Source organism: Oncorhynchus mykiss, chromosome 9 (assembly GCF_013265735.2).
Source record: "Oncorhynchus mykiss isolate Arlee chromosome 9, USDA_OmykA_1.1, whole genome shotgun sequence".
Taxonomy (NCBI): domain Eukaryota; kingdom Metazoa; phylum Chordata; class Actinopteri; order Salmoniformes; family Salmonidae; genus Oncorhynchus; species Oncorhynchus mykiss.
This window is the reverse complement of record NC_048573.1, coordinates 46,259,051-46,380,946: the sequence shown is the minus strand read 5'-3', so window position 1 is coordinate 46,380,946 and position 121,896 is coordinate 46,259,051. Positions and strand designations below refer to the sequence as shown.

General features: G+C 41.3%; 6 protein-coding genes and 1 long non-coding RNA gene across 15 annotated transcripts in view; 2 read left to right on the top strand and 5 right to left on the bottom strand.

Annotated features, from left to right (window-relative positions):
- Positions 1 to 9,471: 9,471 nt before the first annotated feature.
- On the bottom strand, positions 9,472 to 19,934 carry LOC110532220 (large neutral amino acids transporter small subunit 1). The gene is made up of 12 exons (XM_021615927.2): positions 19,535 to 19,934; positions 18,712 to 19,097; positions 18,315 to 18,486; positions 17,796 to 17,921; positions 15,823 to 15,928; positions 15,394 to 15,438; positions 14,755 to 14,878; positions 14,457 to 14,560; positions 14,204 to 14,300; positions 13,690 to 13,839; positions 12,834 to 13,008; positions 9,472 to 12,311 (listed from the first exon to the last, which is right to left on the bottom strand). Exons 1-12 carry the CDS (start codon positions 19,611 to 19,613, stop codon positions 12,202 to 12,204), a joined length of 1,674 nt encoding a protein of 557 aa, XP_021471602.2. The 5' UTR covers positions 19,614 to 19,934; the 3' UTR covers positions 9,472 to 12,201.
- A 6,670-nt stretch (positions 19,935 to 26,604) lies between these two features.
- Positions 26,605 to 62,791, bottom strand: LOC110532219 (N-terminal EF-hand calcium-binding protein 1). The gene is made up of 13 exons (XM_021615926.2): positions 62,474 to 62,791; positions 56,226 to 56,250; positions 45,031 to 45,139; positions 43,772 to 43,797; positions 43,510 to 43,607; positions 36,045 to 36,181; positions 35,064 to 35,185; positions 34,595 to 34,677; positions 30,147 to 30,200; positions 29,627 to 29,739; positions 29,207 to 29,284; positions 28,683 to 28,774; positions 26,605 to 28,445 (listed from the first exon to the last, which is right to left on the bottom strand). The coding sequence occupies exons 1-13, from the start codon at positions 62,591 to 62,593 to the stop codon at positions 28,417 to 28,419; spliced, it is 1,086 nt and encodes a 361-aa protein (XP_021471601.2). The 5' UTR covers positions 62,594 to 62,791; the 3' UTR covers positions 26,605 to 28,416.
- Positions 62,792 to 63,421: 630 nt separating this feature from the next.
- On the top strand, positions 63,422 to 75,488 carry alas2 (aminolevulinate, delta-, synthase 2). 2 transcript variants are annotated; one of them, XM_036988152.1, is made up of 11 exons: positions 63,422 to 63,548; positions 64,978 to 65,342; positions 66,779 to 66,871; positions 67,615 to 67,837; positions 70,082 to 70,266; positions 70,648 to 70,827; positions 71,155 to 71,319; positions 71,748 to 71,804; positions 73,115 to 73,383; positions 74,292 to 74,454; positions 74,792 to 75,488. In XM_036988152.1, the coding sequence occupies exons 2-11, from the start codon at positions 65,000 to 65,002 to the stop codon at positions 74,953 to 74,955; spliced, it is 1,842 nt and encodes a 613-aa protein (XP_036844047.1). In that variant the 5' UTR covers positions 63,422 to 63,548; positions 64,978 to 64,999; the 3' UTR covers positions 74,956 to 75,488. The 2 variants fall into 2 exon arrangements, with proteins under 2 accessions (XP_036844047.1, XP_021471600.2); XM_021615925.2 differs by lacking the exon at positions 71,748 to 71,804.
- LOC118966056 lies at positions 70,172 to 71,935 on the bottom strand. The gene is made up of 3 exons (XR_005053263.1): positions 71,692 to 71,935; positions 71,396 to 71,456; positions 70,172 to 70,302 (listed from the first exon to the last, which is right to left on the bottom strand). It is a non-coding gene; the product is annotated as an uncharacterized LOC118966056 (long non-coding RNA).
- Positions 75,489 to 76,199: 711 nt separating the features above from the next.
- On the bottom strand, positions 76,200 to 79,683 carry LOC118966055 (tetratricopeptide repeat protein 34-like). The gene is made up of 3 exons (XM_036988151.1): positions 78,530 to 79,683; positions 77,325 to 77,530; positions 76,200 to 76,796 (listed from the first exon to the last, which is right to left on the bottom strand). The coding sequence occupies exons 2-3, from the start codon at positions 77,331 to 77,333 to the stop codon at positions 76,425 to 76,427; spliced, it is 381 nt and encodes a 126-aa protein (XP_036844046.1). The 5' UTR covers positions 77,334 to 77,530; positions 78,530 to 79,683; the 3' UTR covers positions 76,200 to 76,424.
- A 23,358-nt stretch (positions 79,684 to 103,041) lies between these two features.
- Positions 103,042 to 117,740, bottom strand: LOC110532217 (tumor necrosis factor receptor superfamily member 25). 2 transcript variants are annotated; one of them, XM_021615923.2, is made up of 9 exons: positions 117,663 to 117,740; positions 110,811 to 110,904; positions 109,755 to 109,871; positions 109,217 to 109,331; positions 107,846 to 107,976; positions 107,170 to 107,319; positions 106,854 to 106,879; positions 106,291 to 106,399; positions 103,042 to 103,759 (listed from the first exon to the last, which is right to left on the bottom strand). In XM_021615923.2, the coding sequence occupies exons 2-9, from the start codon at positions 110,854 to 110,856 to the stop codon at positions 103,395 to 103,397; spliced, it is 1,059 nt and encodes a 352-aa protein (XP_021471598.1). In that variant the 5' UTR covers positions 110,857 to 110,904; positions 117,663 to 117,740; the 3' UTR covers positions 103,042 to 103,394. The 2 variants fall into 2 exon arrangements, with proteins under 2 accessions (XP_021471598.1, XP_021471597.1); XM_021615922.2 differs by lacking the exon at positions 117,663 to 117,740 and adding an exon at positions 111,550 to 111,950.
- LOC110532215 (zinc finger protein 362-like) overlaps positions 117,113 to 121,896 on the top strand; it is a 5,800-nt gene continuing 1,016 nt past the window's right edge. The window contains exons 1-7 of one of the 7 annotated variants that reach the window (XM_021615919.2): positions 117,113 to 117,388; positions 118,905 to 118,968; positions 119,231 to 119,456; positions 119,849 to 119,995; positions 120,204 to 120,540; positions 120,837 to 121,061; positions 121,527 to 121,605. In XM_021615919.2, coding sequence (XP_021471594.1) covers positions 118,906 to 118,968; positions 119,231 to 119,456; positions 119,849 to 119,995; positions 120,204 to 120,540; positions 120,837 to 121,061; positions 121,527 to 121,605 — 1,077 coding nt within the window. In that variant the 5' untranslated portion in view covers positions 117,113 to 117,388; position 118,905. Of the gene's footprint in view, positions 117,389 to 118,081; positions 118,244 to 118,904; positions 118,969 to 119,203; positions 119,457 to 119,848; positions 119,996 to 120,203; positions 120,541 to 120,836; positions 121,062 to 121,526; positions 121,606 to 121,896 lie in introns of those variants that run through there. The other 6 variants (XM_021615916.2, XM_021615920.2, XM_021615918.2 and 3 more) reach the window with 6 other exon arrangements.

Sequence of the window (121,896 nt, the reverse complement as noted above, 5' to 3'; positions counted from 1 at the left end):
GACCTCCCTACAATGGCTGGGTGTTACGCACGCCTCTATGAAGAGGGAACGCAACACCCTGCTACAACTAAACTCTCTGTGAAGTGAAAGAGGTATGGACTGTAGGTGCGAGTAAGGATGACAACAGACAGAATGTGGTACCGTTTTACAAGGACTTTATTCCTGTACATGGTAATATGGGGAAAAGGGGCTGGACGGAACCAAAGCAAAGAAAGTAAATCTCAAAGCCCCCCTCTCCTATCTTACCTGCCTACCCACCACTTACCTAATTTAGCACCACCTGGTGCCCTAACCAAAATACAGGGGGTGGTCCGCCCAGGTCTTACCTAGTGTACCTAGACAATGAATATACTACGGGTATATGTATGCCCGCGGGCCTCTTGCCTAAGCACTCCCAAGGTGCCTTCCCCTTTCCCCCTGGGAACAAATGAAACAGGATATTAAACAATTTCAAACTAACAAAGGACATCAAATAAGCTCCATCTGAGCAACAAACTCATAGAACATACCACTTCCCAGCAATGAACTCCCAGCACAATCAACCTCCAGCAAAAATCTCTATCACAAACAATCGCTCTGCAATGACCTCAGTGCAATGACATCAGAGCAAATCTCTCTCAGCAATCCCTACCTCCAAATCTCTCTAGCAAAATCTCTCAGCAATCCCTACCTCCAAAATCTCTCTAGCAAAATCTCTCTCAGCAATCCCTACCTCCAACATCTCCCTCTCCTGAACAGAACACTGGCTTTTATGTAGCTTCAGAATGAATGTGTAATTGGAGACAGCTGTGTCTTGACGAGGGGGCGGGGTCAGCTCTCCAATTAGCCCTGGAGTCGACCAATCAGCTGCTTGAGGGATTTCAGGAAGCCATTTCCTGAAATAAAACACATGCAAATGCACAAACTACAACACATAAACTGGGGAATGTAACACTGGGCATCCTGATGAGGTGGCGGATGGTCTCCTGAGGAATCTCCTCCCAGACCTGGATTAAAGCAGCCGCCAACTCCTGGACAGTCTGTGGTGCAACGTGGCGTTGGTGGATGGAGCGAGACATGATGTCCCAGATGTGCTCAATTGGATTCAGGTCTGGGGAACTGGCGGGCCAGTCCATAGCATCAATGCCTTCCTCTTGCAGGAACTGCTGACACACTCCAGCCACATGAGGTCTAGCATTGTCTTGCATTAGGAGGAACCCAGGGCGAACCGCACCAGCATATGGTCTCACAAGGGGTCTGAGGATCTCATCTCGGTACCTAATGGCAGTCAGGCTACCTCTGGCGAGCACATGGAGGGCTGTGCGGCCCCCCAAAGAAATGCCACCCCACACCATGACCGACCCACCGCCAAACCGGTCATGCTGGAGGATGTTACAGGCAGCAGAACGTTCTCCACGGCGTCTCCAGACTCTGTCACGTCTGTCACATGTGCTCAGTGTGAACCTGCTTTCATCTGTGAAGAGCACAGGGCGCCAGTGGCGAATTTGCCAATCTTGGTGTTCTCTGGCAAATACCAAACGTCCTGCAAGGTGTTGGCCTGTAAGCACAACCTCCACCTGTGGACGTCGGGCCCTCATATACCACCCTCACGGAGTCTGTTTCTGACCGTTTGAGCAGACACATGCACATTTGTGGCATGCTGGAGGTAATTTTGCAGGGCTCTGGCAGTGCTCCTCCTTGCACAAAGGCGGAGGTAGCGGTCCTGCTGCTGGTTTGTTGCCCTCCTACGGCCTCCTCCACGTCTCCTGATGTACTGGCCTGTCTCCTGGTAGCGCCTCCATGCTCTGGACACTACGATGACAGACACAGCAAACCTTCTTGCCACAGCTCGCATTGATGTTCCATCCTGGATGAGCTGCACTACCTGAGACACTTGTGTGGGTTGTAGACTCCGTCTCATGCTACCACTAGAGTGAAAGCACCGCCAGCATTCAAAAGTGACCAAAACATCAGCCAGGAAGCATAGGAACTGAGAAGTGGTCTGTGGGACCACCTGCAGAACCACTCCTTTATTGGGGGTGTCTTGCTAATTGCCTATAATTTCCACCTGTTGTCTATTCCATTTGCACAACAGCATGTGAAGTTTATTGTCAATCAGTGTTGCTTCCTAAGTGGACAGTTGGATTTCACAGAAGTGTGATTGACTTGGAGTTACATTGTGTTGTTTAAGTGTTCCCTTTATTTTTTTGAGCAGTGTATATTTCTTACATTACTAGCCCAGAACATTTGTTGTGTTATTACATACAGCCGGGAAGAACTACTGGATATCAGAGCGACAGTAACTCACCAGCACTACCAGTGTTACGACCAGGAATAAGACTTTCCCGAATCTGATCATTTGTTCACACTACCCAGGGAAATTGAACTGATTCCAAAGGCCGACCCAAAACACCGCCAGCGGAGGAGAGGTACTCGGAGTGGTCTTCTAGTTTGACTTAGGAGGCTCGCACACCACCCACCGCTTACGAGTATATAACTCGCTAATGTTCACAGTCTCTGGATAATAAAGTTGACGAGCTCAGGGCGAGGATTTCTTTCCAGAGAGACATCAGGGATTGTAGCATACTCTGTTTCACCGAAACATGGCTTTCTTGGGATATACTGTCAAAAAAAGTTGACAGTCCGTCCAGCCAGTTGGGTTCTCAGTTCATCGCGCAGACAGGAATAAATATGTCTCCGGGAAGAAAAAGGGCCGGGGTTTATATTTCATGATTAACGACTCATGGTGGGATTGTGATAACATACAGGAACTCAAATCCTTTTGTTCACCCGACCTAGAATACCTCACAATCAAATGCCGACCGTATTATTTTCCAAGATAATTCTCTTCAGTTAAAGTTACAGCCGTGTATATCCCCCCTCAAGCCGATACCACAACGGCCCTCAAAAAACTTCACTTGACTTTATGCAAACTGGAAACCACATATCCTGAGGCCGCATTTATTGTAGCTGGGGATTTCAACAAAGCAATTTTGAGAAAAAGGCTGCTGAAGTTATATCAACACATTGACTGAAGTACTCTTGCTGCTAAAACACTCTGCCTCTGCTACTTCAACCTCCTCCCTTCCTATAGGCAGAAACTCAAACAGGAAGTACCTGTTGTAAGGACTATTCAACGATGGTCTGAACAATCGGAATCCATGCTTCAAGATTGTTTTGATCACGCGGACTGGGATGTGTTCCGGGTAGCCTCCGATAATAACACCGACGAATATACTGATACGGTGACTGAGTTTATCAGGAAGTGCATAGGAGATGTTCTACCCACTGTGACTATTAAAACCTACCCTAACCAGAAATTGTGGATAGATGGCAGCATTCCCCCAAACGGAAAACACAAACCATCGCATTTAACCATGACAAGGTGACTGGGAACATGGCAGAATAGTGTAGTTATTCCCTCCGCATGGTAATCAAACAGGCAAAACGCCAGTATAGAGACAAAGTGGAGTCCATATATTTATATATTCTTAATTCCATTCCTTTACTTAGATTTGTGTGTATTGGGTATATGTTGTGAAATTGTTAGATATTACTGCACTGTCGGAGCTAGAAACACAAGCATTTCGCTACACCCACAATAACATCTGCTAAACACGTGTATGTTATTTGATTTTAAAATGTTATTTGATTAGATTTATCATTCTCCATATACCTTATATTCCAATGCATCCAACATTATGCATGCCCACCATGGTATTGGGCAGCTATAGTATATGGATGTTTCTTTAAGCCTGCAGCTAAATACTTGAAATTAGATATATAAATATGCCAAAACATGATTCAACAATTGAATTCACTGAGAGATAGCTAACGAAACACAAATTAACAATTACAGTAGCTAGCTGGCTACTCTGTAACATTGGCTAGCTTTCAATACATTGGCTAAATGGTCAACGGAGTTACCTCTTCATATGATCAAGACCATTCGTATTGCATGCTGCATATTTCAAGTGCACTCGAAAACAGATTTATATGATATTTCAGTCTAGGACTCCGACCACAAAACCTGACTCAATAGGGGAGGGTCCGGGTGGGCATACATGATGGGTGACGCAGGGCGTCGGGGGCGGCTCCGGTGCTGGGTGCATCGCCGGAAGCTCCGGACCGTGGGTTGTCGCTCGAGGCCCCGGACCGTGGATCGTCACCGGAGGCCCCGGACCGTGGATCGTCACCGGAGGCTCCGGACCATGGATTGTCGCCGGAGGAACCGGACCGTAGATCGTCGCAGGAGGCTCTGGACTGAGAACCCCTGCTGAAGGCTCCGGACCGCCAACCGTCACTGGAAGCTCCGGACCGCCGACCGTATCAGGAGGTTCCAGACCGTAGATCGTCTAAGGAGGTTCCGGACCATAGACCGTCTCAGGAGGTTCCGGACTGTGAAATGTCGCCGGAAGCTCTGGACTAGAAACTGTCGCCGGAAGCTCTGGACTGGGAACTGTCGCCGGACGCTCTGGACTGTGGAGGTGCACTGGAGGCCTGTTGCGTGGGACCGGTACAGGTGGCACCGGACTGACACGCACCTCAGGGCGAGTGCGGGGAGTAGGCACAGGACGCACTGGACTGTGGAGGCGCACTGGAGGTCTAGAGTGCAGAGCTGGCACAACCCTTCCTGACTGGATGCTCACTCCAGCCCGGCAAGTGCGGGAAGCTAGCACAAGACGCACTGGGCTATGAAGGCGCACTGGGGATGCCATGAGTAGAGCTGGCGCAGGATATCCTGGGCCGAAGAGACGCACCGGAGGCCAGGAGCGCTGAGCAGGCACAATCCGTCCTGGCTGAATGCCCAATCTAGCAGGCAACTGCGGGGAGCTGGAACAGAACGCACCGGGCAATGAATGCATACTGGAGACACCGTGCGCATCACTGCATGACACGGTGCCTGACCAGTCACACGCTTCCCATGGTAAGCACGAGGAGTTGGCTGAGGTCTGAACCCTGACTCCGCCAATCTCCTTGTGTGCCACCCCCCAATATTTTTTTTGCGGCTGCCTCTCGTGCTTGCTTCGTTGAGCTAACTCCTCGTATTGTCGCCATTCCGCTTTCTCTGCCTCTATCTCCTCCTTCAGACGGCGATACTCCCCGGCCTGCGTCCAGGGTCCTTTACCATCCAAAATCTCCTCCCAAGTCCACTCCTTCTGTACACGCTGCTGGTCCATTTTTGGTGGGATCTTCTGTCATGATCGTCATATGAGTGAGACCAAGGCGCAGCGTGGTATGTGTACATTCTCTTTTAATAAATGAAAACCCGAACAAAATCAACGAACGAAACGTGAAGCTATACAAATAGTGCTGACAGGCAACTAAACATAGACAAGATCCCACGAAAGACAAAGGGGAAATGACTGCCTAAATATGATCCCCAATCAAGACAACGATAAACAGCTGTCTCTGATTGGGAACCATATCAGGCCAACATAGAAATACAAAAAACCTAGATGACCCACCCAAGTCAAATCATGCCCCAACCACCACAGAGAATAAACAGCTTACTATGGTCAGCGCTTGACAGCCACTGACACATTATCTAGGTTGGGGTAAAGTGACTAGGCAACAGGATAGATATAGAGCAGTAGCAGCAGCATATGTGATGAGTCAAAAGAGTTGGTGCAAAGGGGGGGGGGTCTATGCAGCTATTTCGCTAACAATTTTGCAGTCTTGTGGTTTAGGGGTATAAGCTGTTCTCAAATCAAAACAAATTGTATTGGTCACATACACATATTTAGTAGATGTTATTGCGGGTATAGCGAAATTCTTGTATTCCTAGCTCCAACAGTGCAGTAGTACATTATCTAACAATTCACAACAACACACAAATCTAAACGTAGATGTATGAATGTTTAAATATTAGATATTAATTCAAGGTCCTGTTGGCTCCAGACTTGGTGCATCGGTACCGCTTGCCGTGCGGTAGCAGAGAGAAGAGTCTATGACTTGGGTGACTGGAGGGAATTTTTTTAGGGCATTCCTCTGACACTGTCTGGTATAGAGGTCCTGGATAGGGATGTACTAGACCGTACACACTAACCTCTGTAGCGCAATTGCGGTTGCTATACCTAGCGCTGATGCAGACAGTCAAGATGCTCTCAATGATGCAGCTGTAGAACTTTGAGGATCTGCCAGCCAATGTTCAGTTTGACCGGGCGACCAGCTCTGAGAAGAGTTTTGGTGGTTCCAGACTTATTCCATTTAAGAATGATGGAGGCCACTGTGTTCTTGGGGACCTTCAATCCTGCAGAAATGTTTTGGTACCCTTCCCCAGATCTGTGCCTCGACACAATCCTATCTCAGAGCTCTAAGGACACTTCCTTCGACCTCATGGCTTGGTTTTTGCTCTGACATGCACTGTCAACTGTGGGACCTTATATAGACAGGTGTGTACCTTTCCAAATGATGTCCAATCAATTGAATTTACCACAGGTGGACTCCAAGTTGTAGAAACATCTCAAGGATGATACATGGAAACAGGATGCACCTGAGCTCAATTTCGAGTCTCATAGCAAAGGGTCTGAATACTAATGTAAATAAGGTACTTCTGTTTTTAACTTTTTATACATTTGCAAAAATTTCTAAATTCCAGTTCTTGCTTTGTCATTATGGGATATTGTGTGTAGATTAATTTTAGAATAAGTCTGTAAAGTAACATAATGTGAAAAAGTCAAGAGGTCTGAATACTTTCTGGACATTTCTCTCCTCTGTTTCATTAACAAAGCAAAAACAATAACAGAGGTGCTGGGAGCCAAAGGTGGCACTGTTTCACCTTATGCGGATTCCAGCTTTAACCCATAAGAAGTCTTACTAAATAGTTAACCAAATAGCTACCCGGACTATCTATATTGACCCTCTTTGCACTAACTCTTTTGACTTATCACATATGCTGCTGCTATTGTGTATTATCTATCCTGTTGCCTATTCACTTTACCTACTGTATATGTACATACTGTATCTACCTCAATTACCTCGTACCCCTGCACATCGACTTGGCTATATACATGGGGTACCAGTACCAAGTTACTCATTGTGTATTTATTCCTCATATTATTATTATTATTATTATTATTATCATTATATGTTTCTCTCTGCATTATAGGGAAGGGCCCGTAAGTAAGCATTTCACTGTTAGTCTACACTTGTTGTTTACAAAGCATGTGACAAATAACATTTGACCCAGTTGACTACTTCAAAATGGTGAAAGTCCTAAATGGTGCAGGCCATGCTAAAATAGGCTTTGTGGCAAGTGCACCCTCTATCCAACTCTATGAACTGAGACAATCTTCCATCTTTTAATATGATCTTCAGTAGATCCGCGACTGGCTCCCAATCACAGAGGCAGCATCCTAATTTCCTTCCCTGGCGGATATGAACTCCTCACCCAGAACAGGCCTCAATCTTATCACCGTTTGGGAATCAATGAACACAGAGTTCATTGCGCCATGCCTTTGATACTAGCCTTGGAAATAAATCATCAGAGAGACAATGACAAAACAGAGCATATTGCACGGAGTACTTGGTATCATGGTTGTATTCTGAGACCCTCATATAGGCAATATTCTTCTTTGGAGATGTTATCTTGTTGTTACCTAGTTGTGCCATGCTTTTTCATGATTTGGTGGGTTCCCTTATGCTCAGATAATGGGTTGTTGTCTGTATGCATCCAGTGGCTACTGAGTTCTGCAGTAGCTGACTTTGTTTCCCATGGAAGTTGTGCATAATAATACAAATCCTTATTTATTTCAAGTAATCAGATGCAATGAAGATGTTGACACGTTGCATTATCAAGAGTCTGATGCATTGCACCATCATGCTTTAGCTTGTGCTTATTTCCAACATCACTCCCCAAATGGGTTTGAAAATTAGAATGAATATACAATAAAATCAGTGGCGTAGCGCAGTTTTGCTGGGCCCACCCTCAAGGTTCGAGCAAAGCACATTTTGCCATGAGGCTGAGAGAAAATGTTGTTTTATAGGTCAGGGATTCTTGAAAGATGGGACAATCTCAACTTTTTCCCCACGAGTATTTGTCTTAATATTAGCAACATATTCGATATATATTTTGAAAAACCAAAGTTTCAGCTACCACGCCATGTAAAGGAACAAGCTCCAAATTAATTATTCAAAAAAAAAACATAAAATGAAAACTAACTGGATTTATGTCAACTCCGTCGGACACCATAAAAGGCATTTCATATTTACAATTATCATCCAACAAGTGTTTAAAGGCCTTGTTTAAAGGATTGTTTAATTCTAACATTAGATTATTCAAATACTGTATGTAATACAAATCTCAAAACTTATTTTGTTTTGTTTTATAGCACTATTAAATGTTCCAGGGCAAATGTCTTTAGCTTTTTGGCATGTTTTTCTAGATTTAGAACCTAAAGCAAACATTATCCCTTAGCTCTAGCACAGCACAAACTTCAATTGTTTAAGCATTCTGTATGTCGCAGATCAGTGATTAAAATGTTGTTTCAGAATATTGACAAAAAATGTATCTTAATAAGGGGGTTAGCCATCAGTGACGGAGTTGATAGCAGATACTCAAACACAGACGTATTTTGCATCTAAAAATCAAAAGTTCAATACAAACATTTGTCAAATATGGAAAATCTGTCACTGAAAAATCCCCAATAAAAACATAACCATTATGTCAGATATTTTGACACTCAGATGGAGTCGACGTTAGGCAGAAATCTAACGGAGTTAATGTTTCACGGAGTTGACAAATTATCATTTTTCTTCTTCATTCAAGTGGTATCCACAGTAGCAATTTATTTTTTCCCTCAGTTGCTTTATGACTCTAAACCTAATGAAACATATTTGAACCAAAATTCATATTCTATCATAATCTACCAAGCAGAAGGAATTGAAAGTTTATGGCTGTGACCATGGTGATTCCAATATTGTTTGTTTAAATCTATCAAAAGTAGAAAACTTTACAGACCATTAGTGATCTTGTAGAATTACAGTACATGTATTGAGGACATGAATAAGGCGTCCTTATGGTATAGCTGACCCTGCTCGTTCTTGATGAAGTTTATATCCATTAGTTAATATCCATTATTGCCTGTTTTTAGAATTTGAAACTTTTTTTTTGGAACGTTTAAAATTGGGATGCTTTGCTCCAGACAAGGGCATTTCCAGGCATAGAGCCGACATGGAACTTAATAATATTGAAAGTATTTGGAAAATTCCCCAAACTAATATTTTCCTTATAAAATTCCCCTAAATGTAAATGCTATGCTCAAATAATGCAACAAAATAAAAATAAACGTATGTATAAAAATGAAGTTTTACTGCTTGAAAAGGATTGTCCGGATGATCAAGAGTCGCTGAGCTAATTTCTTGCTATTCTACACACATTTTTTTCACGGGGCTTCTGAGTTCCCCTGTGGGGCGTGTGCTATGCCAGTGAGTAAAATATGAAATGTGTGAACAATAATGTGTTTCTTAATTTCACCTCAAAGACACAGACCATTTGAACAAAAATAGTTTAATGGTAGATGTACCCGCTATGGTCACTGACATATAAGTTACAATAGCTGACAGCGATACAATTGTTTCTTCCAATTCAAATAACAAATAAGTATTTTACCATAACATTAAATACAATTAAAGACTTTATAGTACATAATACGCAAGACTTTGTACACACCTGAACTGTGTTGTGCGATACATTTTAGGCCACAAAATTTTGGAAGGTGCCCCAAGAGTTTCTCCCTCATGCCGCCAATCATGAATATACTCTGACAAGACACAGATATATTAGTAATCTATTTAAACTTCCCTATTCCTTATACTTCATTATTTACTCTTTCTGTAAACTCTTCCTGGTCCGATTCGTTAATTATTTTCCTGTCAACTCTATTTCCCTCTGTGCCTGTCGAGCTTCTTCACAGTTTGTACTTTCTGTAACTCCAGTGACTTACTGTGCTCTTGACCTATTGCGCCTACTTTCCAAGCCACTCAATAATCAAATGGGGGGAAATGATATTTTATAATAATAGGAGCAGTTAACATTCTATACTTCACCGTGTCCACAATTCAGTAACATGTACATGTTTGTGCTAATATTTTGTACTGAAGGCCCTCCAGAATTTCATTTAGGTATTTTTCTTTCTTTTTTTTGTCTTTTGGCTTGAACTGGTCTGGCTTGGGGTGAGACAAGGTTTGGACTGTGGTAGGGACAGCTGGTCTTAGATCTGCGCTTACAGCAATCGCTCCTTCAAAAGAGAAAAGACCCTCCAATATCCACTTACGATGCTCACAACATTAATTCTGGACTGACATGACAAAGATATACATCAGTAGCGAAATAGTCATGCTAGCTCAATGTGGACATCAGACATCTGGCATGGTATCTGATGAGTACAAACAATACAAAACATTGATACAAATGTCTCCACCGAATACAATGGTTAAAAATGTATGGTAGAAAGTTGAGACACAAGAAGTTGGTTGACTGGCTTGATGCCATATTCACAACTGCTTGTATCGAATAACATAAAACAATGCTTACAACAATATCACGAAGGCATGGTTTGACGTAGGAACTGAGAAGTAACAGGGCATTGAGTATCAATACAAGCAACTGACCTGTGTAACAATAACCTTAAGGCAACACATCAGAATACAACACGGAAGAAATCCACTAATGTGCTTCAAATAGTGCTCTGTCGATTCAACTTGAAAATGTTTCAAAGTGAATTTGAGTATGGGAAATTACTATGTGTTCCAAACATCGAATTTTAAACTGGTTGTAGCAATACAGTGCACAAATAAATCATGTTAACATTACATAAAGGACATTACACTCCAACAAAATCAAGGGACAGAATGTGCTGTATGAGTTACCTGAATCAATTGATGTGTTTCTCATAGATGGATGGCCATTGTTCAATCACATTAAGTGAGCACTAGATAGTTCATTCAAATACACTGAGTTAAATACATACCTTCAGTTAAAGTGGGGTTAATAAATAATATAAATCAACAGTTAAATACATACACTACTACAAAAGTTTTAGAACACATACTCATTCAAGGGTTATTCTTATTTTTTTTTACTATTTTCTACATTGTATTTTAATACTGAAGACATCAAAACTATGAAATAGTTTTGTTATTTTTGAGATTGAGATGATTTTTGAGATGATCCCTGCATGTGTATTTCCCACCATAAAGCATGGAGGAGGAGGTGTTATGGTGTGGGGGTGCTTTGCTCGTGACACTGTCTGTGATTTATTTAGAATTCACACTAAACCAGCATGGCTGCCACAGCATTCTGCAACGATACGCCATCCCATCTGGTTTGGGCTTAGTGGGACTATCATTTGTTTTTCAACAGGACAATTACCCAACACACCTCCAGGTTGTTTAATGGCTATTTTACCAAGAAGGAGAGTGATGGAGTGCTGCATCAGATGACCTGAACTTCACAATCCCCCGACTTCAACCAAATTGAGATGGTTTGGGATGAGTTGGACCGCAGAGTGAAGGAAAAGAAGCCAACAAGTGCTCAGCATATGTGGGAACTCCTTCAAGACTGTTGGGAAAGCTAGTTGAGAGAATGCCAAGTGTTTTGCAAAGCTTTTATCATTGCAAAGGGTGGCTATTTGAAGAATCTCAAATATAAAATATATTTTGATTTGTTTAACACTTTTTTGGTTACTATGGGATTCCATGTTATTTCATAGTTTTGATGTCTTCACTCTTATTCTACAATGTAGAAAATAGTCAAAACAAAGAAAATCCCTTGAATGAGTAGGTGTTGTAAAACTTTTGACCGGTAGTGTAGTTATCTAGATTTGGATGATTGTCTGAGGAGCATACCAAACTTGATGAAAATATGACTATTTTGTCTGTTTCCTGACTCCTCTTTTTGTTAGCTTAATTCAGGTCTATTGAATACTGAAGAACAAAATAGGTAAAAAAATAAAAGGTAAGGTTAGGTTAGGTAAGATAAAATTTGAGGATGTTTGAAGTACTCTATACGACTGGAAAGTAGAATAACTGGAATTGAATTACTGGAGAGAGTACAAAGGGATGATACAGTATGAAAATGCATGTCAAATACAAAATATGTACACTGAAGCATACATATCAACCCTATATGTATAAACCCTACTTTATCAAGAGTCATGGAACTCTGTCACAAAAGCAATAATGAGTGTAAACATGTAATGTTCCAACTAATAGATTGACTCAGTCGTCCTTTGTTGTTTCGACTTCTTCAGCTACTTTGACGGATTCCTTCTCTTCCCGCTCTTCTGGAACAGACATAAAAATCTTCTGGCAGAACAGAGTAAAGATCTCTGAGGAAAGAAAACAGCCATTTCGCAATATTTCATTTTTAGTTGTCTTTAACACTCCGAAGCACACATTTCATTTGCACCAATGGAAAGCACGTGTAACTATTTAAAATTCAATGTTTTTTTATGTTTTTTCTTCCTTTAAACCTCTTTACTTTTTGTTTTATTTAATTTTGGGGAAACATGGAATGTTTTTATCTGAGTGAAAAGAAGTAAATCGGTTGGAAACCGATTTAACTGGATGTTAATTAACCTTAGACACAAAACAGTTTGCGAAGTGCAAAAACAGAAATGGCTGCTAATGGTAATATCAAATAACCAGTCACGAATGTATCTCCAGCTTTGACAACCCATTACATAAAGGCCTAGTTCACACTCAAGCAATTGATGTATAATGACACATTTGACACATCAGGAGTGATACATTGTGATTTATGAGTTTGCCTCCACATACAGTACATCAGTTGTGCTACCCACATTTGAACTAAGCCAGTAACAGTAACAGAAACCACATGACCAGCTCACCTAGGATTTTCTTTACAACGTGGGGCTTCTTCCACTTGTACCCCAGGAGATAGGCGGGGATACCAGTGAGGATGATCCCACTGCCTATCAGGCACTCAAAGGGAGCTGCCCAGAAGGACACCACGATCATAAAGACACAGCCCAGCACAAACACCACAGGGACCACCAACCAAATCTGCCAGGGAAAATTAGATGAATGTACACAAACCCAACGGTTACAGGATGGAACTAAAAGAAACTCGGCTTCATATCACTTCAATCGTGCTATCTTGTTGCATGGAAAATATTATTTATGCCTTTTCCGGTCACTCATTTTAATTGTAACGTTTTAGGTCACCCAACTAAATTCACATAAAAATGTGAGTTATAGATCTGTCATTCTCATTGAAAGCAAGTCTAAGAAGCAGTGGATCTGTTCTATGTGGGCTATTTCTCTGCTTCCCTTTCTTAAGTTTTGTTTTTTTGTACACCAGCTTCAAACTGCTGAAAATACAATGTTTTTAGTTATGGAAAATATATTTCACAGCAGTTTAGATGCTACAATTATTCTCCTGTCGCATAAATTAAAATTAAGCAATCTATTAGAATTTTACCAAACAGGAAATGGCAGAGCAATTTCAACATAGTGCATCTTTAAGTAGGCCCTGTTTTATCATCTTAAAATGCATCCATCCTTTCTCACTTCCTTAAAGTAATCACTGATCTGACATGACATACAGTAACTGCTGAAAGCAATGCATAGGACATCTGGTGTACACCAATCCAGACATATCAGATTAGTGATTAATTCAAGGAAGGGATAAAGGAAGGATGCATTTGAAGAGTATTCAAACAGGTCTTATTACAGTAACAGTACCTTGATGGGTCTCCTGAGCTCTGGCTTGGTCCAGCGGAGCCACAGCAAGCCGGCAATGGCCATGCCCACACACAGCCAGGTGAAGAAGCTGAACAGGTTGATGACCGAGAAGATGTCCTTGGACAAGGCATACAGCATGGACAGGAAACACTGCAGGGAGACATTTGGCTGATGTATTAAACCTAATCTGTAGTCAAATTGTGGGGTAGGTAATTGCATTCTTGCGTTGTTTATGTACCTTGACTATAAATGTGCCTTTATTTCTGTAAAACATTACCATGACACTTTTTTTAAAAGACAATAAAAAATGCATTGCGATGGGAATAACTGCTACTTGGTTGCTATGTAAAATTTTGTGATGTACTGTATTTACCAACTAATGATCTATGCCAGATTGATTTGAGTTGATGACTATGATTTTAGCCTTGCCCAATTGTGAGTTCTCAAATTGGATCTCAAAATTTGAAACCAATTTACATTTTAAACCAATTTATGGACCAATGGCAGGACTCACCGTGAAAATGAGGGAGGGCACTGGAGTGAAGAGGTCAGTGTGGACCAATCCCAGTGCAGCAGGGAGCTGACCCTCTCGAGCGCCAGCATAAAACAGCCTATGAGACAGACAGGCAAACCCTCATAATTGAGCATGTTGATACAATCTCCAGCCTTTAATTAAAGTATCAAATGACTGGATTAAACACACACAACCACACACAGATCTACACACACTCTTTGCAGAGTTATCTGTGTGTAGAACAGATACAGACCGTGCCGAGGTGAACAGGCTTCCGTTGACCGCTCCGAAGCAGGACAGCCCCACAAAGACAGGGATGAGCCAGGACATCACACCAAGATGGTACTCCCCAAAGATCTGTAATGGGAAAGCGTTACCATTCAATACTCCGAATTCACATTCAATCTCTTTATCTTTGCTATTATCATGCTGTCCCCTGTTGCCTTTTTGTTAGCAAAATAAACGACAGGCACATTATGAATGAAAAAGGGAACATCAGTGCACTGTTTTCCTGCTCCCAAAACATGATGTTTTAATAAAGCCATCCTTACCACAGCTACTGCCTCGGACTCGACCATCACACTCGGGGGGATAGTGGTGAAGTAGGCCAGATTGGTCAGTACGTACACCACAGTCACAATGGGCATGGAGATAATGATGGACAGTGGCAGGTTTCTGGAATCAAGGTCAAAGGTCAACAATGACAGATGATGTCATGGAGAAGCACTCATAATGTGTCAGCCAATCCAATTTGAGGTTATTTGAGCCAACTGAATTTGTGTTTCATTTCATGCAATTTCATGACTGTATTCAATGTGATTATTCTATTGTTAAATTGTATGAATGTGATATTTGAAAAATATTGTATATAAGATTACTAGTACTGTGAATTTCCTGCTATCTGAAATGTCATGATCTGTCATTATCACATTGAATAACACCCTCATGCAGTCAATCGAGGGCAATTAAGCACAATCAAAATGTTAGGACACGTTACACATAGTGATAGACATATTTACAGGGTAGTTGTGGTAACTCTGTACAATCCTCAATAAAACCTTCACAACACATAACCCACTGAGCACACACTGGTTGAATCAACGTTGTTTCCACGTCATTTCAATTAAATTACATTAAACCAACGTGGAATAGACATTGAGAATTGACGTCTGTGCCCAGTGGGAAGTCACCTCTCTGGATTGATCATTTCCTCTGTCACGTAATTCAGGTAATTCCTAAAGGAGAGGAAACAGAATAGGACGCATTATATAGTACAACAACATTGTATAAAAAAGTATAATATTAGATTATTAAATCAGATTAGTAGCATAACATCAACCTTCTACAGTCTGCAAAACTGGAATTACATTCATAGTATGTAAGAAGCATCCTATATGATCAGATAATCTTTATTGGTTGATGAAAGTCAGATGACAAAACCGGGGTCGTATTCACTGGGCACAAAACAGAAGAAAACGGAAGCACACTATTTAAAATTATCCAATAAGAAGCGCTTGTTTACGCTTTCCATTGCATAACATTTTGAAACATTTTACTATGTTGTAACCTAATACGACTTGGGTGTAAACATGCCCTAAATTGTGTTGCAAAGGCCTTACCAGCCACCAAAAGCAAAGAGTCCACTGTATAGAGCCAACACAATGTTGTCGACTCCCCATTTGCTGCCTTCAAACGCCAGTTCTGGTGTCAGGTATGGCACATCACCTGTTTAGACAGACAAGAGAGGAGCATTGATATCACTGCTTGGCAAAAGGGACCGACTCCAACAAACTGAGAATATCAACAGTACAGTATATCACATGCACAAATGTTTGCTGCATGGAATATGGTAGATACACACACACACACACATGTCCACACACACAAAAAAAACATAAACTAAAAAAATCACAATTGTTGCAGTGATTTGGCCCAATATATTTTGCCGTTGCACACCTGCTACACTCTTAGAAAAAAGGGTTCTTCGGCTGTCCCTTTTGAGTTCCAGGTAGAACCCTCTGTGAAAAGAGTTCTACATGGTACCCAAAAGGGTTCTTCCTGGAACCAAAAGGGTTCGACATGGAACCAAAAAGGGTTCTTCAAATGGTTCTCCTATGGGGACAGCTGATGAACCATTTCAGGTTCCAAATAGCATCTCCCCCCCCCCCCCCCCCCCCCCCCCCCCCCAAGACTGTGTGTGTGACTATGTTTGACTGAAAGACATGACATTTTGAGAAATAAATGAAAGAAAATATATTTTCTTTGACACAGGCTGCACCCTCCAAACACCTAACCCTGGGTTAGTCCGTCTGCCATTGATGCACTGAAAACATAATGTTTGGCAGTTGACATTTCAACATGAGGAGGGAGACCTTTTCGATGATAAGAAACATCTATCCACTCAATTATTCACACAATGTCCAGTCCAGTGTTAAGCCTACTATAGAGGCCTACATCAGAGAGGGAAGATGCTGTCAGGATTGACTTTATTTTGTGATAAAGAAGAAGGTTGTTTTCTACTCCACTGTCTTGTCTACCGCTTCATTTCAGGTGTAAATGGCATGGCTTCCATTACTTGGAATAGATTTGGAGCATTGCATGGTCCATGTGTTATATCAACTCAGAGAATCTGCTTTGCATACTGTACATATGTTTCCCTCTCTCTCTCTCTCTCAATTTCAATTCAATTCAATTCAATTCGCTTTATAGGCATGACGTAACAATGTACATATTGCCATATTGCTCTCTCTCTCTCTCTCTCTCTCTCTCTCTCTCTCTCTCTCTCTCTCTCTGTCTCTCTCTCTCTCTCTCTCTCTCTGTCTCTGTCTCGCTCTCTCTCTTGTCCCTGAACAAGCAGGAGGGCGCATACCAATGAAGCATTTGGTCCTTATTGTCCATGTTGGAATATATTAACATCATCTGTAGAGGCAAACAATGAGACTCTTATGAGTTGTGTATATTCGTGGTCATCCTACATCAAAGGCACAGTTCAAATAAGATGAAAAGGGTGTTACAACACAGCAAAATGGCAATCTCATCAAGATTTTGGACCAATTCTGGTCCTATCTTTCCTACTCCGAGTTTAAAAAAATAATCATGAATGATATTTTCCCCCTGTCCTCCTCTCTAGACTTCAGAATCTAAAAAGCACAGCACGACAAGCTCACCGCCTAGTTTCCATGGCAACCCTACATGCAGCACCATGTTAGCCGGCGTGGCAGCGGGACCAGATGTAGTGCGAAGAAAAAGATGGCTGCACATTATATCTCTCGGACGGGTGGGTTGTCTTTACATACAAAGGTATTTTGCTATGAATTCATGAGGTGGGTGCAGATAGCGTACCTTTATAGCAAATAGGTCTATGAACATATTACAATAGAAATATCCAAATCAATTTTAGCTTTACTTTGGTATTTTATAAAGACATTGTTGGTGAAAACCCAGATGATTAAAGTACATGTAACTAGCTAAGCCGTGGCAAAATACCTTTCACAAGCACTAACCTATAGACAGGAGGAGAGTGTGTGTCAAACGCGTGTCAGACGTACCCACACATACACCAGTACATGTGTGAACTGGGTGTTGACCTTACCTGTACCGATCTGAATGAAACCGAAAACGATGATTATGATCAGGGCCAGGAGCTTTGACGCAGTGAACAAGTCCTGGACCTTGGTGGCAGCCCGCACGCTGATGCAGTTCACAAAGGTCAATGATGCTGAGAGAGGGAAGCGCAAGGGAGAACATCATTGCACCTCTTAAAGCTAAATTGCATATGTTTTTATTTATTTTGTTTCATTCGTGTCATTTGTTATTTTAGAAAATAAATAGAAGTGAGAGAAGATCAGTGGGGGAAAAAGGTCCCTTTACAGCAGGGAGAGTCCAAAATAAGACAAAAAGGAGGCCTGTGTATTGCAGCAATAATACTGTAGTGAATACAGATGTAGCTGTAACAAATATCTACTCAAGCAGCTGGCTGAGAAATACCTGATTGGTCAATGTGTGTTACAGTTTGTGTCAGTATTTGTATATAGTTCACTATATATAAAAAAGTATTATCTCTGCAATGTACAGGCCACCCGATTCTGGTGGCAGTGCTGGTTATACTCACTGAGGCAGAGGCAAGCGATGAGCTTGGCGGCGCTGTCGGGCACACTGCAGTTTGGGTAGAGGGGCTTGAGCAGGTAGGTGGCAAACACCAGTGACACCACGTACTGGGAGGACGGCCTGATGATCAGCATCTCCACCCACAGCTTGAGGAAGGCGGCCAGCTCGCCGTACACCTACAATACAATACAGTACAACTTTTTTAATCCATTTGTGAACAACAGAGATTTGGCTTCTGCTCATATCTCAACCGCTCCAGATGCAGTAGCACACATCACACACACACACACACACACACACACACACACACACACACACACACACACACACACACACACACACACACACACACACACACACACACACACACACACACACACAAACCCCCCACACACATGTACCTCCAGGATGTAGGTGTAGTCTCCACCCGACTTGGTGATGGTGGTGCCCAGCTCGGCGTAGCACAGGGCGCCCATGGTGGACACCACACCGCACACGGCCCACACCACCAGCGACAGACCGGCCGAGCCAGCCTCCTTTACCACCCCTGTGGGCGTGATGAAGATGCCCGAGCCGATGATGGTGCCGATGATCATGCCCACGCCATTGAAGAGCGTGATGCTGCGCTTCAGCTCGATCTTGCCGCCTGCTGCCTTGGCTGGGGAGGAGGCATCTGCAGTAGGGGTGGTGGCTGCCACGGTGTCGGTAATGGTGGATTGGGACGGAGGCTTGGATGGATGCTTGGCCGGTGAAGGAGGCTTGTCTGGGTTGTCGGGAACCGCCTCAGCTGCAGGTGGAGGAACAGGGTGTAGGAGGAAGTGGGAACAGAGGAGAGTTCACGAGAAGGGATTGTTGGCACACTGATAGTCCAGGAGTAGCACATGGACTTTACATGCCCCTGTATTGTAAATAGACTGAAGGCTATGCCATAAAGGGAAAGTAAGAGGATGCAAGCAGCATGGGGGGGTCATAACATATCCCTGCAAGGAATCACATTATATTAGAAAACCCTAGCTGACCCCCAAACCACCTCCCTGAGTAATAGCCTGATAGCTGTGCATGACAAATACATATATATATCCATAAATGCATGCTTCCATTGCTGCACCAGATCATGCAGCAGCCTATGAGCGACTGATGCAACCCTGCACCATGTGGTGTCTAGGCTAGGCTACAGTGTGTGTGTTTGTGTGTGTGTGTGTTATTCTGTAGCGGTGTACCTACCCTCCATCTTCTCCTGGCCCTCGGCTGCCTTCTTCAAGCTCTCCAGGCTGCTCTGTGATTTCAGCTCTGGCTCTGCCATCCTGTCTTCCTTTAGCCCCCTTCTCTCCTTTTCCTTCCTTTATTTTTGCTCTCTTCGTCCTCCCTACGCTTCCCCTCGACTGTCTCTCTCTCTCTCTGTCTTCCTCACACCTCTCTCTTTCTCTCCTCCGATGTCTACCTCCTTCTTTTACCCTCACACGCTCTCTCTCTCATACACTCTGTCTCTCTCTCGCTCTCGCTCTCTCCCTCTATCTCTATCTCTCATCCCCTTTCTCTCCCTCTCGCCAGTGTGATACTGTAGTGCAGGAGAGGAGGCAGCAGACCTAGTGTGGTGCTTGATGTGGTGATAGTGATGCTGCTACCTAGCCGACGCCCACTTATGATGAATGATGGGAGAGATAGAGAGCTCAGCTCAGAGAGGGTGGAACTAGGTCATTGTCAGCTTTTGGGCTGTGTGTGTGTGTGTGTGTGTGCGTGCGTGCGTGTGGCTATGTACTTTGATGCGAGCGTGACACATGGACAAAGGATGCAAAAGCTCCGGCACTCCATCTAGTGGCCATGATGGGAAAATCCAATGTCTTTGTTCTCTCTCCCTTGCTGAAAGATTAATGGGGGAAATAGAATGGGTCAAATAGAGAGGATGAACATTTATTTGATGGAGTATAAAGCTTAAGAAAGCACTGTCTAAATACATACAGGGAGCTACTGTATTTCCCTTGGGGTACAATCCTTGCTTCTTACTCTTTGACCCACCTAACCAATGACTATGAATATGGAGGTAACCAAACATTTTAACCCCTAATAATATATGGATACGTGTGATGATTGAATATGACATTGAAACCTTGGCTGTCATATTCTGAGTCATCACCATATATACCACCACACTGTGTGTGTTTTACTTATCTCCACTAGATGGCAGTCTAATATGCATTCACCTAGATAACCTGATTATGGTTGTGCTTGCTGGTCATTTCTGTTTTGCTACATCCAAGCTGGCCGCATAAGTATGTTTTCACCAATTTCATAAAAGTGCATTCTGAGAATGAGCCCCGTTCTGTTCATGCGCTAGTACTACTTGCATTTCTATCGCACTGACAAATGAGACTCGTGAGAACCAAGCTCCGTCCCATGGAACATCTTAGCCACAAATGGTAACGCACAAGCCGAGTAACTGCGAACCAACGCAGGGCACTTTCTGCCATGTGTCCGGGGACTTTCCCCTAGGCGAGAATGGAGAAACGTCGTTCTCAGCGAGTAGCCTAGTCAACAAGCCTTCTGAATGCCCGTATGTTAACAAGCGACTAAAACGTTTATAAAGGTTGAAGTAGTAACATAGGTTTAACTAACGGTGTATAACTATCGAAGTAGAATTTTTGGGGGCATAGGATCCCCTTTTGCAACATTGATCATTCATTGCAAAGACTTACTCACAAATAATATTGTAAGAGTTGTAATACTAAAATTACTTCTAAAATCCAGACAAAAATTCTAAAAGGATCATGGGTAAATTTAAAGAGACAGCGCCTATAGGAAAAAGAACAGTCGTCTTTAAACTAACATATTAAGTCAATTTCTCAACACCTTTTTGATGATTGTTACTCAAGCAACAATCACCTCATTTGTTTTGATTCAAGTTAATCAATTTTTCTGAGTATTATGATTAATTGATTATAATTAGAGTTTGTTCAAACCCCAATTGCAATGCTCCCATGCCTTGATCTTGTTTTCCATTTGGAATTACACGCTGCACCTCATCCTCCCTCCCTTCTCCACATCTACTAAAGCACGGGGTAACTTGATCCATGTTTCCCAGTGTCTGTACAGTCATATCTGACGATCATAACAACTGTATTTTCTCCTGCCATTAACTCGGTCAGTAAAATTAATTAAAAGAGAGACTGGCCACTCCATTATACAGAGGATATTTAATATTTTCATAAATCTCTCTCTCTCTGTCTCTCTCTCTCACACACACACACACACACACACACACACACACACACACACACACACACACACACACACACACACACACACACACACACACACACACACACACACACACACACCACCACCACCACCACCACCACCACCACCACCACCAATGGATGCTCCTCAGAGGAGGAAGAGGAGGACCATCGTCCTCAGTGAATTTGAAACAGTGAATCTTTTAAAAAGTTATAATGGTTCTCACCCCCTTTCATAGACTTACACAGTAATTTTGACAACTTCTGGAGGATGTCCTCCAACCTATCAGAAATCTTGCAGCATGAACTGACATGTTGTCCACCCAATCAAAGGATCAGAGAATGAATCTAGAACTGAAAGCACACACTACAGCTAGTTAGCACTGCAGTGCATAAAATGTGTTGAGTAGTTGACACAGAGAAAGACAATAGTTGATTAAACTTTCACTTAGCTAGCGAATGCTGCTAGCTAGTTTAGCCTACTGAAACACCCAGCTCAAACAGAGAGGGATGCTATGTTAGCTAGCTGGCTATGGCTATCCAACACTGGAATTTTTCCAAGTCAAGGAAAGCTTTTGGTTTTATTAATTTATTGCCACCGGGGCCTGCTGGTGTAACTGCTAAACTGCTTGCTAACTGTACACTGTACTGCATGATTGTAGCAGGTTTACTAATGTGTTAGTTCTATTAGCTATGTTGACTGATGTTAGCTAATATGGTGACAACTATGTAGGCTGTGTGTAGTGGTTATGATAGGAAGGTTTGGCTTGGAAAGGTTTTTTCGCCTGGTCACAGACAGCTGAAGTGTTGTGCACTGAAGCAAAGGGAAAAGGTGAGAGGAGGAGTGCGTAGATGCGAGAAGGAATTAACTAGAGAAGTAATCATGTTGTTTGTATGTGGCTGCTATGAAAGTGAACTGTGTTTGTGTGTGATCAAGGGTGTATTCATTCCACCGATTCTGTTGAAAAACGTTTCTTGAACAGAATTAAGGGAATTAACTGGAATGATATCTTGTCCTATAATGATGTGATGTAAACTGATAGTCAGGTTTTTCTATCCACAATCCAGACTACAATAAATGTCTTCCTAAAGAAAATCAAATCCAAACCTGGCCAAACAAGCACTCTTCCTTGGCTAAATGGAGAAATCTGGAAACTGATAAAAGAACGAGATCATGCTCTAAAAACAGCCCTAAAGTCCAAATTAGATCATGACAGACGTAGGTTTACCATGTTGAGAAATAAAGTGATGAAAGAAATCAGACAGGCCAAGGCAAACTTTTTTATTGACATAGTTGGTGAAGGAAAGGGAAATTCTATATTGATCTGGGAGATTCCTAAAAAAGAGGGAAAGACCATAGTAACACCGCAAAAAGACTAGAAATCATGGTGAATGACAATCTTACACAGGATGCAGTCGAAATAGCAATAGCCTTCAATTACTACTTTATTGACTCTGTCAGGGTACTGACACAGAACACCTCCACTGGTTTCTTGGGCTCAGGGCTAGTGAATGACACTCAACCTGTCTTCATCATAAGGGAGGTTTCTGAGTAAGAGGTGAACAAGATGATTAGCCCACTAAAGAACATTAAAGCCAAAGATGTGTTTGGGCTGGACTCTACTTTTCCTAAAAACTAGGGGGTGTTTCCAAGGGTATGGAGGATGTTTCCAAGGGTATGCATGTCGGCCATAATAACAAGGGGGGGGGGGGGGGGGGGCGTTGCTGGGGCTGTGTTTCTGGACCTAAGGAAGGCTTTTGATACTGTTCTTATCACCAATTTGTCCAAGTTCAATTTTTCCCCCGATGCCTTGAGATGGATGAAATCATACCTTGAAGGCAGAACTCAGTGTGTCAGAGTGAGCAATGAGCTGTCGCCCACTCTTAGCTATGATGTGGGTGTGCCCCAAGGGTCAATACTGGGGACCCTTCTGTTCAGCCTGTACATTAATGATCTGCCTTCTGTCTGTACTGGGTCTGAAGTTCAAATGTATGCAGATGATACAGTGATATATGTGCATGCAAAGAGCAAACAACAAGCTGCACAAGAACTCACTTCTGTAATAGTCCAGGTTACAAAGTGGCTCAGTGACTCATGTTTGCATCTCAATGTGAAAAAAACTGTCTGCATGTTCTTCACAAAGAGAGCAACTGATGCTACTGAGCCAGATGTCTATGTGTCAGGGGAGAAGCTCCAGGTGGTATCTGATTTGAAGTACCTTGGCATCGTACTTGATTCCAACCTCTCTTTTAAAAAGCAGGTGAAAAAGGTAATTCAAATAACCAAATTCAACCTAGCTAATTTCCAATTTATACGAAATTGTTTGACTACAGAGGTAGCAAAACTGTACTTCAAATCTATGATACTCCCTCGCTTAACATACTGCTTGACTAGTTGGGCCTAAGCTTGCTGTACAGCATTAAAACCCATTCAGTCTGTCTACAAACAGACTCTCAAAGTGGTTGATAGGAAGCCCAATAGCCATCATCACTGTTACATCCTCAGGAAGCATGAGCTCTTAAGTAGGAAAATGATTGTGCAATACACCGACACATGTCTTGTATTCAAGATCCTAAATGGCCTGGCTCCCCCTCCACTCAGTACTTTTGTTAAACAGAAAACTCAAACATATAGCAGCAGATCCACAAGGTCTGCCATGAGAGGTGACTGTATAGTTCCCTTAAGCAAAAGCACCTTTAGTCAATCTGCTTTCTCTGTGAGAGCTTCACATGTTTGGAATACACTGCCATCAGACACACATACTGTAACTGCACCACCCATCACACTTTCACAAAAAACATGAAGACATGGCTAAAGGCCAATCAGATTTGTGAACATAATCCCTAGTTGTGTATTGTCGCTTTCCATGTTGTCTGTAGCTTGTGAGGTTTGGAAACATTTAGTTGCTTTTATATATTTTGTCTTGTTGTTTTTTGTGCTATGTTTCTCTGTCTGCATGCTACGTCTTGCTTGTCCTATGTTGCTCTGTCTGCATTCTACGTCTTGCTTGTTCTATGTTGCTCTGCGTGTGCTCACTGCACAATGATTGTCTGTATTGTTGTTGTAATTGTTTTTAATAACCTGCCCAGGGACTGCGGTTGAAAATTAGCTGGCTGGCTAAAACCAGCACTTTTACTGAAACGTTAATTAATGTGCACTGTTCCTGTAAAAAAAAAAAAAAAAACTCTAACACAAACTCAAGTAAACGGAACGAAACGGGGATAAACATACCTGAATTCGTCCAATAGAATCCTCTCATTTGAAATTTTGGACTAATAATTATACTAGATCAGCTAGATCACGTGTCAAACTCATTCCACAGAGGGCCGAGTGTCTACAGGTTTACGCTCCACCCTTGTACTTGATTGATGAATTAAGGTCACTAATTAGGAATTTAATTTGCAAATAAATTCATTAAAAATCCTACAATGTGATTTTCTGGATTTTTTTTTCTAATTTTGTCTGTCATAGTTGAAGTGTACCTATGATGACATAGCCAAATCTAAAATTCAAACTCAAATGGCAATGACCTCCAAATAAGGGGTTAAGTACTTTCCCTGACAAATCCTTCCTCTGTAGTTTTCCAGATTTCAGCTGTTTTGTGGCTTATCCAGTAGGGAACCAGGAGGATTGTTCCCCTTCTGTTTATGTTGATGCATCTCATCTTCCCAGATCTCTCTCTCTCTTTCTCTCTCTCACACACGCAATAATCACCTTATTATAGTTATGGGCATACTGTGAATAGCCTATGAAGCTAGCAGTTCCTTACATTGGCTGATATAGAAAACTTGTCAGATAAGATAGTAGAGGGATGGGATTAGGGACAGAGGAAGGATTTACTGTATCTCAGTGGATGCCTGCTGCTGCTGTATCAGACTGTTGTTCTGCCTCTGCCCGCCTCTGCTATCTTGAATTTCCACTGGTTCTGTCATAGTGGAATGATTCATTGTTATCTTTGATACGAAACATAAGAGAACCCATCAATCCTACAAGTATTGGATAACTTGAGTCTTTTCTAATGCTTTGGACAAACAGATTAACATATTGTAAATGATTATTGTCTGTGGTGGAAAATTGCTGTTATATTGTTTATCCAGTGTATCTAGCCATTTAACTAAAGTCATATAATGTACTAATGAGACTTGCTCCCTCTGCCAGAAAACGTCCCCTTTGTCTACGTGACTGACTCATGGTTCTGGATTTATAGCCAAATGCTGAACTAAGATATGAGAGACGAGCAAGACAAATGGTTTCATTTGTCACTAACTGGTCTTTTGACCAATCAGATCTGATCTTTTGCCAATAATTGGTCAAAATATCAGAATTGGGCTCCCTAATAGGCTTAAACATCAGTAGAAATCCAGAAGCATGGAACCAAGTCCACTAACTGCTCCATATTCAACTCGGAGCTCTTAAAATCAAAGTCTGTAGCTGCTTATACTATAGACCTATTATTAGGTTTATAGTATATACATTTTTATTTTCAAAAAGCTATTCTAAATAGGATTCTGAGACAGCTGGAGGTAAAGCACCATTTTTGAAACCTCTCGGATTAGTTACTGAGGAATTGATCTGTTGTTGTGGAATAATGGTATGTACAGGGTTTAATGCATCTCTTGTTGTCATACTTCAGTCCTCCAGACAGGGATATAGGGCTCAGTACTGCGGAAGTTCAGTGTTATAGATCAATTTAAATGTAAAGATAATTTTGAATTGAACCCACATATGCAGCGTTTACTGCATATGAAGGCATCTCCGCGAACACGGGAGCATTATCTTTACATTTCAATCACACTATAGCACTAAACATCCACAATATGGATTGAGTCGAGCCCATAATGTAAACCATCACTGTATGCTAAACAAATCAATGAGGTCAAATACTGGTTTTCACCTCATGACATATTTGATATCATGTGACATGTGATATCATATCATGTGATATCATATGACACATTATTATAAATTCTAGTTAGAGTTGTCTGTGAATTGCACCATATACCCATAGCACTGTACATGCACTTAGCTGTATTGGTGTGAATCAATAATGATGTGAAATGGTCAAGTCATTAGCTTTAATTCATGCCAACAAAAAAAAAACATAGCATCCACATATTTATTGTAACATTGATTTCAAATGTTGGATGACTGAAGAACAACTACAGTACAGAATAGCAGGGACATATTCATTCATCCTCAATTGGACATGACTAATTCATCCCCATTTGACATGATCAACCGTCAAATCACAAAATATCTACTAATAATCATTAACAATATGTGAATTACCTTCAGTTTCATTAAGATTCTCAGACTTGTATTCTATCCATAAGTGATTACTCTCATACTAACAGGGATAAACTATTCAAAAAATACAATGTGGGTTTGTTTTGTTCTGCACACATAATGTTGGTTGCATTTTTTTTTTCACCACAGAAAACAAACAATCCCATAAATAATGCTGGATAATAATGTTGATGGCATTGATTTGTTTAAGCTGAGGGATAGCAGTGCAGGTTCAGCCATTGGAATTGATATTTCAATAATATTAAAGATTTAATATAGCATATTAAAGATCCACTCCAAATGTTTTAACATTTCCTGTTGAAAACCAATATCCCACATATGAACACAGTAATGTAGACACACGTAAGGGTCGAAAAATGTGTTTTGAGCAAAATAGTGTTTTTCAGATACATGTGCAAACTTCATTAAGTAGGCCATTCAAGGAGTTGGTCTTATGGCGCCTTCTGATGTCATCGGCCTCCCCCCTTGCTTACGGGAACAATAGAGGAGCAATAGAGAACAAAAGAAGAAAGCCCCCCCCCCCCCCCCCCCCCCACCCCCTCACTTGTACCATGTAATGAGGATATCTGGACCACCTATTGAGATGTGCCTTTGTTGAGTAAATCAGGTGATAAACGAGATTAATCGGAAACTGGAGTGCGACATTAAATATGATTACATTATTAATATTACAAATGTAGTAAAGTGACTGAAAACCTACCATGTTATCCGTCCACATACTTATCCATCCATATCCATAGCATCTGTAAAATATAGCTCCATTCACAACTAAAGTGCATGAGTGACATACAGTAAGTATAAATACGATATCCAATTCAGGGTTCTGTGACAACATTATATCTAAGAAGCACATTGGAAATCACTGTAGTGGTACTTTGTTATTTTACCTTTTTTTTTATGAGCTAGGGTTCAACATTGCACAATACAACAGGTAGAACAATTGGACACTGGTAAACTCTACCTCTGTAGTTAGTAATCTGCTGTTATTTTAGTAGGAATGTGAATACTGAATGACCATATTGAATGATCAATATGTATACACATTTGAGGTAACTAACAAAGTACATCATGGAATGCTAAAGCAATGTGGTATCAATTAGCTTACTAGGAAACAATGTCTATTTCGAAGCTAGTAACAAAGTAGCATTGGGAAATCATTCAAATTCATGCAAATATTTTTGTTCTTGTACATCTATTTCTACATCTAAACTCATACAAGACATGCCAATGTATCGAAAGATGCACAGCAAAAAATACTTATTATAATGATATGGATTTCAATAACACAATAGTTATTGCAATATTTCAAAACGCTTTCTCTCTAACGCATTATGTTTTTGGACTGATTTAACTGAACAGGCATAGTTAAGTCGTGCATAAGTTCATCTCAAATTCTGACAATACAGCAAACACACAGCATATTGTCTAGGAAATAGTCATTAGTATGCTGCGGTAAACAAAGGAAGCAAAGCATATCAGTAGAAACAGTCAAATGTAAGAATAAAACACTTTCTCCTCCTCTTATTGTTTTGAATATCATGGTTTCAATGGGAACTTTACTTCTGTCAGTTGTTATTCATAATCCACCAAGATGCTGAAAAAAACAAATTAACAAAATAAATAGACTGATCGTTTACATATGAGCATCATATTTATAATCTATTGACAACAATATACTGTATGAACATCAAAAAACAGTATGCATTACCACATCCTCTCCAGTGGGTTTGAGTCTTTGTCCCTCTGAGCTCCCAGAGGCATTCCATATCTCTCCTTTCACCCATCCCTACCTCATCCACTCCCAAAAATCCATCCCCCATATGACACTTACCTGGGAGGAGCATGGTGGCAACCATTTCAGGGTCCTCCAGTACATCAATGATACAGCGCTGGAATGTCTTGCTGATGGGGGACTGCAGGTAACTGTAGGAGGAAGGGATGGAGAGCGGGGACAGAGGAGTCAATGGGTGGCCCTGGACTGTCAGTGCTTTGTCATACCGTCAATAAGGCTTTGTAGAATGTCTTTAAGTCCAACAGCATTGCAACATCCCATCTTAATCAAGGCATTTTGTAGGAAAACTGAATTTGGAAGAATTCTGAATGGCTATATCTGGGTGCAAATCCATTTTCATTCAGTCAATTCATTTGAAACTGTTGGGACTACACTCTCAGAAAAAAGGGTTTCTTCGGCTGTCCCCATAGGAGAACCCTTTTTGGTTCCAGGTAGAACCCTCTGTGGAAAGGGTTCTACATTGACCCCATAACCAAAATGGTTCTTCCTAGAACCAAAAAGGGTTATTCAAAGGGTTATTCTATGGGGACAGCCAAAATAAACATATTTTTCTATTTATGTACCTCATCCAGGAGAGACGGTCTTGCCAGAACTCGTACATGATGAAGCAGGATCTCTCTGGAAGAGTCTGGACAGACACACTGTGGGATAAGGAAGTCACAAGTATATTGCTAATGAAATTGGCATTTTGATGACAAACATTTGTAGTTCCCTGTAGTAGTGCCATAGTTCCTTGTAGTAGGGTCTGTACTCTTCATCACAAAAGTCTGAACTATTGTCACCTATTTGACAGTATTCCAAAACAATAGTTATAATGGAAAGAAAGTCCCTTTTAGTATTGAAATACAGCCAAAGTGTGTTCACAAAATCCAGAGTAGCTACAGGATTAGGGTGATTAGGCAGGAAAAGTGGCTACATTCACAATAGGTAAAATCCTAATTGAAAACAATGGGCAATGTATTCAATGTAGAAGAGAGACCTACTGCAGATTGTTAGTCTGGCAGGCTGTGGCTTCTGTGTAGATCTTCAGAGCCTGCTGGAACTCCTCTGCATCTTTGTCCTTCACAGACATCTGTCTCTGCACCAGCAGGATGTTCTGTTGAGAAGGAAAGAGGGGGAAATGGTTCAGGCCAGTGGCATCTGGGTTATGTTCATTGGGCACCAGACAGAAGAAAACCTGGTCTGGTCCAATAAGACACTTGTTCTCTGTTGCATGCTCTAATAAACACGATCCTCTACTACTGTAAGTATTAGAGGGACATGGGTAAGAGAAAAGCAGCCAACACTGGGGATCTGGAGGACCACAGTAGTGCATTGGTTTTGTCATTCTAGTATTTTTGAAAGACAAATTAACAATGCTGTAGCAGAGAATTATATAGTTTGACAGATACAGTAGATGTATCACACCATGTTGTCATTGAAATCTAGGGTACACCTTTTGATAGACATTGAAACCTTACTTTTCCAAATCTAAAAGGAAGTGGCCATCCGAGTTGGACTCACCGAGTTATATGTTCCGGCTAAAGTGTCCTCTTTGAGTGGTTCCAGATGTGGACTCTGCAAATGGAGGCATAAATATTTCAGTCAGTCATGAAAAGAAATGCTGTAACAACAGAACGAGCCTGACCAAATCAAGCTCAAGTATGAACTTCTAGTAACAGTACGTCACAGAGCATTGCCTTTGATATGGAATGGATTGATATACTGTATGTATATTATATTTCCCTAAAGCGAGAAACAGACCCTAAGCAAACTGACAATTTGGAGCATAGCACAGTGTTGTAATGTCGTTTTTCGTCACAAAATGGGCGGCTCCTTTTAGTACAATGGGCAGCTCCTACGGCGCTTGCTACGCAGAATTACTCTGCTCAAATATTGAAACGTAACATATCATTCCATACGCTACCGTGGGTACAGTGCTGTGTAGGCAATGAAGCTGAGCCAAACATGCCTGGTTCCTTGATCTGAACTATAGGCTGTGTCAAATAAGCAGTCTCTTCTGCCTTGATAACCAAATATAATATCGGAGTGTTTAAACAATAAACCAATCAACATTGTAGCCTTATTATAATCATCCCAAAAGGTATTTTGTTTCGAAGTAATAACTATGTGATTCTAGGCTATTTTGAAACGGTAAAAACAGCTGCTGCCGTGAGCAAAAATGATGACATTCTATTTTTAACTGATATGGGAGCGAATACATTGAAGCAGCATGTCAAACTGGGATAATTATAGTATGTTACACCGGTAAGTATAAGAATACTTGCCAGGGCATAATATTTCATTATAAATCTGATTATTTCACATGGGGAAGATGTGGGAAGCTAAAAGGCTAGCATGCTTGATGTTTTTAGGCAGCTAGCTAGCAAGCTGCTAGTCGAGTAGCCTACAGCCAACTGGAAGGCATAAAACAAGGTAATGTCAAACAAACCTAAAATGTCATACATGCAGCATTTACTCAAATATGCAATGGATTATTTGAAATTAGGTAACAGTGGTGATGATGTTTTCAACATGATTCTTCGCTTTTACCACAAATGGGAAGACAACAAGAAAATCACTGCTATATAGCCTTGTGATTGTTGCTATTCTGGGGTCTAGAAATGCATGGACCGCACAAGCGCACAGACGCTTACTTGTACGGAGTGAAGCTTGTATCGGCCTTTAGCAGGTTGAATTGAGCTTTGAGAGCTTGGGTAATAAGATGAGAATTTGGCAGTTAGCACTTTCGCTAGTTGTCATTGTCTATCAAATATTAGTATTTCCCAGCAGGAGGGGCGATGTTGTGACTTAAGCTAATTGTCGACTAAGCATAAATGAGTCAGTGGGCACTGATCAGCGAGGGTAGTGTTTGACTAGAGACTCACAACACATCATTAAGACTAAATGGAATGATCTATGTATAATAACTTAACCTTGTACTCAAACTCCAGCTAATCACCACTGAACCTTGCTAAAAATGTTTTCAGAATACTCAGAAATCTCAGGATATATAAATAACATACAATAATGGCAAGAAGAAAAATTCAAATAACAACTCATGATCTTCAGCAATCTTTTAAGTGGACCACAAAAATATAAAATATTTAAGATAGTTAATAAGTTACAAACATAAAGATCACTTTATCCCATTACTGAACAATATGAGGATCTAATTAAATGGAACAATCTGCCCATAAATCTTACAGGTGGAATAAACCTCCTCAGAATGGCATGACTTTCAAAGTTGTTATATTTATTCTCGATATTACCAACTACCTCACCGAAGACATTCTTTTAAAAAAGTATACTCGGTCATAACAGACTTTATATGGGCAAATAAAAGTCATAGAATAAAAAGGAAGGCTTTACATTTTCCTACGTCTGAGGGTGGTTTAACCTTCCAGACATGGAATTGTATCAACTCGCCACCCAGGACTTTTACTTGTGACAAACAGTTAATAAATCCTTAAGTCTATTGACACACCCGTGTGTGTCAGTCTAAGTAACATAATAAAAAAATCCCCATCAAAATCCACCCGTTTAAGCTAGAGATATATTTTTTGCATGGGCTGCGTCTCAATCCACCCCTCCGCCTATGTCGGTCTTCCGCATCTGCGGTGGAAGGTGGCAGAGCAACAGTGGTGTTTGTCAGACCATGACAAAAAATGATGACCACTCTATGGAAACATGTATTTAAAAAAATAAAATTTAACTAGGCAAGTCAGTTAAGAACAAATTCTTATTTACAATGATGGCCTATCCCAGCCAAACCCTCCCCTAAACCGGATGACGCTGGGTCAATTGGGTCAATTGGTACTCCCGATCACGGCCGGTTGTGATACAGCCCTGGGTCAAACCCGGGTCTGTAGTGATTCCTCTAGCACTGCGATGCAGTGCAAGATGGTGGTCTCCTTTTTGCACAAGTGTCACGGGACTCGTCTGAAGATAACCCATACAAATGAATGGAAGTGTGGAGGTAGTTTTGTGCCATCAAATATAAGGGGTTAAATGTGTCCAAAAAACAAAAATATTTCATATATCTCTTCGACATAGGACAGACATGTCAAAACCTTATTCCTTGTGGTTTATTTTTTTATTGTCTTTTTTGCCATTCATGAATGAATGTGTTATCCGGTGCGTTTCTATTTCGCTATATTAGTAAAGACCCAATTCAATATTTAATCAAATAATTGTAAAAAAAAAACACGTGTATATATACAGTACCAGTGTCGTGGAAGATTCAGAATTTGTTTGTAACATATGTAAGATGTTGTATATTTATCAAATGGGTGTAAGTTACTTCTCATCAGAATGGTATTTTTGTATAATACTGTGGCGAGGTTGCAGTTATCTGTTCTATGTCAAGACTAAGTTGCATGGTCCGCTGAGAGGGGAGAGGTCAAAGTGTCATCATGTGTAAACATATCTTTTACTCCCTACCTTTTTCTTGTGGGGAAAGGAGGGTGGCAGTGTCTGGAATCATTCTCATGCTCCCTTTTATCTTAACCTATAGCCTCACTCTCCTCTCCGTAAGCTTGTCCAGGTTTGGTTGTATTTTGAGTTTGTTGTATCTAAATGACAGTTTGATATATGCCTGTTGATTTGGAGGATTGGTTTATGGTTCTGGGGTTAGGGAAAGGAAACAAAGCTGAACGATGAATTATGTCTATGCTGTCTGACTATGTGTGATCTTTGCTATAAAGGATCCCATTTTGCCATTGTGTGGGGACTCTCAACTTTTCATTAGAGATACTGAACTGTTGAAAGTCAAAATGCTATAGAGCTTATATAATTAAAAATGGACGTTGATAACTAACTCTGACTTGTGTGTGTGGTTTGCTCCCATGATTTGGTAAATAGAGGAAATTTCCACAACACCAGTCAAAAGTTTGGACACACCTACTCATTCAAGGGTTTTTCTTTAATTTAACTATTTTCTACATTGTAGAATAATAGTGAAGCCATCAAAACTATGAAATAACACATATGGAATCATGTAGTAACCAAAAAGTGTCACATATGTTTTATATTTGAGATTCTTCCAAGTAGCCACCCTTTGCCTTGATGACAGCTTGGCACACTCTTGGCATTCTCTCAACCAGTTTATGAGGTACTGTAGTCACCTGGAATGCATTTCAATTAACAGGTGTGCCTTGTTAAAAGTTAAAAGTTAGTTTGCGACTCACACCCTGGATTCGGTCTTATGTAGCGAAATTAGAATTTCTGTTTTTTACATTGGATAAAAGTAAAGACTCAAAGCTACAAAATGGTATGTTATACACTGCATTTTAGGAACAATGGGAAAAGTAATTCTACTTTAAAAGTTGATAAACTTGTATACTCACTTTTGAGAACATGGCATTTTAGTGTTTCGGTGAGAGAGAGCTCTTCTTTGTCTACACCCATTCAGCATCGTTCACACCCTCTTAAGCTTTAGCCCCACCCATCTCCTTGCGTTCAGAGCGCACACTTGACGCTATGGCCGATGATTTGTTAACCTCTGGATGAGATGAAAACAGCCTTATTCTACAATGGAGAAAACAGTAAAAATAAAGAAAAAGCCTTGAAGGGTTTTTCTTTATTTTTACTATTTTCTACATTCTACAGTTTTGAAGGAGTTCCCACATATGCTGAGCACTTGTTGGCTGCTTTTCCTTCACTCTGCGGTCCAACTCATCCCAAACCATCTCTATTGGGTTGAGGTCGGGTGATTGTGGAGGCCAGATCAACTGATGCAGCACTCCATCACTCTCCTTCTATGTCAAATAGCCCTTACACGGCCTCCTGAATATTGTTCGTCATACTCCAGCTAACAAATAGTGAGCTTAGTTCCCCATACCCCAGCTAACAAATAGTGAACTTCCTTCCCCATACTCCAGCTAAGAAATAGTGAACTTCCTTCCCCATGATCCAGCTAACAAATAGTGAACTTTGTATCACATACTCCAGCTAACCACTGAACCTCATACCTCATACTCCAGCTTGTCTATCAGCTGCTGCAGGCGATTGACCTGGGAGCTCCAGTGGTGGTTGTCTGGCTCCACACTGACACCTTAACCAAGGAAACAGAATGTCAGATCACCACTACACACATGGCTTGTGCCATGAAGTGAAAAATAACTGATCCCGGGTGAATTTCCCCCAAAAAATGAAGATAATCTTAACCAATAAGATCATTGTTTGTCCATTGCCTACCAATGCACTTAAGATGCTCTAAGTGCTGAAGGTGATCTTTATGTTTTCGGGGAACCTAACCTTTGGTCCATGTGGCAAACAATTAAATCGTATAATTTCATATTTCAAAACGGCACTAAATATATTTTCCTAAATTGCCATAGATCTATAGGCCATATGCGTAATTGCAATCAAAAACATGTTGCTACCTTTAAATTGAAACAGACCCTTAGAATGAGGCAAAACACAGGTGTCAATGTGTACCTGTAGTGAGCATGCCAGAGTAAGGGTCTGTGGGGGAGAGACACAGGTTCTTTTGGATGCGACGGCCTGGGCGTTTGGCGATTTTCTGGAGGGAAAGATCCTCTGGCTTCTTTATCATCTTCCTGCAGTGGACACAATCATCATCAACGTCATCCTGATCAACAACAACATTGTTATCATCATCAACAGCAGTATCATCCTTATCATTGTTACTAGCTAGGTTACTATCCAATTGGCAACAGATTTTCATGCGAATATTAACAAATCTGCATAAAAACAATATGCACATTTTCCCACCAGATATGTATTTCCATCATATTGACTTGGGTCAGATAAAAGGCTGTGTGTGATGACGTAGTGCACATAACTTTTGCGGTTAAATTCCCATGTACAAAATAAAAGATACAAGCTAAATGGGTTTCCAATGCATTTTCAACACTAATGATGGTCTTGTCACAACAACAGTTGCATTATATAGCGAATGTGCCCACTCTGGTCTTGGCACGTGCCAACAGCTCGCAGATACAGTGCGGGTATCGCCTATATGATGAGAATATTATGGACAAAAGAGAACGATTATTTTTATTTGTCAAACGGTAGCCAAACGTTGATCATCACGTCACCAGAATAAGACCCTCAATATCTTATTGGAAAGGAGCATCAAGCTCATCACTGTGCAGTTTCAGCACCCTTTGAAGTTCATAATTTATTTAATCTGTAGCCTAAACTGCATGCTTTGTGTGGGAGGACCACACAACATATCAAATTGACTTTGAAATTATGGTTATTATATCAATATTTGCACATAAAAGCGTTTCCATTTTCACATAATTAGCTTTACAGACCAAAAAAATCCTGGAGTTGCAAACTCCAAAGCTTGCGCTATGCTTTACCAACTGAAATACAGTAGCAGTGCACAGTGAGAGAGTGATTAAGGGAGAACGCAGAGTATCATAGATAGTCGTTGCGGTGCTACTCTACCTGCCAGTGCAGCTCTGCTCATCCACGGCCTCCATAGCGCAGTCTAATGACGACTGCAGGGACTGCAGCTGGGTGTTGGTCTCTCGCAGAAGGAAACGTGTCACAAACTGTCCCAACACCGATGAGCCCTGGTACTCCTGAACAGGGAGGGGGTGAGGAGTGGGGTAGAGTGGGAAGAAAGCTTCAATGAAACAAATCCTATTCAATGGTAATTTTAATGATTATTAATAATAATAATAAATATATACACATTCTTCCTTGCAGATTTTCTCAAGCTCTGTTGGATGGGTAGCGTCACTGCACAGCTTTTTTCAGGTCTCTCAAGAAATGTTAGTTCAGGTTCAAGTCCGGGCTCTGGCTGGGCCACTCAAGGATATTCAGAGATTTGTCCCGAAGCCACTTCTGCGTTGCTTAGGGTCGTTGTCCTGTTGGGAGGTGAACCTTCGCCCCAGTCTTAGGTCCTGAGTGCTCTGGAGCAGGTTTTAATCAAGGATCTCTTTGTACTTTGCTCCATTCATCTTTCCCTCAATCCTGACTAGTCTCCCAGTCCCTGTCGCTGAAAAACATCCCCACAGTATGATGCTGCCACCACCATGCTTCACCTTAGGGATGATGCCAGGTTTCCTCCAGATGTGACGCTTGCCATTCAGGCCAGAGTTCAATCTTGGTTTCATCAGACCAGAGAATCTTGTTTCTCATGGTGTGAGAGTCGTTTAGGTGGCTTTTGGCAAACTCCAAGTGGGTTGTCATGTGCCTTTTACTGAGGAGTGTCTTCCGTCTGGCCACTCAACCATAAAGGCCTGATTGGTGGAGTGCTGCAGATATGGGTGTCCTTCTGGAAGGTTCTCCCATCAGTGCAGAGGAACTCTGGAGCTCTTTCGGAGTGACCATCGGTTCTTGGTCACCTCCCTGACGATTGTCACCTCTCCCCCGATTGCTCAGTTTGGCCGGGCGGCCAGCTCTAGGAAAATCTTGAGAAGCAACCCCACACATGAATGCTCTCAGGATGAATGCTCTCACACGATTGATGGTAGCGCTCACCTTGTCTTCTCCGGACAAGCTTTTTTCCAGATGCCCCAAACAAAGGGGATTCATCAGAGAAAATTACTTTATCCCAGTCCTCAGCAGTCCAATCCCTATACCTTTTGCAGAATATCAGTCTGTCCCTGATGTTTTTCCTGGAGAGAAGTAGCTTCTTTGCTGCCCTTCTTGACACCAGGCCATCCTCCAAAAGTCTTCACCTCACTGTGTTTGAAAATGCACTCACACCTGCATGCTGCCATTCCTGAGCAAGCTCTGTACTGGTGGTGCCCCGATCCCGCAGCTGAATCAACTTTAGGAGACAGTCCTGGCGCTTGCTGGACTTTCTTGGGTGCCCTGAAGCCTTCTTCACAACAATTGAACCGCTCTCCTTGAAGTTCTTGATGATCCGATAAATCGTTGTTTTAGGTGCAATCTTACTGGCAACAATATCCTTGCCCGTGAAGCCCTTTTTGTGCAAAACAATGATGACGGCACGTGTTTCCTTGCAGGTAACCATGATTGACAGAGGAAGAACAAGGATTCCAAGCACCACCCTCCTTTTGAAGCTGTTAGTCTGTTATTCGAACTCAATCAGCATGACAGAGTGATCTCCAGCCTTGTCCTCGTCAACACTCACACCTGTGTTAACGAGAGAATCACTGACATGATGTCAGCTGGTCCTTTTGTGGCAGGGCTGAAATGCAGTGGAAATGTTTTTTGGGGGATTCAGAACATTTTCATGGCAAAGAGGGACTTTGCAATTAATTGCAATACATCTGATCACTCTTCATAACATTCTGGAGTATATGCAAATGCCCATCATACAAACTGAGGCAGCAGACTTTGTGAAAATTAATATTTGTGTCATTTTCAAAACTTTTGGCCACGACTGTACAGTTGAAGTCGGAAGTTTACATACACTTAGGTTGGAGTCATTAAAACTCTTTTTTCAACCACTCCACACATTTCTTGTTAACAAACTATAGTTTTGGCAAGTCGGTTAGGACATCTACTTTGTGCAATGACACAAGTACTTTTTCCAAGAATTGTTTACAGACAGATTATTTCACTTATAATTCACTGTATCACAATTCCAGTGGGTCAGAAGTTTACATACACTAAGTTGACTGTGTCTTTAAACAGCTTGGAAAATTCCAGGAAATGATGTCATGGCTTCAGAAGCTTCTGTTAGGCTAATTGACATCATTCGAGTCAATTGGAGGTGTACCTGTGGATGTATTTCAAGGCCTACCTTCAAACTCAATGCTTCTTTGCTTGACATCCTTGGAAAATCAAAATAAATCAGCCAAGACCTCAGAATAAAAATTGTAGACCTTCAGAAGTCTGGTTCACCCTTAGGAGTAATTTCCAAATGCCTGAAGGTACCACGATCATCTGTACAAACAATAGTACGCAAATATAAACACCATGGGACCACACAGCCGTGCAAATCAATCCCAGAACAACAGCAAAGGACCCTGTGAAGATGCTGGAGGAAACAGGTACAAAAGTATCTATATCCACAGTAAAACGAGTCCTATATTGACATAACCTGAAAGGCCACTCAGCAAGGAAGAAGCCACTGCTCCAAAACCGCCATAAAACAAAGCCAGACTACAGGTTGCAACTGCACATGGGGACAATTTTGGAGAAATGTCCTTTGGTTTGATGAAACAAAAATAGAATTGTTTGGCCATAATGACCATCGTTATGTTTGGATGAAAAAGGGGAGGCTTGCAAGCCAAAGAACACCATCCCAACCGTGAAGCACAGGGGTGGCAGCATCATGTTGTGGGAGCGCTTTGCTGCAGGAGGGACTGGTGCACTTCACAAAATAGATGCCATCATGAGGGGGGGAAATTATGTGGATATATTGAAGCAACATCTCAAGACATCAGTCAGGAAGTTAAAGCTTGGTCGCAAAAGGGTCTTCCCATTTGTAGAATATAGTAAAAATAAAGAAAACCCCTGGAATGAATAGGTGTGTCCAAACTTTTGACTGGTACTGTATATATACAGATGTCGGATCTTAATTTGAGCCAGTTTGCTACAGCAGGAAAATAGTCCTGCAGTAACAGGAAATTTGTATAATTTTTTTTGTAGAGATTAATACACTTTTCATCAGGGCAAATTAAGTCTGACAAAGTGGAAATTGCAAACTTTGCAAGCCTTTTAAACCTTGAATACATTATTTTGCATTCACTTCTGACAGCACTATCTGGAAATCTACTATCGGCACTTAATCGAATCCCGGCCTGTGTCGTTTTTGAGGAATTTCACACACCAAAAATGAGCTAAATTGATCTTAAATGTGCTTAATGTGAAAATGTTACGGGGTGCCAGGTGTCATGTGTAACGGTGTGTGACAAGTAACATCGTAAAACAATTTTTCATTATACTTTTGTTTTTTATCACTTCACTAGCTGAGAAAGCCTGCTGTGTTCTCACCGATCTCTGTATGATTCTATTGGTTTTATTTTTGTAGGTACTGAAAATGCCCCATGGCGCTATGAAATGGAGTTATCGAAATTGAGTGTGCAGTGCCTTGAAGGTGTGCCAAAATTGCAACCTATGGAAACATTGTTTTGTATCTCTTCCTTCCCTATTCTGAATGCATTCAGTTGTACAATTGACTAAGTATCCCCCTTTCCCATTCCTTTCCAATGTTTTCTTTCTCCCTCCCAGCATCCTGTATACTTCAGGAGTAAGGAAGAATTTGAAATGTTTTACTAAATCTCTCTTTCTCTCAGAGTTGCAGATTTTCTGTTGAAAATGGGTGATTTATTCTTTTTATCTTTTTATCTCAGCACTGCACTGAAAGAAAGAAAATAATTCTACAGTATTCAGTTGTAACTCCTCATGGATAAAATCCATGCTGCTCTTTCTATAAAATCTATAAAATACATTCTGTGTCTCCTAATAGGATGGCTGATATACTGTAAGACCAGTTTTGCCTTTTAGATCATACTTAATACGATTGTATGGATAGGCGGGACCTGATATATCAGCATTTCTACTCTGAGAATATGGGACCAGCGCTGTGGAAAGCATTTGATTGAATGTTATCAACACCATGGCTGTAGAGACACACTTTAGTGTTCACCCCCACTTTAGTGTTCCAAGAAGAGACATATTAACTAGTACTGATATATAAAGAGGAGTGTTGATAGGGTTTGTCCTGAAGTCAGTCAAGCTAGGACTGGGGGAGGGCAAGGTTGATCCCAGTATAGCCCTCAAGGCAATAACTTCTCCTTGCAGTGAATCAAAACAGACATTGGGCAGAATAATGACGGAATGGAAAAGGCAAAGGAGGACTGTCTGAGAGAGAGAGGGGGGGGGAATAGGGAGGGTGGGAGAAAGAAATAGCTACATAGAGAGAAAGAGGGATAGATGGGGAAAGGTAGGGGTAGGGAGGGTGAAAGAGATAGGGAGATAGATATATAGTGAGGGGTGGAGGGAGAAAGAGGTAGATAGAGAGAGGGAGAGAAAGAAAGACGATAACCAGCTTTGTAGCTCTGGTGCAGTTCTATCTCTAGAGTATGTTTGACGTCAGACAGTAGGAGTGCTGGGGGGGTTCATGTCAGCATTGGTTATTGTCACGTCATTCTCCGTTCACAGATGAGATCACAATCTTTATCTGGTGTGTGTGTGTGCGCACATGCGTGCATGTTGTTACCATGGTCACATCCCTCAAAACCATTACATAGCACAAATACAGTGCATTCAGAAAGTATTCAGACCTCTTCCCTTTTTCCAGATTTTGTTACGTTACAGCCTTATTCTAAAATGGATTAAATCAAACATTTCCCTCATCAATCTACACACAATATCACATAATGACAAAGCAAAAACAATTTTTTAGAAATGTTTGCAAATGTATTACAAATCAAAATATATAAATATTATATTAACATAAATATTCAGACCCTTTAATAATCAGTACTTTGTTGAAGCACCTTTGGAAAAAAATGTTAATTCGTATTTTACTCAGTACTTTGTTGAAGCACTTTTCTACAATTTTATTGTAGTCGACGTGTGGTAAATTCAATTGATTGGACATGGTTTGGAAAGGCACACACCTATCTATACTGGTCAGTTGACAGTGCATGTCAAAGCAAAAACCAAGTGATGAGGTCAAATGAATTGTCCCTAGAGCTCCGAGACAGTGTACCAAAAAATGTCTGCATCATTGAAGGTCTCCAAGACTCTTCCTAGAGCTGGCCGCTAGGCCAAACTGAGCAATCGGGGGAGAGTTCCTTTGTGGAGATGGGAGAACATTCCAGAAAGACAACCAGAGTGAGGGTTCACCTTCCAACAGGATAACGACCCTAAGCACAAAGCCAAGGCAACGCAGAAGTGGCTTCCAGACAAGTCTCCGAATGTCCTTGAGTGGCCCAGCCAGAGCCTGATCTAACATCTCTGGATAGACCTGAAAATAGCTGTACACGATGCTCCACATCCAACCTGACAGAGCTTGAGAGGATCTGAATGGGAGAAATTCCCCAAATATATGTGTGCCAAGCTTGTAGTGTCATACCCAAGAAGACTTGAGGCTTTGCTTTGTCATTATGGGGTATTGTGTGTAGATTGATGAGGGGGGGGGGGAACAATATACTGTAATACTTTAAAAAAAAATAAGGCTGTAACATAACAAAATGTGGAAAAAGTCAAGGGGTCTGAATACTTTCCGAATGCACTGTATATACTGCTGTCCCTTAACCCAGGGTTTCCCAAACTCGGTCCTGGGGTCCCCCCTGGGTGAACGTTTTGTTTTTTGCCCTTGAACTACACAGCTGATTCGAATAACCAACTCATCATCAAGCTTTGATTAGTTGAATCAGCTGTGTAGTGTTAGGGGAAAAAAACTAAATGTGCACCCCCGGGGGGGGGGGGGGGGGGGGGGGGGGGGGGGGGGGGGGGTCAGGACTGAGTTTTGGAAATAATGGCTTAACCCACCCATACACACTGCTGTGTCACTATAGCAATACCGACACAAATGGCACAAAGTGGGGATGGGGAGACACAGCATATTGTACCAAGGACCAATCAATAATGTACATCTGCATCCGTTCACACAAGTTGCCTTAATCTTTTCACAGCACAATCCGCTTATCATTTTTGAATTTGAAGAACGATAAAGCTTAGCCTGATCCCAATATCAAGAATTAGATGAGACTGATGAAGTGTACGCAGTGGTATCGATTAAGTCTTATCGGGGGTTCTTTGATGTTGATCTGAACGCAGTGCTTATTAGAGTAATCATTTCACTAAGCTCACCCAGGGCTCCAGGCTGCCTCCGTATGAGCTCTGAGCAGAAATCCTATATAGATTGCACCAAATTAACACCGTTCTGCTTCACGTCTTCAAAAATATTATTACAAATTCTCTTTTTAGTTTGTTTCTTCATAACCAAGCATGATTCTTTGAAGTGATGTCTAGTTTTGGGAAGCAATGCCCAGTTAACCCAGGAGGCTGGTGAGGGGCGGACGACTCATAATAATGGCTGGAATGGAGTGGAATGGAAATGGAAACCATGTGTTTGATGTGTTTGATACCATTCCATTTATTCTGTTCCAGTTATTACTCTGAGCCCATCCTCCCCAATTAAGTTGCCACCAGCCACCTTTGCCTGACAGAGAAGGCAGCCATGGTTTTATATGCTTTACTTCATGCTTGGACCCTGATAGTAGTTTAAACTGTTGAAATACTAACTAAAGGGTGTGACCCAAGATAGGCCAGAAATTACCAACCAGAAGTTCTTTGCTGGGTTTGGAGGGGATTCTTCTTTAAGAACTTCCGAATTTACAGCACCTGTCCAACTAGAGATATGTTGGTCCTCATACAGACACCACAGTTCACAATAAAAATATCTACACCACCATGGTTGAAGCTGAAGTGTTAGGGAAGGGTCCCTGCAGGTTACAGCCCAATGTTTTCAAATGCAGCATCAGTGTGAAAGAGGAAGAGGACTCAGTTGTGCAGATCTACTTTCCATACTGTCATATCACTGTCACAGCTGAGAAATCTGAGACGCTTCAAAAGGTAACAAAAGCCTATGCAAAATCCTACTGGGGAAAGGGGCGGATCAACTGGCTATTGTCTTGCTGCTCACTTAATATTCTCAGTAGACATCAACAATATGTTGCTTGAAACATTTGTAATGGCGAACGGTAACAACAGCGAAATGTAATGGAAAGAGATGGTCAAGTGAGTTTCTTTTACCAAATGAGTTCTGCAGTTAAGAATCCCAGACAGTTGGTTGTAATGTTAAAGAGATAATTCAGCAATATTAGCGTTTATTGGCAGTGGCTAGTTTAACAAAAGCAAAGTGTGGATCTCAGTCACACTTTGTGCAGAGACTATTTTCGAGGTAAGGAAACACATATCTAAATATGTCATTTCACGGAACTATCCTTTTAAACATGCTGTATTGGCCACAAACCTCTTTAGTTTTATCCATGGCCTTCAGGATGGCGACGTTCAGCTTCTCCAGAGCAGAAAGGACGTTCAGATATTCCCCCAGGTGTGGAGAGAAGTATTCTGGGGGTGGATATACAAAGAGCTGTCAGGTACAATATTGAATATTCATAGCCTTTGTAATTTAAAATCCTGTAAAAGACGAGATTAGATTATGGTAAAGGCCTTGAGAGAGCATTTCGACAGCAAACAGTCAATAAAAACAGAGAAGAGTCAGAGAGAAATACCTGAGAGTTTGTCTGTGTCGAGGTTGCTGAGAGGTATGAAAATTGGCAGAGGAAGAAGATGACAAAAACATTAATGGAATCAGGGAAGACCAGAAATCTCATCAAACCACTTTAACCTTTTACTGTAGTGGGCTAAATCAGGATCACACAAGGTATTTCTTGGTAGTCTAAAACAAATCTACTTTGAAACAAAAGTATACACTTCACACACATGGTTATGGGCGTAAACAAAGAAGACACCTATACCATGCCAGATATAGAGTTGATATGTATTCAATTTTGAGATTGGATCCCAATATTACATTTTATATAGATCACAAAAGAATGAAATATAACAAAACCGTTTGACATAGAAACACCGGATTTTCTGCGTGTTTTTTTAAATGTATGTTTATCACAAATAATATGAATAATATTCCACCCATGAGGCCACTAGGTCCTTTGACTGCAGGTAAGGACAACAGGTCAAGACATTTCCATGAGAAAAGCCGCTATTGTTATCCTGTGATACATTCCCTAGAGATACAAAGGAGCAAAAAGAAAGAAAACCAAAGGATTGTGTAAAAGTCTATTACATAGTATGTGTATCTTCTTTTATAATGCACACATTGTCTTCAAAGAAAGCCTTATACCTCTACTTTTCCTGACCAACGGTATCAATTATGAGGACATCGTTTGACTACATTGTCTTTCATTTTTTCCCCTCTGTCTTTATAATCTATTGTGTATAAACATGCTGGGGTACAGGTGTACATTTTTAGGACACCCTCAGCTTCAAGCTTCACTCCTCACCCCTCTGGAGCCTTCAATAGACCACTAAAAATACCCACTGGGTAAAAACGGGTTCAATCAACATTGTTTCCACCTCATTTTAACAAAATAATTAAATGTGGCGACATTGAGTCAACGTGGAAAACTGATTGGATTTGCAAAAAGTCCTCCTTGAACCTAAATCCAATGACAGGTTGACATTTTTTTGTGCCCAGTGGGTACAGATTCTAAGCTCCCTTGATGAAATATTGACACATCCTCATTGAAGTGTAAACGTCCCACCTGTGTGGCAGTTACGTCCCGCCTGTGTGGCAGTTACGTCCCGCCTGTGTGGCAGTTACGTCCCGCCTGTGTGGCAGTTACGTCCCGCCTGTGTGGCAGTTACGTCCCGCCTGTGTGGCAGTTACGTCCCGCCTGTGTGGCAGTTACGTCCCGCCTGTGTGGCAGTGACTGAATAGGATTCCCAGAGGCAAATAAGACGCACTCACTCAGTCTGCTGCCTGTCAATTGAGTAGAACAGCTCCTGCATCTGCTCTGGGGTGAGGATACCGTCGGCAAAGTACGACTGGAACTCCTCCAGGGATAGCTTGCCATCGTCTGAGAGAGGGAAACCAGGGACATATTAACTACCTACTGAAACAGAGAAGACGATAAAGGAGTATTCATGACTCAGTTTGTTCAAGACTCAAGTTACTGGAACTAAATAACTGTGTTGGGTTCTGAGAATAGGAAATATACTTATTCATGTCACTGAGGGAGAGAGGGTAACGTATAACGTTTACATTATGTCAGGATATGTTATTGTTAGCCATTAGGGATCCTATGGGAGGGATCCTCTGGGAGGAGAAGAGACACAGCCTTGTGTTGAGTGCAGGGAAGCGATCACATGTGGCAGGCAATGATAACGGGAGAGAGCCATGGATTAGTGATGGAGGGGGGTCGAGATCAGGTCAGGTCATGTTAAGGGAGAAATAAAAGTTTATGGCCCGTATCATTTAGTGTCCTGCCTAGCAGTAAAGAACAATGTTTGTACCGATGTGTAGGAGGAGACTCAGGAGGAAGGGTTAAATATCAGTGCTTGGGTGAAATGTTGTCTAATGCAGCTGTATTGCTCCTCTGGGAAAATAAACTTGGTTAAGCTTTCATAGTGTCCGTAGAGTTTATTTTCTCTGAGAATTAGTACCTAACACTGTCTCAGTGAGTCGAGTGCACTATATAAATTAAGTACAGGAATATCTTTCTTCACGCCTGGCTTTCTCAATTAAGTGATAATGCCCAAGAAGCTGGTGTTTGGAGGATATATTTGCATGGGTATTTGTCTCGGGCCAACAAACTGTACCAATATATCCGACAAACACCAGCTTTGAGGGGATTATCACTTAATTGAGATAAAGCCAGGCGTGAATAAAGAGCATTATCACTTTTATACAATGGGTTATGAACATATTCAAATAATGATTGACATATTTTCTTTAAAAACTTTATTTTTATGAAATTATTCATGCTATTTCAACCTTCCTCGAGATATAGTCCCGACACAAATCTAGGGTTGCTACCCAAGCCAGCTGGTCGTTACGTATTTTTATTCTAAATCTATGGACACGACCCAGTCGTACATTCTAAGTGTTCCGTTGCCATGATGGCTGGCAACGTTATTATCCCTTGCTTGCTAGCTAGCCAACTACAGCTAAGTTACAGTCATGTCAAACAGTGTAGCCAGAATAACAGCAAAGTAGATGCACTTGCATTTGTTTAAGCTGTTTTCTTGTGATTGTTTTTTTAGGATACATCCATAAAAATGAGCTAATGAGCGAATTTCGCCTGGCATAGAACATTTGTTCTCTCGCCAAGCAACTGTTCAGAGAGCCAACTACACAGCTAACACAATCACTTCAAACTGAAGCTGGAATGACTTGCAAACTTGCTGCATTTCGTTTTTTTATATGGACATTTCTTTGTAAATCAATACAAATGATGCTGAATCATGAGTTCATTACCATATGACAGCTGGAGTTCAAATTTCAATTTTGAAACAATGTTGCAAATGTCAGAGAGACAGACAGCAAGGTTTGTACAAATCTCCACTGTTGAAAACTAAATGTTAGTCTAAAAGAAATGGGAGATAATGTCTAGATGCTTTTTACAGTGTAGATCTATATAGTATATCAATTGCCTGTCTGAGCTGATGAGACAGCGGGATGGAACAGAGTAAATGGGCATTTCAACATCATAGATTTAGCCGGGGGTAACGTGTGGAATAGACATCCTCTGAAATGCGGTTTTAACCAATCAGCATCCAGGATTAGACCCACCCGTTGTATAAATTCCAATTATTTCACATAACTCCCTATGCTGAAACAAAATATTCAGAAGACAAAACCACTGTTGTCAATGGCAACCCTTTTTCAAGGCAATATTTGATTTGAAGAGTTTTCCCTCTTGAAACTGAAGTATGCAGAATTCAGATTCTTTGTCTTCCCCTTTCTTACTTTACAGTACATCAGTGTCTCTCATCTTCTCCAATGATATGGAAGGAATAACTTGATCATCAATTTAATTATGATTTACATTTGACAATCCCTTTGATTCTCTTCATCTTCTAATATTTCAACATTCTCTTAAAGTGTAAAGACCGACGCTGGGGTCGAGAAGCAGGTACGGGGAGTTGACATTTAATGAGGAACAGACAAAGAGCAAGACAGGAACAGCGTCAGCACACAACGACAAACGACAATCAATGCAGCAACGGGGAACAGAGATGAGGAACTAACAAATATAGGGGAGGTAAAAAACAGGTGAGTCCAATAATACGCTGATACGCGTGACGGGGGAAGACAGGTGTGCGTACTGATGGTGGCAGGAGTGCGTAATGCTGGGGAGCCTGGCACTTTCGAGTGCCAAGGAGGGGAAGCGGGAACAGGCGTGACATATAGTCTTAAAGAGGTTGTTCACATTTATTGCCTGTCAAAATCAAATAAATGTAAATAAGTGAGCTATCCATTTAAGGTAATGAATATGCAGCCATGTAACCATGTCACAAACACTTGTCTGTAAAACAAAGTTAAGTACAGTGTATTCCTATGGTAAGTCATGCTGGTGGCTCTGCAGAGAGCCTGTGGAGGCCCTGGGGGACAGGCAGGCAGAGTGTGGGGTGATTAGAGTGGTCTGGGCTCACTGACAGGCTGACTGGGGATTAATGAGATCTATCCCAGCTCTGCTCCACAAACTCCGACTACCACTAGAGACTGAGCTATGAGAGATAGAGATCCACCAGTCAACAGACATCAGACAGCTAGGCCTACAGTAAATAATTACATATGTGAGGAAATTTGCCATCATTCTGGCCTAATGCCATGTCATGAATTTAATTCATGAGGGCAAGTCATTTTAAGCAACCATAATGTCATCCAAGTGGGCTTCATTTATGAAATTATATTGTTAATCTTAATTTCTTATGCACGACAACTTTTGAAAATGCTGCTTTTAGAGCATATGAGGATGAAAGATATTTTAGCTCTGGGAGAGGAAAAAGGTTTGACACAACTCCTACTAGAATTTTTCATCTGGCTTGACCTCAAATTGTAAGAATAAAGTAACGGACAAATAAAGGACCAAACCAATTTCTTCAAACTTCCTTAGTATTCCAAACGCAAAGCCTGCTCTATTTCATTCATAGATGTACAGTAACTGCTTAGGGAGAATGCTAAAGTAGTTTCACTACTATATGCTTAAATCTCTTTGTTCTAGTTTCACACCCAATTACATACCAAAATGTGTAATCAGACAACATAATCCAGATTGCACAATATCCAAGCATGTTCCCAATAGTGATGGGCTAATACTGCTAGCATGATTAGGTGACGACTACTGTTATTTTCGCCCTCAAATCAAGTCGGCCAAGCTACACTGCACATTTTAGGTTTACTGTCCCATCACCAAGGGTAGTGAAGAAGAAAAACACTATTCAGTGCTTGGAAGTGGAAGTAAAAGGTGTTTGTACTCACTTTAAATATACTGTACATTACCAGTGTTCATATTTTAAAATGAATATTCTAAAAGAGGCACCAGTACTGTTACAGAAGCAGAAGAACATTAGTGGTGCCCATAATCTGTACCGGCGTGGACCGGCCCAAGTTAGGCACTGCCCATATTTCAATCTGCCAGGTTTCTGCTAACTGACCAAACAAGCTCTTTGAGAAAAACTACCATCACTCATCTGTCAGAAATTGAATTGTGATTATTATTGATAATAATAATAATAATATTATTATCCTTTTCATTATACAGATAATTTCAAAGATTAAAAAAAAACAAAAGCACATGTAGTTCTTGGGCTGTCCAGGTTACATCCAACTCTGGTGGGCTGCACAAAGGTCTAGCCTGGCTACAACAGTCTCCTGAAAGTCAATCAAGAAGAGCCTTCACTTTCCATCCTAAGCCCCCTCCCCGCCACGCCATTCTCAGCTCCTCTGATGCCCTGAAGCAGGCTTGAGTAGGGGGCAATCAGTGGTCGCACCCAGCAGTAAAATCATCAGGCCACCCCTTGTCATTCCCAGCTTCTCTGCCGACTTCATGGGTAGATACACCTCAAACAACATGTAGCACCCAATTGGTTGAAGCCTGTGCCCATTTGATTTTGCTAGGGGGTACACATCAATAGTTGGGATAGTCCTTCCTGGAGTGAGCGATGCACTTAAAATTACAACAATCCTCTGTGTTCTCCAAGCATGTGCCATCTCCAGTTTCAAATAAAAACAAACGCTAGCTAGAATTGTCAATATTGTACTGTATTCAATATACCGTTGAATCAATATATAAATAATCAATCATTACTAAGCTAACGAAATAAAAATAATATTCAATATTTTTTTATAAAAAAACAGTAAAATAGTCAAATATTTACACATTTACAGGAGCTCTCTGCCTAGCTGGCCTCACGGCACCATGGCAACCTATAATAGTAAGGAATACATTAATTACATTTACTTTCCTTCAAAACGTTTTGTGGCTGAAAAGTTTATATTAAACCACTGCTGGTAAGAGTTCCTGGAGAGCTATCCTCCTGAAGGTTTTCACTCCAACCCCAGTTGCAATTTACCTGATTCAGCTTATTAACCAGCTAACTATTAGAATCAGGTGTGCTAGATTAGGGTTGGAGTGAAAACCTACAGGAAGGTAGCTCTACAGGAACAGGGTTGGAAAGCCCTGGCATAAATCAAAGCAATCCCCACTACAACACTGTCTCTCTAACCAAATCCTACTAGAAACATATTTCTTTGAGGGTCTGCTAAAGTAAGGCAGACAAAAACGGATTCTCAGAGTCTGGACCAAAGCAGCACATTCAATAATTCATAAGCCCCATCCCCAGCCTAGTTTTAAGGGGACACTGGATATATGAGTATCATAGCCAGAAAGCTTAAAGCATCTCATGTCCCAGTATACTCAAACTGTCAACTGGAATTGGTGGCATTGGCAACTCAATTGTCCTTCCCACACCAACTGATCAGCGACCATCATGAAAAAGCTGCACTAATCCATCCTTATTAGTTAATTAACAATGTCTCCAATAAGAATCCATTATAAAGATGAGTCATATTTACATGAAGAGGTCCTATAGGCTAGTCATTTTCCATAGTTTCAATGTACAGTATAAATGTTGGTTCCATAAAATACTCACAACCCTTTAAAATGATGCATGTATTGTAATCTATGAAGAAAGACAAGCATGTGTAGTTCATCTTGAACCTTTATTGGAAAATAGAAATCGGAAGGGTAATCTACAGAGTAATAACTACTAACATGCCATTATAGTTTTTTTTAATACAGTGAATGCATTTGTGATAAACAATACAACCAAAATCACTGATCACTTGCCTAAAGTTTGAACTTTCAACTTTGGTCACAAGCTATCTAGTCACCAACGGTTAAACTGCTGAATGACTCATTGAGTCTCCTCCAATAGAAAATTATACATTTTAGGTAGCTTGGTCACTGTGAGTTGTGTGAGCAACCCATACTAGATTTTCACCTCTTTCTCAGAGACCACTGATACAGGGAAGTTTCCCAACTCTGTGGAGGTAGAGGAGGGGCTGCACAATCCCAAAAATCATAGTGATGGAGTCAGAAATAACGAATGAAAAAAGTCGCACAGCCTCATCGAGGACATCGTACAAAGTCATAATTACCATCTCAGGGAGGTAATTCACCATCATAGCCACCAGGATAATCCAAATGATCTTAAACGCCCTCATCTTCATGCTGTTTGTCCTCTCCCTCTCTCTGCCCCTGTCTCCCAGCCCAGGCTGTTTCAGAGCCCTGACAACTGACAGGCAGCAGAATGATACCACAAACATCAGGATGAGGTCCTGAACCAAGATAGCATAGTTGAATAGGCTTGTGAGTAAAGACAATTTAAGAGGAACCATACAGAACAAAGAGGAGCCAAGCACAATCAGCCAGGCAACACCACAACACCCCACCCTGTATCTGAGGGGTTTGTATTTCAGGAAGAAAACAGGTCGGACCACAGCCAGGTAGCGCTCCACACAGATGCAGCATTGAAACAGAGGTCGGCCAGTGTGCAATAAACCAATTGAAAATGCCTCAATATATGTAACTGCAGTTGTTTGGATGAGCTTGCAGAGAAATCTGACAAGATAAAACAGGCAGTAGAGGATTTCAGACACGGTCAGGTTGAGAGTGAAGAACTGTGAGGCCACCGTTCCTCCCGTTCCGGTCACTATTAGCCACAGGACACACACATTGGTGGGGAGACCCAGGATGATGTTGATTGCACAGGAGGCAGTGTAGATGTGTTCTAAACGATCAGCTGCTGAAGAGCTGTTTGTCTTTGAGATATTCATGTCTTCCCCTTCTGTACTGGTGTGTGAGCGTCGATATTCTTCAACGATAAAGAGTTGTCATTCTGATTATTTCCTGTTGCAACAGCACAGTAAATCAGACAATCAAATTAACCAGGGTTCAATTCCATTTGAAGTCAGTCAATTCAAGACATGCATCAATATTGGCACAACATGCTATGTGTTACTGTCACTCAATAACTACATTTACATGCACACAACTATTGTGAATACTCAAATGAATGTAACAGTTTGATTAAAATGTTTACATGCTTTTGCAAGAAGAACGATCTCCTTAATAATCCTGTTTGCATGAACACATCTGATAATCAGGCTACCTGATGGGACTGAAAAATACAGAAAATCATCAAAATAAACGTTCTATCACAGCGACCATTTCCAATTTGTTGTTGCTAACTATAGCTAGTGGCTAGGTGACTAACACTAAAGTTAGCTAGGTGGCAAATGCTAACGTTAGCTAGGTTGCTAATGTTAGCTAGTCTAGGGGTTAAGGTTAGGAGTTAGGTTAAAGGGTTAAGGTTAGGGTTAGGGTTAACTAACATGTTAAGTACTTGTAAAGTAGCTAAAAAGTTGTAATTAGTTGCAAGGTTGACTAATTAGCTAAAATTGTCCATGATGACATTCAAACACACAACCTTTGGGTTGCTAGACATTCCTATACCCACCCATCCATCCTGACCAGCCACTCGCCTTTTGTTTTTGCCTTAAATAACCTTCTGCCTTAGTATCCAAACGTAACATATCATACTAATTTGAGTGTCCTTAAATGTACATTTACTATAGTACGTCCTAGTCTATGAGACCAGGTTGAATGCACAGCAGGAATTATGATTAAGGTGTTTACATGTCCTATTATTCGAATGATTGATAAACAAATCTAGGTGTTGTAATCGCTGTATGCTTACTTTGATTATGACCTCAAGTCGATTAAGATAATCAGAATAAGGCGTTTACATGACTAATGCCATACTCAGCCTATTCTTGCCATAATCAGTTTAATATCAAATTATTAGTGCACATCTATTGAAATGAATCAATTCAACAAATATTGCACTGTTTCTCATTGTTTCTTACATAAAAAACTAAGTCAGAGCCAAAATGAACAAACCTGAATGGATGAAGTTCTCTTCTTGTCTGTCTTGAGTACAGACAACACACCCTCACCCACACACTGACTTATACCCACAACCATGCCCTCACCCACACACCTGTAAATTGATACTGCCCATCAACTCATGTGATAGACAACATACACCTGGTATGCAAATACATCCATTGGCTATGACAACACTTAGTGACATTAAGTATGATTCAAGAGAATATGCCGTGCCGTGTGGAATGTATTATGAATACTGGGCCACGACCAGAGTTTCTGCCTGTCCAGGTCATATGAAGTTAATCCTTTAATACATTTTATATAGCAACTTATAATTTGAAAGATATCTTCCAACCAAAATACAACCTTAGTTTATTTATCCACTTACCATGGCTGTAGTCGAATCCCCAATACTTTTTTTGAATACATTTTTATTTCAAACATAATTAATATTTGATAGTCATTTTGTGTGTTGTCAGTATCACCATAGAGTCCCTTTCATCCTGAAAACACCTTTAAAAAAACACAGCAATACAACTAATCACTTTCAGATTTTAAGGTTTTTAAGTGTTTTTCTATGTACTGAGATAGAAAGTCATGAGTGAGAGGGGTAGACATAGATATGAAGTCGCAGGCAGTGGTTGAACCCATACCATAAGGGGCAATGTGTGGTCCAGAGGCAGCAGCACTACACTAGACCACTAGACCAGACTCCGACAGAGAATTTAATGTTTTGATGTATCATAAAACAATTCAAAAGTGGATTAAACAGCAATAAAGTCAAATACCTAAGAAAGCAAAAATACATATCCATACACTGTCTTAGGGATTTGACCACAGCCAAGTACAATAAGTGAACAAATGTATGTAAGTTTGTATTTAAGGGCATTGTCATTTCATTAGACATCTATTTTTATGCTCATAAGTGGATTTTTCATGCAAATATGCACAAGTATTTCAAGTTAGGATTTGTCCATAGCTAAGTCTCTCTCTTTGTCTTCAGACTCGATAATATGTGTCTCAAATGGCAAGTCCCTACATAGTGCACTAGTTTTGACCAAAATAACTGCACTATATATAGGGACTAAGGTGCCATTTGGGTCAGAACCTAGGAAACATGCCAGAGTTATGGCCTCCATTGGCCCTCAGTTGGCCCTCAGAAAATCATGTCTAAGGCACTTAAGGCATTTCGTTAAAGCCCTTCATTTGATGAGCAGATCACTTTAACTGTTCACTTTATCATAGCCCAATTTAACTATCCTGAAAAAGTGGACCTCATCCTGTTTAAACACATTATGATATTGCATTGGATCAAACCGAGAAAATGGCGGATTGTTGAGCTCCTTAAGAAAGTCCATTATTCATTACAATAGCATAGGGAGAAGGACTTGCTTTGGCAAGTAGCCAGCTCTCATAATGTGGTAAATCTGCAGTGCTCACGGCGTATCATGGCAGCCCACTTAGTGTTGCTCAGAAGCATACATTTTCCTCCAGGGTGCGCGGCTCAGCGAGTTAGATGAAAACCATGGAAGGCTTTTTTTTTTTACTGCAATTTGAAGATAACTAGTGCAAAACACACACACACACTCAAGTTCTGTTTTCACAGCAAAGTGAAAAAAGCAACTCATTTATGTTTTTTCAGGGGAGGATAAAAATCCAGGTTGTTAAGGAGCTAGACAGCATCCGACATGTTAATGTTAAATGCTAGGCTCATTACTGCAATGTATTCCATACCAATGTCCAACCCAAGTCACAGGTTTAGTTCACCACTTGCTACAATATGCTGCTCTTCTGTTATCCTACAGAGCCAAAGAGTCACTCTCTGGCAGAGACGGGTCAAATCTATAATAAGGAAAGAGTCCGTCTTTTCTCCTGAACGTCAGTATTGTACATTCTCTGCCTCTCCTATACACAACAGCCCATCTCACTGACCAGCAAAAGGGCATATTTTAGGGCTGCATGTCTTGAATGACATGATCGACCAATGGGTTTGTTTCTGTGATTCCTCGCATCCTATTTGCCTCCTTCTGTCCATATTGGAGGAGAAGATCCAAGGTCCCTCGGCCCAAAATGCTATAATGCATTTTGAGAAGGAGGCGAGGAGAGCCGTTGCGAGGAATCCAGGAGTGTCCTTGGATGACCTTTGCTCAAGGGAGTATGTATTGCATCATTAACACTCTGTTATATAACAACGCTCTCCAGCTAAAGCTGTCCTGCGTTCATACATGCATTAATCACCATCCTTATTACATTTCACATCCCATTACGCTCTAATGCAAGGCATGAATAAAACATGAGAAGGAAACACAAATGCCTATTTGTCACTGTAATTTCCCAAAGCCAAACGTTTCAATGTGTTTTTCCCCGTGGAGTTTAGGGACGGCACTCACTTAAAGACTTTATGTTTGAATCACAAATAAATCAAGTTAAAACAAATCTAAAACCAGAGAAAACATTTTGTTTAAAGGTGTTGGAACATGGATGCTATAGTCTAGTATGCTATTGGTTTGTGCTGCATTTCACTCAATAACATTTTCAGGTCCAACCATGTTTCTTTTTTCCATGTTTGCACAAGATATGACAAAGCAAGAGCAAATGATCTGTCTGGGGTTTTCCGATAACAATTACAGTCCAAAAAACACTGACAATTTATACAACAGACTACATGCCTGACTTGAGCATTGCATGGTGGATAGGCTCAGTCAAGGGGATCCACCGAATCTCTGAATCTCCACAAGGCATGCCCTGTCAATCCTCATGTTTCATATATACAACCGACCGCCCCTTTGCCATCGCTGCAAGATTTTGCTCCCAAGTCTGAGAAAGATATCAGCAAAGTAGATAGATAAGGCTCTGCTGCTTTTGTATCTGATGAACAAGAATGAACATTACCCGATGAACATTACCCTAGGCTTTAGATTTTAATCTAACCAGTCTCTCAAAATGAAGTTATCACAGTCCCTCATTTTCTGTGCCTACAATAAACTAAAATTGCTCCTTTAAGAGCCCCAAACAATGAAGGATGTTTTTAATGATTGGTAATATCAAGAAGAGCGTCAGACTACAGTCACCAGACTGGTCTCATAGATTAGATGTAACATACTGTAGTAACCGTAAACCTGGGACAATCAAATTAGTATGATATGTTACGTTTGGTATGGTTACATAAGACAGAAGCCTACTTAAGGAAAAAACTAAAGGAAGGTGCTACTTTGCAACTACTTAGCTAACTCTTCCCCTAACCTTAATTTAACCTAACTCCTAACCCGAACCTTCACCCTGACCTTAACCCTTTAACCTAAACCTAACCCTAACCCTAACCTTAACCCTGGCCTTAACCATAACCCTAACCTTAACCCTTTAACCTAACCCTAACCCTAACCTTAACCCTGGCCTTAACCGTAACCCTAACCTTAACCCATAAACCCTAGCCTAGCTACCGTTGGACACCAAGCTAACGTTAGCCACAAGAAATTGGAATTCGTAACATATCATACGAAATGGATGATGGACATCCACAAATTAATACATACATATGAAACGTAACATATCATACTAAATGGAGAGTCTCGGATTTACAGAATAATACCAAATGCTCTGAGACCAGGTTGTAGACATATACAGTTTTTGCAAGGAGGCCATTTGAAAAACCATGAAAGCAAATCCTTTGTGTGACCATCTTATTAATAGCATAAATTGTACTCACCATTTTTGTCTGCACGGCGAAATATCTGGAAATGAAAAAACAACAAACATTAAATCAAACAATCGACATAATTCATGTTTAAAGCAAATAACAATACGGTAAAACATGCAGTAAAAGTGGCACAAAAAATCTGGAAAACTGCATTGTGTGGATAATTATACACAAAATATAAGGGTGAGATTCTACCTTGACAAATAAACCAGGATGGAAAAGAACTGAGGCACGTTAGGAAGATAATGTATGTATGATTCATAGACCATGTATAATATCATGATACATGTTTTGGTATGCTGCATTTGTGCACAAGAAAACATTAAAGATTAACTATAATATCTGCAAGCATTTTTTTTTATATATATCTGAGAGAGATGTCATCTCAGGAAATGATGATGTTAAATGTTTAGCAGGATGCAGCTCTGGATGAAAGTTGGTCATTTGCTAGGCAAATGATTCTTGGTCATTTGAGGAACATTGGTCTTTTACCAGGCAACTGTAACGACTGTTGGTGGAAGAAGGTGAGGACCAAGGTGCAGCGTGGTACGTGTTCATGTTTCTTTATTGACTCTGAACACTAAATACAAAAATAACAAAGGGAATAACCGAAACAGTCCTGAAAGGTGAAAAACACTAAACAGAAAACATAGAAAATGAACATAGAATGCCCACCCTAGTCATACCCTGGCCTAACCAAAATAGAGAATAAAAACCTATCTATGGCCAGGGCGTGACAGCAACACTGTAATCGAGCTGTTCCGGAAAGGTTGCCTAAGCACTCAACCTGGTCTCAGAGCAAAACGTATTAGATTTGACTCAAATCTGTGCCATTCCATTTAGTATGATATGCACTTTACGTCTGGTTACATTACATTGCCCTACCAATGTAATAGCAGTCGTACAATATGATACGAATTGTAGGATGTATAGTATCCTACGTCTTGATCGCACCAGTTTGCTTTGACACATTTAGTATGATATATTACGTTCGACTGCTTTAGTATGATATATTACGTTCGACTGATTTAGTTTGATATATTACGTTCAACTGATTTAGCATAATATATGACATTTCACTGCTTTAGTATGATATATGACATTTGACTGCTTTAGTATGATACATTACGTTTGACTGTTGTAGTATGATATGCTACGTTAGGTTTTGGGTTAGGAGTTAAAGAGCTAGTTAACATGCTAAGTATTTGTAAAGCATTTCCAAAGTTGCTAAAGTTGTCCGTGATGAGATTCAAATCCGCAACCTTTGGGTTGCTAGACATTTGCGTTGTACACCTACCCATCCACCCTGACCAACCACCCTTCTTTTTGTTTTCACCATTAAGTAACCTATTGTTATACCAAACGTAACAAATCATATTAATTAAGAGTGTCCAGGATTTATGTCGGCCAATGTAACGTAACCTAATGTAAAGTAAAAAATGACACTAAATGGAGAGGCGCTGATTTTGTCAAATACAATACTTTTCACTCGGAGACCAGGCTGAAGCACCGCAGGGAACATATTTGCACAAATGAGGGCCGAATGTTGTGTTTGCACTACTAGTACAATCAGGCCCTTCATCAAGTGTTACGTTAGTGACACTTTGTACAATTAAATCAGCTCTATAGCCATTGAAACTCCTATGTGTATTTAAGTCAGAGCAAAATCCACTAAAAGAACTAGTCCTGTCACGCCCTGGCCTTAGTTATCTTTGTTTTCTTTATTATTTTGGTTAGGTCAGGGTGTGACATGGGGGATTTATGTGTTTTGTCTGGTCTAGGGGTTTTGTATGTTTATGGGGTGGTGTCCTGTCTAGGTAGTTTTGTATGTCTATGGTTGCCTAGATTGGTTCTCAATTAGAGGCAGCTGTCTATCGTTGTCTCTGATTGGGAACCATATTTAGGCAGCCATATTCTGTGGGTACCTTGTGGGTGATTGTCTTCTGTCATTGCACCAGATAGGACTGTTTGGGTTTTCACTTTTGTTGTTTATGAATTTTGTAGCGTTCTCGTTTATCGTCGATATTAAAGATGTTGAACACTAACCACGCTGCATTTTGGTCCTCCTCTCCTTCGACGGAAGAAAGCTGTTACAAGTCCAATGGTTGGCTGAGTGCAGTATTGAGCTTTGCACACAGGTTCATAATGGCTACCTATCAAACACACTCGGCTGTGGAGCCAAGACATGCACTGCTGGGTGTCCATTTAAAACAACATTATACCTTCATTCAAGTGAGATCTACTGAGCATCCCATAGTAAATAACTGTCTCAGAAAACACCTAAGACCAGCTCCTTAACTCCCAACATTGTTCAACTCTAGCTTAATGGCTGGTACCCACTGGGAACACACTGGTTGAATCAATGTTGTTTCCACATAATTTTAATGAAATGACTGTGAACCAACGTGGAATAAACATTGAATTGAAGGCTGTGCCCAGTGGGTAAGTTCTAATGGTTGATATGTCCTGCTAGCTATTTTGGGGTGCCTATAAAGAATATGTCAAACTCATTCTGTGGAGGGCTGAGTGTCTGTGGTTTTTGCTCCACCCTTGTACTTGATTGATGAATTAAGGCCACTCATTAGTAAGGAACTCCCCTCACCTGGTTGTCTAGGTCTTAATTGAAAGGAAAAAACAAAAACCCGCAGACACTCGGCCCTCTGTGGAATGAGTTTGACACCCCTGCTATAAGAGTTGAGTTTAATTTCAATTCAGTCCATTCAGGAAGTAAACTGAAATCCCAAATCCAATTGCCATTGCTTTTCAATGAGGAATATTGTAATTGTAAGTAGAATTTCAGTTTGCTTCATGACTTGAAGTGGAGTTGACCCCAACCCTGGTACATATCTATGTAAATTACATCTGAACCGTCCTATAAAAGGTTGTCTAAGCATCTCACAGTGCAGGTCTCAGAAACCTCCTGCGGACATTTTTGTCCATGTCATGAGGGGCTGATATGCTATCTACCAACTGACCCTCGGACATTCCACATGGTGACAAACTGTGAGCCTGTCCTGCTGATTCTTATCCAGGTCAACAGATGACACCCCAATTTAGGGTTTTAACCACTCACACAACAGTCTTTCAGATGGAAATATTAAGCTCCAAACGAAAATTGTGTTGCGCAACATGTCTTGAAGCTTGTTTATCATAAACTCTTATTAGCCTACTCAGCAACATTTAGTGAGCCAACCTGGAAACGTTCAGCGCAATGTGCATCACCGCCAATAAAATCATAGAGAGAGGCAGAGGAAACTATTCAATCCGTATTGCGGAAGTTGAGAGTTACAGCGTGATTGAAATGTAAATGCAATGTCTCAGAGTTTGTGGAGGCTGCATTTCAGGTAAACGCTGCATGTCGGCTCAATCAGAAAGACTTTTACATTTTCATCACGCAATCTGTAACGCTTCAGCGACAGAGATTGAATAGAACCCCTTAATCAACTCTAATGAGTCCTTTGAGAAGAAGGCAGAATAAATAAGTAGGAACATTTCCCTGCAACACTGTACTGAGAGTGCAGAGTCGTTCCCACATTAAATCAGAGGGAAAACTCAACGAGGGGGAAAACAACCACTGAAAGCATCAGGCATAAAGAGTTCACACATTCACTGGGGGGGGGTGTAGTTTATGAAGCAATGACAGCATGTGCCATTCAACTGAACTATTGTTCTGCCAATTGCACGTAGGGGAGGGGATCATACACAGATGCATGAACGCTTACACGTAGAAGTACAAAGACTTACACACTGAAGAAGGCTCTTTACTGTAGCCAAAATGTCTGTATACAATCCCATCCCCATGTGCAGTGAAAATCGTTTTAAACATGGAAAAGTGAATAAACTCGTTGCTACATCTTTCATGTGCAGACCTAGCCTACAGTACTATTTATCTTTAACATATTCATACTTACTGGTTTTTACACAGCTACTAACCCTTTGTTCACTTTTTATTAGTCATTAAGTATCCTCATTAGCGGAACCCTAAACCCCAATGTATTGGATAGTCCCATATAGATTGTCTCTAGTCTACATGTTTAAACGTTCAACAAACTATCAAATGCAACTCTAATGCGATTGGTAAAGGTTGAAGGTTGAAGCAGCAAAATGTGACAACTGTGAAAGAGTTGTGAAGACTTTCACTAGGCACTTTGAACTTATTGCCCACAAACCGTAAGATATCATTAATGCCCCGCCATGGTAGGCTATTTGTTGGGCTTGGTTTTATTATTTTACTCTTACTGTCGCTGTCATGACATAGCCAGATTGTAAACATCTCCTGTGGTGGTGACAGAATTATCCAGACCACATAAACTGAGGTGAGACAGTTTTGCGTTTTGCATTACTGTGATGGTTTTTTCGGCTTCAACTGCTTAATCTAGCTGGAAAACAATGCATGTGTTGATAAAGCAATAACAGCATGTGTCATTCAAGTGAATTGTTAGTTCTGCCAACTGTGCTTTAAATGGTTTGGTCTTCGTCAAGCTGGAGAACATTAAATTAGCAACCCTGTCGGGTTTATATGGTTAGACGGCAAGCACAGATTGTTCTATGCATGTAAACTGCTCAATGTGCACTCATTAGGATACAGTACTGCAGGATAGATGAACATCCACTACCCACCCATAGAGAAGGCCTTTAGGAAATGTTGCTTCTTTTTGGAGATGCCGTCTCATACATTACAGTGGACTCACTGAATGCGAGTCGATTGCATTTCGTCCTTTAATGTGCACTTATCATTGGTTACTTACAGTGCCATCTTCTCTTCATCACATGCTCATTACGTAATAGCCTACCCTTACGCTAACAATTAAAATGCACACGCAAAAGTCCTCCATTACTGCACTTACTGCTCCTGTTATTGGCCAATTACCTGCCTCAATGAAATGTGGAAAATGCTAATCTTTCTATCCGATTGGAGGGATATCTGGCTGAGGCAACAAGACAGTGATGCTGTTGAGGGTCATTGGTTACTTACAGTGTCATCTTCTCTTCATCATATGCTTATTACGTAATAGTCTACCTTTAGGCTAACAATTAAAATGCACACGCAAAAGTCCTCCATTGGTTACAATATCATGCCTTTCACTCATTATAGGTGTATTTATTATGTAATAACCTTCCTAAAGGCAAATATAGAATCAAAATGCGAATGCAAAAGCTCTCCGTCCCCTAACTGTTACTAACCAGAACAGTGTAGGCTACATTCCCCTCAGCATGAACTCTATAAAGAGATTGAACTGGTTTTACTGCGGAAAAGGGACATGAAGGCAATGGTGTACTGTAGGCTGGCTATTATGTACATGATTCATGACCAATAATTCTTGCTACAGGCCTATCAGAACAGGCGACTCTTTTTTTTCATTTAGATCATTAGTAACATTAATAATGAGCATTTTTTATGCTGCTGGGGCAAGCATGACCAATCCAAGCCAAAGTCTGGGCAAGATGCCTCAACAGACCATTGTCAATCTAGGACAAGTTAATGGTGGTAAAATCCAAACACTTCAGACATGCAAGGTTTCCATAGTCCTCCTCATTCCTGTGATCTACTATAAAAACATATCACATACATTTTTTTTTTTTTACAAAAACGACAAAAAGGAAAACTAAACAAAGAAAAAAAACATTATGTCAACGATGATCTTGAATTAGTGAATTGGCTAATATTTTATTCATTCATTATTTAACGTATTCCTTTGATCATCCATTCATTCATTCTATCACCAATGTCATGACCCTTATGACCATGTGAGATCCAACGGTAGGCAAAATTATATGCTATATATATATACATAACAGAGCCTATAGCCGTTTTTTGTTATGGGTCATAAATAACACATCGAGCAGATGTGTTAATTAGATGTGAGATTTCGTGGTATTGTTAACATCAGATGATTTTCACACACTAATGATCTTTAAACACCCCTCACCTTGTTATCATATAATAACATGCAAGAGTGCAACAAAGGCAATTTAAAATCAGTATAGCATTATTTGATATAATGTCTAATGTCTTTTTTTGTTGGTTCAACAGATTAAAGGTAGCCCTAGATTAAAATAGACTACTCGAATATGTCGACCTGCAGCATCTTTGGACGCTTTGACAGCTGCCTGGCATATAATATCAAAGTGCATAATGACCACATTATGCACTTTGACCACATGATAACAAATTATGTCAAATGATGCGACATACTCAGTAAAAACGCTTCCATTTTTTTTTTATATTGACGATGGATGCAGACTGGGCTACTTACATCTTGAAAGATAGAGATTCCTTGATTTTGGTTCTTCTGCTGGAGCTGCTGCTGTTTCCTGTGGTGGTCATGTTTCGCAGACTGAAGACATATGGTGATCATTTCTGTGCATGCCAGCATCTTGAAAATATTTTTGGATGCAATGTATTAACTCTGAATGAATGACAATCCTTGGTCCTGGTTATGATGTCCGTGGTCTATCCTCTGATGCTGCTCATATGACGATAGGCAATCGCCTCGCTTTCTGTTCGAGGAGGCTGCTCTCCAGTTTGCACATCAATTTGATTTGACAACATAAGAAACTCCGGCCCCGCCTTTCCACTGTCACGAGCGAATTGCTATTGATGAAAATATATGTGGAATGCACCATCTGCCGGCGAGCTCTTGTGTAGCTTACAGTTTTTAAGGCCATGCCACCCGACCTGTCTAATTAACGAGAGTTTTTGAATAAACTGCAATTGAAAAGGAGGACATATTTAAGCAGGTTATGATGATCGTAGAGATACATTATATTACCACATCTATATAATTACATAAAAGTGTTCTATTTAATTGTATGATACTGATGTGTGTGAGTGATAGAGAGAGAGAGAGAGAGAGAGAGAGAGAGAGAGAGAGAGAGAGAGAGAGAGAGAGATGAAAAATATAGAGCACTTTGTGTCGTTGGTATGACAAGATGTTCAACACAAATGTAACATTCAGATACCACTATAGGCTGGTCTGAAGCTGTATATTATTCATACGGTATATTAACGTTAAGGTTAAATATAAATTGCACAGAAGTGTTTGTTTTTGTATGCCTATATTTAACAGTAATTACACCTTTATTAATTAGATCACAAACCGTAGCAATTAGACAAAAAAGCATTTGGGCTAGCCTATCCTCAAATGCATCATGTCTTTTTACAACTTGGTTGCTCCCAGTCCCCTGCCTGGCCCCCTACGTGACAACGTATGGGTGTGAACAAGAATAATTTTCGAAGAATTGCTGACAACGTCACTGCCCGAACTTTTGACGACAGATACATCTCTGTCTATTACTGTTTTGAAGTTCGTCCTCAGTGCAGGTCAACAGGTAAGATGTTCAGAATTATTCTATTTGTTTGGCCCTATGCAATTTAGCTAGCATTATATTATTGCGTATGATACTGCAAATTAGGCAATTTTGCACTTATATACTAAAGGAACCCATAAGTAGGCAGGCTGTGTGTCTATAGGGTCGTTGACAGCTAGCCTGCATTTCAAGTTCAGGAATGTTAAGATAAGATTTTTGACTGTTACCTAAATAATATATAACAGTCAAATACATTTTATGTCGTGCTCCTCATTGTATCATCTCTAATTGCAAAAGAAAAAACAACAACAACAACAAAGATGTAAAGAAAGCTATAAACAATACATAAAGAAGATAACCCTAAAACCATAGATGGACTACAGGAATGCACATAGCGTGTCACTTGAAATGTGAATAAACGTAAACTGTGTTTGGTCGTTACTCCTCAAGCATTAGTGTCAATGGTTTAGTTCCCTGGGACGTTTGACCGAATAACGGTCTCATAATGCTCAGCTGCTGTGGATCTAGATAGACTAACTTGGAGGTCAGATAACCTCATACCACAAGAATAAACTACAGATCCTGAGAATTGTCTTCTTATCCCCTAACCGCAGACCAGCTGAGTAGCCATAGGGGTTCTATTCTTTACATGAAATGCTCGATCAAGCTAAGGATTATTTAGTTCCAAACAAAACAACCATTAAAACAATGAGTGCGGAAACCATTATTCTTCTGATTATTATTATAATCCGAAATGGCTGGCTTGGACTTTGAATTAATTAGGATTTAGAAACTAGTTTGGTCACGGTGACAGAAATAGTATAGGCCAAATATGTCTGTGTTTTGCCATCAAAAACTAAAAGACATTCACGTCGTCTCATGAGATTCGATTTTTAAATACACCGACGCTCACTAATAATCGTCCACAGTCCCTGCGCAATGACGTCTTTTTGTCGGAATCTTGCTTCAGCACCTTGCAGAGCATGAAAAGCGCGCCTGCACAGACAAGATAAGCCGCGCCCGCAGGCGCACCTATTCCATCAACTCTCTTTATTTTCTTCAAACGTAAATAATGGGCCACACTGTTCACACATTTCGGAAACAATTTCAAATCACTAAAACCTTATATTGCTGAAAGTTTGATTCAAAGTGTGTTCCCCTCTCTCTTGAACATAGTAGACATAGTCCTATATTTCGTTTTAATTTCCTCTTTAAAATGTTAGGTTATGAAAGATTCTGGAAGATGGTGGCAATAGCATTACATAGGCTACTTCAGGACTATTGTACATTAGCCTACAGTGACCTTAAACTTGCTGTTGCTGTCTGTTGAAAAGTACTGTAGGTCTAAACTAGTGTAAATAGCATTTAGCATAGAAACTACAACTATAACAAAGTGTCAGAATGTTATGTTTTAAAGGTCTTATGTCCTATGTCTCATGTGTTGATCCAGATTCAAAACTGCTTCAAGAGCCATGGCCGCTTTCCTTCACCACTGCCCCTTCCTGAAGTCGGCCCCCAAGCCTGTTTTGCTGAAAACTGGGGCCGCACTCCTCTCTATGGCCGACCGATGCCCCATGATCGTCCGCCAGATCACTGTTTGTGCCTCAATCCCCAAGGAGAGGAAGACGACCATCCATTCTACCCAGTCAGCAGGCATCCTGCCCCTGAGTGTGGACTCAAAGCGTCATTTTGCCCAATCAGCAACCCAGGTGGCTGTCTCCATGTCCAAGGGATGTCCCTTTGTCTCCAATCAGATTGGCATGGTAAGAGCGAGCCCTGAGGTTCAGGAGGACGTCCCGACGGAGTCTAACCCAGGTAAAGACAACACAATGGTAGTTTATTTGTTTATTTGGATCCTCATTGGCTTTTGCAGAAGCTGCAGCTACTGTTCATGGGGTCCACAAAAAAACACAAAACATGACAAATAACAAAACACTGATACACAAGGGCAGACACACACAATTAAAATACAATGATATACAAACAATACAACTAAAAAAGAATACAAACAATACAACAAAATAAAATAGTGTGTTAGAGTGTGTCTGTGTGTGTGTCCCCTCACATTCCCTGCCGTTCCATGGTATGTTTTTTTAAAGAAGTTAATTTAAAGCAGTTAACTCAGATTAATACTTCAAGAGTTACGTTGAAAGCAAAAGGTTGTGTCTCAAAAAACTATATTTCCATAGTCAAGGCCTGTCTTACCTCTTGTCTCACCTCATCTAACCTGGTCTAAACCTTTCTCACCTCACCTAACCTGGTCTAAACCTGTCTCACCTCACCTAACCTGGTCTAAACCTGTCTCACCTCACCTAACCTGATCTAAACCTGTCTCACCTCACCTCACCTAACCTGGTCTAAACCTGTCTCACCTAACCTGGTATAAATCTATCTCACCTCATCTAACCTGGTCTAAAAATGTCTCACCTCACCTAACCTGGTCTAACCCTGTTTCACCTAACCTGGTCTAACCCTGTCTCACCTCATCTAACCTGGTCTAACCCTGTCTCACCTCATCTAACCTGGTCTAAACCTGTCTCACCTCATCTAACCTGGTCTAAACCTGTCTCACTTCATCTGTAGGCCGTCATTGTAAATAAGAATTTGACAAGAATAAGAATTTGTTCTTAACTGACTTGCCTAGATAAATAAAGGTTATAAATAAAAACATAAAAATCTCTCATCAACCCTCAAACAGGAAAGACTGGCATGCATGTTGTTGATGTTAGTTCTGTGTCTGCAGTTAAGGACAAGGTGTTCTGCTCTGTGTTGAGCCAGCTGCAGCTTTGCTAGATATTTCTATGCTGCACTTGACTCTATTACCGGACAGTAATCAAGATGGGACAAGACCAGATCCTGAACAACTAGTACAGTTGATTTTTGTGTAATTTAAAAATATATATTTTTATAACAGACATACCCTTCCCCATCTTCACAAAAACTTTGTCAATATGACTTGACCATGATAATTGACCATCTACTGTTATAGCTATTCTACTGTTGGCTTCCAAAACTTGCTCAATGGACACACAAACACCAGTGCAAACACAGCAGACACACTTTGGTAGACACAAACAACAAGTCCAAGTTCTAAACACAGTGAAAAAATTTACAGTTGCCACAAAAACCTTTCAAAACCAGCATCACTGAAGACAAAGAAACAAACTGGGGTAAAAATGGACGAGCATAGCATAAATGAGAAATACTTTACAGTATAGTACAGACTGTTATACCCCTGCTCTCTGTCACAGGTATGAAAAGATCTCTTTTGAAGGAACTCGAGGACTCCGTCATGCCGAAGGTCCAAACCCCCAGAGTGTCCCACCTCCTGAAGGACAATATAGGTGAATCAGACCAGTGTGACTCGTTTGCATTCACTCAATCAGAGGAGAAGTTGCACTGTAGTTCTACAAGAAATTATGTTGACATGATACAGTGCATAACAGAACTGTTTTCAGTCACACGTTATATTAAGTGGTAATTTGATACCAGTTGAATGATTTTTGCATTGGCAGGTACTGTGTAAATACATTTACACAAGTTGTATTACATACAACTTATCTGTTTGCACAGCTTTTAAAGGGAACGGATTACCAAGTATAGGCCTACTTACAATCGCGTAATCTCATGCAGTAATTATGCACAGCGAAAGGAGGTTTAAACGCAAGCAATTTGAGTTGATTTGTAAATGGGCTCCCGAGTGGCGCAGCAGTCTAAGGCACTGCATTTTGGTGCAAGAGGTGTCACTACAGTCCATGGTTTGAATCCAGGCTGTATCACATCGTGCTGTGATTGGGAGTCCCATAGGGCGGCGTACAATTGGCCCAGTGTCGTCTGGGTTTGCCTGGGGTAGGCCGTCAATGTAAATAAGAATTTGCCACATTCAGGTATCACTACCGGTATGTAAAGTGGGACCCAATTTTCTTTTCATTCAATGGATACATGATGATTCATTCTTTATCATATTAAACAAGTTATTGGATCTAGAATCACATGTAACTTGAGAAACTATATGAATGTCTCTTGAATAATTTTAAGTCTTTCACCAAATCATTTGCTGACACTATTATACTTTTAACCCCTACAGTGGGCCCCAGTTTCGACTACGATGGCTTCTTCGACAGGACGATCTCTGAGAAGAAGAACGACCACACCTACCGCATCTTTAAGACAGTGAATCGGCGAGCTGACGTCTTTCCCTTTGCCGAAGACTACTCCATGGCCGGGCGGGAAGGCTCCCAGGTGTCTGTCTGGTGCAGTAACGACTACCTGGGCATGGGTAGCCACCCCCGGGTCCTCAACGGAATTCAGTAAGCCAGACATCAAGATTCTTTCTCAATTCATCTTTCCTTGATCCCTCACATCCTCTCTCCTCAAAGTGCATTGGAGAAGGGGAGGGAGTTTGAACCTTCTCTTCCAATATGGTTGAGAAGAAGGCAAGGAGATAGGATGCAAGGAATCACAGAAAGACAAATACAGATTGAGCCCATGATGTAGTGCAAAAAGACCAAAGACTAAATTCAACCGAATCAATTCCTTAGATATTCAATTAGGTATTCTGCTTAAATGTATGGCTCGTACATTATATTCTTACGCTACCCCCAGAAGAAAAGCTTAGTCTAGAAACCGACCAGTTCAATGTTCATACTGTATTAGAATGTTCAAGAAAGTTCAAGTACTGTATTATAAAGTTCAAAGCAGTTGACCGTAGCAAGGGCTAAACTGAATATTGAACAAATTCGCTGTATTCATGACAAAATGTTCTGCATTAGACAAAAGCATTACGAGTATGGTAATAAACCAAGCTCCTTGCCTATCAATTGAAAAAGGAAAAATCCGAACGCAAGATTAATGTTATTAGCTTACAGAATAACTCAGTCACCTATGACCCAATTTTTGCAATCCAACTATTCACCTCATGAATTAAAATCATATTTAGACAGCAGTTCTCTCCCAAAACTATCCTAACCAGAGCTTCTGTTTCTCAATGATCCTTTTACCCTTGAGGAAGTGTTTGCAGCAATTAAATCTATGCCTAATAATAAATTCCCAGGCCCAGACGGCTTCCCAGGTGAATTTTACAAGCAGTTCTGGCCAGAACCCTGTCCTATATTTACATGATAGATTACTTTTGTGTTAAGGGAATTTTGCCTTATTCTATGAATATACCAGTAGCTTCTATGAGTGTCTTGGTTAAAAGTGGGAAGGGCTCATTAGAATGCTTTTCTTTCAGACCGATAAGTTTGTTGAATTTTGATTCCGAAGTGATAACTAAATTGATAGCCAGAGGTAGAGGCTCTATTACCCTCGCTTACCCCGATCAAATGGGATTTATAAAAAACTGGTATTCACCGGACAATGTTAGACGACTGTTTGATGTTATCAACCATTTAAATGAGCATAAGACTCCTCCTATATTGTTGTCATTAGATGCTGAGAAGGCGTTCAACAGAGTTGAATAGAATATCCTATTCTCTGTTTTGCAAAAATGTCATATGGTTGCTAATTTCATCAAATGGGTCAAAGCGATTTATACAATTTCCAGAGCTATGGTCTCTACCAATGGTTTAAGGTCACAAGAATTTCCCCTGAGTAGAGGGACCCGGTGAGGCTGTCCTCTGTCTCCCCTTCTCTTCACCATGGCCGTAGAACCGCTGGCAGAGTCCATACGTTCTAATGAGAGTACCACAGGTCCCCCTATTGCAGATCAGGAACATAAGCTATCTTTATATGCAGATTATATTGTATTTATTGTATGTTGTCAATCCAGTGAACTCCTTCCACATATCGTTGATACTAATGCCTAATTTGGTAAATTCTCTGGATACAAGGCTAATCTTATCAAATCTAATGCCTGTTTGCTAAATAGCCAGCTAACAGATGAGTTGAGTTTGGTCTGTCCCTTTTCTTGGAAACAAAATGGATTAAACTATTTGGGAATAAATGTTACCCCAGTTCTAAATAATTATCTAAATGAATGAAGACCTGATTTGTTGGTCCAGTCTCCCAGTAACTATGATTGGAAGAAAAAACCTAATCAAGCTGAATTGTCTTTCCAGATGTAATTATTTATTTTAAATGTTGACCTGTTATTTACCGTTTACTTTTTTTTGTTTTATTAAAAAAAGAAATTAATCAAGGTTTTCATTATTGGTCAGCCCAAACTCGCAATTTGATGTCTTGGACTTTGGACAGACACCATGGGTTCAGATTGATGCTCAATTTAGCTACCTTTTACCTCCAAAGAATCGGGCGATAAAAATAATAATTGTACTTGTTTATCTAAAAAACTCTGAAAATATAAATGTATTATGAAATTGTATCTGCTGCTATTTGTCACCAAGTTTTAATGCTAACTACACATGAACTGCATTTTCTGATGATAATTGTACCAGCTGCTATTTGGTATTTGGTGTATTTATACAATTAAAACCAATTTGTCCTCATAATTGTTATGGGGAAGAAAACAAAATATTCAAAACATACCTTCTTTGATGTGTTGGAGCTGAGGTAAGATGTGATGTTTGACTGTGATTCTTCTTGTATTATCTCAGGGATGCCCTGAAGAGGCATGGCGCAGGTGCCGGAGGTACCAGGAACATCTCTGGCACCAGTAACTTCCATGTGCTGCTGGAAAAAGAACTGTCCCAGCTCCACCAGAAAGACGGAGCTTTGGTCTTCTCATCCTGCTTCGTTGCCAACGACTCCACCCTCTTCACCCTGGCCAAAATGCTGCCAGGTTAGCCTAAATCCAGGGCCCTCCCGGGTCTCCAAGCTGAAAGTCAAACATTGACAGAGGATGAGAGGTAGCATGATCCAGGATCTGTTTGTGCTATCTTGCTAACTTGTGACATTGACCATAGGAGTTGACAAGATGGCAAAACAGATCTGGGACCAGGCTAGGTGAGAGGTAGCAATGAGAAGAATAGTCAATACTTATAGCATTTCATTCTAATCAGAACTTCAGCATTGCTTTCAAGGGCAATGTGGTTACATTAGTGGCACCAATCTATATTCCAAAATACGTTCTTTGTACTATAACGCACACACTCTATCACTTCTGGAAGACATAGAGTTAGAAGCTCATTCTGCCTTGTGGGCTCTCTGCTATTAAATACAGGCTGTGAGATATACTCTGACATGGGGAACCACGCTTCAATGATCCAGGGCATAAGGAACAGCGGCGCCAAACGCTTCATCTTCCGCCATAATGACAGCCAACACCTGGAGGAACTGCTGAGTGGCTCCGACCCCAAGACACCCAAAATCGTGGCCTTTGAGACCGTGCACTCCATGGATGGTAAGTGTCACGAAACGGGCTACACAGTCAGGTTGCATGTTAGTTCGTCTTTGGTTGTCTTTCATAATATATATTTTGCTAGGGGTTTGTGGTGGTTTAACATGTGATAAGCAAGCAGTATTATTTATTTGTTGCTAATATTTTATGTTACGTCCTCTCATATTAATATACTAAGTTCTAAAAACATAATATCCCAGTCAGTGTTGATTTTGAGTGCTACACATTTCATAATTCTGTATTGCTTAGTGCCTCAGTAATAATATCCACGGTCTCTCAGTTATTTACAGTAAAAGGTGGTACATCCTATTTCATCTCACTCGCTCTCAGGTGCTATATGTCCCCTGGAGGAGCTATGTGATGTGGCCCATCGCTATGGGGCCTTGACGTTTGTTGATGAGGTCCATGCTGTGGGCCTGTATGGAGCCCACGGGGCCGGTGTGGGAGAGAGAGACAACATCATGCACAAGATTGACATTGTCTCTGGAACCTTGGGTAAGAAATAAACAGGTTTGATAAGAGTGTCTATGTTTTATGGATTTGTTGTTGTTTTTATAAGTGTATTTTGTACCATGTTGTATTGCATTTTATTCTGTACTATTTATTGGTGCTTCCTCTTGCCCATGGCTCACCTAAAAAAGAGATGAATATATCAATGGTAATCACCTGGTTTAATAAAATGTAAATAATTAAAATTAACAGATGTGTCTGCTGTAACAAGGACAGTTCTTGACTAGGCCAACGAGGGACACCAGTTGATTCCCACTTATTTCATTTGTTTTATTTCAAGGATCTAAAAAATCCTGGATTTGCTACCACAAACTGAAGTAGTAATATGTGTTTATGAATTAATTTAATTATACACACTTGCAATGAAGCAGGTTCCATCATGGCTATAACCATTTGGTCTCTGTCTGTCTTAGCTTGTCACAGAGCTAGGGAAATGCCCCTCACAGCAGAGAGAGATTTGATTGAGCCAAGTGAGTCTCCCCTGGAAGAGGTCACATTTAACCAATTAATGCCGGTCATTTATTAAATACATTTTTAATTCAATCTTTATTTAACTAGGCAAGTCAGTTAAGAACAAATTCTTATTTACAATGACAGCCTACCGGGGAACAGTGGATTACTGCCTTGTTCAGGGGCAGAACAACAGATTTTTACCTTGTCAGCTCAAAGATTTGATCCAGCAACCTTTCAATTACTATCCCAACGCTCTAACCACTAGGCTACCTGCTGTCATCAGGCACAAACTGACATTTATATCGCTGACATCGCAGTAACAGCTTTCATCATGCTCTGGTGTTGGCTAATGGAGGGAACGGCAGAGGCTACAGGCCAGGGGATATACATATCAGCTGTGGAAGTGCTCCCACACACCCAGTCTGGTCATACTGATAAGTCTCTCTAGGAGCAGTTTCTGTGAAAAGTTGCATCTTATGCACAGATCTAAGGTCAGCTTACCTTCTTTCAATCCTAACCGTCACCATTTGAAGTTAGAACTCAATGTTACTTCAGATCAGCGCTTATAAAGGCAACCTTAGATGACAAGGTGGTATTAAGTAAATCTAGTCTTAGCCCTACTTATTTCAGAGTATGTGGTTGTCAATCTAGCTAGGTCACATTGGGGTCACATTCAAACTTGATCAACACTGTTTGAACTAGGAATACTCCATCGCTTGCAAAATCCAGTAATAGTGTACACTAACTCCAATAAGCATAATGGTTCATTGTGATTTGAGGTGTGTTTGTTATAATATATAATAACAGATAATAAGTTATAGATATTGTATATGCCTTTTATTGTATATACAGTACCAGTGAAAAGTGTGGACACACCTACTCATTCCAGGGTTTTTCTTTATTTGTACTATTTTCCCCAGTGTAGAATAATGAACTTTCAACAAGGCACACCTGTTAATTGAAATGCATTCCAGGTGACTACCTCATGAAGCTGGTTGAGAGAATGCCAAGAGTGTGCAAAGCTGTCATCAAGGAAAAGGGTGGCTACTTTGAAGAATCTCAAATATAAAATGTATTTTGATTTGTTTAACACTTTTCGGTTACTACATGATTCCATATGTGTTATTTCATAGTGTTGATGTATTCACTATTATTCTACAATGTAGAAAATAGTAAAAATAAAGAAAAACACTTGAATTGAGTAGGTGTGTCCAAACTTATGACTGCTACTGTATACAAATCATTCCATTTGATAATTATTTATTCTTCTTCTGTTTCTTCTGTTTCTTCTTTTTCTGTTACTTCTTCTTCTTCACCATTGCTGCAGGTAAAGCCTTTGGCTGCGTGGGGGGCTACATTGCCAGTAGCGCTTCCCTGGTGGACACGGTGCGTTCCTTCGCTGCAGGTTTCATCTTCACTACTTCGCTGCCCCCCATGGTGCTGGCTGGGGCCCTGGAGTCTGTGAGAGTCCTGAAGAGCTCCGAGGGCCAGGCGCTGCGCAGGGCCCACCAGAGGAATGTCAAACACATGAGACAGCTGCTCCTGGAGAAGGGACTGCCTGTGGTCAACTGCCCCAGCCACATCATCCCAATAAAGGTACTGTAAGAAATTTACACTGCTACTACATCATTTGCGATGATAAGGAGACAGGACGAAGATGATTGGATATGTTGAGCGGAGAATTATGGGTACTGTAGTGCATGTTCTATTACTACTACAGCGTTAAGGGCAGTGGATACCCTAGCTATGTCACTCCAGTTATGAGAGTTACTGTGTCATTACTAGGGCCCTGCCCTTTTCTCAGCTTCTTGTTTCTCTGGTAGTTTTGTCCTCCTGCACCAAGACATAGATAGTTCCTTCTACTGACACCTTTTAAACTTTTTTCATTTTTAATCATCACATCTTGATAGTTGAATCATCTCAAATAAGGATCTAGTTGCCACAAATTAAGCTTCTAAGCATTTGGATTGTCTGTGCACCTCTCATTTAACTGGGTCATTTCCATGACTAAAGGGATATAACATTTCTAGAGATTAATTATCTGACTTAATTGTCTGATGTGTTAATTATCTAATGAGTAAGAAGGTTGTGGAAGTGCCTGAAAAAGCCTGCAGTGACACCTTGAGTATAGTTGTAGGTCGAAGATGTCATAGTAGGCCAGGTAGTGGAGAAAAAGGCCCTAGTCATTACTACTGTGTGCAGGAGGTACTGTATCATACCAGCTTTGTTATTCCACAGGTATAAGACTTACTGGTATACCTACCCCAGAAACAACATGTAATCTATTATCAAAATATTTGACCACTCAAACTACCTCTGTAGCCTGAGTGCCAGTCTGTTTACTGTATGCTCTCTTGCAAACCCTTATTGTATTACATACGGAGTTGGCAAGAGAGCAGTGATGCAAGGATGTACTTTGAACCTGTTTGAGCACAGCACACTAAGTTCATTATCGAGATGATAGACTGTATTTATGTGTGTGTGCATGCATTGTCATCTCTCAGGTTGGTAACGCGGAGCTCAACTCCAAGGTGTGTGACATCTTGCTGGAGCGACACAACATCTACGTCCAGGCCATCAATTACCCGACAGTAGCCCGAGGCGAGGAGCTGCTGCGTCTGGCTCCCTCCCCTCACCACAACCCTGCAATGATGGAGTACTTTGTGGGTGAGTGACCAAGCCACTTGCTGCTACTGCTCTGACAGGGTTTCACGTAGAACTGGCCTGTGTTCCAGCATCTCCGAGTAGGAGATGAGACTCTTTGTGAATACGTCCAGTGGTGTTCAACCCATTAATGGTCAATGGTCATGTTCGACACATCAGGGGGTCCGGAGAAAGAGAACTTCAACTACCAATAGTATCCTTCCTCAGTGTATTCATAAAAATGTGATCCCTGAATAATCTCTGAATAATCTTAAAATAAGATACTACAGCCAATACTACTAGCTGTGTTAGCCGTGACTCAAGTTTCTTTGTGTTTGACCCATTTCACTTTGATTGACAGAGAGGCTCGTGGAGGTGTGGCAAGAAACGGGGCTCCTTCTGAACGGGCCGGCGACTGTCTCCTGCACCTTCTGTGATCGCCCACTGCACTTTGACCTGATGAGTGAGTGGGAGAAATCCTACTTTGGCAACATGGAGCCTCAATACATCACTGTGTCCGCATAGTACAAAACTCCATTCATTATACATCATTATCATCACATCATTGCTCTTATTTCATACCAGGTTTCATTCAAACAACGTACATATTATGTAGACTACACATTTTAATCTTATCTCATTCAGTATTTATTTTCTGTGTTTATTGTTTCTAAAGTAACTTGCTATCCCCAAAATATTTAAGATTACATTCATAATTCCGTGAACTAAAATGTGTGCCCCTTTCACATAGTGACTTAAAACATAAAACCTGCACATGGGCACTTTCTAAAATAACAACTTAATCTCAAGGTGATATTTTGGATTGTATAGATTTCTATATCAATTGTCTTGTGCTTTGGTCACCCGTAATAGTGAAAGACCACAATCATGAGTTGTCTCACTGAAATGTCATTGAAACTGAAAATATGAAATAGAATCACTATTCAACTTGAATGTAACAAATTGAATGTAAAAATAAAAATACTGCTGTAGAAGCGATTTGGTTTATTACACAGGAATTCAAAAATACAAAAAAATAAATTGAAATAAAACAAAAAGTGTGTGTAGTTACATTTTTTGAAAATAGTTTACCATCTTACTAGTTATGTAGTAAAATAGCTAAATGTAATTGCACAGCAATAATTTATGTTACTTGTTTGTTCCTTTGGCATTCTTTCAAACAAGCACCACATGGTAACAAATGGTACCAGGTATCAATATTGTGTTGAAGTATTGTTCTTTGTAAGCACCAAGGGATACCCATTGTTTTCACGTAATTTTCTATTAAATACCAGGAACAATATAAGTAACAGAATAGTCACATATGGACCTCGCTTTGTGCATGGGGGCATTGTCATGCTGAAACAGGATAGAGCCTTCCCCAAACTGTTGCCACAAAGTTGGAAGCACAGAATCATCTAGAATGTCATTGTATGTTATAGCATTAAGATTTCCCTTAACTGGAACTAAGGGTTCTAGCCCGAACCATGAAAAACAGCTCCAGACCATTATTCCTCCTCCACCAAACTTTAGAGTTGGCACTGTGCATTGGGGCAGGTAGCGTTCTCCTGGCATCCGCCAAACTCAGATTCGTCCGTCAGATGGTGAAGCTTGATTCATTACTTCAGAGAAAGCGTTTCCATTGCTCCAGAGTCCAATAGCGGCGAGCTTTGGAGCACTCCAGCCGACGCTGGACATTGCGCATGGTGATCTTAGGCTTGTGTGAGGCTGCTCGGCCATGGAAATCAATTTCATGAAGCTCCCTTGTGCTGACTTTGCTTCCAGAGGCAGTTTGGAACTTGGTTGTGAATGTTGCAACCGAAGAAGCGCCTCAATACTTGGCGATCACATTCTGTGAGCTTGTGTGGCCTTCACGGCTGAGCCGTAGTTGCACCTAGACGTTTCGAAATTCACAATAACAGCACTTACAGTTGACCGGGGCAGCTCGAGCAGGGCAGAAATTTGAAGAACTGACTTGTTGGAAAGGTGGCATTCTATGACGGTGCCACATTGAAAGTCACAAGCCCGGCCTCCACACACTGCAGGGCCTTGCAACGATGGAGTGCCAGGGCCCGGGTGAAGTCATCAGGGGCAGGCCCCTCACAGGAGCACAGCACCAGGCTGCGGCCTCGCTGGCACAGGTCCTCGATCCAGATTTGCGGCTCCTCTGAGGCTCGGCAAGCAGCGTCGGAGGGGCCCCCATGGCTCTGGATGACCCAATCCAGGTCAGCCACGGCCTGTTCATGCAATTCAAGCTGGGTGAAGCAAGAGGCCCTTTGACACAGGTACTGTGGTTGGAGCTTGCCCGCCCCTCTCACAGCCACGGTCATGAGAGCAAGGGCACTCCCTGCTTCCTGGGCTGCTGCCTACAGTAACACAGACAGTTGTTTTAGTACGTATTATGATGAGAGTTGACTGTTTTGTCTCGTAATAAGAGTTAATTGTGTTTTCTTGTAGTAAGAGTTGATTGCTTTGTCTTGCAATAAGAGTTTATTACCATGTCTTGTAATAAGAGTTGATTACTTTGTCTTGTAATAAGAGTTTATTGTTTTGTCTTGTCATAAGAGTTTATTGTTTTGTCTTGTAATAAGAGTTTATTACCATGTCTTGTAATAAGAGTTGATTACTTTGTCTTGTAATAAGAGTTTATTGTTTTGTCTTGTCATAAGAGTTTATTGTTTTGTCTTGTCATAAGAGTTTATTGTTTTGTCTTGCAATAAGAGTTTATTGCTTTGTCTTGTAATAAGAGTTGATAACTTTGTCTTGCGTGAGACAAAACGTTTAGTTCAGACCAAGCAATCTGATTGGTCGGTAGGTGTTAGTTGTCCTTATTGTTTGTCCTTACATGTTTCGTCTTGTAACTAGTTAAATAGTTGTCATGTATTTGGTCTTACTTGTGCCATGCGTTTCCTGTGACTCGGGGGAATGAGGCTCAGCAGGAAGTCGAAAGTGGAGGGTTCTTTTTCGGCCAGCCTGCCAGCTGCCCTGCGGTACTTCTGTTGCCAGGACTCCACCACGTCTATCCTGGCCTGAGCTGCAGCCTCCCAGGGTTCCTGGCTAAACACCTAGGTCAGGTGAGCTCTTGCTGCTTTCATCTCACCTGGTACACAGAGGCAGATATTACAAAACAGTTGCACGTACTAACTGTGCACAGTCCAGCAGACGTTTTGAACAAAACCTTCATAAAGGTTAATCTGCTTAGAAAGCGGTGCCCGTACCGTGTCATCTGCAGAGCAGAACAGGACAAAGGCCCAATCCCAAATCGACCCATAAAACCTGAGCCCTATGCACTTCTGGAGATCTGAGATAACTTGACAGGTTTAAGGTGTAATCATAGGGCATATGGTCTAGGGAATATGGCAAATTAATTTAAAAAAACTATCCGCTGATGATAGATAAGGGAGCATCCTTTGGCCAAGTGCCAATGATCTCACCTTTGGTCAGTAGTATATCCACATAGAGACAATCTGGAGTCTCGGCAGTCTGTCCTCATCAGGGCTCCTCCAATTAGAAAGAGCTGTCGTAACGTTGTATTGATTAATGTGGCAACTGCTGCTCATCGAATGATTAACGGTTTATAATTACGTGATTAAATGAATCAGTTAATTATTAATTCATTAACCTGGGGCACCATGGGAAAGTTTGGGCTTTATTGAGTTTCTATTTCCCAAATTAACTCAAAGAATATCAGAATATCGATTTTACAACAGTCACTAATTGATTAATTTCCTCTACAGTCTCATTCTGAATGTCGCTTAATCCGGGAATCTGCACAAACCTGAGTCTCACTAAATAAGTCCGTACCACACCAATTGAGTTGATTATTCATTTACTAACAAGCTAAATTGATAATATAAGATATACATACACAAACACACAGTTGAGTCTATTGATTAGAACTTAGTACAATGAAACAGGCCCCTAGCGGGCCAACAGAATATGACATGTGTTACACAAAATGGGGATTTCGAAAGAGGGAGAAAGAGAGAGAGTGCACGAGAGAAACACACTTGGGTACATTTGTCAACTATGCTTATTTTAACCCTAACCTTGCCCCGAACTTCCGCTCTTATGGGTCAGAATACAATGATGTAATTACGTGTTGAAGGTCTCCGATGGGGTTTCTCTTCGTGGACTCGGTTCCGACTTCTCTGATGACGGCACGTCTTCGGTTACCGGGTGTAACTCTCTGTTTGTCTACACAATGTCAGTGTCCTTTCTATTAGGGGTCTGTTTCCTCGCCTTTGCTCTGAAAAGGGTTCTTCGGAGGACGGCTAATCAGCCGTGTACATGGTTCCAGCGTGGGAATGAAAGCAGTGTAGCCACCTGATTCCTTGGAGAGTGGTAACCGGGTGGTCCTGCTTGAATTCACCCTCTTAGACACAGCTACTCATCTGTAGCATAGATTGTGAAAAGGTTCCTTTGTCTTCTTCAACCTCGTGTTGAATTTTGGGTTACAACTAATTTGAACCTTGGCTGCAGCTCGTGGTCACTTAGTCTGATGTTACTTCTTAACTCACATGTTTTATACCCTTGGGTCAGAAATGGGCGTTTCTGTCTTTAGGGCAAGTTCTCTGGGCGTAACTAGTTACGAGGCAAGGTCTGGATTTTACTCAGATCCAATTTAGACAACTAACTTCTAACATTTCATCTTTACAAAAACATGATCTTTGATCTGGACATTTTCCACACGACGTACAATATGCAAACATCAGGCATATCTTGTGAAAACTCTTCAAGTTACAATGTTTTCGTTATAACGTCGTCATTTAACTTTTAATAACATAACAAAAAGGACATTCATTTTCATATTCCATCTATCGTCACTACTACCATTTTGGCTGACGAAACATATTGTCCCAAAGTCCATTTATTGCATGTTAATGTTCAGAGGTAGGTTCTCCATAGGTCCATCATACATTCCCTCCCTCCATACTGACAGGACAAAAGGGATTTTGTCTGCTGCCTTAAGATTTACAATGAGCGGGAGTTGTCATAAAACTCCCCATTCCATACCTCTCGCTGGTGGGTGTGAGAGATATCTCTGTAGGATTATGATCCACGGTAACCTGACCCGAAAAGGCCCGTCATGACAGGCCTCTCGGAGCTCTTCTTCCTGGCAGGTGGCGGCCTTAGTCGCCAGGATCTCCGTCAGATAGGTCCTGCAGTATTGCTGCAGCCAATCACAGACCAGTTTCCTGGTCTTGTCTTTGAGCGACAGGATGTCTTTGGTGATGGCGTTGGCGCTTATTTGATGCTCGGACAGTATATCCTGAGTACATTCCTGGAAACCAAAGAAATGTTTACAATCATGTTGAGATGGTTGGTTCCGTATTTCTGTGCTCTGTTTTATTTACTTAACAAATAAGGAACACTCAAAATGTGCACTTATAAATCATAACAATTTTTATCAAAATACAGCTGTAGACAGAAGTCAAAGATCAAACATCACACATATAACTGATGTCTCTCATGAGTTCTGCCCCCTAGGAAAAGTCCAAGTTGCTTTTATCCTGCTTGTAGTCAACCCCCTGTGATGTCACTGCATACGTCATTACCTGCTACTCCTCAGACCAAGCCCATGCAGCTATACACAGCTATACAATGTGTGTAACATACAGAAACAAATGCGCTAACAAATGGGCTGTAGCGGCTCACACTTCTAGTGCTCTTGGTGTTCCAGGGGGCTGAGGCTGGAGCTGTGATCTCCAGTCCACTCATCCAGCATGACCCTGACCTGCTCCAACATCAGCCCACAGCAGTTCCAGGGAACCAGGCATCGTACGGTCAGTGCCGTGTCTTGGGGCTGTAGCCGACTCGCTGATTGCTTTGTCTTGTAATAAGAGTTGATTACTTTGTCTTGTAATAAGAGTTTATTGTTTTGTCTTGTCATAAGAGTTTATTATTTTGTCTTGTAATAAGAGTTGACTACTTTGTCTTGTAATTAGAGTTGATTACTTTGTCTTGCAATACGAGTTTATTGTTTTGTCTTGTAATAAGAGTTGATAACTTTGTCTTGCGTGAGATGAAAAAGGTGAATATAAAACGTTTAGTTCAGACCAAGCAATCTGATTGGTCGGTAGGTGTTAGTTGTCCTTATTGTTTGTCCTTACATATTTCGTCTTGTAACTAGTTAAATAGTTGTCATGTATTTGGTCTTACTTGTGCCATGATAAGGAACACTCAAAATGTGCACTTATAAATCATAACAATTTTTATCAAAATACAGCTGTAGACAGAAGTCAAAGATCAAACATCACACATATAACTGATGTCTCTCATGAGTTCTGCCCCATAGGAAAAGTTCAAGTTGCTTTTATCCTGCTTGTAGTCAACCCCCTGTGATGTCACTGCATACGTCATTACCTGCTACTCCTCAGACCAAGCCCATGCAGCTATACCAAGCTATACAACCTTGCAAAATATACAATAGTTCCAGTGTTTTATAAGGCCTCAGCAGTAAATGTCTACTCCCCCAAGTTGATTTATAGAGGTATGTCTGACTAGCCTCTTATCTCTTCTACTCCCCCGCAGGGCTCTATGTTTATCTTTGAAATGCTTTCTCACAGACCATTACCTTTATGAGACAGAGACTTAGAAAAGACTGTGGAACAATTCTAAAACTTTACAATGAATATATATATTGTTAATCTGTAGTCTAGTACCCTATAAATGTAGTGGAGGAGGGGTCCCATAGCCCCTCCCCTTCTATTAATACAACATATTGTAATAAATTATTATAATACATCAAACATTTGGTGCTGCCCCTATCATGACCTCAATTTGGCCCATCAAGATCATGTGTCAATGAGAAGCTGTCTATGTGGATATAGCAGCCTTAAACCAATTGCTGTCATTCTGATTCTAATTCTAAATTCGTATTAGCACTGCACTTACAGTCAGACAACAATCTCCCATTTTTGGGTCCTAGCACCTTCTGCTGGTTTAGTATGAGGTAGGTGAAGCCTCGTCCACAGAGGACCTGTACATGGTCATGGTCAACAGAGGCCATGATGGTGATGAACAGATAGGCCACGGGTTCCCTCAGTGCGCTCTCGTCTCATGTGCAGTGGCCCTGCAGCAGCAGCCGGTCCTTGGGAGACACTAAGGCCAGCAGAGGGTGCAAGCAGCTTGTATCGCCACACTGGATCAGCTTCTTCAGCAGTCGGAGAGAGAACAGAATAGAAAGGTCCTGAGCACAGAGTTGATAACAGTTATTAGCTTATTAGTTTATCATGGCACATTTGGGAGAAGTAGAAGAGAAGAAAGGACATCCCTTGAAATTAGTGGATTCGACTTTTTCAGCTACACCCGTTGCTGACAGGTATATAACATTGAGAACACAGCCATGCAATCTCCATAGACATACATTGACAGTAGAATGGCCCATACTGAAGAGCTCAGTAACTTCCAACGTGGCACCGTCATAGGGTGCCACCTTTCCAACAAGTCAGTTAGTTAAATTTTTGCCCTGCTAGAGCTGCCCTGGTCAACTTTAAGTGCTGTTATTGTGAAGTTGAAACTTCTAGGAGCAACAACGGCTCAGCCACTAAGAGGTAGGCCACACAAGCTCACAGAATGGGACCGCTGAGTGCTGAAGAGCGTAGCGCGTAGAAATTGTCTGCAACACTCACTACCAAGATCCAAACTGCCTCTGGAAGCAACGTCAGCACAAGAACTGTTCGGCGGGAGCTTTATGAAATGGGTTTCCACTGCCGAGCAGCAGCACACAAGCCTAAGATCACCATGTGCAATGAGTTACAAACTGCCTCTGGAAGCAACATCAGCACAATAACTGTTCGGTGGGAGCTTAATGAAATGGGTTTCCACTGCCAAGCAGCTGCACACAGGTTAAACAAATTTGATATTTGAGTTTCTGAAAGTAGCCACCCTTTCAAATCAAATGAAATGTCATTGGTCACATACACATGGTTAGCAGATAATAAAGTGAGTGTAGTGCAATGCTTGTGCTTCTAGTTCCGACAGTGCAGTTGTCACCTTAGTTCCTTTTTTATGTCTCTATTTTTGGTTTGGTCAGGGCGTGAGCATTCTATGTTTTTGTTCTATGTTTTGTATTTCTGTGTTTGGCCTGGTATGGTTCCCAATCAGAGGCAGCTGTCTATCGTTGTCTCTGATTGAGAACCATACTTAGGTAGCCTGTTCCCACCTGTGTTTGTGGGTAGTTGTTTTCTGTTTAGTATGTTTTGCACCTGACGGAGCTGTTTCGGTTGTTCTTTTGTTGCTTGTTTGAGGTGGGAGGTTATAGTTCCATGGTAGTAGCTAGGTAGCACACTTAGCAGCTACTAGTAGCTAGCTAGTTAGCTAAAGTGAAGTACAGATAGCAAAAAAAACTTTAGTACTTTCAAGTATTTTTACTTAAGTACTTTACACAACTGCTATTTATATTTTTTAAACTTATTAAACCTCATCCACTTTCATGGGATTTCTTCAATGTTCTAAAGCTTCCATTGTAACATCATGACTTCCAACATTTCATTCACTATGAATGCAACAATGCAACTTTTGACACAAATCACCTACTTTGACAACTTTCCCAACAAGTTAAATAAAAAGTTAGAGTATGAAATCTTCCTTTATTGCTCTGCTATTCAAATCTGAAATCAATCAAATAAATATGACACCAATCTAACGATACAGTTGTTTAGTAATAAAAATTTAAAAAATCTTACTTTTTACAAACTGACATTTTAAAAACTTTTGCAACCCGTTAGACAGGATATGGCATCATAGACAAAAAGTGCTCTCAGGTCGAGTCTACACTTCTGCTTTCAGAACACGAAGGTCGCATTGACAAGATGGGTCTAGAAGCACAAAAGACACTTTGTATTCTAATTGTGTTTCAGATTTGTCTGACCACTTCAGGAGGTGGTCAGGGATGCATTGAGTGCGTATTTCTCCTCAGTCTGGATGCAATCATGCTACCAAAAGCGCACACAGTAGGGGTGACATCAGCATTCCTCTCACAAGTCTCCAGAAAACATGTCTTTTGGGACAGAGAGGCACCGTTTCATTATAACGTTGGAGGAAATACGTTCCTAGCGTGCGAGGAACGTGTTTGTGGGACTCATAAATGCTAGCCAATATTTAGAAACACATTTTTTGGGCTAGAATTATGCTAAACTGTTTGCAATCCCTTTAGCGTTGCTTGCTAGCTTGCTGGCTAGCTACATAGCTTAGCTGGCTGTCACGATCGTCGTAAGAAAATTCAGACCAAAGCGCAGAGTGACATGGGTTCCACATATTTATAAAAACTTTCTTGGGACTGTTCTTTGGGCTTTCGTTGTGGCCGCGAACCCCGGCGTCGTCGCTGTCTTCCCTCCTCTCCATGCGTCTGCTTCCAAGGAAGGCTTTCGTGTCCTCCCATTATTTTCTCCCAAGTCCAGGATATCTACTCCTTGATCTCCTCCCAAGCCCAGGATACCTTCTCCACCTGGGCACGCTGCTTGGTCCTGGTGTGGTGGTATCTTCTGTCATGATCGTCGTAAGAACATTCGGACCAAAGCGCAGTGTGATATGGGTTCCACATATTTATTGACGTGAAACGCACAAAACAATAAAAAGCAAACGATATGTGACGCTATGGAGTGCTTACAGGCTATACATAAACATGATCCCACAAAAAAACAGTGGGGAAATGGCTGCCTAACTATGATCCCCAATCAGAGACAACGCTAAACAGCTGCCTCTGATTGGGAACCATACCAGGCCAACATAGAAATAAAACAACCTAGATTACCCACCCTAGTCACACCCCGACCTAACCAAAATAGAGAATAAAAAGGCTCTCTATGGTCAGGGCGTGACACTGGCTAGTTAGCTACAGTTAACTACTGCCATCAGTTGTTGTTGTGTTATCATATTTAGCCAATTCCACCATTTGTAGAATGCATACTGGCATTTCAATATAGTGCGAGAAAAGAGAATCCAGAATTCCATGATCAGAACTCTATGATCAGAATACTAAAGCTGTATGAACCATCAAGTCTAGACACAGCCTCAGTGTTGTCATTGAGCAGCCCAAACAGAGCCGTTGCTATAGATACTCACAAAAACTTAGAGGATATGACATCTTGGTCTACTTGTCTGCTATTCAAATCTGGAATCAGAACTTAATTATCTTATACCAATCAAAAGTTACAGCTGCTTGTCAAAGATTGTCAAAGTGACAAAAGCAGCTAACTAATGTCAGCTATCTTTTGTTCATGTCTCATCATTGAGCAGCCCAAACAGAGTCTATGGATACCAATGCATTTCAATGGCCAAAAAAGGGCCAGACTAGAATGGTAAAAGAAAATCTAAAATTCTAGACCTATCTCCCCTTTCACCATTTAAGCTACAGTATCAACTCCAAACCAACGTTGAGATATTCAGAATGACCCTACTTCGATTATTTGTCAAAAGATTTTTGATACTATGTACACTTTGTAACTATAACCATTTACAATTTGCACAAAATCTAATGGATTTGAATGAGAACCACAGGAATACAGACGTGGCTATTCAAGATAGTCCTGCAACTTGGCCAGACAGATTACCAAGACATAGCCTAGTGGTTAGAGAAATGGTTGCTGGATCGAATCCCTGAGTTGACAATGTAAAAATCTGTCGTTCTGCCTCTGAGCAAGGCACTTAACCCACTGTTCCCTGGGCGCCAAAGAAGTGGATGTCGATTAAGGCAACCCCCTCGCACCTCTCTGATTCAGAGGGGTTGTGTTAAATAAAGGAAGACACAGTTGAAGGTATTCAGTTGTAAACTCAGCAAAAAAAGAAACATCCTCTCACTGTCAATTTTCAGCAAACTTAACATTCGTAAATATTTGTATGAACATAACAAGATTCAACAACTGAGGCATGAACTGTACAAGTTCCACAGACATGTGACTAACAGAAATGGAATAATGTGTCCCTGAACAAAGGGGAGGGGGGGGGGCTGGGAATCAAAATTAAAAGTAACAGTCGTATCTGGTGTGGTCACCAGCTGCATTAAGTAGTGCAGTGCCTCTCCTCCTCATGGACTGCACCAGATTTGCCAGTTCTTGCTGTGAGATGTTACCCCACTCTTCCACCAAGGCACCTGCAAGTTCCTGGACATTTCTGGGGAAATGGCCCTAGCCCTCACCCTCCGATCCAACAGGTCCCAGATGTGCTCAATGGGATTAAGATCCAGGCTCTTCGCTGGCCATTGCAGAACACTGACATTCCTGTATTGCAGGAAATCACACACAGAACAAGCAGCATGGCTGGTGGCATTATCATGCTGGAGGGTCATGTCAGGATGAGCCTGCAGTAAGGGTACTTGGTGTAACGCTCATTCCTTCGACGATAAACGCAAATCCGACCATCACCCCTGGTGAGACAAAACTGCGACTCGTCAGTGAAGAGCACTTTCTGCCAGTTCTGTCTGGTCCAGCGACGGTGGGTTTGTGCCCATAGGGAACGTTGTTGCCGATGATGTCTGGTGAGGACCTGCCTTTACAACAGGCCTACAAGCCCTCAGTCAAGCCTCTCTCAGCCTTTTGCGGACAGTCTGAGCACTGATGGAGGGATTTTGTATTGTATGTTTTGGTTCTAGTCAGGATTCTAGCAGCCGTATTTAGCACTAACTGAAATGTATTTAGTGCTTTATCTGGGTAGCCAGAAAGTAGAGCATTGCAGTAGTCTAACCTAGAAGTAACAAAAGCATGGATTAATTTTTCTGCATCCTTTTTGGACGGAAAGATTCTGATTTTTGCAATGTTACGTAGATGGAAAAAAGCGGTCCTTGAAACAGTCTTGATATGTTCATCAAAAGAGAGATCAGGGTCCAGAGTAACGCCGAGGTCCTTCACAATTTCATTTGAGACGACTGTACAACCATTAAGATTAATTGTCAGATTCAACAGAAGATATCTTTGTTTCTTGGGACCTAGAACAAGCATCTCTGTTTTGTCCGAGTTTAAAAGTAGAAAGTTTGCAGCCATCCACTTCCTTATGTATGAAACACAGGCTTTTATTGAAATATACAGCTGTGTGTCATCCGCATAGCAGTGAAAGTTAACATTATGTTTTCAAATGACATCCCCAATAGGTAAAATATATAGTGAAAACAATAGTGGTCCTAAAACGGAAACTTGAGGAACACCGAAATTTACAGTTGATTTGTCAGAGGACAAACCATTCACAGAGACAAACTGATATCTTTCTGACAGATAAGATCTAAACCAGGCCAGAACTTGTCCGTGTAGACCAATTTGGGTTTCCAATCTCTCCAAAAGAATGTGGTGATCGATGGTATCAAAAGCAATATTACGGTCTAGGAGCACGAGGCCAGATGCAGAGCCTCGATCTGATGCCATTAAAAGGTAATTTACCACCTTCACAAGTGAAGTCTCAGTGCTATGATGGGGTCTAAAACCAGACTGAAGCATTTCGTATACATTGTTTGTCTTCAGGAAGGCAGTGAGTTGCTGCGCAACAGATTTTTCAAAACAAATTGAGAGGAATGGAAGATTCGATTTTGTCCGATAGTTTTTAATATTTTCTGGGTCAAGGTTTGGCTTTTTCAAGAGAGGCTTTATTACTGCCACTTTTAATGAGTTTGGTGCACATCCGGTGGATAGAGAGCCGTTTATTATGTTCAACATAGGAGGGCCAAGCACAGGAAGCAGCTCTTTCAGTAGTTTAGTTGGAATAGGGTCCAGTATGCAATTTGAAGATTGAGTGGCCATGATTATTTTCATCATTGTGTCAATAGATATAGCGCTAAAACACTTGAGTGTCTCTCTTGATCCTAGGTCCTGGCAGAGTTGTGCAGACTCAGGACACCTGAGCTTTGAAGGAATATGCAGATTTAAAGAGGAGTCTGTAATTTGCTTTCTAATAATCATGATCTTTTCCTCAAAGAAGTTCATGAATGTATTACTGCTGAAGTGAAAGCCATCCTCACAGTGGGAATGTTGCTTTTTAGTTAGCTTTGCGACAGTATCAAAAATACATTTCGGATTGTTCTTATTTTCCTCTTTGATACTGCACGGTACTGTCTTTCCAAGCTAGTCGGAAGACTTCCAGTTTGGTGTGGCGCCATTTCCGTTCCAATTTTCTGGAAGCTTGCTTCAGAGCTCGGGTATTTTCTGTATACCAGGGAGCTAGTTTCTTATGATAAATGTTTTTAGTTTTTAGGGGTGAAACTGCATCTAGGGTATTGTGCAAGGTTAAATTGAGTTCCTCAGTTAGGTGGTTAACTGATTTTTGTCCTCTGATGTCCTTGGGTAGGCAGAGGGAGTCTGGAAGGGCATCAAGGAATCTTTCTGTTGTCTGTGAATTTATAGCACGACTTTTGATGCTCCTTGGTTGGGGTCTGAGCAGATTATTTGTTGCAATTGCAAATGTAATAAAATGGTGGTCCGATAGTCCAGGACTATGAGGAAAAACATTAAGATTCACAACATTTATTCCATGGGACAAAACTAGGTCCAGAGTATGACTGTGACAGTGAGTAGGTCCAGAGACATGTTGGACAAAACCCACTGAGTCGATGATGGCTCCGAAAGCCTTTTGGGGTGGGTCTGTGGACTTTTCCATGTGAATATTAAAGTCACCAAAAATTTGAATATTATCTGATATGACTACAAGGTCCGATAGGAATTGAGGGAACTCAATGAGGAACGCTGTATATGGCCCAGGAGGCCTGTAAACAGTAGCTATAAGTAGGCTGCATAGATTTCATGACTAGAAGCTCAAAAGACTAAAATGTATTTTTTTTTTTTTTTTTGTAAATTGAAATTTGCTATCGTAAATGTTAGCAACACCTCCGCCTTTGCGGGATGCACGGGGGATATGGTCACTAGTGTAACCAGGAGGTGAGGCCTCATTTAACACAGTAAATTCATCAGGCTTAAGCCATGTTTCAGTCAGGCCAATCACATCAAGATTATGATCAGTGATTAGTTAATTGACTGTAACTGCCTTTGAAGTGAGGGATCTAACATTAAGTAGCCCTATTTTGAGATGTGAGGTATCACAATCTCTTTCAATAATGGCAGGAATGGAGGAGGTCTTTATCCTAGTGAGATTGTTAAGGCGAACACCGCCATGTTTAGTTTTGCCCAACCCAGGTCAAAGCACAGACACGGTCTCAATGGGGATAGCTGAGCTGACTACACTGACTGTGCTAGTGGCAGACTCCACTAAGCTGGCAGGCTGGCTAACTGCCTGCTGCCTGGCCTGCACCCTATTTCATTGTGGAGCTAGAGGAGTTAGAGCACTGTCTATGTTGGTAGATAAGACGAGAGCACCCCTCCAGCTAGGATGGAGTCCGTCACTCCTCAGCAGGTCAGACTTGGTCCTGTTTGTGGGCGAGTCCCAGAAAGAGGGCCAATTATCTACAAATTCTATCTTTTGGGAGGGGCAGAAAACAGTTTTCAACCAGCGATTGAGTTGTTAGACTCTTGTAGAGCTCATCACTCCCCCTAACTGGGAGGGGGCCAGAGACAATTACTCAATGCCGACACATCTTTCTAGCTGATTTACACGCTGAAGCTATGTTGCGCTTGGTGACCTCTGACTGTTTCATCCTAACATCGTTGGTGCCGACGTGGATAACAATATCTCTATACTCTCTACACTCGCCAGTTTTAGCTTTAGCCAGCACCATCTTCAGATTAGCCTTAACGTCGTTAGCCCTGCCCCGTGGTAAACAGTGTATGATTGCTGGATCGATGGATTCGTTTTAAGTCTAATACTGCGGGTAATGGAGTCGCCAATGACTAGGGTTTTCCATTTGTCAGAGCTAATGGTGGGAAGCTTCGGCGTCTCCCCGTAACGGGAGGAGTAGAGACAAGAGAAGGCTGGGCCTCAGACTCCTACTCACTGCTTAATGGGGAAAACCGGTTGAAAGTTTATTTCGGCTGAATGAGCAACACCGGTTGAGCATTCCCCTCCAGAAGCCATGAGAACGTTGACTGGCTGCGGGGACTGTGCGAGGGGATTTAGACTAACGTTACTATCTGTACTTACTGGTGGCACAGACGCTGTTTCATCCTTCCTACACTGAAATTACCCTTGCCTAACGATTGCGTCTGAAGCTGGGCTTGCAGCACAGCTATCCTCGCCGTAAGGCGATCGTTCTCCTGTATATCATGAGTACAGCGACTGCAATTAGAAGGCATCATGTTAATGTTACTACTTAGCTTCGGCTGTTGGAGGTCCTGACGAACCACGTCCAGATAAAGCATCCGGAGTGAAAAAGTTTAATGAAAAAAAAGTTGAGTGAGGGAAAAACCAAAAATATAAACTGTAATTAAAAAGTAAAAACCATAAAGTTGTCAGGTAGCAAAGTAAGGTTGGCAACAAAATGCACAAAACGCACAGCAACACGTAAACAAGTCTGCAAGTTGAGCGCTTCCCCTTAAACCCTTTACAATGAAGATCTGTGAAGTTATTTGGATTTTTACGAATTATCTTTGAAAAACAGGGTCCTGAAAAAGGGACAAACAAAAAGGGAAAAAGAGTTTACAACTGACTAGGTATCCCCCTTTCAACTTTCCCCAATAGATTCCTCTGAGTTTTAATTGATGAGAAGTTATCCTGCAAAGATCATGTTCAATTTGTCTACAGCAAAGTGAAATCTATTGGTATCATCAGAAAGATTAGTGGTTTAGTTCATCAGACTTGCTTCCTAACTCTATACAATACCTTCATTTACCCATATCTCATTTACTGTAATATTGTCTGGGCCAGTACATATGCTTCCTACCTACACAAATGACTCATTATACAAAAGAAATGTGCAAGACTAGCCACCTCCTCTAATTACCTGGCTTCATCTGAACCTTTGTTTAAGAAACTCAATATCTTGTCTATTTATGACATTAATGTATGCCAATCATGCACTTTCATCTACAAATACTCATACCTGCCAGACAGTTTACCTAAACCCTGCAATGGATTATTCCAGGTTCTTTCTGAAATCCATCTATATAACACAAGACACTGCGATAACCTTCACACTTTCCACTGCCGTAACTCTCTTAGTTAATTGTCTGTCAGATGCAAATCAAATCAAATGTTTTTGTCACATGCGCCAAATACGACAGGTTTCACCTTACCGTGAAATGCTTACTTACAGTACAAGCCCTTAACCAACAATGAGTTAATAAGAGTTAAAAAAAAATATTTACTGAATAAACTAAATTAAAACGAGGCTATATACAGGTGGTACCAGTACCGAGTCAATGTGCGCGGGTGCAGATTAGTCGAGGTAATTGAGGTAATATGTACTGTTGGTAGCTATAAAGTGACTCTGCATAGATAATAAACAGTGAGTAGCAGCAGCATATATATTATTTTTACAAATAGTCCGGGTAGCCATTTGATTAGCTGTTCAGCAGATGTATTGGATTGGGGGTAAAAGCTGTTAAGAAGCCTTTTGTACCTAGACTTGGCACTCCGGTACCGCTTGCCGTGCAGTAGCAGAGAACAGTCTATGACTACCTTTCAAGGTGCGGGACTCTAACCCGGACGCTTATAAGAAATCCCGTTATGCCCTCCGACGAACCATCACACAGGCAAAACGTCAATACAGGACTAAGATTGAATCCTACTACACTGGATGTGGCAAGGTTTTCAAACTATTACGGTCTACAAAGGGAAGCCCAGCTGCGAGCTGCCCAGTGACACAAGCCTACCAAATGAGCTAATTTACTTCAATGCGTGCCTCGAGGCAAGCAACACTGAAGCATGCATGAGAGTACCAGCTGACATGTTCTGCAAATAAACACACGTGAGATTTCATTAGGAGAGACTCAATTGATTTTGAAGTAGCGTCTTTTTTCTTTTCAATGGTGGAATGTTTCTCATGGACTTCAGCATGCCAGGTTTGGCAGAGTCATTTACCGATTTCCCTGTATTTTGTAGGTGAACATTTTTCAAAAATGTAACAAAATGTTTGTGTTAGTTACTGATTACTTTATTTTTCATGTAACATCAAAAGGATAAAAAATGTATAGAATTCTGCTATCCGCCCAATCCGTGATTTGATATTTGATTACTAATCAATACTGTCACGCTGTATAATGATAGGAGTCAAGCGCAGGAAAACGTAATAGGGAGTTTTATTTTCTCCATCTGTAAGGGATGCGTAACTGGTGGTAGGGAAGTCAAACGCAGGAGAGCAGGACTTGGTGAATAGCCAGAGCAGTTTAATATATAAAACTACCGGCATACAAAACAACAAACACATGGGTACAAAACCCGTAGCGCACCAGTAACACATAGCACATACAAAATAAACAATTCCCGACAAGGACATGGGGGGAAACAGAGGGAAAATATACAACATGTAATTAGGGAATTGAAACCAGGTGTGTGTGAAAACAAGACATAACAAATGGAACATGAAAAATGGATCGGCGATGGCTAGAAGACCGGTGACGTCAACCCGAACACCGCCCGAACAAGGAGAGGAACCGACTTCGGAAGAAGTCGTGACACCATCCAAACGAAAGCGCGAGGTGTAATCTTCTAAGTAACAAGTGCACAATAACATGTAGCATGGAAGCCGATACAACAGCACAGGTGCTCACAAGACCAACAGGTATGGTACCAATAACCAACAAGGACAATGGGGAACAGAAGGCACATATATACATATACTAATCAGGGAGAATGGGAACCAGGTGTGCATAATGAGACAAGACAGTCTGGGGTTGGTGGTAATGAATCCAGTTCAGTGACGCCTAGAAGGCCGGTGATGTAGACCTCCGGAACTGGTGAACGGAATGAGCAGCAGTACCGAGGGATCCGTGACAAATACTGTTATACTGTATCATCTGTTAGAAACAACTACTGTACAAAAGCAAGTCCCTGTGATGAACTTTGCATATTCTATTGACATAAATCAGATTTTGAGGTAAGAAAGTAATTATTTTGACCAAACTTGTTTTTGTGATGGCATCAACTGCTTTGCACCAAACTTATATCAGGTTTATAACCAGTCTGTGTAGAGATATTTTATGCAAGTTAGCGAAGGCTAAAGTTTTAACATTTAGCTCAAATGGAAGCTAGCTAATGGCTGCAAGGGTCAGGGTTAGTTGTAACTTCTTGTGAGAAAATATTACAACTAACCCTGAGTAAAACTTAATGTTTTTGGTGAATGTTTTCTATCACTTTCAGCATGCCTAGATCAGGGAAAAGACAGATAGTAGTAGAGTACGTCTCTACACTGTGAAAAGAGCGTCAAATGATGTAGCAGAGAACGGGAAGTCAATCAGATCAGTTGCAAAGTTGTATGGCATACAGTTGAAGTCGGAAGTTTACATACACCTTAGCCAAATACATTTAAACTCAGTTTTTCACAATTCCTGACATTTAATCCTTGTAAAAATTCCCTGTTTTAGGTCAGTTAGGATTACCACTTTATTTTAAGAATGTGAAATGTCAGAATAATTGTAGAGATAATTATGTATTTCAGCTATTGCTTCTTTCATCACATTCCCATTGGGTCAGAAGTTTACATACACTCAATTAGTCATTGGTAGCATTGCCTTTAAATTGTTTAACTTGGGTCAAACGTTTCAGGAAGCCTTCCACAAGCTTCCCACAATAGGTTGGGTGAATTTTGGCCCATTCCTCCTGACAGAGCTGGTGTAACTGAGTCAGGTTTCTAGGCCTCCTTAATAGCACACGCTTTTTCAGTTCTACCCACACATTTTCTATAGGATTGAGGTCAGGGCTTTGTGATGGCCACTCCAATACCTTGACTTTGTTGAACTTAAGCCATTTTGCCACTGGTCACGATGGCAACACCCACCCGTAGCACGCGCTCCAGCAGGTGTATCTCACTGATCATCCCTAAAGCCAACACCTCATTTGACCGCCTTTCCTTCCAGTTTTCTGCCCCCTGTGACTGGAACGAATTGCAAAAATCGCTGAAGTTGGAGTTTTTTATCTCCCTCACCAACTTCAAACATCTGCTATCTGAGCAGCTAACTGATCGCTGATCGCTGTACATAGTCCATCGGTAAATAGCCCACCCAATTTACCTACCTCATCCCCATACTGTTTATATTTATTTACATTTCTGCTCTTTTGCACACCAGTATCTCTACCTGCACATGACCATCTGATCATTTATCACTCCAGTGTTAATCTGCAAAATTGTAATTATCCGCCTACCTCCTCATGCCTTTTGCACACAATGTATATAGACTCTTTTTTCTTTCTACTGTGTTATTGACTTGTTTATTGTTTACTCCATGTGTAACTCTGTGTTGTTGTCTGTTCACACTGCTATGCTTCATCTTGGCCAGGTCGCAGTTGTGAATGAGAACTTGTTCTTAACTAGCCTACCTGGTTAAATAAAGGTGAAAATATATATATATATCCACATAATTCTCCTGCCTCATGATGCCATCTATTTTGTGAAGTGCACCAGTCCCTCTTGAAGCAAAGCACCCCCACAACATGTGTTCTTCGGCTTGCAAGTCTCCCCCTTTTTCCTCCAAACATAACGATGGTCATGATGGCCAAACAGTTCTATTTTTGTTTCATCAGACCAGAGGACATTTCTCCAAAAAGTACAATCAATACTTTTGTACCTGTTTCCTCCAGCATCTTCACAAGGTCCATTGCTGTTGTTCTGGGATTGATTTGCACTTTTAGCACCAAAATACGTTCATCTCTAGGAGACAGAACGTGTCTCCTTCCTGAGTGGTATGACGGCTGCGTGGTAACATGGTGTTTATACTTGCTTACTATTGTTTGTACAGATGAACGTGGTGCCTTCAGGCGTTTGGAAATTGCTCCCAAGGATGAACCAGACTTGTGGAGGTCTCCAATTTTTTTAACAAGGTTTTGGCTGATTTCTTTTGATTTTCCCATGATGTCAACGAAAGAGTCACTGAGTTTGAAGGTAGGCCTTGAAATACTTCCACGGGTACACCTCCAATTGACTCAAATTATGTCAATTAGCCTATCAGAAGCTTTTAAAGCCATGACATAATTTCTTGGAATTTTCCATGCTGTTTAAAGACACAGTCAACTTAGTGTTTGTAAACTTCTGACCCACTGGAATTGTGATACAGTGAGTTATAAGTGAAATAATCTGTCTGTAAACAATTGTTGGAAAAATTACTTTTGTCATGCACAAAGTAGATGTCCAAACCGACTTGCCAAAACTATACTTTGTTAACAAGACATTTGTGGAGTGGTTGAAAAATGAGTTTTAATGACTTCAACCTAAGTGTGTGTAAACTTTCGACTTTAACTGTATGTCATGGGACACTGTACAGATTCTGCAAAGAGAGAAAAAGCTACTGGAGAAGGGGTCTAGAGAGCTTCCTCATGTAGGCTACCGTGGCTACCGTGGTCTTCATGGATGAGCAGGAGTAGAAGTTGTCAGAGTATCTCTTGAGGGCAGCTGATTTATATTATGGATTGTCTCCCCATGAGGTAAGCACATGATAGGAAGGAGTAAGTCATTGCAGAGTTAGCAGTTCATGTTGGTGGCAATTACAGTCAAGGGAGGAAGTACCTATGTCAATTATTAATGTAAAGTATTAATTGGGGTAAGTATTGAACATATTTTATTATATTGTTACAGGTCCAGGAAATTTGGTTCAGACTGGTTCTCGTCTTACATAAAGTGGCACCCTACTCTGAAGCAACTAGTTGGACAAGTTTCAACAGAACATGTGGAAGAGTTTTTTAGCAAACTAGGAGAGGTGATAAATAACTACAGCTTTGATGGCAATGACATATGGAATGTTGATGAGACAGGAATAACCAAAATGCAAACATCTGATAAAGTGGATGCGAAACGTGATACCAAACCGTTTGGAGCAATCACCTCAGCAAAAAGGGGTACACTAGTGTCAATGGCATGTGCTATAAATGCAATAGGAAACTCAATCCCCCCAACATTTGTTTTCCTACGCAAAAGATACCACGACCACTTTGTACGGAATGAACCAATTGGATGTGTTGGAAGTGGAAATGGATCCGGCTGGATGCAGGAGGATGACTTCTTCATTTTCCTTGAACACGCAAAACATACCAAGGTCAGCCTGGAAAGGAAGGAGGTCCTTCACCTTGACAACCACAGCTCACACCTGTCAATCAGCTCCATTGATTTCAATAGGCGCTCTGGCATAGTCTTGCTTTCTTTCTCCCAACACCGTTCACACAAGCTCCAGCCCCTGGACAGGAGTGTGTACGGGCCATTGAAAAAAATGATGAACTCTGCCAGTGATGCCTGGATGAGGGTGAACTCCGGAAAGGCCATGACCATATATGACATTCCAGGACTTGTTAAAACAGCACTTCCAGGTGCCACAACACCCACAAATGTACAGGCTGGGTTCAGGTTCACTGGCATTTGGCCATACAACCTTGATATATTTCAGGAATGTGACTTTGCACCCTCACTTGTCACTGATCATCCTGCTCCAGCTGACACAATGGCTTTGCCAGCTGCCTCCCAGGTCACCTCTTCAGCCACCTCTCAGGCCACTGTGCCCAATACTGTCCAGCCCACCTCTCCAGCTGCCTCCCAGGTCACCTCTTCAGCTGCCTTCTAGCCCACCTCTCCAGCTGCCTCCCAGGCCTCCTCTCCAGCTGCCTTCTAGCCCACCTCTCCAGCTGCCTTCCAGGCCACCTCTCCAACTGCCTCCCAGGCCTCCTCTCCAGCTGCCTTCTAGCCCACCTCTCCAGCTGCCTTCTAGCCCACCTCTCCAGCTGCCTCCCAGGCCTCCTCTCCAGCTGCCTTCTAGCCCACCTCTCCAGCTGCCTTCTAGCCCACCTCTCCAGCTGCCTCCCAGGCCTCCTCTCCAGCTGCCTTCTAGCCCACCTCTCCAGCTGCCTTCTAGCCCACCTCTCCAGCTGCCTTCCAGGCCACCTCTCCAGCTGCCTTCTAGCCCACCTCTCCAGCTGCCTTCCAGCCCACCTCTCCAGCTGCCTTCTAGCCCACCTCTCCAGCTGCCTTCCAGGCCACCTCTCCAGCTGCCTTCTAGCCCACCTCTCCAGCTGCCTTCCAGGCCACCTCTCCAACTGCCTCCCAGGCCACCTCAAGCTGCCTTCCAGGCCATCTCTCCAACTGCCTTCCAGGCCACTCCTCCAGCCACTTCACAGGGCACCTTCCTACATGTATCAGGTTGTCGATGGGAAACACCTGATTACTCTTCTAATTTCAACTCAGTTGATGTACGGACGAAATCAGGGCCCAGGAAAATGGGTAGGAGGAGGAGAAGAGCTGTGATTTTGACGAATACACCCATCAAGCAGGCACTGGAAGAAGAGCATAAAACACACACACACACACACACACACACACACACACCACAAACGTTCAGGTGTTTAGTTTAGCCTAGTTGTTGTTTGGTTGAGAAAGACCATTTAGCGGAGGGTAAAATAATAAACATTTTATTATTTATATTTATTATTATTTCTGCAAAACAAAATGTTGAACATGGCAATGTTGCACTCATGGTCTCAATAAAGGCATTCAATAATTAGTTGCATGTTACAATTCACCCAAAGCACTGTTACAACTAACTCAGACCATGGAGTAAAATTGTAACACTTCACTCCTTGTATTTAAGGCAACACCATGCATTTGCAGTTTGATTTACATATTTCTTATGGAGTCCCATAAGGTGGTGCACAATTGGCCCAGCTTTGCCCGGGGTAGGCCGTCACTTTAAATAAGAATTTGTTCTTAACTGACTTGTCTGGTTAAATAAATACAACATTTAAAAGGAAATTACAGTTTATTGAACAAAGTAAAAGGACGCTTCATGGTCCCCTCCTTCCTCATTGGGGAGCAGGAGATGAGATCTTCCTCTGGTGGTGGTGTTAGAGACGAGTCCCTGTGGGCTACAGCACGACTCAGTTAACCATTGAGATTTGGTTGTTGAGTGTCAGTGGTCATAATGTCTATCTAGGCTACATCTATTCTACATCTATCTGTGCATACGTCCCAAATGACACCCTATTCCATTTGTAGTGCACTACTTCTGACATAGGGCTCTGGTCAAAAGTAGCGCACTAGACAGAGAATAGGGTACAATTTGAGATGCATCCATCTCTCTATTTGGCTCTGTATAAAAATGGTACCTGGACTTCTCAGGGGACTCTTCTGGACCACTTCCCTCAATCTTCTAAATGTATTCAGACATTTTCAGAATGGAGTAGTCTGATTATAAACAAATGTATCTTAGTTCCACAACTGAAATTAAATATTCATGCATTTTCAGGTTATACAGAAATGCACATATGCCTAGCTAACATTATTGCCTAACTTTTCTTTGACGTCCTTGTGGGTGTTCATCTTCAAAGTGCACTGTTAGCAACACTTGAAGAGGGAGCTGCAAACGCAGGCAAAACTGTAGTTTATAAAAAGCCTTTAAAACTCTTGCGGCAACAGGGGCGGTACGTGTGGCAAGCGAAGCGGCAGAGAAAAATTGCCCACACGTGCCCGTCCCTTCCCGAATCTGCCCACGGCGTTACATAGAAACCAATGGAGGCCCCTGCATTTTCTTTGTTGATTATTGATTCCTTTAGGCTCTGTAACTGACTTGGCCTCACGATGTCTGAGCGGGCGTCCTGGCTGAAGTGACAGACCGACTGACTGCCTCTGTGATGAACCACTTACTTAAGAACTCCTGCTATTCATGTTCATTTGACATTATGTGGACCAGATTACGTCATAAGTGTAAAAAACATGCCTGATGCAATGACGCTTGCATGTTGGCACCAAAGGGGACAAAGATGTTCAATTTCTATCCTTGCTATGGTTTTCTACCCTTTCTGATTCAAAACAAGAGACAATAGGCCTACAAGTCATGACAGAATGCATGACAGTTCTTCTGTGTGATTCAGTTATTCTGCACGGATTCAGCAGTAGTATATATACAGTGCCTTGCGAAAGTATTCGGCCCCCTTGAACTTTGCGACCTTTTGCCACATTTCAGGCTTCAAACATAAAGATATACAACTGTATTTGTTTGTGAAGAATCAACAACAAGTGGGACACAATCATGAAGTGGAACGACATTTATTGGATATTTCAAACTTTTTTAACAAATCAAAAACTGAAAAATTGGGCGTGCAAAATTATTCAGCCCCTTTACTTTCAGTGCAGCAAACTCTCTCCAGAAGTTCAGTGAGGATCTCTGAATGATCCAATGTTGACCTAAATGACTAATGATGATAAATACAATCCACCTGTGTGTAATCAAGTCTCCGTATAAATGCACCTGCACTGTGATAGTCTCAGAGGTCCGTTAAAAGCGCAGAGAGCATCATGAAGAACAAGGAACACACCAGGCAGGTCCGAGATACTGTTGTGAAGAAGTTTAAAGCCGGATTTGGATACAAAAAGATTTCCCAAGCTTTAAACATCCAAAGGAGCACTGTTCAAGCGATAATATTGAAATGGAAGGAGTATCAGACCACTGCAAATCTACCAAGACCTGGCCGTCCCTCTAAACTTTCAGCTCATACAAGGAGAAGACTGATCAGAGATGCAGCCAAGAGGCCCATGATCACTCTGGATGAACTGCAGAGATCTACAGCTGAGGTGGGAGACTCTGTCCATAGGACAACAATCAGTCGTATATTGCACAAATCTGGCCTTTATGGAAGAGTGGCAAGAAGAAAGCCATTTCTTAAAGATATCCATAAAAAGTGTTGTTTAAAGTTTGCCACAAGCCACCTGGGAGACACACCAAACATGTGGAAGAAGGTGCTCTGGTCAGATGAAACCAAAATTGAACTCTTTGGCAACAATGCAAGACGTTATGTTTGGCGTAAAAGCAACACAGCTCATCACCTTGAACACACCATCCCCACTGTCAAACATGGTGGTGGCAGCATCATGGTTTGGGCCTGCTTTTCTTCAGCAGGGACAGGGAAGATGGTTAAAATTGATGGGAAGATGGATGGAGCCAAATACAGGACCATTCTGGAAGAAAACCTGATGGAGTCTGCAAAAGACCTGAGACTGGGACGGAGATTTGTCTTCCAACAAGACAATGATCCAAAACATAAAGCAAAATCTACAATGGAATGGTTCAAAAATGGCCAAGTCAAAGACCAGACCTGAATCCAATCGAGAATCTGTGGAAAGAACTGAAAACTGCTGTTCACAAATGCTCTCCATCCAACCTCACTGAGCTCGAGCTGTTTTGCAAGGAGGAATGGGAAAAAAATGTCAGTCTCTCGATGTGCAAAACTGATAGAGACATACCCCAAGTGACTTACAGCTGTAATCGCAGCAAAAGGTGGCGCTACAAAGTATTAACTTAAGGGGGCTGAATAATTTTGCACGCCCAATTTTTCAGTTTTTGATTTGTTAAAAAAGTTTGAAATATCCAATAAATGTCGTTCCACATCATGATTGTGTCCCACTTGTTGTTGATTCTTCACAAAAAAATACAGTTTTATATCTTTATGTTTGAAGCCTGAAATGTGGCAAAAGTTCGCAAAGTTCAAGGGGGCCGAATACTTTTGCAAGGCACTGTACATCTTTGCAGTTTGGGCAAATACTCCCATCTTGTGGCTACAATGAAACAGCACTGTATGGTCAGTTACATTTGTAATTCAACTTCAGTTTATTAGTGATGCATACAGCAATTAAGCATATAATTATTTTACCTTGAGTACCATAGTGCTGTACATATATTTAAAGCTAGAATCCTTAGTTGCTACATCCATAATGGACTTATACATTTATGATATATACCCATTGATTCTTGAACAATGTAACTTATGCCTCATGAGTTTAGTTCAACTGGTGTACCCCATCAGAAACGGAAATATAAACTTGTTTTACTCCCATGTTTGTAAACAATGTAAATGTAAACAAACACTATAGCCTCTAAACATGGTTAAAAGTATAATTCTGATATCATTGATGGTCAGTCCTTGCATCCGTAGCCTAGCGGTTAAGAGCGGGATAGTAACCGGAAGGTCGCTGGTTCAAATCCCTGAGCCGGCAAGGTGTAAAAATCTGCCGTTTTGCCCTTGAGCAAGGCAGGTAACTCCCAAAAACAACTGCTCCCGATGACATTGATTAAGGCAGCCCCCACACCGCACTGAAAACTCATTTGCATTCAGTTGTGCAAAGAACTAGGTATCTTTCCCGATGAATCTGAGAGTGGTTATATTTCTCCAGGCCCATCTCTCAGCTTTTTACCAAAACACTTTGTTATTGTTTCAATTAAGGACTCTAGCTTTAATCAAATGTCTGCTGTAATTGAGAATAATACAAATAAAGTAAAATATCATGCCCTACAGGGTTTGGAATTGTTTAAAAAATATTCACTTTTATTACTCTATGTAGCAATATGCAGTACAAACCTTTCTCTGACAATTAACATACTTATCACCAGAAATGGGTAAACACATTTAAAAAAAATACCAGAACATTACTGATAACATATAAATTCTCAAATCAAATATATATACTGTATATAAACAGAAAAGGGATAGTGTGCTTGTCGGCATGCTGCCTTATGTTAGCGGCGTGTTCTCAGTGTTGTTTTATTAAAACGTTTCACCTGCTCCTGCTTCCGACTCACTGCCGCCAAACTTACCCTAGTAAAACTGACTATCCTACCGATCCTCGACTACCGATCCTCGACTTCGGCGATGTCATCTACAAAATTGCTTCCAACACTCTACTCAGCAAACTGGATGCAGTTTATCACAGTGCCATCTGTTTTGTTACTAAAGCACCTTATACCACTACATATTCATCGCCAGACCCACTGGCTCCAGGTCATCTACAAGTCCATGCTAGGTAAAGCTCCGCCTTATCTCAGTTCACTGGTCACGATGGCAACACCCACCCGTAACATGCGCTCCAGCAGGTGTATCTCACTGATCATCCCTAAAGTCAACACCTCATTTGGCCGTCTTTCGTTCCAGTTCTCTGCTGCCTGTGACTGGAACGAATTGCAAAAATCGCTGAAGTTGGAGACTTTTATCTCCCTCACCAACTTCAAACATCTGCTATCTGAGCAGCTAACCGATCGCTGCAGCTGTACATAGTCTATCGGTAAATAGCCCACCCATTTTTACCTACCTCATCCCCATACTGTTTTTATTTATTTACTTTTCTGCTCTTTTGCACACCAATATCTCTACCTGTACATGACCCTCTGATCATTTATCACCCCAGTGTTAATCTGCAAAATTGTAATTATTCGCCTACCTCCTCATGCCTTTTGCACACAATGTATATAGACTCTCCTTTTTTTCTACTCTGTTATTGACTTGTTAATTGTTTACTCCATGTGTAACTCTGTGTTGTTGTCTGTTCACACTGCTATGCTTTATCTTGGCCAGGTCGCAGTTGTAAATGAGAACTTGTTCTCAACTAGCCTACCTGGTTAAATAAAGGTGAAATAAAAAATAAAAAAAATACAACGATCCTCCTCTGATACAGTCTTCACCAAGGTTACATAATAGCTGACACATTATCACCCCAAACAATCCCATTTCTATAAGATACTAAATTGTTCCACTGCTTGATTCACAGTTTTTGGGGGGATTGCAATGGTCCTCTTGATTGGTCTTGTGATGCTGCTATGATGTCATTATTTGGGGCGGCAGGTAGCCTAGTGGTAAGACCATTGGATTTATAACCGAAAGGTTATCCCCGAGATCTTAAGATCTAATCCCCGAGCTGACAAGGTACAAATCTGTCGTTCTGGCCCTGAACAAGGCAGTTAACCCACTGTTCCTAGGCCGTCATTGAAAATAAGAAATTGTTCTTAACTGACTTAGGCAAATAAATGTGATGTTTAATTCTATGGCTCTGATCCAATGACTGTATATCCATAGAGATTAGTATTCTAATCACTAATTCTGTGTATAGGTCTGACCTATGTGTACTTAGTATTAATTCAATTTATACCATTGTTGAACACTAATTTCTGATTGGCATTCTAGAGCATGCATTATTTCCCTTTATACAACAGGTAGGTCTAATCCTGAATGCTGATTGGTTAAAAGCGCATTCCATCCGGTGTCTATTCCACAAGTTACCACCGGCTAAATCTATGACGTTAAAATGCCTATTTACTCTGTTCCATCTGACTGCGCAATCTACTGTCTCATCAGCCCAGGCAGGGAAGTTAAACTTAAAAAGCATCTAGACATTATCTCAAATTTCTTTTAGACTAACATTTAGTTTTCAACAGAGGAGATTTGTATAAACCTTACTGTCTGTCTCGCCGACATTTGCAACATTGTGTCAATATCTCCAACTGTCCCATAGTAATGAATGTGTAAGGGTCGGGATTAATTTTGTTCAACCAGAGCAAGTCTGCCACAAGTCCGAGACCACTATGATGACACACCAAAAGCATTTGATGGATCATTTTTGTCTTCTTCCAATGCCTTTTAAGGGGAAAGTAATCCAAATGTAACGGAAAGCAATCAGATAACATTACTGAGTTTGGGTAATCTAAAAGTTACGTTAATTATTACAACTTTGGACAGGTAACTAGTAACTGTAACAGATTACATTTAGAAAGTAACCTGCCAAACCCTGCAGGTAACCAGTCTCTGAAGTGGGACTTGAACAGGAAGACTACAGTCCAGGTGGTGACATCATATTTACAGTTCGGTGGGTGAGGGACGCTTCTAGCACCGTGAATAGAGTAGTGGTAGAACTGCCGACTCCTGATGTCACAGGTCCTTGGTGGTGGGGGTTTGATCTATGTCTAATTCGCTCTCTCCATCAGTCTCTCATTCTCATTTGTGAATTACTGTAAATAAAATGTAAAAAGACTCAAATCTATTTCAAAAGAAGAAGAAAAGAACAGCCTTCATGGTCTTATGATGCTGTCATGATGTCATATTCACATCTGGGTATGATCTTATTCTGTGGTGAAGTCATAAGTGATGTCCCAGCAGCCTCCACAATCCTATGTGGTGGTGCTGGGGTGATGTGACACGGGCTAAGTAAGCCTACAGACTCTGTGGTTCTCTGCAGGGATGTCATTGGTTGGGGCTATCAACTGGAGCGCTTGCAGCTGCTCCAGGCTGTCCTGCAGCTGGTGGGCACAGCTGGCCAGGTCCATGTAGAGCAGAGCAGAGTAGACATCCTCCAGGCCTGCAGCCGGGCCCTGGCTCCACAGCCGCAGCATCTGGTACTGCCGTTCCATGGAGCCTAGGCCCGGCTCCAGATCCACACGCTCCAGATGTCGGTCGGGCACAGAGAGCAGGCGCAGGAACTCCTTCCAGCGCCGCAGAGGCACCTCCTTGATGATGGCGTACAACACCTTGGCGGGCCAGCGCTCCTCCTGGGTCTCCTGTCGAGGGACTGATGAAGAGAGGGGAAAGGTGGGGAAGAAAGAAATTCTTGTAGTGTTCAGGTGAGCAAGGTGGTGTGGTGAATATTCAATCAAAACTGGTATCAGCAGGGTATATGAGGAACAGAGAAAAAGGAGAGGGAGGCAATCCGAAAGGTACTGTTATAGGCGAGAGAGATTCTTGAAAAATACAATTCTACACATTTTTACTAATTAATGAAAATTAAATAACTAAAATATAGTTGTTGTATAAGTATTCACCCCCTTAAATATAGGGTCTTCAAAAACGTTTTATTCAATGTCGTCTAAAATGAGAACGGTAACCCCTATCCACGAATACAGCTGGGGATCTTCCAAAACACAACCCAGCCAAGCCGCACTGCTTCTTGACACAATGCACCAACACCAATGTGTTGGAGAAAACACCGTACACCTGGCGACCGTGTCAGTGTGCACTGCGCCCGGCCCGCCACAGGAGTCGCTAGTGCGCGATGGGACAAGAACATCCCTTTCAGCCAAACCCTCCCCTAGCCCGGACGACGCTGGGCCAATTGTGCGCCGCCCCATGGGTCTCCCGGTCGTGGCCGGCTGCGACAGAGCCTGGACCGAACCAGGATCTCTAGTGGCACAGCTAGCACTGCGATGCAGTTCCTTAGACCACTGCACCACTTGGGAGGCCCATACCATACAATCTTTGGTGCGATTTAGTACCATATATGAGCATATCGCCATAAAAGGGCAGGTCATATGTCATACCCACGAGCCCATTTCAAGATGGCTGCGACTCAAGAAGCCAAAACTATACAAATCTTGAACAACGTTGATATGTGTTGAAAGAGAAGACTCACAGACGATAGGGATATGTTATTTGTCAGCCTGTGACCTACTATTGTCGCTTCACAGCCCAGAGAGTCGTTTTCACTAAACATCAAACAACTTACAAGGTAAGAAAAAAACAGTTACTTTGTGAGTGCTTAATCTTGTGTGACCTGTGTTCTGACCATTTCCTTATCTCCCAGGTGTTTTCTTTCTAATGATACCAAGTTCACGCATGTCCTTTTGACATAACTGCTTATTAAAATCAGTTACTTTTGGGTATGTCTATTTAGATGGAAAGCTACATTTTTACCATTACATTTAAGAGGCTTTAGGCAAGCCTAAATGAGTTCAGAGGTAACATTAGCCTTCACAAATCACAATACGTTATATGGACTCCGAGGGAAATAATAGGGGTTGAAATGATTGAATGACTACTCTTTCCTCTGTCCCCTATACATACAACATCTGTAAGGTCCCTCAGTCAAGTATTGCATTTCAAGCACAGATTCAGCTACTATTGAGTAGATCGTGGACAAAAAAAATGACACATCCATTTGAATCCCACTTTGTAACATAATAAAATGTGAAGAAATCCAAGGGAGGTGTACACTTTCTATAGGCACTATAAGTATTAGAGAGTGTGGGCGAGATTCCACCAAAACTGGTATCAGATCATTTTTTGGGATGAGAGAAAACACTGTGAGGATGTGTTTTTAGGAGTGATAAATGTTTGTTTTTTCTAACAACATGAACATATCTATGTCTAGTCTGTGTAAATTATGAGACCTGGTAAGTGTGATGCTAATAGTTTAAATAACAAAATGCTTGCTAGAAATAAAGGTATTTGCACACTATGCAAAATCCCAGTTCAATTCATTTGTTTTTGTGGAGGAAGCCTCAGTCTGGATGGGAATGACACGCAACCTGAGCTACACAAATGCTCCATAACCTTACAACGACACCACAGGGGAATTCTGATGTTGACAACCGTGAGCAATCTTCACGTAAACTAAACGTGGGCATACTGTTTCATCATAAAGAGACGTAAACATGGGGTTTTGACTGAAATATCAACAAGTAAACCTAACATTTGAGGTTAGAACCGGGTGGAAAGACTGGGGACAAACCCTTACTCTCACAGTGCTAAAACTACGCTCACTAATGTCACGCTTATCAGGTGCATATTTTCAGTGGACTGGATGTTGGAATCAGAGTGTAATTTGTAAGATGGATAAGGCAACACGCGCAAATGTTAAAGGTCAAGCATCTGGCTACTTCTTGGTATCTGATTTGCCATTTTCTCTGAAGCTCAGCTTATTTCTGATTCATATCATCAAAGTTTCCCAGTTTCCACCTACACATGCATGCCACCACCACGTGGCTGACCAGAGATAACTTTTACGCTGACAGGCTGAGGTGTTAAAGGAAAGGCGGTTGTTTTGATTCTGAGAAACACAACAAACCACAACAGAGATACTGCCCACACCAGGAACAGGAAAGGTAGTAAGGCTGTACACACTACTCAGAAATGTGCTTGGTGGGATGTCAGTCCTATTTTATCTTAAGAGTACAGGGACTTTTGCTTCAGATTTTTGAAACATTAACGTTATTACAATATGTCATATACATTTATTATAAATCCAAGCTCCTGAACACAACCTTAAGTAGTACTACTGTAGCTTGCTAGAGAAGCTGAAAGCAACAAACTACAATAAAGACTTACTTCTGGGCTCTCTGCCTGGCAACAGGGGTGTGACAAGGGTGCGATACTCCGTCTTGGCAGCACTGTGAGAGAATGTCGTCATGGGAATCCCTTGAGTAATATTCAGTGTCTTGGAAGGGACAGGCAGACAGACAAGTCGTTAGCATCTGTCTGGCTAAGCAGTGCAGAAAAGCTTCCATACGCACATACAGTATATGTATGGTAACATATCAAAATAGATACAGGTCATTTTCTAAACTAGATAAGTCCTTACAGCTTTAAAATCACTGACTTTGTAATTAAAGAGGATAAAGACAAATTATTGGAAGAAAAAAAAGACCTATTGATGTAAACATTGTATCCAGAGTAACTTACAGTAGTGAGTCCATCAATTGTTTCTTACTTTTTTTTCCCGTAATGTAGTGCACGTGCTAATAGTGCGCGTAATGCACGTGCTAGTCAGGATTGGTCTACAGATAAATAAAAATGTATTTTTCTCATGTTCTTTATAGCTTCTCACTTGCTTCCTTTCCCACACTATCACTGATCATGATCCAAATGTAACACAAGAAACTGATACTTACCAGTGATGTTGGGCCATTTGGCTGACCTGTTTGAGTTAAAGACAGACTATCAGCGTTTCCTGCACCAACTGTTGCAGTGAATAACTTGTAAAGTGTATTCACATCAGATCTCTTTAAGATTTAATATGAATAATTATTATTACTGCTAATAACAGTTGACCCATATTTTCATGTAAACCAAGTATTACATTCAACACTTCAAAAATAAAATAACTTTCTATTATATATGAATTGCTCTAAGGGGTTCAATCTCAGTAGGCCATTGATAAGCCAGAGCCCACACTGTCAAATGGGTTACTGGATAGTTTATCATTACCGTTGGCTGATGTGTCCCTTGTAGGCAACTGGAGGTCCTTTTCAGGGGTCGCACAACAGCCATGCACCTTAGTCAGGACAAGGAGACCGGCAAATAACAGAATGGTCACCAGGACAACCACAAAGACATACCCGATGGTCAGAAGGGGATCTGTTGAGGATATGAATAAATATGACCATCAGTGGTGTTTTTCATACCACAAAAGCAACTGAACTATGTGACTACATTTAAGGTTCAGAAGAATGAAGGGGAGAGAGCAACACGATTAAACTAGAGCACCATTTTTTGCATGGAGGAGAAATTTAAGTTACTGTAAAAAAAAAAATGTACATCATAGAATTTGTCAGTATGATGCACTAACGCTGTCGATAGATTCATGCTATCAATTTCAGCGGCAATAGTGCCAGATGATTTGGACAGCAACATGAACATGATGATACTCTTACGGAGGTGCAGGGATAATTCAGATGGAACTGTTAGCAGGCATATAGGTATGCAGGACGGCTTGGAACGCTGCTCGTCCAATCAGCATCCATGATTTCAACAAACCATTTTAGAATTGTTAAAACGTAAGGTTGTCTGACCATTAATGACAGGCGCTGTGACAGGACTAAAAAGGCTTCATGAGGTGACTGAAAGAAGGATCTGTGGAAGCCAAGTTATTGGTGGAACTCACAATGGACTGGACCTGTTTGAGTGATGCTGGGGTTGGATGTCAAGGGTGTCAAGGGTGTCAAGGTTGGGAGTCTCTGAGTCGTAGTAATGGTGCAGAAGGAGCGACATTCTGTATATTTGGAACAGTCTTTACTGAAACATGAAGACAGAAAAACTCAAGGTCACTCACATTAAAACCAGAGGGGATTTCACCTTGACATTCAAAAAATTGTTTTATACGATACCAACAACACTCATGTATACATTTCAAGACTGGACAAGGGAAAGTCAGATGGAGCCCATGTTAGAAAACTTTCAACAAAAGGAAGGTTTAGATACAGATGTTTTTTGTATGTTGTGCTTTTGCATTGTACCCAATCCAGCCTAGAAGTTTAAACTCCCTCAATCTTAGTGTCACAACGATTTTTTACTTAAATCAGGGGGATGAAAATAAATATTGTATCTGTGACAAGTGGGCGTGCCTTTAGAACATGGATTACCAGAAACACAAGAGTACCTCAGAAACATAGAAGGGATGTTCAGGAACTTCAGACCGTATAAATCTGATAAAGCACCACTTTGAGAGGAAGTCCTCAACCCACTAACCTCAATGCATGTCATTACAGGATCTGATTAATCTTTCAGCAGCATCCAACAAATAACTGTGCTCCCTTAGTTGACGTCAACAACAGAGCATGTTCATTCTCTAGTACACTGGATTAAAATCCATGGCTGAGTCATTTCAGGGAAATGAAATCTACATCGACAAAAACTGTGGGTTTTGAGAGGTTATACTGAAGATGTTCTCTATATATTGCACTACTTTTGTAATTTATTTTAAATGTAACCTTTATTTAACTAGTCAAGTCAGTTAAGAACAAATTCTTATTTACAATGACGGCCTACCCCAGCCAAACCCGGACGACGCTGGGCCAATTGTGCGCTGCCCTATGGGACTCCCAATCACGGTCGGATGTGATGCAGCCTGGATTCAAACCAGGTACTGCAGTGACGCCTCTTGCACTGAGATGCAGTGTCTTAGACCACTGTGCCACTCGGGAGCCCTTTCGATCAGGGCCCATATCAAAAGTAGTGCACTATATAGGGACCACGATGCAATTTGGGATGCATGAAGGTCTCAATGTGAAACACTGTGGATGTGTCTGAGGTACTTTGGCAAGAATACAAATTTGATTTAAAAAATGTTCTAGGATGTTCCATGGTCATTGCCTCTGTCAAAATGTGATGGGTTTGTGAGACTAAAGACATGTGTGAGCACTACTCCTTGGCACTACAGAATATTGTATTGTCAGAGCTAAACAGAAAGGGTGGTGCGTATGCTCAGCTTACTAAATGTATAAATATTGTAGAAGCTGGAATCTGGTGGTCGTACATTTGACATTTGAAGCAATTCAACCCATTTCTGGATTTCTTTGGGTAGTAACTCTCCATGCAGCCACATTCAGTGTCATTCTTGGGCTCACAACTCTTCACCACCATTTGAGAGGCTAAGACACAAAGACAAAGCAAAGACACTGTCTCAGTCTCACTCCTATCACATAAACACACACACACACACACACACACACACACACACACACACACACACACACACACACACACACACACACACACACACACACACACACACACACACACACACACACACACACACACACACACACACACACACACACACACAGTTGATATAAACAGTTCTAGCAGTGTAAAATATTAAAATTGTTCTCTTTGCACACTGCGTGTGTGGTTCTGCTGACAGAATATGCTCAAGTCACACACCATAAATAAGCACACAGATGTTCTTCACACAAACATGAATACGTCTGAAAAATAACTGCAGCACTCAGTGCATTATTAGACTGCAGTCCATACAGTAGATGGTCACGTAAATAGGAGTGAAGAATGCTTACCTCTGTCATCACATGCTTTACAGCGTTTACAAGCTACATCATAATTTTGTATTGCAGCGAATTCTTTGCCCGCAATACATTTTATGCATTTGGAGGTTCCTTTTTCAATGTGAAAGCCTGAAAGACATGTTGAAATAAAGTGCAATGTATATGTATCTTTCGCCAAGTGATGCACAAACATTGTATTATATGCACTGTAATGTGTCTCAATTTAACTACGGTCTTACGTCAAGATTGTGAACAAAGCTGTGACAATACTGTATACACCAGGGGTACTCAAATACTATTGGAGAAGGTTCGGTCACACAAATGTCCTAGGTGGCAAAAGTCCGGATGGATATTGTAATTTATCAGCGGAGTAACAAACTCCCACCTCACAAACCATGCATCCCCAAATTGTTCAAACTGTTTACACCACTCTTGTTGGCGGAGATACAATTTTGCAGTTTTAAAGCAAATTTCTTGCAATTCTACACATTTTGCCATGGGGTGGAGAGAACATTTTGCCATTTTAAAGCTGGAGTTCTTAATGGTGAAACAGCCATGTCTGTTTGCAATACTACAACACCAAAGAAGTTACTGCAAACAACGAACACCTCGGACATCATTGCACGAGCGATAGAAGAGCACAATATGTACTACTTTTTTTTAATCATGCTGCTCCTCAGCTTCTTCACACTACTGCGGATTCCATCTTTTAAGTTTCCGGCAATTCTACACATTTTGCCATGTCTTGTGTGTGTTCATATGATACAAATAGCTCTGTCAGTAAATGACATAACAAGAGGAAAACTGCCCATGCACTACCAAATTTCAAAATTGCACCTACTACTACAACTCTCAATAGCAGAAAGTTGAAAGCCCGACTTAATTTCAAAAATAAATTAAAAAGTTGGGACCCGCGGTCCGTTTTGACACCATTCTGGGTCCGGATCCGAACAGCTGTCAGCCTATTGAGTGTGGCTGGTATACACTATACTGTAGTGTAGTTCGGGACTAACTAGTTCCACTTCTGTTTAAGCTCAGATTCTAATTGTGTTACTCAGTGATGTTTACCTGCTGGACATTCATTGCAGGTACTTTCCGGTTGTTTCTTTAGCATCTCCTCAGTGCAAATCCGCACAGAGTCAAGACAGGCTAGTGTCAACACCTGGCAGACAAAGGAGAGACAGAGGTTTGTCATTAGTGATATACCATTTGTCCTTGAGGAGTGCATAAACTGCTACAGCTTACAACACCAACATACTGATATACTCTTCCAAAATACATTTATGTGTATTTGGAAATTACCTCACTAATGGCCCACAATTAAAGGGGCATTGTGCAGGATTTTAACCTCATATTCATTATCTAAAGCACAATACCAGTGTCTACATATGAGCAAACGATATGTGATAATTAGGAACACTTAATAAGATTTGGCCAGTCAACACATTTAGAAATATTGCCTTCCACTTCACAACCTTGCTAACACCTATGACAACTATTATCACTCAATATTAAATAGTAAACATTTCAAGCATCGTCGTAAATAACCCTAAACCTAATCCATTGACAGTAACATGAAATAATTGTCTGTCATTATATAAATAAACTGCCATGATATCACTTTACATATCCATTATGATGCAGTTACATAAGCATTATGACAGGCCAATAACAAAACAAAAAAATGTATCCAAATTAATGTAAAGCAGAATGTGAATTTCCAATCAAAGTAGAGGAATTTTAATGAACATACAGAAATTAGAATATACAAAAATTAGATTTAGATAATAATTGTGTAAATACTTACCAACACATAGAACCACATTTTGAAAATACTTTAAAATGATAAAGTGTAGACAGTGGTTTGCTTCTCTCATCTGAAATAAATGGATGTACTCAACTCAATCATAAAACAAAACTTAAGATCAATATTAAAAAGACTATAGCCAAAAAAACATAGCGAGTCAATACAAAATGTTTGCAGCATTCTAGCTAGCCATTTGCCAATTTCCTAGTAGAAATTTGAACAAAAAAGCTAAAATGGCTCTTAATACGCTGTGATGAGTTAGAATTAGGTCAAAGGAAGTCTATAGTGTCAGCTCGTTCAAGACTTCAGAGAACTGATAAGGCAACAGGAAACTCAGTCAGATAAAATACTGGTTTCCATTGCTGGTACAACCATACGTAAGCAAGCAGTTCTATTTAAGTCTGTAAAGCTGCAATTTACTGTACATTGCCTTCAAAAAATATTCACACCCCTTGACTTTTTCCACATGTTGTTGTGTTACAAAGTGGGATTCAAATGGATTTTTTGTCAACAACCTACACAAAATACTTTAATGTCAAAGTGGAAGAAAAATTCAAACATTTGTAAAAATAAATATGACAAATAAAACACTCATGTCTTGATAAGATAAGTATTCAACCCCCTGAGTCAATACATGTAAGAATCACCTTTGGCACCGATTACAGCTGTGAGACTTTCTGGGTAAGTCTCTAAGAGCTTTCCACACCTGGACTGTGCAGCATTTTCCCATTTTTCCTTTCAAAATTCTTCAAGCTCTGTCAAATTGGTTGTTGATCATTGCAAGACAACAATTTTCAGGTCTTGACATAGATTTTTCAAGTAGATTTAATTCAAAACTGTAACTCGGCCACGCAGGAACATTCACGGCCTTCTTGATTATCAATTTTCATGCCGTGAAGGAGGTCTTCGTGGGCAATTCTCAGCCTTGTCTCAGGGTAGTAAGCTGGTGGTTTCAAAGATATCCCTCTAGTGGTGTGGGGCTGTGCTTAGGCAAAGTGGGTGGGGTTATATCCTGCCTGGTTGGCCCTGTCCAGGGGTATCTAACGGGGCCACAGTGTCTCCCGACCCCTCCTGTCTCAGCCTCCAGTATTTATGCTGCAATAGTTTATGTGTCGGGGGGCTAGGGTCAGTCTGTTATATCTGGTATAATTCTTCTGTCTTATCCGGTGTCCTATGTGAATTTAAGTATGCTCCCTCTAATTCTCTCTCTCTCCCTCTCCCTAGGGCCATGCCTCAGGACTACCTGGCCTGATGACTCCTTGCTGTCCCCAGTCTACCTGGTCGTGCTGCTGCTCCAGTTTCAACTGTTCTGCCTGTGGCTATGGAACCCTGACCTGGTCACCGGACGTGCTACCTTGTCCCGGAGCTGCCGTTTTCGACTCTCTCTCTACTGCAACTGCTGTCTCAAACTATGAATGCTCGGCTATGAAAAGCCAACTGACATTTACTCTTGAGGTGCTGACCTGTTGCATCCTCTACAACCACTGATTATTATTATTTGACCCTGCTGGTTATCTATGAACGTTTGAACATCTTGGCCATGTACTGTTATAATCTCCACCCGGCACAGCCAGAAGAGGACTGGCCACCCCTCAGAGCCTGGTTGCTCACTAGGTTCCTTCCTAGGTTTCTGCCTTTCTAGGGGAGTTTTTCCTCGACACCGTGCTTCTACATCTGCATTGCTTGCTGTTTGGAGTTTTAGGCTGGGTTTCTGTATAGCACTTTGTGACATTGGCTAATGTAAAAAGGGCTTTATCAATACATTTGATTGATTGATTGATTTGGCCTCGTGTTTTAGGTTATTGTCCTGCTGAAAGGTGAATTGATCTCCCAGTTTCTGGAGGAAAGCAGACTGAACCAGGTTTTCCACTAGGATTTTGCCTGAGTTTAGCTCCATTCCGTTTATTTTTTTAATCTTGAAAAACTCCCCAGTCCTTAACAATTACAAGCATACCCATAACAGGGCTGGCACGAAAAAGAATCCGTTGATCGGGCCTTTGATTTCCATAGGCGGGCACGTTTTTTCAAAGAACTGCAAAGCTGCTGGGTTTTTCACGCTCAACAGTTTCCCGTGTGTGTCAAGAATGGCCCACCATCCAAAGGACATCCAGCCAACTTGACACAACAGTGGGAAGCATTAGAGTCAACATTAGTCAGAATCCCTGTTGAGCATTTTTGATACCTTGTAGAGTCCATGCCCTGGCGAATTGAGGCTGTTCTGAGGGCAAAATGGGAGAGGGGGGTGTAACTCATTATTAGGAAGGTGTTTTGCATATACAGTTGAAGTTGGAAGTTTACATACACCTTAGCCAAATACATTTAAACTCAGTTTTTCACAATTCCTGACATTTAATCTAAGTAAAAATTCCCTGTTTTAGGTCAGTTAGGATCACCACTTTATTTTAAGAATGTGAAATGTCAGAATAATAGTAGAACGAATGCTTTTTTTCAGCTTTTGTTTCCGTCATCACATTCCTAGTGGGTCGAAGTTTACATACACTCAATTAGTATTCGGTAGCATTGCCTTTAATTGCTTAACTTGGGTTAAACATTTCAGGAAGCCTTCCACAAGCTTCCCACAATAAGTTGGTTGAATTTTGGCCCATTCCTCCTGACAGAGCTGGTGTAACTGAGTCAGGTTTGTAGGTCTCCTTGCTCCCAAACGCTTTTTCAGGTCTGCCCACAAATGTTCTATAGGATTGAGGTCAGGGCTTTGTGATGGCCACTCCAATACCTTGACTTTGTTGTCCTTAAGCCACTTTGCCACAATTTTGGAAATATGCTTGGGGTCATTGTCCATTTGGAAGACCCATTTGCTACCAAGCTTTAACTTCCTGACTGATGTCTTGAGATGTTGCTTCAATATATCCACATCCTTTTACTGCCTCATGATGTCATCTATTTTGTGAAGTGCACCAGTCCCTCCTGCAGGAAAGCACCCCCACAACATGATGCTGCCACCCCTGTGCTTCACGGTTGGGATGGTGTTCTTCGGCTTGCAAGAATCCCCCCTTTTCCTCCAAACATAACGATGGTCATTATGGCCAAACAGTTCTATTTTTATTTCCTCAGACCAGAGGACATTTCTCCAAAAAGTACCATTTTTGTCCCCATGTGCAATTGCAAACCGTAGTCTCACTTTTTTATGGCGGTTTTGGAGCAGTGGCTTCTTCCTTGCTGAGCAGCCATTCAGGTTATGTCGATATAGGACTTGTTTTACTGTGGATATACTTTTGTACCGGTTTCCTCCAGCATCTTCACAAGGTCCTTTGCTGTTGTTCTGGGATTGATTTGCACTTTTCGCACTAAAGTACGTTAATCTCTAGGAGACAGAATGTGTCTCCTTCCTGAGCGCTATGACGGTTGCGTGGTCCCATGGTGTTTATACTTGCATACTATTGTTTGTACAGATGAACGTGGTACCTTCAGGCGTTTGGAAATTGCTCCCAAGGATGAAGCATAGTTGTGGAGGTTTACACTTTTTTTCTGAGGTCTTGGCTGATTTCTTTTGATTTTCCCATGATGTCAAGCAAAGAGGCACTGAGTTTGAAGGTGGGCCTTGAAATACATCCACAGGTACACCTCCAATTGACTCAAATGATGTCAATTAGCCTATCTGAAGCACCTAAAGCCATGACATTAGTCTATGTAAACTTCTGACCCACTGGAATTGTGATACAGGAAATTATAAGTGAAATATTCTGTCTGTAAACAATTGTTGGAAAAATGACTAGTGTCATGCACAAAGTAGATGTCCTAACCGACTTGCCAAAACTATAGTTTGTTAAAACAAGTTTTAATGACTCCAACATAAGTGTATGTAAACTTCCGACATCAACTGTACGTAAAAAAATTCTACGTAGAGTGTCCCGCACATGCGCAAGCCCTCTTTGACCATTAGCTGTCGGGAAGAGAGGTCCAGTAAAAGTCAGATCCGCAGCAGCTCTGTAAATTATAAAGTCAATCTCAATGTGACTTGGATTTAAAAAGAATAGCGCAGAGACTGATGCTAAAAAATATGTTTACACCAATCCAATGCTTTTAAACTTTAGTAGTACAAAAATAATCAAGTTGGCTCCTGAGTGGCGCAGCGGTCTAAGGCACTGCATCATTGCATCTCAGTGCTAGAGGCGTCACTACAGACTCTGGTTTGATTCCAGGCTGTATCACAACCGGCCGTGATTGGGAGTTACATAGGGCGGCGCACAATTGGCCCAGCGTTGTCCGGGTTAGGGTTTGGCCGTCATTGTAAATAAGAATTTGTTCTTAACTGACTTGCCTAGTTAAATAAATAGTTAAAAAATTCCCTGTTAGCTTGTGATAGCTAGCGATACACAAGCTAGGCCTATTTGAAACGTTGCCATCTCCTGGATGCATTTACCTGCCAGATTCAGTAGCTTCAAAACCTCCCAAAAGCTTGAAAACCCAATTCAATTTTTGGTTAAAGTTAAAGATGCCACTAGAGATTCTGGGTTCGAGTCCAGGCTCTGTCGCAGCCAGCCCGCGACCGGTAGACACATGGGTCAGCCCACAATTGGCCCAGCGTCATTTGGGTTAGGGGAGGGTTTGGCCGGCAGGGATGTCCTTGTCCCATCGTGCACTAGTGACTCCTGTGGCGGGCCGGGCGCAGTGCACGCTGACACGGTCACCAGGTGTACGGTGTTTGCTCTGACACATTGGTGCGTTTGGCTTCCGGGTTAAGTGGGCATTGTGTCAAGAACCAGTGTGGCTTGGTTGGGTTGTGTTTCGGGGGACGCGCGGCTCTCGACCTTCGCCTCTCCCGAGTCCGTACAGTTGTAGCAGCAATGAGACAAGACTGTAACTACTAATTGGATACCACTAAATTGGGGAGAAAAAGGGGGTAAAAAAAAGGTAAATATGCATTATGCAGAAATCGATCCACCATTTCCTGGTTGCTCAAATTAAAATAGTGCGCCTAACTTCAGTATATGCAACAAAACAAGCATTATACTATGCCATCACACTTCTGACACCAGTGTAGCGAACAGCAACATTGCGGGTCGCCCAAAAAGTTACATATTGCAGCTTAAAGAAAAAATAAACGTAATACATCATTTTTTTTTGTTAGTTTGAGTCAAAGATAATAGTTGCAGATTAGTTTTCGTGTTTCAAACCGGTTTGTTAATTATTTTATTTAAATTGACAAAAAAAAAATTCCTGACAAGTTTTTGTTTCAGTATTCATTTACTATAAAAACCTTGGTTAGGAGACATAGGTTCGAGACCGGCAGGGGCAGTTGCCCTGTTACCGTTTGCTATGCCATCCCATCCCACTTCTGACACCGGTGTAGCAAACAGCAACATTGCGGGTCTCCTTGTGTATTGTGGTGAAATACTTGACTAAATCATTATTGTAGTATCCCAGGAATGCTATATCCACTGCCCTTGGACTGTATGCTCTCTAACATTAATTATTAAACAATTCCATAATAAACAAAAGTCACCTCGCTACCATTACTAGTGGAAAAAAATCAAGTGCCAATGTAACAAGTTTTGGGCGTGTGATAAGATCAAGAAGTCATGTATCGAAAAATGCTCTTTTTGAGTAATGTTTGCCATTGACACCTGATGAACATTAGATCAATGCTTTGTGCGTCGTTTCGCATTATAACCAAGTTAAAATAAAAACCACTGCAGTTGGATTCAAATTAGCCTACTTTTAAAAATGTCCAGCCTTCGGACAGCTTGGCAACAGCAGCTACGTACAGCACCCAGAAGCGAACAAAGCGACCCGGAAGCGCTGAACCAATTGGAGGCAGGCAGAAAGAATACCTATCTTTAATAATAAAGCAAGACAAAATCTGCAATCGGGACATCAGGTCTGTGTGCAATTCATGGAATTTGTTTGTAAATGTGCATTTCTGGAAGTTAATAAACCCCAAATGTATGCATTATGCAGATAATATCATTTTATGCCCCTCGATTCGTTAAAAAGTTGGAATGTAAAAAATACCAAAGTGAACGCATTTTGGAAAAGATTGGCATAACGTCTTTTAGAATATATTTCTGTCAGCGTGCGGTTGTAACATTGTGACCTTTACGCATTGATGATATTTTATAAAAGCATTTCAGCGCAAAGCTCGAGCATCTTACCTATTTGCGTGCTATTTGCAGGGCATGGTCTGTTTAGGAAGTGTCCCGTTTTTTAAGAGGTGGGGAGGCCGGGCTATTCAAACCTGCAATTCGTCGTAAACATTGATTCATGTTTTTGACGTAAACACACATTTGTGTTAAGCGGCCTCCTTTTAGGAGAAAATGAGATGCTCCTAATTTTGGGGTCTGCAGAATATGGCGTCCCGCCTTATAAAAATAAGTCAGGCTGCCATTTTTGTTTCTCTTTTGTCTGAAAATGTTTTAATAAATGTGTCTGAGAATGTTTCTGTGTGGCATCGTATCGGATTGTCGCATCGCCAAATGTGACTGAATTTCAGAGCTGTCGAGGGGCACACGTGCTATCAAAAGTCTAGACTACCAAAGGAAACATGAAATGCTGCCTAAATGAATTATAACTGGAAGGGGACGTAACTAATATTTTACAGGAAATATATTTTGTAAAGAATAAAACGTTGACATTGAGCCTATTCTGATTTCCGTAGACCAACAATGTGTGCTAAACTGTCTAGGCATAAAACCTCTGGCATAAACCTTTGGGAATGGGATAAAGAATATTGAAGGTAGGCCTATCGAAAATGACTGACAGGTGTGATCGTATTCAGTGAAAGTTTGGATGTTTGATTGCATTCTTGTAATGTCTTTTGAGGCCTGTGATTGACTGCAGTTTGAGCTGAACATACTAGGTTTTTATACAATAATTATGAACATTTATTATTGTGACTCTGTGAATTGTGCTATTTGTTCTGTTAATTACCCAAATCCGAATGCGACAAAGTTACTCTATTGTATAATACTTCATTATTGGCATATCATATATTTTTTCTAAGTATTCATGTAATATAGTAGAAAGAATATAATAACTTAAGTTATTAGGTAATAAACTCATGATAACAGCCCTATTCACGCAGTCACAATCTAATTTCATAAACCATATGGTACAAAACTGGTCTCTTTGTCTTGAGAGGTAGAGACCTGAGTCTGCCTCCCATTAAGGCTATTGTACTTTCCCCCCACTCTACTACTTCTGCTCTGTGCAAAGGAAAATAGGAGGGATGCTCAAAAACAAAACAGTCACATGAAACATCAGTACACCTGTCCATTTTATTCTTAGTTTCAATCTAATACATTTAATAACCTCCCAATACATGGGATAATGCTTTGTAGATAATGGTATTTGGAAAATGATAAAATACCGCAATAAAACGTGCGTTTCCATCGCAGGATGGCTGAGCCTCGGTTCAACAACCCCTACTTCTGGCCTCCGCCTCCCTCCATGCCTGGCCAGGTAAGGACATCTTAATTTTTTATGTCCTTCCATCTAGGCTGACATGGTTATGCATACTCAGCTCATTATTTTCTCAGTTAAAAGTATTTAAATCTAGGTAAATGCCCATCAGAAGAGGTTAACAACTAAGGTATTAAACAGAAACAAAAGTATGACTATAATGGGATCATCTTTAGCTTGATGGTTGATACAATGGAGCTGTTTTCTGTTGAACATGACCGGTTAACCCTTTCAGCTGGATAACCTGGTGCTCATCAACAAGATCAAGGAGCAGCTGATGGCTGAGAAGATCCGACCCCTGCACCTGCCACCCAACTCAGCCCCCTCCCAGCAAACCCTGCTGGTGGCTTCCTCCCCCTCGGACGGGGGGCAGCAGCAGCATGGCATGCCCATGCCCAAGCACCAGCAGGGGCAGCACCACCCTCAGGGCTTGGTCCAGCAGCCCGACATCGCCCTGCACGCCCGCCCAGCCTCCAGCTCTGTGCCAGGTAGGTACTGTAACAGTGTTTGCTGTCTGCTCACCACACTGGCGTGCACACTGGAGACACCACCTGGCTCTGGTCATACTTAAAGACCAATATTCTGTTCAATGGTCTCAATCTCAATAGTCTGAAGTGCCTTCCCCTTCGCATCTCCTCTCCGTCATCTGCATTGATTAGGAAAGCACAGATGAAAGTCATATGGTGGATGCCTACCAGTGTAGTTCTTTCATATCGGTGCAGAGGATTGAAAGTAAGTCAAAAATGTAGCGTAAATGCAGCCATAGATTTAGACATTTTTAATCATCCCCGTTGTATTATGGAGCGTTGTAAGATCTCAGGATGGATGTTGAGTATAAATATGTGCTATTTATAAAGTGATTTTCTCATTTGTCCCTCAGTTAGATCAGTTAACTTTATTACCTTCAATGTCGATGATGCAGACGTGAATATGGATGACAAGTCAGCAGTGAAGGCCAAAGGACTGTGGGATGAGTGGCACATGCGACAGATCGTAGAGCAGCCCTCTAGAGTTAACCATCGGTCAGGTAATAACCACACCACCTTTCTCATTGGAAACATACAATCGTCAATGAAAACATTCAAAAGCTGTGTAGTTCATAAGGGTTAGACAAGAGCCAAATGCATTTCAGTGTGCCTCTTAAGTTCTGACACCTTCCCTAATTAGTTTGTGTCAAAGCTCAGTCTCTCAGCAAGCTAAATCGCTAACCTTTTGCATGGCTTATCATTTGTAAGTCTTCATGTGCCCATACACAGGTCTGGCCCGGCCGGACGGCCACAGCACTTCCGAGGCCCTCACGCCCACCACACCCACCTCCAGCAGCCAGAATCGACTGGGAGGGGCCCCATCGGTCAACATCATCTCCGGGCTGGCCAGTGGGCCTGGCATGGAGCAGATGAAGAGCGGGGGCCTGGCCGGACTCCTCGGCCCTCCACCCAAGACACCCCGCGGGAGGAAGAAGATCAAAGCGGAGAGCGGAGGGCCTCTTCTGGTGGTGCCCTACCCCATCATGGCCTCTGGCGCAGACCAGGGCTGCATCACCTTCCCTGCCAAAGAGGGCAAAACATACAGGTATGGGCAATGTTTGTAAAACGGATTCAATTTAGCTTAGTTTCAAGTGTACATAATAATTCTTATTTCTTCAATAAGCACCCATTTCAGTGGTTGTAGACCTAGAGAAATTTTAGTCACATGCACATATCGGTAACGGTGTTATTGGTAACACAGTGTTATACATAAGACATTCATAACACCCTCAAAGATTGGTCATGGCACCTTTTTGAGTGTTGCAGTATCATTCATAACACAACCTTCATCCATGACATATGATATGACCCAGTCCCATTTGTATGTATCCCTCCACTCAGATGCAAAGTGTGTCCGCTTACCTTCTTGTCCAAGTCGGAGATGCAGATCCACTCCAAGTCCCACACGGAGGCCAAACCCCACAAGTGTCCCCACTGCTCCAAGTCCTTTGCCAACGCGTCCTACCTGGCCCAGCACCTCCGCATTCACCTGGGCATCAAGCCTTACCACTGCTCCTACTGCGAGAACTCCTTCCGTCAGCTCTCGCACCTGCAGCAGCACACCAGGTCATTTGAGTTCACCTTCATGGAATAGGAAGGAATAGGAAAAAAAGTAATCCACCAAAATCCACACCATATTAAAATGTGTTTGTGGCTTCACAATGGCAATGACAACATTAATTAAAAACATATTTTAAACAGGAACACTCCATGTATTGCTGGAATGTACAGTAGCCTTGAACTGCATTGTTGGATAAGGGCTTGTAAGTAAGCATTTCATCGTAAGGTTGTACCTGTTGTATTTGGCACATGTGACAAATAACATTTGATTTGCATCAGTGACCCTGACATTGGGCAGCACTGAGAAATGTATGATTATGTATCCATTGTTTTATAACTCTTTATTATTTTTTTTACACCATATTCTTTTACATTGTCATTATATGTCCTGTCATAATTGCTAAATAAAACATAATATTTCAGTCCATTCTCTCTCCAACATGCATCTATTTTCCTCTGCATGTGTCTTAGAATCCACACTGGTGACAGACCCTATAAATGCGCGGCCCCTGGATGTGAAAAGGCCTTTACCCAGCTCTCTAACCTACAGGTCAGTATTACATCACAGCAGGATTACTTACTTATGTTCTACAGTCCATCTCTCAGTGCTGAATGGCCCCGAGTCTATTGATAATATTAAAGGTGCTACATAGTAAAATTCTAATTGAATGTAGCCCTAAATGGCATACTGCAGAAGTGAAGGTATAAGATTCCATGAGAGAAAAATATGGTCTACTCAACCATACAATAATTACTTTGCTCTGAATGATAGTTATCCTCTAATGAGTGACTGAGTTGTGCTTATCTCTTCTATTTCTCTCTCGCTCTGCCCACCCCCTCC

What these genes read in the sequence shown, in the direction of transcription:
- LOC110532220 (XM_021615927.2), bottom strand. Translation starts at nt 19,613, where the DNA reads ATGGCAGAGCCAGAGCTGAAATCACAGAGCAGCCTGGAGAGCTTGAAG. An exon ending in TTTCATTCAGATCGGTACAG is followed by an intron (nt 15,929 to 17,795) that starts GTAAGGTCAACA and finishes CTGTCTAAACAG; the next exon opens with GTGATGTGCCATACCTGACA. An exon ending in CGTTGTAAAGAAAATCCTAG is followed by an intron (nt 12,312 to 12,833) that starts GTGAGCTGGTCA and finishes TTCTTTCCTCAG; the next exon opens with AGATCTTTACTCTGTTCTGC.
- LOC110532219 (XM_021615926.2), bottom strand. Translation starts at nt 62,593, where the DNA reads ATGCTGGCATGCACAGAAATGATCACCATATGTCTTCAGTCTGCGAAA. An exon ending in CGACACAGACAAACTCTCAG is followed by an intron (nt 43,608 to 43,771) that starts GTATTTCTCTCT and finishes ATCCACCCCCAG; the next exon opens with AATACTTCTCTCCACACCTG. An exon ending in TGCCAGACTAACAATCTGCA is followed by an intron (nt 29,285 to 29,626) that starts GTAGGTCTCTCT and finishes CTTATCCCACAG; the next exon opens with TGTGTCTGTCCAGACTCTTC.
- alas2 (XM_036988152.1), top strand. Translation starts at nt 65,000, where the DNA reads ATGGCCGCTTTCCTTCACCACTGCCCCTTCCTGAAGTCGGCCCCCAAG. An exon ending in CGGGTCCTCAACGGAATTCA is followed by an intron (nt 67,838 to 70,081) that starts GTAAGCCAGACA and finishes GTATTATCTCAG; the next exon opens with GGATGCCCTGAAGAGGCATG. An exon ending in CATTGTCTCTGGAACCTTGG is followed by an intron (nt 71,320 to 71,747) that starts GTAAGAAATAAA and finishes TGTCTGTCTTAG; the next exon opens with CTTGTCACAGAGCTAGGGAA.
- LOC110532217 (XM_021615922.2), bottom strand. An exon ending in TAAAGCATGTGATGACAGAG is followed by an intron (nt 109,332 to 109,754) that starts GTAAGCATTCTT and finishes TTTGTGTCTTAG; the next exon opens with CCTCTCAAATGGTGGTGAAG. An exon ending in CAAATGGCCCAACATCACTG is followed by an intron (nt 106,400 to 106,853) that starts GTAAGTATCAGT and finishes GTCCCTTCCAAG; the next exon opens with ACACTGAATATTACTCAAGG.